The following is a 144,179-nucleotide window of genomic DNA, read 5'->3' on the forward strand; positions in this document are numbered from 1 at the left end:
GTGAGATTCTGTTTCCAAACAAAAATAAAAAGGGCTGGGAGTGTAGCTCAGAGGTAGAATGCCCCTAGGTTCATTCCCCAGTACTGGAAAAAAAAAAAAAAAAAAAAGCAGTAAACATCATAGAGCAACCAACTCCACATGCCTTGATATCCTCTGGCTTCCAAAAATGAAACAGTTGTCAGCTGAAAGTAAAGAAGCTTTCTGTAGTTCAGCCTTAAAATAGTCTTTAAAGTAAGTTATAGGGATCCTGGATTGCACTTAGGTTTTTACTAATATTGACGCGTACAGACATGTTTTAAGGGGACAAAATGTGGTCTTTTGTGGGATTCGTGTTTTGTTTTTCACTTCTCTGTGCAGAGAGGAAGACACGGCTTTTGTGTGAGTGTTAGGTCTCGCCATACCTGAGGAGTCCTTGCAGCTTATGTGGAATTGGGGGAAAGTGAGCTCATGCTTCAGAGCTTCCAGGAGCAGTTTTTCTGCTGGGAGTCAGCACATGCTCATTTTCAGAGCACATTTTACTTACTATGTTTTGATAGGCTTGGTTTTGATCTGCACCTTTAAACTGAATCAAGTCTCCTTTGGTTTTTCTCCCTTTATTGTAGATTCTTGTGTGATTAATGCATATTGCTTAAAATGGCAGTTGAAACATCACTAGGAATTTTCACCAGTGCTTTCCTCTGTCAGAACAACTAGTAAGGCTTAGTTGATGCTTCTGTTGCTAAGCAGGTATATTTCTGGTCTGGATGTGCCCATTAACCCTGTAAATGCCGAATGGCAAGCAGAAAAGAATAAAAAGAAAAGAACTTTATTCTCTCTTTTTACATAGTGTATTGTTCAAGTGCATGAAAATTGGACCTAACCCAACCCAATCCTGAGTTACCCATTTTAGGACAGGAAAGTTTAGAGATGGAGCGGGCTAGGGGATGACAGTTTCCACTGGGATGATGGCACCAGTAGCTGATAATGAAGGTCTCAGCTACAGGAACAAAATTGGGGTTTCATTCCAGTAAGGAATGAGTTTAGCCATTTTCTTTGTGACTTTTCTCTGTGTGTCTGCCTTTAATTGCTTTGTATGGTGTGTGTGTGTGGGGGGGGATTGGAAGAAAAGGGTTGCTTTTTGCATCCATTTGCCAGAAAGGAGTTAACAGAACATACCACAGAACAGGTTGGGCAAGACTGTTAAAGCGGTGATGAAGTCTTCCTCTCTCCCTTTCTCTCCCTCTTCCTCCTCTGGTCTCTGCCACCATCACACCACCTTTCCTGGGACTTTAAAACATTTTCCGATTATCCCCCGCATTCCTCCTCCCCACTTCAGTGTCTGGCTTCCTCTCTCCTAGGCAGAGCATTTGATGTGAATAAAATACTTTGTGCCGATGAGGATTCTGTGCGCTAGCAAGATAGGCAGGCCGGCAGCCGGCTTCAGGCCTCAGCCTGGCCAGCTGTTTCTTGAGCAGTACGATGGTGCTCTCTGTCATGTAACATAGGCCCCATTCAGCAGTAGCATTCTTCAGTGTTTGTGCCTCTGTGGGACTGCGCGGTGGACCGCCTGGAAGGGGGAAGGCGGAGGCGGGGATAGAGAAGGAAGTGTGCACTCAGACAGTGGGGGCCGGTAAGGTGGAGTCAGGCGATGCTGCTGCCGGAGAAGTCAGCTCTGACTTGTGGGAGGTCCTGGGGCCCTAAATATGGAGGAACTGAACTTTTTAAAAGCTAGTTCAGATCTGATATAAGTTCTGCATGGTGTTTTTTGTCCACGCACTCCATAAACATACCATATATAGTCATTCTTGAGCTCACTATAACACATAGCAAGGGAACCGCTCTTAATACACAGGTCCTTGATACTCAGAAGCAGACTCCTGTAGGCTCCTGGTGTGTTGTGGTCTGCTATCTTCTTTTTGTGGAGTGGAGAGGAGGAAAACCTCCCTCATCTTCACACTGTTTAGAACATGTTTTGGAACTGTATGTTGCAGGAGAAGAAACCAAATTCCCTGTGTGCATCTGTTTTAGAATAAAGCCTTGTTTTTCATAGAATTGTTATCATCACACACATTTTTGTATTTTGTGGTCCCTAGTCTCCTCTGTTTTTGGAGTATCTTTTTACTTGGCTAGGGTTAGATATGCACTGTAATGTGTATTATTTATTGCTGGCTGTGGAGAAGTTGCTTTTGTATACCTTCTTTTTCCTCTCCCAACCCTTCCCGTGCCGTCCAGCGAGCTCACTGTGTTTACTATGCACCAACTTCAGATGTAAATTCAGAATTAGAATGCCCTGGGTTCAGTCCCCAGTACCAAAAGATAATTCAACAACAGAACCTATGGCAACAGTCTTCTAATTGGCAGAGCAAGGTCTGGGTCTGTGGACAGAGACAAGACGGTATTAAAGAAATGCATTCCCCCACCCCCATACCTAGAATACTGCATTTCATCTTAAAGTGAGCTGTATGAGGCATTTGTGGTTCGATAAGAAGTCTTTCTTTTTCCCCTTTAATTTTTCTTCCCTCCCTTTCTTCCTTCCTTCCGGCAACTTACTTCTTAGGTCATGTGTGTAGCTAGCCCCTGAGGAAAAGATGGTTTGCTATGTAAAGAGGACAAGATGGACACTTTCTTTGCCTTGTTCTCTTTCTTCGGCCTCATCACAGTGAATATGTCTGTGTGACAGTTAATTGTACCATCCTTCCCCTTTCTAAGCTGATAAGCCCTTCTGTCTGCCTCCATCAGGCCTCATTGTTTGAGAAGTTCTTCATGCAGTAGAACAAAATGACTTTATTTACTGAACTCTGAAGCACATTTATAATACTCATCATTTTTATAACACTATTTCTTTGACTTACACAATTGAATTGGTCCAAGTAGTGCAAGTTACTGATCAGTTAAAATTTACTCAAAACCTTTGGTGAGCTGGGTGTGGTGACAAACACGTGTAATGCCAGCATTTGGGAGGCTGAGACAGGAGGATCACAGTTTGTGGACAGCCTCAGCTACTTAGTGAGGTCCTTTGCAACTCAGTGAGACTGTGTTTCAAAATAAAGAATAAAAAATAGGGCTGGAGGTATAGCTGGAGGTAGATTGCCCCTGGGTTCCATCCCCAGCACCGCAAAAACAAACCCTTTGGTGAGTTGTGGGGGGGATGGGAGGTGGGGGTGGGAGTTACTTTTTTTTTTTTTTTTAACCCTGTGTGTTTATTTCCAAACTGTTAAGAGCCCTTACTAGATAATGTTTAGAATTAGACATTGGGCATTGCCAGAGGACAAATTACCAGCATGGAAACAACAATTGATTAGCTGGTATACAGTTGATTCAAAAGTAATACATCAATTAGATGGGGTCACTTATGTGACATTCTTAGATTCAGAATATTCAGCTAATTTAGCCGGGCATGGTGGCACACTTGTAATCTCAGCATTTGGGAGGCTGAGACCAGAGGATTGAGGTTCAAGGACAGCCTCAGCTACTTAGGCCTTTTGCAATTCAGTGAGACCTGGTTTCCAAATAAAGAATAAAAAATGGGCTAGCGGTATGCTCAGAGGTAGAATGCTCCTGTACTGGGTTCCATCCCCAGTACCACACACACACAGAAAAAGGATATTCAGTTAATTTGTATGTGAGAGAATTAGCAGGATGTATTGTGAATGTGTGTGTGTGTGTGTGTGTGTGTGTGTGTGTGTGTGTGTGTGTGTGTGTGTGTAAAGCATTCCAAAACCACAGAGGTGTTAGAAAATCCTGATATTGTCCCTCTATTTGTGTTTATCCTTTTTTATTTATTTATTTATTTTATTTTTGCGGGTCTGGGGATGGAAACCAGGGGCATTCGACCTCTGAGCTACACCCCTTGCCCTATTTTTTATTCTTTATTTGAAACCAGGTCTCACTGAGTTGCAGAGGGCCTCACTAAGTAGCTGAGGCTGTCCGCGAACTGTGATCCTCCGGTCTCAGCCTCCCGAATGCTGGGATTACAAGTGTGCGCCACCATGCCCGGCCGTGTTTATCCTTTAGACCCACACTTTTAGCACAATTTATTGGTATAGTAGGTTTGGCCCTGATAACCATGTCACTCACATTTCCCAGTCCGCAACAAATTAAAGGCCAGACTTGGGGATTGAGGATGGTGAGGTAGAGCCATCAGAAGGAGATAAACTGACAGCAATCAAGAAGGATATCGGGATGAGACGAGAACGGCCTGATACCACTTGGGGAATTTTAGCAAACTGAACCAGAGGAGCCCTCTGCCTTTTTTAATTAATTAATTAATTAATTTGTTTATTTATTTGCGGGTCTGGGGATGGAACCCAGAGTCGTTTGACCTCTGAGCTACACCCCTTGCCCAATTTTTTATTCTTTTTTTTTTTTTTTTTGATGGTACTGGAGGTGGAACCCAGGGGCTTGTTACCTCTGGGCTATATATTCCCAGAACTATTTTATATTTTATTTGGAAACAGGGTGTCACTAAGTTGCTGAGAGCCTCACTAAGTAGCTGAGGCTGGTTTCGAACCTGTGCAGTCCTCCTGTCTCAGCCCCCTAAGCGCTTTATTCCTTATTTTGAAACAGGGTCGCACTGAGTTGTGAAGGGCCTAAGTAGCTGAGGCTGTCTGTGAGCCGTGATCCTCCAGTCTCAGCCTCCCAAATGCTGGGATTACAAGCATGTGTCACCACGCCCAGCTTTTTTTGTTGTTGTTGTTGTTGCATGTGCACTCACAATGATCTCAATAAAAATTGCAGTTAAAAATAAAAGCATGAAAGCTGGGCATGGTTGCGTATGCTTGTAATCCCCACACTTGGGAGGCTGAGACAGGAGGATCCTGCTGGTTCGAAGCCAGCCTTAGCTGGTTTAAGAGACCCTGTTTCCAAATAAATATAAAAAATAGGTCTGGGAGTGTAGCCCGGAGGTAGAAGTCCCCTGGGTTCCATCCCCAGCACCGCTAAATAAATAAATAAATAAATAAATAAATAAATAAATAAATAAATGCATGCATGCATGGAGCTGATATGGTGGCTCACACTTATAATCCTAGTACATGGGAGGCTGACACAGGAGGATCATGGCTTCACAGCCAGCCTCAGCTACTTAGTGAGGCCCTCCACAACTTAGTGACACCCTGTTTTAAAATAAAGAATAAACAAATTGGACTGGAGGCATAACTCAGAGGTAGAATGCCCCTAGGTTCAATTCCGAGTTTTGCAAAATAAGTACGGAAGTAAATAAGTAAGTAAACAAATAAAAGCATGGCCAATTGAGACTGTGGTATAGGAACAAAACGGAAGTAGGAAGGATCTAGCAAGTTTCCAGAGGCAGCCTTATTGTTCACTGTGCTGATGATCCTGAGTCATTCCCCCAAAGGTTAAATTAATCATACATTGATTCACCATGCTGTGCTTAAGGGGATTGGGAAGTTTAAAAGATACTTTAGTGATTAACACCCAGCGGTTTTATGTGAGAAATTAATTTCTGAGCACCCCATTCCCAGTGCTGTGATAACATGAAATGCTTGGATTATCCTTCAAGTGTAGTCAGATATATAATAAAATAATACTTATTTTGCTCAGACTTTAAGAGAAGGTTATTCACTAACAAATTTAAGTGATGCTCAGATACTATCATCAGGTTATTCATATTTGTCATATGAATTATTTTTTATATTTAATTAAAAGAATATAAAGTACTGTAGGTTATTTTATTTTTTGGTAATGGGGATTGAACCCAGGGGAACTACACCCCCACCCCTATTTTATTTTATTTTTTTGAAACAGGGTCTCACTACTTTCTAAGGCTGTCCTTAAACCTGAAATCTTCCTGTCTCAGCCTCCCAAGCCTGTGCCACCAAGTCTGGCTGGATTTTTAAACAACAGGTGATATAGAAGACATCATACCATGGAAAGGCAGTTTCTCTAGAAAGGAAATCCTTAAAGCCTCAGACAACTTGAATGTGTAAGCAAGTTAACTTCATGTATGCATGTATGCATGTATGTATGTATGTATGTATGTAGTACTGGGAATTCAACCCAGGGGCATTCTATCTCCAAGCTATACCTCCAGTCCTATTTTTTATTCTTTATTTTGAAACAAGGTCTCACAATAGGGGAAAGCCTCAGTAAGTATATGAGGTTGGCCTCCTACCTGAGATCCTTCTGTCTCAGCCTCTCAAGTACACTGGGAGTACGAGCAAGAACCACCACTCCCAGCTGCAGGTTAAATTTAAACCATCAAATGTGAATTAGAAGGAAGGAATGTCACTTTCCCATATCTCACCTGTAGACTTCTTTTCTTTTTTTGTGGTACTGGGGTTTGAACCCAGAGGCCTTCTACCTCTGAGCTACACTCTCAGCCCTATTTTTTATTCTTTATTTTGAAATAGAATCTCACTAAATTGTGGAGGGCTCACCAAGTAGCTGAGGCTGGCCGCAAACCTGTGATCCTCCTGTCTTAGCTTCCCAAGTTCTGGGATTACAAATGTGCTCCACCACACCTCGTACTCATCTGTAGACTTATTCTAAGAACTATACAATTTTAGAGTTGGAAATGGCTTGAGAGGTCATTTGGTCTGTTTTAGAAATTTGTCTTCATTTTACCAAGTGTTCTTCCACAGTTCTTCTCTGTACCCAGAATTGAACAAGTTACCCTAAATAGTATCTGTATAGCTATTTTTTTTGGGGGGGGGCAGGAGAAATGTGATACTAATGTGAAAAATGATGTGCGTATTCTGCAGAAATCATTAGGTTCTTGGAGTTTTAAAAATTTGTTTTGAGGCTTATTTGCTGATTTTATTTTTTCCAGTAGCTCCATTTCTCAGGTTGAAAACAGTTCAGGACTCCATGGTGTTAAACTCTGGTCTCCCTTGGCATTAAGTATTGACAGACATTTTCATGGAAACCCCAGGGCTGAAAAGATTCCTAAAGTTGGTAGATTGCTAATGGTTCTCAGGCGTTTCTCTTTTATCTATATAAGTATGATGCAGCATTTCTGGGCTCAGGTTTTAATAATCAGACACATTGATGCATTTTAAATACTTGCATAAGCTTTTAATAGTATTGAGTTTTTTAAAGTCTTTTGCACACTTAGATTTGCTGAAATGTATGAGTTGTGTGTGTTTGTGCATGTGTGTTTGTGTCTGGTACTGGGGATTAGACCCAGATGCAGTCTACCTCTGACCTAAATCCCAGCCTATTTTATTTTTTTATTTTGAAATGGGGTCTAAGTTGCTAAGGTTGGTCTTGACCTGTGATCCTCTTGCCTCAACCTCCCAAGTACTGGTATTGTAGGCATGCGTCACCATCCTGGCTGTAAATGCGTTGTTGACATATGCATAAGCTTTTGGTATAACCTGCTTCTGACTTGAACAGTTTTTTTTTTATATAAGGGTTTAAGATTTCTCTCATTTTTATTTAAGAAAAATTGTTCCTTTGAAAATTTAATTATATTTGAAACTGGAATGCTTATGTGAGCCTTTAAATTTTTCCCATTTGCCATACTGATGGTGGAAAGTGTTCTCTCTTAGTGTGGAGACGTTTTGACAGTGTCAGGTAAGCGAAATGTATACAAGAAATAGGAATTAGTTGTCTGGATGTTAGGTGTTCAGCGCAGATGAAAAAGTAATAAAAGCCAGGATTTCCCAAGAAGCAAGTAGCAGGTCTACAAACTGACTCTTTAGAGTAGCGACAGCACACTTGGAGGAGGGATTTGACTGAGGGCTAGAAGATGTATATCTTCAAGATGTGTGACAGCCATGCCCAAGTGACCTAGAGCAGTTGTGATGGCCACTCACTTTACATGTGTTTGTGTATGTAATATATATATTTATTTATTTATGCGGTACTGGGGATGGAACCCAGGGGCATTCTACCTTTGAGCTATACCCCCAGTCCTATTTTTTTTATTCCTTATTTTGAAACAGGGTCTCACTGAGTTGCAGAGGCCTCACTTGTAGCTGAGGCTGTCGGCAAACTACTATCCTCCTCTTTCAGCCTCCCAGATGCTAGGATTACAAGCATGCGCCATCAGGCCTGGCTCTCTGGCCACTCAGTTTTAGATAGAGTCTTGTCACTTCTGCTGGCTAGGCGGAGCCTAAGGGAACAGCTGTTAGATGGTGAAGCTGAAAGTACTGGGGAGATAAGCATCCAGGCATAGATTGGAATAGCTGCCAGCTACCTGGAAATCAGTTCCTGTGAATCATAGTTAATAGAGAACTTGTGTGTGTTGCTAGAGCCAATATGGAGACAACAAGGTGCATGCTTCCAGTTAGTAGTAGTCGTCGCAGTTGCTGCTGCCGCCTTCTTTTTCTCCTCCTCCTTGATTGAACCCAGGGGCATTCTACCTCTGAGCTAAACCTCCATCCCTACTTTTTATACTATTATTATTATTATTATTATTATTATTATTATTATTATTTTGTGGGTCTGGTGATGGAACCCAGGAGCATTCAACCTCTGAGCTATACCTTGTGTCCTATTTTTTATTTTTTATTTTGAAACCGGGTCTCACTAAGTTGCAGAGGGCCTCACTAATAGCTGAAGCTGTCCGTGAACCGCGATCCTCTGGTCTCAGCCTCCTGAATGCTGGGATTACAAGCGTGCGCCACCACGACCGGCTTCTTTCTTTCTTTCCTTCTTTCCTTCTTTCTTTCTTTTGGTGGTACCGGGGTTCCTGGAAACACTTCTACCCCTGGGCTACACTCCCAGACCTATTTTTTTATATTTTAATTTTGGAAACAGGGTCTCTTAAGCCAGAGAGGCTGGTTTCGAACCATGCACAATCCTCCTGTCTCCGCCTCCCAAGCAAGGGATTACAAGGGAGCACCACCACACCTGGCCCAGCTTCTTTATTTTGAAACAGGGTATCATTGAGTTGCAGAGGGCCTCACTAAGTAGCTGAGGCTGGCCATGAAACAGGCATCCTCCTGTCTCAGCCTCCCAAGTACTGGGATTACAAGGGTGCATCACCACGCCCAGCCAGTTAGTATTCTTCTGATGTGCCCAGGGGACTTCAAAGACACCACAGAAATGTGTTGAGCAGTTATTAGCATCTCAGTTCATAATGTTTATTTGGTTGTTTAAAAGCTTTTCCCCCTTCACAAAATCTTTATCTGTTTTTTTTTTTTTAATACTGTCAGTGTGTTTTAAAAGCTGACCAAAATTACTTTTACTAGACATCATGTTAATTATAGGGGGAGTGGAGACTTAAAGAGAAGGATTTTATCAATTGATTTAGGACCGTTGGAGGGTTGAAATGTTACATGATTGCTGATCTTATCCAGGATTTCCAGATTTCAAGGAAAAGCGGACAATGCCTGCTTTTATCTGAGGACTTTCAGCAGTCATATGATCTACAAACCAGCCCCCAGGAGCAGCAAGCACTGGCATCCTCTGTGTAGAGTCCACATAGAGCAGGAACTTCAAAGTGGGTAGGATGTGCTGGCATGCAAGTCATCTGGCAGAGAACTGGTTTTGGTAGTGAACTTAGTATTTGCTTAAAAGTTGCATCTCAGGGACATGATGCATGAGTGGCCTGCAGTTTATTCGGGTGCAACTTGGTGGAGCTTAAGGAGGAGGCAACAGTAGGGAGACCAGTGAGGAGCAGCAGTTTCCTGTGTACCTAGGAGAAGCTGGCCCAGCCAACTTGGTGTTGAGGGAAGCAGGATCCTCTTATTACACTTTCGCAAAGAAATCACTGACATGTATGGACGATGTGTAGAAGTCTGAAACCACAAAGCCCTTTTGGGCATGAGCAAATGCAAAGGAGATTTGGGCTATATAAATGATCTTGTTTATAAACTCCCAGTAATTTATATATAACTCAATTCTCTCTTAAAATGAACACGGTAGTGGAAGAAGTAAACTGAGTAAGTTAGATCACAAAACGACATATCTTTTGCATGGCTTTCATTTTCTAAGATTGGATGTTCCAGGTATATTTCCTACAGGTACACATGCAAGTTGAAGATTGTATGAATGTTATAAAATCACCTGGCCGAATAATAGGGACTTCAGGAGCATTATGGGAGAGTATTTTTAAGATGCGATGCTATGTTTTCTTTAGTTATACATTTAGTAATAAATTTACCTACCTGATTGTACATTATTTGTGTTATCACTATTCTAAAGAATGTTCAGTAGTTCCTTAGGAAAAGTAAAGACATCCTTTCCTAGAGTATATGTGGAGATCTTATTGGCCTTCCTAATATCCTATGATTAATATGTTGTGATTTTTTTTAAAGTAGGCTTTCACTAATGTTAAATTTCAGAGTTTTTTCTTTTTCTTTCTTTTCTTTTTTTTTTTTTTTTTTTGAGACAGAGCTTCACTGTGTTACCCTAGGTGGTTGGTCCCTATCTCCTTAGGCTCAAACAATTCTCCTGCCTCTGTCTGCTGAATCTGCAGGACTACAGGAGTATAGCACTATACCTGCCTAGGTTTTCATTATTTCTTCAGTAACTTTTTCATGTCTTTGAAAGACATGGAAGAAAAAAAAAAACTATTCAGAATTGCTGAATAGGTATTAAAATATTAGAGAAATTCAACTATTAGTGTTAGAGCTTTTTTAAAAATTATTTTTTACTTTGATTTTACAGCTGAGTTATAATATGTGACCAAATATGTTACAAGAGTGTTGACCTTTTTTTTTTTTTTGGAAGGGGGGAACAACATGGACGTGCCCGAAGAGTTGGAATGTGACACCTAGAGAATGAGGTGCTCAAGGGAACCAGAACTCGAGAAGGCCAGACACAGCAAGATCCAGGCCGAGCTTTGCTAGTGCTGGTGAAAGAGATTTTTAAAGTGTGTTCATAAAGAGCCCTCCTGCTCGCTATAGTAAAAGCTAGAGAGAATTCTAGATGGAGAGTCTGCCACCTTTAAGATGAGTTATAGGTCTCACTAAAACATCTCATGGATAGTTCTTCAGGGAAGCACTGTGTTCCTCCACAGACTGAAGGGCCCACAATCCTGTCTATATACATATATATATACACACACACACACACACGTGTATATATATTTCCAATTCTTTTCATTTTATTCTTAGCTTATTTTTTTTAAAGGGTTTTTTTTTTTTTTTTTTTTTTGTCTTTTTTGGAACTGGGGATCGAACCCAGAGCACCACACCCGCAAAGCAGGCACTTTGCCACTGAGCTACATCCTGGCCCCCAGTTCTTTTCATTTTAAACTTGCTAGTTTAATCAGCCTTCTCCTCTCACCTCTACCTTGTTCTGCTGTACTGGGCATTGAAATCCTGTGCTGAAGCTATACCCCCAGCATCTTGTTTAGTTGTTAATCAGTGGATTCTAGATCACAGTTTGTTTTGGCTCATGTATGTTGGTAATTTTGTGAGAGGAGAATCTTTTTTGTGTTTCATTCCACCTAGTTGGGTAGATAATATACCATGGACAGCATGTTACATGCATGTTAAGTTGAAAAAATGCTGTTAAGTTTGTGAGAAACTATCATTTTTTTAAAAGCAATTCTATGGTTAAATCCTGATGCTATTAATGAAATTAGCTTCTTCTGTTTGGGCAAAGTAGGTTATCAGTCTACATATGATTAAACAAAATCAAAACCCTATACTCCTGGTCTGCCCCTGAAGTACCTGAATTAAAGTCAAAGAATCCCAGTGGTGGGAGATAAATGTATTGTCATTCTTATCCACAGACCATTGGATCCAGGACCTCTCCCCGTTGACACCAAAATCTAAGAATACTCAAGTCCTATATGTAAAATTATGTATTATTTGCATTTAACTCATGCATATCCTCCTGTACACATTTAATCATATTTTTTATTATTTCTTACAATACTGGGAATTGAACCAAGGGGGCATTCTACTTCCTAGCTATACCCCAGCCCTATTTTTTATTCTTTATTTTGAGACAGGGTCTCATTAAGTTGCAGAGGGCGTCACTACAAGTATCTGAGGCTGGCTGCAAACCCAGATCCTCCTGACTCTGCTTCCCAAGTACTGGGATTACACGTGTGCGCCACCACGCCTTGCTAACCGATTTTATAAAATATCTCCTGTGTGCATTTGATAGGTTGAACTTAATAAGACTGGTGATGTGGGTATTCATCTTACAACAATGATAGACATTGTTTAAGTCAAGTTAAGCTAAGCTATAAACATTGAAATCTAAGAGGCCGAGCCCATAAAACAGCAGTACTGGTTCATAAGAAATCCTCTGTTAGCTGGGCGTGGTGGTGCACGCTTGTAATCCCCGTGCTTGGGAGGCTGAGACAGGAGGATCGCACAGGTTCAAAGCCAGCCTCAGCTACTTAGTGAGGCTCTCAGCAACTTAGTGAGACCGTTTCCAAATAAAATATAAAATGGGTCTGGGAGTATAGCCTGGAGGTAGAAAGCCTCTGGGTTCCACCCCTAGTACCACCAAAAAAAAAAACAAAAAAGAAATCCTCTGTTAGGCGAGTGGCTTTCTGGTATAGCTTCCTTCCAGTTGGTGACTCGGGGATTCTGGCTACTGTCCTCTTAGAGCTCACTCTGCTATTACGAATGCTTCCAAGTGGTTCTGGTAAGGAGAGCTAGCAGGCCATACAGTTAGCTTTTTAAAGCTTTGTCCTGGAGTCATGCATGTCCTTGTTCTCACAGTCTTGTTGGCCACAGCTTAGAATATGACTTGCCTGACTACGGAGGGAAAGGGGAAATTTCCTGGGAAATGTGCAAAGAGCACAAGGATATTTTCTGAGCAGTGAGTCACTTCTGCACTCTTCTCCTCATTTTATCTCTGGGAGGCTCATTGTTTACATAAATAAACTAGGTAAAGCTTAGGCATAAGATCATAATGCGCTAACTCTTTCATTGAGTAGTGATTCTCAGAAGTGTGGTCCCCAAAACAGTAGCATCAGCATCACATGGGGACTTCGTAGGCCCTTCTCAGGTTTCATCAGAAACTCTGAAGTGGCTGGATGTGTTAGCTATGTGGTAGAGTGTGTGCCTGACTCTAGGTCCCATATTCAGTATCAGACACTGACACACACACATGGTCTGGAGTTAGGTCCCACAAATCTGTTATACTAAGTACATGCTATAATTTAGTTTAATTAATTATCATTAGCACCTATTAACTCATGATTGGTGAATTAAGCCTAGTATTGATAGGTACTTGCTAGCGCCCGAAACATGTGTTCAGGAGTACATATATGACCTAGACAGTGTTTTAAGCACCTTACAGATATAACTCATCTCTTTCCCATAATAATCATATTAGTAGGTATTATTATTGTCCTCATCTTATAGCTGAGGAAAGTGAAGAATAGAGAATTTCTATAAAACTGTGTAAAGGTGGTACTACAAGGTCAACCACAGTTTGCAAGTGGTAGAGACAGGATTCAAACCCAAGCAGTGTGGCCCTAGAGTCCACTCCAAAACTCTGGTGTGGTTCAGCCTGCTAGTCTCTGGGTGGCAACCCACAAGGCCCTGCAGTAATTTTTTCACTTTTCTTGAATGGAGACCGTTTGTGAGAATTGGCAGGAAGTGTGGTATGCCAGTGACAGTTCACATTTTAAGTTAAACCTCTTTACCACGAGGTTCATTCGTTGGTGGTTTGCCTGTGTGGTGGGCTGGTGACAGTGTTGGCCAATCTTGGAAGTGCATAGCTAGGCAGCAGTTGCTCGGTCATTTAAAAACCAAGCAGTAAATAGACTTGTTAGGAGTAGAACCAAGGCGCTAGAGGAAGGTAGTTTCTCCAGGGTTGGGAGTGAGTTGTACTACAAGGACATTTTCTTCAGTTAACCTCTGCAATCTCTAGGCTTAAGAGAGAGGCCTTGTTCTTATCATCTTCTCTTTTGATTCTTCTCTGGTCTTTCATTCTCCTTTATCCATCTGCCCTCCCTGAGATGGTTATCTGAGGTCTAATTCCATCAGGGGGTCTGAACAAGGTTTCTGTTAAGTTTTTGAGCCATACATCAGATTTATTTATTTATTTGTTGTGGTACTGGAGATTGAACCCAAGGGCATTCTACCTCTGAGCTATATACCCTTGGCCCTATTTTTTATTCTTTATTTTGAAACAGGATCTCACCAAGTTACAGAGGTCCCCACTAAGTAGCTGATGCTGGCCATGTGACAGGGATCCTCCTGTCTCAGCCTCCCAAGTACTGGGATTACAAGCGTGTGCCACCACACCCAGCTTCCAGGCATCAGTTTTAATAGAATGTATTTTCCTTCCAAGAAACTGGATAAGAGTTCTCTACTTTTCCACTTGGGAAATCTAAATAGAGTTAGGCAGTTTATCTAACTTTTTTTTTTTTTTTGTGGTACTGGGGTTCCTGGAAGCCCTTCTACCTCTGGGCTACACTCCCAGACCTATTTTAGGTCTTTTATTTGGAAACAGGGTCTCTTAAGCCAGCAAGGCTGGCTTCGAACCTGCGTGATCCTCCTGTCTCCGCCTCCCAAGTGCGGGGATTATAAGCGTGTGCTACCACCTGGCTTATCTAACCATTTTTGATCAGAAAAAAATTTTCTGTTGGGTTTAGAACTGCCTGTTTCTTTGTGTGTCGTCCCCCCACACACACACATACACACACTACTGGGGATGGAACCCAGGGGCATTGTGCCTCCCAGGTCCACCCCCCTAGCTCTATTTTTTTTTAATTTATTTTGAAACCATGTCTCACTGAGGCTATCCGTGAACCACAATCCTCTGGTCTCAGCCTCCCGAATGCTGGGATTACAAGTGTTCACCACCACGCCCACCTTGTGTCCTTTTAAACTTGGTAATGCTTTCGGCATCTTCTTTCTCCCATGTTATTTGTCGTTGAGGTGTTCTTTGCTGGCTTGTGTGTTTTCTTCACTGCTTGTCTCTTGTGCTCAGCAGACCAGAGCTGAAGGCAGCTCTTTGGCAGCTCTGCCCAGGACAGTACCAGCTTTGACTCTAGGTAGAGGATAAAGATAGTATCACCCTTTTCGGGTTTCATATTGGCTAGGAACAGCTGCTATTCTTTGTATAGCCCTGAACATAACATTTCATTCCCAAATTGCTGGAATTTTTAGTTTCCTGTAAGCCAGAACTTAACCCTGGGGTTTTCAGACTTAGAGCCTAAAATTTTCTTTTGAGAAATGGTTGCTTGTCTTGGTGTTCAGTAATTGACCAGAACAGAGATGGTGGAGAGAGAGGGAAGAGGCTATTTGCATAAGTTGCTTTAAAGCTTCATCCACTTCCTTTCCCTTCATCACTTTAAATGGTTTAACTTGTTTAGGTAATCCAACAGAGGTGTAGATAATCGAAGGAAATCTCAAGTCAAATCTAAACAAAAGAAGAAAGAACTGATCTAAAAAGAGCAACTGAACTCACGCTAATTGAATCACAGATTTGCCCAGAACAGCTGCACCTGTGTGAATGACTAGGAAACAGAGTGCTCATGGTGGGCCTGTGTATCTGAAGAATGAGCCCCAGCCAGTCCCTTGCAGGTCTCCCAGCTGCATTCTACACTTGAGCCACATTTGGGTTAGAGCTTTGAAATTCATCTTGAAAGAAAATGTGAAAGCCATTTTGGTTTGGCGTTTGGAAAATGTATTCCCCTCTAGGAGACCTGGTACCCTTGGCATTTGTGGAATCCACTTGTTTACTATGGCTACATGTGTGAATTGGGTATCCATTAGGGAAAGAAAAGTTAACAAGCTGACTTCTTACCACTGGAATATAAGATGCAGCCATTTGAAATAGCATGGTGTGGACCTTCCTTCTCCTTGGCCAGCTAACTAGAATAGGAGCAGGATGCCATAGGCACCTTGAGAAGGGGGGGAGGGTTGCCACTTTGTTGCTCCCTAGACCAGTTCTTGATGGAGAGCACCTTAAGGTCACATAGCTGTAAAGAGGAATTCATCCTCCATGCTGCTGAGGACCTGGAGGGAGAGAGGCTTTTGTTTATCTTTGAATGCCACTGGGCTGCCTCCCCTCAGCGCTCTGGGGATTCTTGCCCCTGAAACCATCAATTCCCCCTTTCCTACTCAGCATAGGACCACTGCCTATTTTCTGGAGAAACTATTTGACTGCCTGTATGTGCTCAAGATTCAGAACATTCAGTAAAAGAGCATCCTTGGGCACCCTTCCAAGGTTCCTCTCTTTGGTTTTTCATCTTCCTGCTAGGCAAAGGTCTCTCTCTGCCCACTGGCTGCTAATATGCTCCTACTTACCAAGTCACCACTCTCACTTCCTTCCTGCTAGCCCTTCTCTCTCTCCCTCTGGCTTTACCAGGATGTTCTTTGTGTCCCATCCTTGAATATCATTAGCTTATCTGGGGCAGGCCCCTCCTCTCCAGGGTCCATCCCTAGCACTCAACAACTAATCCCATACTATTATTGTTGGACCCCTTCCTATTTTTTCACATCCAGAGTCTCTAAAAAGAATTTAGGCCAACCACCTTGACCATTGGAAACTCCTTCCCAGTCACCATGCTAGTGCCCTGAAGCACTTGCCTGTGGCAGGTAGAGACTGTCTTAACTCCATTTGTTCTTTCCATTGTCTCTCCAGTATGCCTCCATGACTCTGTGTTTCTTTAAAAATTTTTCTGGTTTACCTTTCTTGCCCTGTTCCCTTTGTTCCCACTTCTAGTCGGTTCTCTCTCCCCTGCAGTTCCATACCATGTTCAAACAGGTTTTCTGAAAACTTTACATGAAGTTTCTCAGCCCATACTGAGCCTATATCCCTCTACCACCCCAGATTCAGCCCCAGCTTTCCCAGTGCCCCATAATTTGATCCACACACCCTCTGTAATCATCTGCCTTTTAGTAGTTCCTGGTCCTTTCTGTGTCTCTGCTCTTTCCAGCTTCCATTGCACCTCTAGACCTTCAACCAGTCCATACCAGCCTCTGCTTTTTCTAGACCTGAAGTTAATATATCATGAACAAGAAATTCTCTTACCTTCTCTCTTTACCTTTTTTTTTTCCCCTTACCTAAGATGGTGAGCTCCTGGGTGTTCTCCCCTACCCCAGTTATCACTATTTGAGGTCACTGCATGAGCATTTTAAAATCAGGAAGTATTCTAGCAGCTTAGGTAGAATATTTCACCCCAAAATCATTGGAAAGGGGGATCATAGATTCATTTGTTTATTTTGTTGTCATTATTTTGTATGTGTGGTACTTGATATTGAACCATGGGTATTTTGCCTCTGATCTGTACCTCCAGGCTTTTTTTTTTTTTTTTTAAACAGGATCTCAATAAGGTACCACCCACATTATACTGGACCTTCTTCGCTAGGGTCTCAGCCTCCTCCCAAGTATTGGGATTACAGGTGTGGACCACCATGCCTGCCAGCCCATTTATTTATTTTTTCAGATAGCTTTTTTTTGGTAATCACTTGTAATCTTGAAAGATTAAAAAATAAATTAGTTTTCATATCTTCAAAGGACACATGAGAAAATAAGGATTTAAGCTATCTCAATCCACCCTAACACTTTTTAATCATAGCCATCTTTCCCACTCCTTTCATTGTGACTCTGCGTGAGGGGGGTTGGAGGATATTGGGGATTGACCCAGTGGCCATTCTGCCTCTATGCCCCCAATCCTTTTTATGTTTTGTTTTGAAACAGGATTTCTCTTAGTTGCTGAGGTTTTTCTTGAACCTGTGATTCTGCTGTCTGTCTCCCAAGTACTGGAATTTCAGGCATGTGTCACTATGTAACTCTTGAATTTTATAGTTGATGTGGTTCTTCCCACCATAGCCTGTTTATGCATTGCAATTTAAGTAAAAAGAACTGTTCAGTGCTTTGGAGAACTCAGTTTTAATTCTTGGCTTTCATTTAAAAGGCTCACTGCCGGTTGGGTGTGGTGGCACATGCTTGTAATCCCAGCATTCAGGAGGCTGAGACTGGAGGATCACTGTCCGTAGACAGCCTCAACTACTTAGTGAGGTCCTCCACAACTTAGTGAGACCCTGTCTCAAAATATAGAATAAATAATAGGGCAGGGGAGGGTGTAGCTCGGAGGTCGAATGCCCCTGGGTTCCATCCCCAGACCTGCAGAACAAACAAATAAATAAATAGGGCTCACTGCCAATTATGGTGGTGAATGCCCGTAATCCCAGTATTCTTGAAGCTAATAGAGGGATGTATTGCAGGTTCTAGGCCAGCCTCAGCAACTAGACCCTCAGAAACTTTGGGGAGACCTTGTTTCAAAGTAAAAAAGACTGGGGGTATAGCTTAGAGTAGAACACCCCTGGGTTCAATATCCAGTACCTTTAAATAATAAAAATGATACTATAATCATAAGCAATAAAAAAGCAGGCCTGGGGTGCAGTTTAGAGGTAGAACATCACTGAGTACATTCCCAATACAAAAAAAAAAAAAAAATGAACTAAATAAAATAGGGCTGGGCTGTAGCTCAGAGAAAGAATGCCCCTGGGTTCACTCCCCAGTACCACATGAAAGGAAGGAAGGAAGGAAGGAAAGGAGGGAGGGAGGGAGAAAGGGCTCAGTACCACATGACAGAAAGAGAGAAGGAAGGAAGGAAAGAAATACAGAAAAAAAAGGGCTCACCGAGTCCCTTATTGCCTTTTGTTAATTGCAATAGAAAACGTCACCATTGAGACCATCCTCTATTCTGTGACCTTTTTTTGAGATTAGCAGGAATGGGTAGTGTGAGGACCATATTTACATCTAGCAGAGGTTCTTTAACAGAAAATATTGCGCCTTTGATGGCCAAGAGTTGGCCACAGTGTACACTTAGAAATTTTTAACCTAGTAGTCATCATTAAGAAATGAACTTAATGGTGGAATGGAGTCACAGCAGTCATTCTCAGAATAACTGAGACAAGGGACGAAACCGTGCAAAGGCAGCAGCTTAGATACAGCCCACCAAGATCTGCTTCCGCCCTTCTTTCTGGGAAGATGATTTACGTTGAAATTATATTTATGGCATGTATTGGGGAATTGTTTTGAAAGCTGATTTAACATTTATTATGTTATTGTCATATGTTCATACAATTCTTGTATGTGGATTCTGTGGTTTATCTTCACAAGATAAGGGAGGGCTAGCAGGTTTTGGTGTTGCCAGTGTGGTCACTTATCAGGCCCTACCTGAAACCATTGGCAATAGTAATAAAAAAAAAGCCCTTTTAGGCTAGGACTGGGGTGCATGACTCAGTAATAGAGTGTGCCTAGCCGGGCATGGTGGTACATGCTTGTTATCCAGTACTTAGGAGGCCAAGACTGAAGGATTATGGTTCGCGGACAGCCTCAGCTACTTAGGTCCTTTGCAAATCAGTGAGACCCTGTTTCAAAATAAAGAATAAAAAATAGAGCTGGGGATGTAGCTCGGAGGTAGAATGCCCCTGGGTTTCATCCCCAGTACGGGGGCGGGGGGGGGGTGCCTAACAGGCTAGAGTCCCTGGGTTCAATCCCCAGCAAGACATATATATGCACATAAACACTCTAAGGCTTTGGGTCACTGTGGCTCTCCAAAGGTGGAATCCAATCAGCTGAGGCTCCGACTACTTTCCTTTGAGAATCACAGAGCCTTTGGTTAATCTGATAAAATATTACTTTTTTCCAAAAAAAAAAAATGAGTGTCTTGTAAGGTTTCAGGGGTATGAGTTTGTGATTATCCCTACAACAATGGTTATTATCCATTCAGTTTAGCTGACCTATAGTAGGCTTTCAGTACGTATTTATAGAATGAAATGAACCAAGGCCTCCTGTGTGCCAGGCATGTAAAGTGGGGGAGGGAGGATGGGGAGTAGTTTTACTTTTTTTTCAGTACTAGGAATTGAACCCAGGGACATTATCACTGAGCTACATCCACAACACTTTCTTTTATTTTTTTTGAGACAGGGTTTCACTAAGTTGTCCTAGACTGGTCTCAAATTTGTAATCCTCCTGCCTCACCCTCCTCAGTAGCTGGGATTACAGGTGTACACCACCTCATCCCACAGTGGTTCTACCTTCTAAGAAGGATGACTATGTGATTATTTTCTTTCTTATTTTTAAAAATAATTTTAAATGATAAAAATGAACAGGGACATTAAGTTATACTTTTATTTAAAAATCATATTCTCATGATTTATGCTTTATTTCTGGTAGCCTCTTCTAGACTTCATCCATAAATATATTATCATAGCATAGAATGCTTAAGTATACCAATCTACTTTTTTATTTCAGTGCTGGGTTTCGATCCCAGGACGTTGCACATGTCAAGGAGGCACTCTGCCACTGAGCTTCAATCCCCAGCCTTAGCTTTATAAACATTTCCCCTGTATTTCCACACATTGACCTTGTTGTTTTAGGTGAGATCAGGTTCAAGCAGGTTTTGGATAGATGGGCAGGTTGGGGACGACTCCTCTAAGAGGTCAGCCAGCTTAGGAGATGTCCCTCTCTTGTTTCACAGAAACTTTTTTTTTTTTTTTGGCAGGTCTGGGGGTGGAACCCAAGGGGATTCGACCTCCAAGCTATACCTCCTGCCCTATTTTTTATTCTGTATTTTGAAACCGGGAAACCCGGTCTCACTGAATTGCAGAGGGCCTCACTAAGTAGCTGAGGCTGTCAGCGAACCGCGATTCTCTGGTCTCAGCCTCCCAAATGCTGGGATTACAAGCGTGCGCCTCCATGCCTGGCTACACGGAAACTCTTAGAAATATGGAGCAAGTGAGATACTTCTGGGTACTGCTAACTCCCTTCCCATGCCTGCAGGTAAAACCATACTACACTATCTTACTGCCTCAGGGGCTAACACCTTAGATACAAACAAGGGCTACCATCTAGTGACCTAGTCACTAGAGAACAGCCACTAGTCATGTGTCACTTTATATTTTAAAATGTTATTTATTTGTGTATTTGATACTGGGGATCGAACCCAGAGCTTCATATGTGCTTAGGCAAGTGCTCTGCCTCTGAGCTATAACTGTAACCCAGGTGTAGCTGTTTAAATATAATTCCTTAGTCACATTAACTGCATGTGTTTAGTGGCTACTGTATTGGACAGCACATATAGAGGATATAGTAACTAACTGGACAGTACCCATCAAGATATCAGTTCAGTAAAATGTTTGATCCAGAGCCGGGTGTGGTGGAACATGCTTGTAATCCTCGCGCTTGGGGGGTCTGAGACAAGAGGATCGCGCAGGTTCGAAGCCAGCCTCTGCTGGCTTAAGAGACCCTATTTCCAAATAAAAAATATAAAATGGGAGTGTAGCCCAGAGGTAGAAGGCCCCTGGATTCCATCCCCAGTACCACCAAGAAAAAAAAAAAAAAAGTTTGATCCAGGATCTAACCTGTTAGTTTTATATGATAACTCTTTCTCTCTTTTTCTTTTTGTGTTTCTTTTTTCTTTTCTTTTTTTTTTTTTTTTTTTTTTTTTTTTTTTTTTTGCAGAATTGAGGATTGAGCCCAGGGGCATTCTACCCCCCACGTCACAACCCCAGCCTCAATAAGTAGCTAAGGCTGGTTGTGAACCTGCAATTTTCTCTTCTCAGCCTCCCAAGTCCTGGGATTACAAGCGTGTGCCTCCATACCTGGTTTATGACACTCTCTTTGAAAGAGAGGAGGATCTCTCTTTCAAAGTGGGGGAGGGAGGATGGGGAGTAGTTTTACTTTTTTTTCAGTACTAGGAATTGAACCCAGAGACATTATCACTGAGCTACATCCACAGCACTTTCCTTTTTTTTTTTTTTTTTTTTTTTGAGACAGGGTTTCACTGTTGTCCTAGACTGGTCTCAAATTTGTAATCCTCCTGCCTCACCCTCCTCAGTAGCTGGGATTACAGGTGAGGCTTGCCTCTAATCCCAGCTACTTGGGAGGCTGAGGCAGGAGGATCAAAGTTTGAGGTCAACCAGGTCAATTTACTGAGACCCTGACTCAAAAGAAAATAGAAAGGGCCAGGATGATGCTCGGTGACAGAGTGCTGTGTGTGATGTCCTGACTTCAATCCCCAGTACTACAGGGGGGAAAAAAGGGTCGATTTTCTTTTAAGTTTTATATTTAGTAGAGCTTTTTGTGGGCTTGTAAGCTTTTGTAAGTTCCCATTTTAGTGCTCCTCTCCCTTTTAAGCACCCCCATTTCAGCAGCTCGTGATGGTCAGTTTCATTCATATAGTCCAGTTTGACAATACATTTATTTAATTTATTTATTTGTTTTTGAGGTGCCAGGGTTGGAACGAAGGCCTTACATGCCAGGCAAGTGCTGTACCACTGGGCTACACCCCCAGTCCCAGGACATATATTTATATATAGCTGCTTGGTTACATGTTACATTTAACCACAAGCTATGTATCTTCCTGTACCCCAAAGCCCACTTGCTCTCCTTACTCTACCTCCTCCCAGACCTTCTTTTCCCATGTGTTCCTTTCTGACTATGAATATTTGTAGGTTTTCTTTAAAAGAAACTCCTTTGTGTGTGTGTGTGTTTCCAACCCGGAGCCACACCCCCAGCCTCATTTTTCCCCCTGGTGGTACTGGGGCATTCTCCCTCCGAGATACACTCCAAGACCTATTTTTTAGTCTTTATTTTGAGAGTGTCTCACTAAGTTGCGGAGGGCTTCACTAAGTGGCTAAGGCTGGCTGCAAACCTGATCCTCCTGTCTCAGCCTCCCAAGTACTGGGATTACAGGCGTGCACCACCATGTCCGGCTCAGCCCTTTTAATTTCTTATTTGGAAACAGGGTCTTGCTAGTTGATGAGACTCTCAATAAATTGCTGAGGCTGGCTTCAAACCTGCAATCCTTCTGTCTCAGCCTCCTAAGTACTGGGATTATAGGCCTGTGCTCCCATGCTCAGCCTTAACTCCTTTCTTAGGCCTGCTGCTCTATACCCAGTCTCCTCCTGCTGTCTTTCTTGTCTCCTGGGCGGGATTTGCTGCATCTCGCTCACTGCCTCGCCATCACTGTTACCTGGTGCAGGCGGTCTAGGCCAGGCTGTCCTGCCCCTCTCCATTCTTGTCATCCCTCTCACCCGGTGCTTCTTCATGTCTGTCCCTTAAACTACCACAGTTGCCTCCTACTGGTTATTTGCCCCTAAATCATCCATATTTAAAACTCCTGCCAGAAAGCCTTTTAAAATATGAATGTAATTATTTATCTGGGGTTGGGGGGCTTTAGTGTATTTTCAGGGCTGCGGTATAAAGTTCATTTTTCCCAGATGGAACCTTGACCCCAGTGTCACTCTGCCAGCCCCATCTGTGCCATTTCCCCTAGTCCACTCTCCCTCCTTTCTCAGTGTGCTGCTGTGCTCTGATGGCTCCCAGGGGGTGGGGGGTATTTTCCTGGGCCAGGAGCAGTGCAGAATGCTTGTAGTTAGATATGCTGTTTTAAACTACCTAAGGGCATGAAAAGATACCATCTTCTGCCTTTATCATCTCATTTTAAAAGGGAGCTTTATTTTACTTATTTATTAATTTTTATTTTATTTTATTTTTTGGTAATAGGGATTGAGCCCAAGGGTGTTTTGCCTCTGAGCCACATTGCCAGCCCTATTTTATTTTGAAACAAGGTCTCACTAAGTTGTGGAGGACCTTGCTAAGTTGCAGAGGCTGGCTGGCCTTGAACCTATGATCCTCCTGTCTCAACCTCCCAAATACTGGGATTACAGGTATGCACCACTTCAACTGCTTTAAAAGGGGGCTTTGGATCCTTAAATAAGAAAAAAACAAAGTTCAGCATTGTGAGACACTCAACAATTTGATTTTCTTTATTTCGGCAGAAAGAGTGAAAAGTGGAGGCGCTTCAGCACGCAGGCCTCTCCACGCGGCCTGTGTGGTGGAAAGCTGAGCCCTTTCCTCAGGCTCAGCCTTTGCCCCAGTGCCCTTGCGCTCCATGACTCTTACCTCTGGTGAGCCCCGCAGGTTTCAAGTGTTTGGCTCACACTGCACTTGCCCTTGGGCTGCAGTTTTGCTCTTTATTCTTGCTCTGTCTCCCTAGCCTGCGAGCCAGGGGCTCTGTCTTACACCTCTTGGTGGTTCTAACATCTGGAACCTTAATGGAAGGAACCTTTGGGAAGACCATCATCATATCTCAGGTTTCCACACTGATGCCAGATCTTGTCCTACATCTAGGGCACAAAACAGTATATTTTAAGTAACTAATTTTTAACACCGTGCAGAGAAGGCACACTTTTTTTTGCTTTCTCTTAGGCTTTGGTCTGTATACCCTCTGAAAGCCGCAAAGATGGGTCTAAAACTCCCAACTGTAGTAAACTGGGAAGGAACCCCACCACTGTACCTTTTGTGATAATGGGGGTTGAACCCAGGGCCATTTCACCTCTGAGCTATACCCCAGTCCTTTTTATTACTTTTACTTTGTGGGTTTTTTGTTTTTTGGTGGTACTGGGTTCCTGGAAACCCTTCTACGTCCAGGCTACACTCCCAGACCTCTTTTATATTTTTTTACTTAGAAACAGGGTCTCTTAAGCCAGCGCAACTGGCTTCGAACCTACGCCATCCTCCTGTCTCCGCCTCCCAAGCGCGGGGATTACAAGCCTGCGCCATCGCGCCCGGGCGACTTTTACTTTGAAGCAGAGTCTCACTAATTACTGCATATTTACCTGGAACCTGTGATCCTCCTGTCTTAGCCTCCCATGTATTGGGATTATATGTGTGTGCTATCGTACCAGGCTCCCCTTACTCCTTTCTTTTTAGTGAAACCTATCTTTGATGATTGAAGCTACGGAATAATAAGTACAAAGAGATTGGGAAGTTTTTTGTTTGTTTGTTTTTGTGTTTTGCGGATCTGGGCCTGGAACCCAGGGGCATCTGACCTCCGAGCTACACCCCCTGCCCTATTTTTTATTCTTTATTTTGAAACCGGATCTCACTGAGTTGCAGAGGGCCTCACTAAGTAGCTGAAGCTGTACACGAACCGCGATCCTCTGGTCTCAGCCTCCCTAATGCTGGGATTACAAGCGTGCGCCACCACGCCTGGCTAAGTGGGAACTTTTATTTTATTTATTTATTTATTTATTTATTTATTTATTTATTTATTTATTTATTTTTGGTGGTACTGGGGTTCCTAGAAGCTCTTCTGCCTCTGGGCTACACCCCAGACCTATTTTATACTTTTTTTTTTTTTAATTTGGAAACAGGGTCTCTTAAGCCAGCGCAGCTGACTTTGAACCTGTGCGATCCTCCTGTCTCCTTCCAAGCGCAGGGATTATAAGCGTGAGCCACCATGCCCAGCTAATGGGAAGTTTTAAAGCCTGGTAATGTTGACCACGTTAATTTATCTCTGTTTTCTTTTTTTGTAAGCTAAAAAAGAAATTGAAACATTTGCTTAACATTGTGATTATAAATAATAATATTTGACTATAAATGAGTCTTGGCTACGAGAATATAAAAAAGTAATCACCATAATTAATAGTGTGTTAAGGGGCAGTCCTGAAAGGATTATTCTTGCCTTCATCAGAACAGGGAATTAAGGGTTAATTATGTAGAATAAAGGGATGGTAAGTTATTTTCTTAAATTTCTGAGTTTCCTGCAAATAGTAATTTTCACTGTGGCCATTTAGCCAATTGTATAATCTTTAGACTTTTGGTGGTTTTGTTTTGTTTTCCTTAGGAAAATTCAGTTTTCAGTTTGGGACCACACCAGGTTGTTGCTGGCTTCTAGTGTACTTTATGGAAATGCGTTAATTACAATGATAAATTGGTTATGTAACTGACATGGTTCTCTTGTTATATTTTGACTTCTGTGTTTTAGTTGTGGGGCCAGCAGAGCATGAAATTGAGCCGTATGAGCATGTGTGCACCAAGTGTAGTGGACTGCGTCTTTTTTCCAGAGCTATAATGAAGCATCCTCAAGAGCTTTGAAAGTTTCCTCAGGCATATTCAGTGAGCAGGGTAGATGCTGTTGTTTCGCAAGTTTTCTGTTTTCTTTGTCTGTACAGGTTGTTCCTGACTTCATGGCTGGGAGGAAACTGAGGATGCTGACGAGTGCCTGCCATTTGGCTGATGGGGCTGAACCATTTAGCTAGCTCCTGTTCTCCCAAGGCCTCTGACAGGCTGGGTCCTGTGCCTCTCTGGGAGAGAGGCTACATAGAAGGTTGTATTCTAGGTTGTGCATGGTGCCGTGTGGTTCCTCTGATGGTGGCTTCATACTCTGTCCTAATCTGTTATCTAGCCTCATAAAAAAAATTTTTTTGAAGAATACCCACTACATTATGGAGTGTTGGCATAGAAACTGATAGGGCTGACTCAACCCATAAATTACCTGTCTTGTCATTCATCCCCCACCCCCTTCTTCATGGCCTGACCCTCCCATTGCTCCCATCTCCACCCCCCCCCGCGACATGTGACATTGTGAGGGATTAAAGAGTATTTAGGTGTGGGAGTTTCTTTTTTCTTTAGTTGATTTTGGGGGGAGAGTTTGTATATGCCTAGAAAGAGCTCTTTCTTTGAGTATTCTTGTAAACATATGATTTTATCAACTTCTGAACCCACTAGTTTCATGAATGCTGATGTGATACCAAAACAAAACAAAACAAAACTGGAGCTCCTACCCTGTATGGCAAGGAGTCAGGACTTGTCCCCTGATGTGTGAGCCTCATAGCCACCTTGATTTGGTACACAAATAAATGGATTTGCTGTTGTCTCATATCCTGCATATTCACAGGAAAGCACTTAAGGCTAAACTGATGAAAGTTCTTTTTGAGACCAAACCTCAAAAACACCTAGACACCTCAACAGAAGAATCTCAGTAGAGTTAGATCTGGGAAGGACATCAAAGATTTATCTGGCTTCACCCCACAGGTGCAGGGTCCAGGATATTCAGGGTCATTTTTTTTTGTAGGCAAACAAGCATGTGCTCTGTGTCCCAGTGTTGATGTTATTACATGCTACTGAATTACTTTAAGCTTAATAGTGTAAACTATGCTTACTTTGAGCTGCTGTAACTATCTTTTGAGGTTTCTAGACAACTTCAAGATACCTTGTGTTTGTACAGCCAGAAAGCAAATTTCTGGAAAGTAAGTTCTTTTCTTGGAAGCATCCCGCCTCTCCCTCACCAAAGTCCAGGGAGTGCTGGTCCATTGGAATGAGAGGCTGTTAAAATTGGAGCTGAAGTGGAGGCTGGGTAGGTGTTGCATGTGCATTGTGTGCTGGCTGTGGAGGAGAATATTTGAAACCAGCCAAACAGCCGCTCCAGGAGAGCTGTGGGAAGTCCAGCTCTTGGCCTCAAGTGGTCAGTAGGAGATAAAAGTGTGGACTGTTGGCCGCTAGGCCCCTCCTGCAGCTGGATGGCAAACTGTTAAGGAAAGATAAAAGGAAAGAGTAAGGTTTTTTTCTTTTAACAACAAGAGGGTGCCTTTATCACATGTATTCAAATAAAAGAGGTGGGCAAACAATGGCTTAGTTTTATGATTGTTGATGAATTCTGTTTGAGAAGCAGGACTAGGCACTACAAACATGCTAAAACAGTATATCTTAGAAACATTGGCAGAAGCTAATCCTTTTGATTAGGAATGTTCACATTACATGCCCTTATGGTAAGTGAGTATTAGCTTGGTATCTAAACCTGTGTGCCACAGATTGTCCCTGTCGGTACCTGGCCTGTGGACCTTAGGTGGAAGTGTCGTGCCATCCTTGGACTGGGCAGGCCAACAGGCAGGCGGGTGGGGTCTTCCCTGTTCTCTGAGCTGTGGGGGATGCCGAGCCCCTATAATTGTGCTTCTGATGGTGACCATTAGTTTTCAGAGGTTTAGGGGAAGGGACCTGTCCTTTTGGGGCTATCTTCCCTTTTCACTTTTGCTTCCTATTTGTAACATTTGAGGTAAGTATAGGGGTTTGCAAAGGGGGTTGTCCGTTTAGGGTGGGGCTTGTCTACTACGAACCCACATTTAAGAGCCTGGACATGTTCCGTGCTTGGTGAGAACACAACCTAAGGCAAAGGAAACATTGCCCTTTGGGGACCTAAAGCTTGTTTCAGATGCTCTTGCGGAAAGGAGGGGTTCCGCAGGGTGAAGGATCCTTTGTGTTTGGTGAAGCAGCAGTGTAATTAGAAACCCCAGGTAATCACCTTCAGATTTCCTCCCAGCCCCTGCAGCCCCCTCCCCCCAAGCCCATCCTCTGCTGGTCCATCCTGTCACTGCACAGAGCAGAGTGCCACCTCCTCTTGTGGGCCAGCACTCCACGGGCCTTAGGAGTGGCCTGGCCTGGCCTGCCCTATAGTCTTGGTTTGTCCATTAAGCAAAGGCATTTGCTTTCCAGTACTTTTGGTTGGTTGACTTGTGATAAACACTTACTGACCTCTTAGATCTCAGAGTATTTATTTGCTTTCTCAGATATAGTGATGAATACTTAGAGGCAAAAATAGGGAGGTGGGGGGGAGGAGAGGCCAACTGTTCCATGCAAGAGGGCCCACCCATTAGTCTCCTGGGAGCTGGGGTACGTCAGTTCCCCTGGCACAGTCATTCTCAGCTGATGGTTGGTAATGTCTGATTACCCACTATGAAATTTTGACCACAGCTGACCACTTTTTTAATGGGAAAGGGAAGATGTGATCTCCCCCTTCTACTGCCTTTCTGAAGCTATCAGGTGAGGAGTATAAACAACACTTTTATCTTCCACAAATTTAGACTGGTTTTCCAATGGGTGTCATCGTGCAATTGCCCTGAATTCTGGGAATGCGCAGCCTAGTGGATCGGAGGTTAACCACCTGCCCAGGGGTTGCTCAGCTTGCACACAGCTCCTCCTGCGGGTGGGGGAAGGAGTAGAGATTCCTGTTTCTGCTGCACCCTTCCCCCAGCCTGTCAGAAAGGCCAGCTTCATCCTCTGGGCTAGTGAAAGAGTTGCAGGATGTTGCCCAAAACTCAATGCAGGCTGCTACTGAACTTTACCCCAGCTTCTTCCCAGAGGCTGTAAATGTGACAGCAGATAACTTAGTTCCACTTCAGAGAAGTGTCCAGAAAAATGCAATGGCAAGAGTCTGGTTGCCTGAGATTCTGGGGCAAGTTGTTAGATGTTAGCAACTCTGCATCCAGGTGCTAAAGCTAGGAGAGAAGAGGTGTGTTGGGGAACAAGGGGAAGAAAGAGTCTCAGCCTTGGAAAAGCCAGTGGTGTGTACTTCCTCTGTTAGGCAAATGTGGAAACTGACCAGGATTTGTGTCTCCGCTCGCTTGGGTTTTATTTCCTGCACCCCATGCACCATGGACAGTGTCAACAGCTGTTCTGCTCATTACTGTCAGTGGGATTGCATTTGTGATAAGCCAACTTATGTTTATTTTTAATTGTCCAATTTGTGGGATGGGAAGGGCATTTTATTTTTTTTTATTGTTTTATTTTTTTGTTGTGGGTCTGGGGATGAAACCCAGCGGCATTCGACCTCCAAGCTACACCTCCTGCTCTATTTTTATTTTTTATTTTGAAACAGGGTCTCACTAAGTTGCAGAGGGCCTCACTAAGTAGCTGAGGCTGTCTGTGAACCGCGATCCTCCTGTCTCAGCCTCCCAAATGCTGGGATTACAAGCGTGCGCCACCACGCCTGGCAGGGAATTTTATTTTGTTTTATATTTTTGACATACTGGGGATAGAACCCAGGGGCATTGTACCTCCAAGATAGACCTCCAGCCCTTTTTTTTTTAATTGTTTATTTTGAAGCAGGCTCTCAATGAGTTACAAATGGCCTCTTTAAGTACCTGAGGCTATTGGAGAATCTGTGATCCTCCTGTCGCAGCCTCCTAAATGCTGGGATTACAAGCATGTTCCACAATGCCTGGTTTATTTTATTTTATTTTATTTTAAACAAAGATTTTCAAGATGGCTCCTGTCCTCAGAGTTTTGGCAATCCATCAGGGGAAGTGAGTAAGGTGAGGGTACTTAGCCTAGGGGATAACCTGGAATGTTGGATGTTGCAAGGGAAATAGCATATCATCTCTAGCTCAGACTAGAGCGTGCTATACTGTTTGCTAATTATTTTAACAAATTAACTTTATGTCTCAAATGGGAGAACTGATGCTGAGAGTCAAGGGGCTGTATTGTTAGCAAGCCAAATTTCTAGACCATGGTTTAAGATTCCACGTCATGTGCCCTTTAAGTTACTCTGTGATGGTTTATTTACCTTGTGCAAGCTTCTGAATCTGATGGTATTATAAGAGATAAAGGAATTGTCCTCTCAGAAGTACAGAATCTAACCTGGTCTCTTACCTACTGGAAATTGAGAGTTTTTGTTGTTTTTACATAACATCTGTGATTAATTGTTATCCACCTTCTACTTGAATGCACCCAGGGGAGCAAGCTTATTACCTTACTGGGCTGCATTCCATCTGAGGGCTGCTCTCGTTGTTCAAAGCCCTGGTTTAAAGAATTCAGAGTCCTAGTACCGCTTCTCTGTGCCTACTTCCCAATCCTCCTTCCTGCCCTGATGGATCCAAAGGATGAGTGTGCCTCTCTTCTAGCCCTGCTCTTTTTACAGCCAGCTCTTGTGTTTCTCTAGTCCTTTATTATAATGGACAGCATGTCTAGTTCCTTGAGCTTACTCCCCCACAGCTTGGTTTCTGATCCTCTAGCTTGTTCACCCCTCTTCCCTGAATGATTTTTCAAAGACCTTCTTTATGATGCAGTAAAAGATAGGAAAATTTGGGAGTCAGATAACCCCAGGGTAGAGTCTTGGCTCTGCCCCTTAAGAGCAGTGTAATGTCCTGCAGATAACCAGGTCACCTTATAGAATGAGGGTAGGGGGGATGAAATACATAGGAAGTGCCTAACATGTTCCTGCACTCCATAATCTTACATTTTTAAATTCCTCAACCCCAGTTACTTACAGCAATAATCTTATATTTTTAAATTTCTCAACCCCAGTGTTTCATGGAGGCCATTTTCCACCTTTTCCTGTATCTGTTTCTACCTGATAAGCCATCTGAGCCAATCTTAAGGTGGGCTGGGTGGGGCCACTATACTCAACCCCCCTGCCCTGGGGGGAGGTCAGGATGTCCTCTCTCCGCCTGCCTCTTCTGTCTAGCACAGGTACTCCTTGTTCAGGCACAGGACACCTTGGCCACTTGCCTCTCCCCCCCCCCCCAGCTTCCTTAAGCAGAGTAGAGAATGATACAGGTTTCTGTTAAGTTGGGCAAGAAAATGATGCAATATCAGGTCTTAGTGGCCATGCAGAAGAACAGTTTAGTAGAAGTGTGGCCTGCCTGGGGAGAGGGCCGGGGACTTGCTCTTCCCACAGCTGGGTGCCAAGGGCGCCTGTGTCCCTCTCCTAGGGGAACAGGGCTCCGTGTGACAAATGGCTGCCAGGTGGCAGCTGTGGCTTGGCCTCTCCAATCTGGCAGCACTTAGATCCTGTCAGTAAGACACACTGCCTGGAGAAGAGCTGAAAAAGGCGAGGCAGCTTCCCCCAGACATAACGTACCAAAAGAAAGCCTGGCAATTCGGGCCTTGGCCCTAATTCCTTCCTCTAAGAAGCAAAAAGCCCTGTGGAGCGGTACAAGGGGAAATGGGTATTGTAGGATGCTTTGGTCCAGCATCTGCCAGAAAATCCATCTTTCCAGGAGTTCATATTTTCTTTTTATTTCATTTTGTCTTTGTAGTGCTGGGGATACAATCCAGGGCCTTATGCATGCCAAGCAGGCACTCCTCCACTGAGCTACAACTGTGGCCCCAGCAGTTCACATTTTAAATATTCAATTTAATCTAACTGATGAAGCTATTTGGTAGACACAGATCTTGTCTTCTCAATTAGTACCTTGCTCTTTTGCTAAGCTTGAATTTAATGTAGCAATTAAAATGTTCCTGTAATTTTTATTTTGAAGAGGACCAAGTATTCCTTTACCTACGAACCATTAACACTCTGAAAAGGAGCGAGCATCCACAGCCAGGGCTTGTGTTACTTGTGGTGAGGTGCTCTGGGCCCACATTGGGGAGGGGGCTGAAATCTAATCAGTGTAAACAGTGGCAGCTCCAGAGGGAAAGAATGATCTTGCCCTTCCTGCCTCCTCTCCTGGGTCCCATGAAGAAGCACACTTGCAGAAGATCCTAAGCTGTTCTGAAGGCTATAGGATGAACCTTACGGTTATCTTCTTTTGGAGTCTTTGTCCCTAATACCCCCATCACACCTTTGTTGTTTTTGGTTTTTTGTAAAAACCTATCTTTGGATTTTTGTTATCCTTACTGCCTGGGAGCAGCAGAGAAGGGGGAGATCATGGCCACCAGAAATCCTGACCAAAGAACTCAAGTTTGGAAACCATTCCATAGAACTGTCAGGGAGTTTTTCAGAGAGTTATAGGCTCAAACGGTGTAATTTCCAGGAGAGATGGCCTTTAGGACCTGGGGTTGTATGAAGGCCCAGGCCAAGCTACCTGTGAACTGCAGGCTTGCCCGGCATTGTCTAAAGCTCTCATGCAACAAATCCTTGTTCCTGCGAAAGCTAGAAATAGGCCTTTCATGGATGAATCCTTCTTCCCTTCTCTTATTTGTTCTTGTTTTAAAGCCAGAGTTAGAATTAGGAAGTGAGTTTCTATTCCATCGCCTTGGTTTTTGCTCAGGGGTATGATGGAGTAAGGGTTCTCACAGAATGTTTTTTTGTTGGTGGTGATTTTTATACTGGGAGTTGAACCCTGGGACATTCTACCTCCGAGCAAAACCCCCAGCAGCCCTATTTTAGTTTTTATTTTGAAACAGTGTCTTGCTAGGTTGATGAGAGTCACTACTTGCTGAGGTTGGCCTCGAACTTGCAGTCTTCCTGTCTCAGCCTCCCAACTACTAGGATTACAGGTGTCTCCCACTACGCTAGCTCAAGGAATGTTTTTAGGGACATCCTTGGTTTTTTGTTACTCATCTTTTTGAGCTGTGAACACACTTACTACTGAACCTACCCCAAAGTGGTTTCTGATTCCATAGGTTTCTGGTAGGATCTGAGAATTGATACACCCAGTAAAGGGCTGATGATGTTACTGTACTTGGCCTCCAACTTACAGTTTTTTGACTTTTATAATTTTTTTGATGTCTTGATAGTGGGAAAGTGATACACATTCAGTAGAAACCATACTTGGAATTTTGCATTTGGGTTTTCTCCTGGGCTAGCGGTATGTGGTTCAATCTTCTCTCAAGATGCCTCTCACATGGGTCTCGCCAGCCATTCAATCATGAGGGGAACCCCTGGTACTCTATAGTGTGCTCTGCTTCTAAGCTTGGGAGTTAAGTAAGTCAGGTGCACTAAATGCATTTTTTACTTAGGATGGATTTATTGGGATGGAATCTTATTGTGGATTGAAGAGCACCTGTGCTCCTTGGGGCTCTTGTATTGACAGGTCACCTGCACATAACTTCTCGCTGACCAGATAGGACTGTTGGGGGGCTTCCTGTACTCTGTGCTCACCTAGTTTTTCATATGTACAGTCAAACCACTCACCTCCTTCTGTCCTCTACTGCTTCCTACATATGTACTTTGCTTTCTTGTTGTTTATCATATCAAGCACGCACACACACACACACACACACACACACACACACACACACACACACTCACTCCAGAACCTGAAGTGTGGGCCCCTCCTACTCGGGGTCTACACAGAATGTCCATGGAAGCAACCCAGAAGGTTGTGTGTGTCATGTTTGTGGATCAGTTGCATCAGCCGCTGGACAGGACTGGGATGTTTGGGATTTCACACTGAGCCTCAAGGCTTCCTTCCAGCCTCTCTTGCCTGGCTACTCCTAGAACCTGAGGGCATAGACTATGAAGGCTTGGTCTTTTGCATGGCAAGGGAAATGTTTCCAAATTCCTGGCTGCTATAGTGAACTTTTCTGGGGTGGGAGAAGCCCTGGCCTGCCTCTTGTAGAAAGCGGAGACAGCAGTAAGGGGGAGAGGAGCCCTCCTTTTCTCCGCCTAGACACAGGCTAGAGTGGAAGGCCAGGCACTGAGCAGATATCTGCAGGGGCAGAGTGATTCAGACTAAGACTGTGAGAAGCAGAGGACGTGACTGAGGGCGTGCATCTGTGCTCTGAAGCCCCGTGCCAGGAGTCACACTGAAGCCCCATGCCAGGAGTCACACATTTTGTCCAAAAGAAACTTTATTATAATAGAGTTCAGAAACCAGATTCACTTTGCTCTCTCACTTAACAGTCCTAAGATTTTATTTTATTTTATTTATTTTTATTTTTTGGTGGTACTAGGGGTGGAACCCAGAGGCTTTCTACCTCCGGGCTATACTCCCAGACCTTTTTTATATTTTATTTGGAAACAGGGTCTCACAAAGTTGCTGAGAGCCTCACTAAGTAGCTGAGGCTGGTTTCGAACTTGTACGATCCTCCTGTCTCAGCCTTCCAAGCGCGGGGATTACAAGCGTGCGCCACCACGCCTGGCTCCTAAGATTTTAGAGAAAACCAAGTGACTTTATATCTCCAAACCTTAGTTTTCTCATCTCTACGAGATTAATCCTCATTGGTTTGGCGTTAAGAGAATTATGCAAGGCAGTACACTTGGTGTGTGGTACATAGTGCCCCAAAATTGTTAGCTGTGATTATTATGAAGTATGATGGAAGAAGTAGAGATAAGTATGTGGAGCCCTGGGTCAGTGGAAATCAGGGACGCACAGTGTGCACAGTGGCCAAGAGGAGGGCAGTTCTGGGGGAAGGAACTGAGCGTAACCATGGGGACCACTGGGCTCCACGCCAGAAGGTAAACTAGAGGAAGCATGGAGAGCCTTGCGTAGCAGGTTAAAGAATCTGAACATTTGTTGTTGTCTTGAGAGGACAGGAATAAGGGAGTGTTTTAGGGCTTAGGAGCAAACCAGAGGGGAATCCTACATACATATTTTGAATCCTGGGATCTCCTGCCACCACCTCTTACCTCCATACTTGCTCTGAATATGGTCTTTGCCAATGGGTACATCTTTTGCCTCTTCTTAGCAGTCCATCTCCATCCAAGAAGCTTATGCAGAGCTGAACGGAGCAACTCATGGTGCCCAGTTGTGCAGTATCTGCTCAGATCCCAAAATGCATTACATGACACTTTTTTAAGGCTCCATTTTACCAAAGCCTGTGCCTGCCTCAGGCAGGGAGGGGCGGGTGACTTTCATGTGTTGCCGCCCTATCCAAGGCCTAGCCCGCACCCTAAGCCAAGAAACACATCAACTTCCTGGAACTCAGAGCGAGCCGTCACCCCAGCTGTCTCAGCCTTCAGAGCCACATGCAAAGCCATCCCAGTTAGAAAAGACAGTTTGGCCCTGGGCTTTGCAGGCAGAGGAAGAGCAGGCTTGGCCATGGTGGCGCAGCTAGTCTGGTTTGGTTCTGTCCCCCGCTTGGCTCACCCTTCAAGAAATGTTTTTGCTGCTTGTCAAGTACACAGTAGCTCAGACCATTTTAGTATCTGAACTTCTCTTAACTCAAACTCTTTTACCCCATCCTGGGTTGGCCTGGTCTACTGTGCTTGTTATATATGGCGGATCAGTCATTTCAAGTATTTGTGGACATAGTATAGACGGCACTGCAGCCATCCTCATCAAGGATTGTAAAGCCCAGGACCTCTGCCATCATTTTAGGTATCTCATATTTATTTCCTGGGGGTCTGGGACAGATTTTAGATTTAACTTTAAAAAACCCTGGGGATTTTTAGAAGCTGAGATGCCACCCTTTGCTTCTAAACCATTTTATCTTCCATCTCTTCATTGCTATCTCACTGGACCTGGAGACAGTCTCCCTAATCTTCTCTTTCTGGCTTTACATTGCATTGTCTCTTATCTTCTCAGGGGCTGGGGGCTGGCTTTTCCCTGCCCTTCTTCCTCCCAGAGGGACCTCTGTCCTCTCCCAGACATCCTGCCTTCTTGGCTTTGCAGAAAGCCTATGGGAATGAAAATCCAGAAATTCAACATCCTGAACCCTCCCCCAAATGGTCCAGCCTGTCTTTGTCATGTCTCACCTATAGGAATCATCATCTTCCAGGGCATGGCTGGTCTTTTCCCCCCTGAGGCAGTGGTGATGGAAGTAAGGGGTTATCTTGAAGTTTCTTCCAAAATCTGACTTGTACTTTTCCACTCTCCAAGTTGTGTGAGTCCTACTGGAACCCAAAACAAACAGAGTTGTGACTCTTACTACTCAGCTTAACTGCAGGACATCCTCAGTACTCTAATAATTTACTTCCAAGGTCATAGGATGAAGTTTCAAGGTTAAGTCTGTTTGGTGCTTTTACTCTAAAAAGATCTTCTTTCCCTTTCCCTTTGTTTTGTTTCTCTGTATTTTAGAGGAAGCTACTTGGCTGGCTTTTTTTTTTTTTTTTAATGTATCTTAAGTGAGAGGAGAAAGAGTTCAAATTTTAATTGGGAGTCTTAGTTATAGTCTTTTTTTTTTTTTTTTGCAGTACTTGAAATCAAATCTATTATGGCTCTATATCTGAGAGACATCACCAGCCCTTTTTATTTTGAGACAGGGTCTCGCTAAATTGCTGAGTCTGGCCTTGAACTTGCAATTCTCCTGCCTCAGCCTTCTGAGCTGCTGGGATTATAGGCATGTGCCACTGTGTTCAGCTATTCTGGAAATTTTTAATCCCAGGCTCTGACTCTGGAACAATATATGTTCATTACAGACTTTCTTAAAAATAAGATTTACCATTAATTTTTAAACTGTATGTGTGTGTGTGTGTGTGTGTGTGTGTGTGTGTGTGTGTGTGTTGCTGGGAATTGAACCTAGGATCTCACACATGCAAGGCAAGCACTCTACTACTGATCTATACCCCTACTCCACCCTACCCATCCCATTAATTTTATTTATTTATTTATTTATTTATTTATTTATTTATGTGGTACTGGGGTTCCTGGAAACCCTTCTACCTCCAGGCTACACTCCCAGACCTATTTTATACTTTTTTATTTGGAAACAGGGTCTCTTAAGCCAGCACGGCTGGCTTCGATCCTCCTGTCCCCACCTCCCAAGTGCGGGGATTACAAGCGTGCGCCACCATGCCCGGCATCCCATTAATTTTAAAGCAAATAAAAACACAGGGGCACTTTACTTAAAATTATGTTTAATTTTACCTTAGGTATTTCTCTTTAAATAGGTGAGGATGATCTGAAAGGATGTTTTGTTTGTGTATTTCTGAATTGAGGAATTGCTTCTGATAGAAAATGCTATTGGGCCTTTCTTGCCCTCAGCAGGCCAGCCTAGCTGGGGGTTTGTCTGCCCAAGGTGCTCAGGAACCATTTATGTACAGTTTGTGTACAACTCAAGTAGGATTCAAGGCGATTGCTGTGTGACACACCTGGCAGCTTGTCTCTAGAATCTTTGAAGAGGGATAAAAGTGAGAAAATATGCCAAGAAATTTCTCTTCCACATCCACATGGGGTTTCTTCTCTTTTTGGCCCGGCTATGGACCAAACCCAGGGTCTCATGCATGCCAATCAAGTACGCATTCTCCCACTCAGCTCTCCCCCAGCTTTTATTCTGCTTCATGAGGCTTCTCCCAGTTTCGCACTCTTCAGCTTAACTGATGGGGATGCTTTGTTCAAAGCCAGAGATAAACACTCCAGATGGCGTAGCTCTGGGAAATTCTATATTCTAGCTTTCTCTGACTGCTGAGGGCCAGACATAGCAGTCTCCAGAGTAGGGTAACCCTTGTGACCGTAGAGCCGACTTTCTCAAACTCATGAAAGGCATTTCTGCATCTTCCTACAGAAAGGAAAGGTGTGCATTTATTTGGTCCTATTTGGTGTATGTTGCACCCACCTGTTTCCACCACCCGCTTTGGCCTTTCCTGGCTTGGGAAAATATGAAATAAACTGTTTAGAGGAACTATTCATTACATATTTCTTATTTTCTTCAGTTTTCTTTCTTTTTCTTGTTTCTTTCTTTTTTTTTTTTTTTTTTTTTGGTGGTACTGGGGTTCCTGGAAGCCCTGCTACCTCTGGGCTACACTCCCAGACCTATTTTTACATTTTTATTTGGAAACAGGATTTCTTAAGCCAGTGCGCGCAGCTGGCTTCGAACCTGCGTGATCCTCCTGTCTCTGCCTCCCAAGCGCGGGGATTACAAGCGTGCGCCACCACGCCCGGCGTTTTTTTCTTGTTTCTGATAACACTCTCCTGTTAGCCCAGCATGGCGATACACACTTGTAATCCCAGTAGGTCGGAAGCTGAGACAGAAGGATTGCGGGTTTGGGACCAGCAACTTAGTGAGACCCTGTTTCCAAATAAAAAATAAGATAAGGCTGGGGTGTAGCTTGAAGGTAGAATGCCTGTAGGTTCCATCTCCAGCAATACATACACACACGTGTGTACGTGCGTGCACAGACACACACTTTCTTTTCTCTTGTTTTGCTTTTTTCCTTTTAAGCTGGAAAATCATCAGAATCTACTACTAATATGCCATTAGGATGCTCAAAGTCATTCTGTCCTGGTGCTGCCCTTGCGTTGCTGGAACGTGCTTGAAGTTTCTGTCTGTTCAAGGCTGGCAGGCAGGACAAGGGAAATGTGCTCTTGTCTCCAACTCGTGACTCCCAGCTTGTTGAACAGAGCAAATTGTATACGGAGGCCAGAACATTTCTTGCCTTATATCCCTTTAACATTACCTTCTCTCATTTTTGCAGGTTGCTCCAACTCTGTGCAGAAATGGTAGCTTTGAGGTGTGACCCTACTCATACTTGGGCCCAGCTGGTATCAGCTCCTCAGTAAGGAGGTCCACTTGATAAGACGAGGAAAACAGGTCAGTTAAGCTTCATAGACTTTCCCTGAGTCACAATAATGGTGAATGTTGAGTCTTCCCATGCCCCCACCATCCTCCTCCCCTAACATTGCTGTCCCTTTTTTTCAAGGTCCCCAGAATGGCGCAAAATCAGATTACAATTGTAACTGTAAATTGCTGGTTCTTCTTGGGGGGTTGTTGGTTGTTGAGCCTGCAGAGATATGTGATGAGAAACCTCAGGCTTTGAGGGTTTGTCTTGCGGGAAGCAACACCTCAGATACTGCCTTGCTCTCTTCTCTCCCTTTCTGCCCCAAGTTCAGGCTGTGGGTTAAACACTGGAACACCGGGCCAGTTTGCTTTGTGATATTAATCATATCTGTGTCTTGAGAACTTCATCTGGTATCCCTGTTCTTTCTAATTCCAGTTGGAATAGATTGTATTAGAATGGGGACAATAATTTTTATTGTTTTATTTACTTACTTACTGTTGTACTGGGGGTGGAACCCAGGGGCTTTCGGCCTCTGGGCTGCACTCCCAGACCTATTTTTTTATATTTTATTTAGAAACAGGGTCTCACTAAGCAGCTGAAAGCCTCGCTAAATTGCTGCGGCTGGCTTCGAACCTACGCTATCCTCCTGTCTCAGCCTCCCACTGGGATTACAAGTATGTGTCACCATGCCTAGCTGTGATATTTTTTTGTAAAATAATTCCTTAATTGATTTATTTGCTGCACATGGTATGGTATTGGGGTGAGGAAATGGTACAAAGGTGAGAATGAAAATATATAGGGTTATAAAAATTCATAAGGAACCGGGTGTGGTGGAGCACGCTTGTAATCCCAGCATTTGGGAGGCTGAGACTGGAGGATCGCGGTTCGCGGACAGCTGCAGCTACTTAGTGAGGCCCTCTGCAACCTAGTGAGACCCTGTTTCAAAATAAAGGATAAAAAACAGGGCAGGGGGTGTAGCTTGGAGGTCAAATGCCCCTGGGTTCCATCCCCAGACCCGCCCCCCCCAAAAAAAATATCCATAAGTAGAAAGTGCCTTGCCGAGGATCTTAAGCTGTTAAAATTATCTTTTAGCCGGTCGTGGGTGCACGCTTGTTAATCCCCATGCTTGGGAGGCTGAGACAGGAGGATCGCACAGGTTCGAAGCCAGCCTCAGGTATTGAGTGAGGCTCTCAGCAATTTAGTGAGACCCTGTTTCCAAATAAAATATAAAATAGGTTTGGGAATATAGTCCAGAGGTAGAAGCCTCTGGGTTCCACTGCCAGTACCACCAAAAAAAAAAAAAAAAAAAAAAAAAAAAAAATATATATATATATATATATATATATATATATACATACACACACACACACACACATACATACACACACACATATCTTTTATTATTCCGTGACATCGAGTATCAGCAGGTTTAGATGTATTAGTTTAGATTATCCTGGTGTAGTCCAGGCTAAGGGTCAGGGTAGTATTGTTTAATACTGGCCAGCTTGCTTCTGGTTATCACGTAGATCAGCAGGCCTTAATGTAAAGTGATTTTTTTCCCAATGTGGAAAGTGATCAACATTGTATTTGGCACTGTTTTCTTTCCCCTCTGCCCTGTTCTGTAGTCCTGAAGAACTCAAGAAGAGACTGGAGTAAAATCTTGCTCCAGGGAGCAAGGTATTAGCTGCTTCTGAAACATCTTCTAAAGATGTTTCTTTAAACATCTTTAAAAAGATGTTTAAAGGGTGGGTCCAGTTATCCTTTTCTTGTCAGTGTAGAACTCCAACAAGTTTTATTATGAAAAATTATACTTTTAGATCAAAACTGAGAAAATTTTCATTTTTTGCTATTTACTTATATTTTAAATAGGAGGAGGTAGCTGAGGATGTAGCTCAGTGATTATGTGCTTGCCTGACATGTATGAGGGATGTCCTGTGTTCGACCCTCAACAGGCAAACAAACAGGTAAATAGGAAAAGGAAGTGAATGTAGGGACGTTGGTGTCACCCATGGATTGTATCACCCTTCACACCTTTTCACTAAGGAAAATAATTTCACCAGTGTCTTCCTATTGACACAGAATGGGAAGCACATTCTCATGGAAAGTGTTTCTCCTTTACAAGTGGTATAATATGCCCTTGCAGATCCCAGCCCTTGTGCTAGTTAGCTGTAGTAATTCTTGAGGCATTTTTCTTCAGACACTTAGTTTACAGAAACATATCTTTGATATAATGACTGAAAACAATTCTTATTTGCAGTCATTTTTATTTTTGTTGTGTTTGTGGGGTTTTGTTTTGTTGTTGTTGTTTTTTTTTTTTTTTTGGGGGGGGGTTTGGTGGTACTGGGGATTGAACCCAGCATATTCTATACTCTCCAGCCCTTTTTATTTATTGATTGTGAACAGAATCTTACTGGGTTGCTGAGGGTCTTACTACATTAAGTAGGTTATCCTTAGACCTGTGATTCTACTGTCTCAGCCTCCCAAATACTGGGATTACAGGTGTGTACTACACCATGCTCTATTTAGTCTCAAAGGTGTTTATAGTTACTCTCAAAGGCTGAACTTCTTTCTATATTTGAGTAAACTCTACCACAGTTCTCTTTTCTACATGTAGTAATAGGACAAAAACAAGATTATTTTCCAAACTCTGTATACATTGTTAGAAATGTTCATTTTTTTCTTACTGACATAACAGTTACAATTAGTATAAGTGTCAGTTATTTTATACTTTTCTGTACTAAATTAAATTATGGAGGAAAAGCCAGGTATAGTGGTACTTGCCTGGAATCCCAGTACTTGGGCGGCTGAGACGAGAGGATTGCGGGTTTGAGGACAGCTTCAAGCAAGTAGTGAGTCTCTCATCAACCTAGCAAGACCCTGTTTCAAAAATAAAAATAAATTAGGTTTGGGTATGGCTCAGAAGTAGAATACCCTGGATTAAATCCTCTGTACCCCCAAAAAATTATGGAGGAGAGATATTGATTGATTGATTGATTGATTGATTGTGTGGTACTGGGGGATGGAACCTAGGGGCTTTCTACCTCCGGGCTATACACCTCAGCCCAATTATATAATTTATTTGGAAACAGGGCCTCACTAAGTTGCTGAGAGCCTCACTAAGTAGCTGAGGCTGGCTTCAAACCTGTGCATTTCTCCTTTCTCAGCCTCCCAAGTGCTGGGATTCCAAGCGTGCGCCACCATGCCCAGTTCAAGGAGAGATATTTAAAATACTGGTGAATTCAGTACTAAAGGCATGCATATATGAACCAAATACTTAAGTATATATTAATCAACTACAAAAATTCTAGGGAACCTATAATACTTTTGTTAATAATACATTAAGAAGAAAAAGTAGTGCCAGGTATGGTGGTGCCTACCTGTAATCCCTTGAGAGGCCGAGATAGGAAGTTCAAGGCTAGCCTCAGCGACACAGTAAGATCCTCAGATACTTAGCAAGTATCTTTATATTTTATAAAGCCAGGAGTGGGAGTGTACTCTTATAATCCCAGTGCTTAGGAGGCTGAAACAGGAGGATTGCAGGTCTGAGGACAGCTTCAGCAAGTAGAGAGATGCTCATCCACCTAGCAAGACTCTGTTTTATAATAAAAATAAAATAGGACGAGAGTTTTAGCTCAGAAGTAGAATACCTCTGGGCTCAATTTCCAGTGCTATAAATAAATGGGGCTGGAGGTGTAGCTCAGAGGTATAACACACGTGAGTTCAATTTCTAGTACCACCACACAAAAAGCAAGCAAGAAAGAAAAGTAGTGTATGTACACATGCCTGTGTATACACTGCCTGCATGTTTTTTCCTCAGGAGCAATCATCCAAATGAGGACAGTTAAAAACAGGAAGTAAGATGTACACTTTTTATTAAATTAAAGTGGTCTGCTGGCATGTGGAAACTTCATGGAAGGAAGGACAGCAAGTTGGCTTTCTTTATGGGGAAAGATTAGGGAGATGAGACTGGATCAGGAGTTTTAAATTGTATGTTTTTGCAGTTATTCCATTTCCCTACTATCTGGTTCAAGTCTTCAGAATGTTGCCGGGCGTGGTGGCGCACGCTTGTAATCCCTCCGCTTGGGAGGCGGAGACAGGAGGATCGCGCAGGTTCGAAAACAGCCGCGCTGGCTTAAGAGACCCTGTTTCCAAATAAAATATGAAATAGGTCTGGGAGGGTAGCCCAGGCATAGAAGAGTTCCATCCCCAGTACCACACACACAAAAAAAATTCAGAATGTCTGCTAACAATTAATTGTCTTTGTCTGTTTTCTGTTGGTAATACTGGAGGCTAAGTAATTTATAAAGAACAGAAACTTACTTAGCTCACATTCTGGAGGTTAGACAGTCCAACAGCACAGCACCAGCACTTGGTAAGGACTTTCTTGATACAACATAGCATGGTGAAGGGCATCACATGTCCGGGCAGCAAGCCTGCTAGCTCAGGTCTCACTTCCGGTAAAGCCTCTGATGTCACCATCAGGGTCCGACCTTCATGGCTTCAGTTATTCCTAATTACCTCCTAAAGGCCCCACCTCCAAATATCATTAACATGAATTGGGGATTAGGTTTCCAATGTGTGAACTTTTCTTTCTTCCTTCCTTTCTTTCTTTCTTTCTTTCTTTCTTTCTTTCTTTCTTTCTTTCTTTCTTTTTTGTGATACTGGGGGTGGAACCCAGGGGCTTTTCTACCTCCGGGCTATACTCCCAGACCTATTTTATACTTTATTTGGAAACAGGGTCTCACTAAGTTGCTGAGAGCCTCACTAAGTAGTGAGGCTAGCTTCGAACCCGCGTGATCATTCTGTCTCAGCCTCCCAAGCGCTGGGATTATAAGCAGGTGCCACCATGCCCAGCTGTGAGAACTTTTAGAGACATCCAAACCATACAAGTAAGGCACATTTTGTCTCTTGACAAGGGAATTTCAGTTCAACCCTTATTTTTACTTTTTATGGTATTGGAAATTCTATGTTTTTTGTACTGTTGGTTTAGTTTGAGATAACAGATCAGAAACCTCAATAAAATTCTGTCTCCCAGCCTTTCCTGCTCTACTGCTGGAAGGCTGTACATCCATAGCTGCTCCGGATGGGGCCATTTGTCATCCCCTAGGTTACATCCCTTGAAGTGGATGGAAGAAACCCCAAATATCACATTATTTCTTGTGCAATTTTTAAGCCTCTTCTTTTCACTTGAGATGATCTTGAATTTAGGCTGTCAGAAGAGATTCAACTATAGAATATCTTTCTAGATAAAATAAATATTTAACCTATGGATTTACTATGGATCACCTCTATAGCCATAGTCTATCTGGTTGCAAGAAGTAATTCTGATGCAAAATGGGCCATAGTTTTCCCTGTGGTCATTTTTTTAATGTTATCGGTTTTCTTTTAGGTCTGACCTAGTCCATCTAGATGAGACTTAAGTTCTTAAACTGTTTTGTCTTTAGTCAGATTTCAAGTAGAGGCATGAGGCGGGTCAGTCAGTTGGGGATCAGAGAGTCCTTGTGAGAAACTGGGCACAGTATCAAAGATGACTTAGTTTTATAAACATGAGCATCAGAAAGTAAAATACAGTGACAGGTGTGGTGGCACATACCTTTAATCTCACTATTTGGGAGGCTAAAACAGGAGGACCACAGATTAAGGACAACCTCAGCAACTTAGGCCCTCAAGAACTTAGACCCTGTTTCAAAGTAAACGTAGAAAATTGGGCTGGGAGAACAGGTACAACACCTTTGGGTTCATTCCCTAGAATAGAGGAGAGGAGCAAAATGATGTTTACTAATTTTTTTTTCTTTTTTTACCTCTTGTTTCCCTACAGTATCAACAAGTGATAATCAATAGAAGAAAAAAGAAGTAACCACAGCCAGTTTCTTCTGCATGTAGCTGATAGCTCTAGCAGGGGGAAATTTGAGTCTATCAGTTGGAGCAGAAAATGGAGGTAATTAGCAATAAGGATGGGTTTTTCTTCCTGTTATTTGGGGTATAGGCATAATACCTATTTGTATGTTTTAAGAAACAGGCTTTATTATTTGAAATTTGGTTGTCATTCTGATCTCTTGTAAAATTTGGGCTCCCCATTAAGTGATTATATTGTAGCAGTTGAATTAAATGAAATCTGAAGTTTCTCACTAATTATAGTAGTTTTTAGGTCTAGAACTTTTATGTCATAGAAAATGGATATATGTTCCAAAGAGCACACTAGCCAATTGGCAGCCCGTTGGGTTTCCTCACTGTTGGCTTATCCTTGAAATCACATCACCTTGAAAAGATCAGGGAAGGTGAAGAAACCTGCCTTAGATGCCTTGAGTCTGCTGGTATCTTATACTCAGAAAGCGAAGGAGGTTTGTGGTTAGTCTTTGGTATGGCGAGATGTCTTTAAATGAAAGCTTCTATTGTCATGGGCACCATTGTGCATATGGGTTTGAACTAGAAGGAGGGTATTGAGTGTTTTTGACTCAGCCTACAGCTATGGTAACCATGGCCAGACAGAACACCTGGCTATGACAGAAACCTAAACTTCCCTGTGATCACATCAGAAATTTCCGGTTTTCAGTTCTATGACAGAGGCTTCTTAGAAGCATAAACCCCTGTCCCAATGACGTCAAGTTCGCCTGTTGGCTTGGAAGGCTCAGACCTGTCTTCCATCAACACCATGATGTCAGCGGTAATGAGTGTAGGGAACGTCGCAGAGAATGGCGGGAGCCCCCAGGGCATCAGGTCCCCTGTGAAGCCTCCAGGACCAAATAGGATTGGCAGAAGAAACCAGGTAAGCATCCATGCTGGGTGGTAATAGCATCCAGTGTGTCCACTTTATGAGAATATTGGGAGAAGTTCTCCAGTTCCCCAAGACAAAATTTCAGATGTGTTCCAAAAAAATAGATACACTCAGAGGGCTCATCATTTTTCAGGAATAAATTTTTATAGCTTCTGTCAGTTTCGTTTCATGGGGGAAATTTTCCTTGCCTGTGGTGTCAGTGTGGGTGAAAGCACCTTTATTTTTCGTCTCATGATTTGATTTAAACGCGGTTCTCTTCACATGATAGTCAAAGCAATGAACTTGACTGATTCTTCTGTTGTGATGTGGTTTCTTTCCTTTTTAACACAGTTGGTTGATTTGCTTTTGAAAGCCACTTCCTGGATTTTTTTCCCCCCTGTATTCCAATTAGGTAGCAAATAAGCCCTATTTCAGGGACTTCTGTTCAACTTTCCATTTTTGAAAGTGCAGAGTTTGGCTCCATAGGAAAGTGGTTGCTAAAGCCGGGTGTGGTGGCGCACACTTGTAATCCCAGTACTTGGGAGGCTGACACAGGAGGATCACACGGGTTCGAAGCCAGCCTCAGCTACTTATTGAGGCTCTCAGCAACTTAGTGAGACCCTGTTTCCAAATAAAATATAAAATAGGTCTGGGAGTGTAGCCTGGAGGTAGAAAGCCCCTGGGTTCCATCCCAGTACCAAAAAAAAAAAAAAAAAAAAGGAAAGAAAGAAAAAGAAAAGTCATTGCTATCATGGTAACAACATGTTGGAGAATAAAGGAAGTAGAGGATGGGTAATTCTCAATTCTCTGAATTCATATAGTATGAATAGATCTCTTTGTGTTTACTGGTTTAATGAGTTTATAAGGTTTATAATAAAACAAAGAGATAATCTTTTGAGTTTTTCTAGGAGCCAAGGAATAGACAAAAATCAAACCTGTTGTACTTTTGCAAATTAACTTTTCTTTTTTATTACTAATTCTTCTATGACCGTCTTTATCTAGAATTATCTGAGCCATATCTTTGGTGGTTTTCTATAAATTCTCAGAAGTAGAGCCTTAACTAATGCTTCATACAGTTTGCCCTCCAGGAAGCATGGAACCAGCCCCAAATCCCACCAACAGTGTGTGGGACTTCGTTTTTCTACAGCTTGCTCAAGGGTGAGGACTCAGCAGGATTAGTGATGTTTGTGGATTGGAGCACTGATACTTTTCTCTCTCTCTTTTTTCCCTTGCCTACGCGTGCCTTTCTTCCTATGGGTACCTGAGAAAATACTCAGCCTATGTGACTGTGGCCTGAGTCGAGAAGGAGCACTAGCTCTGAGAAAAGGTTTATTTCCATTCCCATGTGCCTGTATATTCATCCATCTATCTGTGCATCTCTCCATCCATCAATCCATGTAACAATATATGCTCAGCTCTTACTTCCAGCTGATTACTGTGCCAGGTGCCAAGCATTTGGGGATGAATAAGACAGATGAGGTTATTGTCCTCAGCTTTCTCTGCTCTACCGGGAATGACCGGAGTGTGGGCTAGAGCTTGTCTTTAATAGCACAGGACTGCCCTGGCACAGGCAGGGCTGATCCACGTTCCAGCTCCAGTTTCTTCCCAGTTGTTCAGAGACAGTAATTAGGGCCTTGTAAGACACTGCAGTCCCTACCATTCCTGCATGCTGAGTGGAGGTTGTTCTCTGGGTGCAAGGAAGAAAATGGGCCAGTGTATCTGGGCCATGTGTTACCCACCATTTTTTCTCCTCCAGAGTTCCCAGCTTCATTTTTGCAAGGGAGGTCTAGGCTAGATGTGGCCTTCTAAATACAGTTCCTAACTTAAGGAAATAAATGCAGTGGGGAAAGAGTACAGGGGAAAAGGAAGCATCTTCCTTACCTGTGAACTGGACAGGAGGTTGGAGGGAGGCCAGAGTCCCAGAGCATCCAGAGCAGAGTTCCAGGACAGAGTAGGCACAGCTGGATGCTAACAGGAGTACCAGATTGCTTCATTATGGAATGGTTTGTTATCACCTGAGCTGCTAATTTTATCTTTCAGCTCAGGAAGTGTGCTTGCCCCACTAGCACTTTGCAACAATTGGATTAATTCACTAGTAGGTTTCTTCTGGTATCATGATGCTTTCTTTTCTATCTAGTTTGCTTTTAAAAGTTGAATCTGAGTCTACCGACTTCTTCCCAGACCGCTTTGGATTTTCTGGGCCTATATGGTCAGCACAGCATTGTTGCCAGCTTCAAGTTTGGCAGCAGTTAATGAACAACCTTAGAGTCAATATCAGTGAGTCCCATGAGCCCCTGCAGAGTGGATCTGGTGTCTACTTCAAGGTGAACACAAGACAATTTTCATTTCTTTCTTGTTCTTCTTCCTCCTCTTCTTTTTTTTTTTTTTGAGCTAGAGGTCTCACTGTGTTGTCCCAGTTGATCTGAAACTCCTGGGCTGAAGTGATTTTTTGGGCCTTCCCAGTAACTGGGACTACAGGCATGCAATACTAGACCCAGCTTACAGCTTGGACTTTTTTTTTTTCCATGAGAGGGGGCAGAGGTACTGAGGTTGAACTCTGTTCAATCTATCCCTGAGCTATACTCCCACCCCTTCTTAATTTTGTAACAGGGTCTAAGTTTCTGAGGGTTTCAGGAACTAAAATCACTGAGGCTGGCCTTGAACCTACAATCCTCGTCTCAGACTCCCACGTACTAGGATGATAGGCATGCCCCACCATGCCTGTTTAGATTTGGCTTTTTAGTGTTTATTTACATAACATTAGTGAATTTGTCTTTAAATTTACTGATTGATTGATTGAGGTACTGGGGATGGAACCCAGGGGCATTTTACCTTGAGCTACACCCCCAGCCCTATTTTTTATTCTTTATTTCAAAACAGGGTCTCACTGAGTTGCAAAAGGCCTCACTGAATAGCTGAGGCTGTCTGTGAACTGAGATCCTCCTGTCTCAGCCTACCAAATGCTGGGATTAGAAGCATTTTTCACCATGTCCAGCTTTGTCTTTAAACTTTTTTAATATAAAGTATTCCAAAGTGCCTAGAGACTGGACTTAATTCTAGTTCTTGGTCTATTGTGAGATATCCCTCATTACTCTAGCAAGTGTTCTTCTTTTCTTGCTTTTGTTTTTGTTTTTATTTGTGGGGTTGTTGGCCCGCTCCATCTGACTAGTTATAAAACCGGAATGAGAAGACATGACCCCTCTCCCCATGACACCCCTAAAAGGACTACAAGTATATGAATAACTGGATAAGACCAGGATTTTTTTTTTAATGTCTCTGGGATACTTTCTTAGAATTCATATCCTTAATCCTTTCAAATGTTAAGGATCAGAAATATGTGTGACTGGCATACCTAGTTTGCAGGCCCACTCACGGATTAGAAAAAAGGGCGAATTGTTTAAATGTGTCTTGCTAATCTCTGAAGAGAAGAAAGAGCAGCTATGAACTAGACATCATTCATTCACTTCACCCATCTGGTTTATGGTGCCATTTGTTTTTATAGTGTTCAGGGTGACTTTTATTTTCATCATCTCATGAGCAACCACAGGATGTTTTCTTTCTGTGCCTTGGAGTTAGTCCTCTTTTGGTCAAACTTCATATAGCATTGTAGTTGAGGGCATGGGCCGCGAGGCAGCCGACCTGAGATTTAATCTGTGTCGTCTGCGTCTTAATTGTTCTCTGGTTTGGGGAAGGTTTCTTGCCCCTCTGTACTCTAGTTTCCTATCTAGAAAATGGGATTCATAATAGCGGCTCTCTCTTAGTGGTTGTGGGGGGGAAACCAACTCGTATATCTGTATATTCCGAGCTTGCACATGGTAAGTGCTCAATCATTGGTATCATTTGCAGAAACTCTCTCAAATGAGTACAGGTAAAAAGAGATCTGTTAAAAGATGGCTTGAAGATAGGAAATGATGTCCAGAGAATCTAGCCCCAGACCCCTGCCCTCCCCTCCTCTCTGAGGTCACCTGGCCTCCCATTTCCGTTAGCACTAACATTTTCCCCAACTGCTTTCTCATGGCTTGACTTTGCCATAGTGTTAAGTGTGACCCCCCTCTCAAGTCTATCTGAATTGAATTCTCAATGGAAGCACTCATAATCACCAAATTTAATAAGTTAATTATCCCCAAACCTTGATCTATGTCAGTATCTTTTTCTTTTCTTTTCTTTTTCCTACTGGGGATTGAACCTAGGGGCATTTTATCTTTGAACTACAGCCCCAGCCCTATTTTATTCTTTATTTTTAAACAGGATCCCACTAAGTTTCAGAGGGTCTCACCAAGTTGCTGAGGCTAGGTGTGAACCTGTGATCCTCTTATCTTCAGCTTCCCAAGTACTGGGATTACAGGCATGCACTGCTGCTCCTGACTTCATGTCAGTGTCTTTTGAGATACTTATAAAATGAACACATTTCTAGTGTTCACACGTCTCCTACCTCCCCCCGCAAGTGATTCTGATCTAGTATGTTGAGAGCTTGGTTTAACTTCCAGGTGATAACCTACTGATGGCAGTCCCTGAGCACCCTTATCCCTAGTTCCTGGCAGAGGTGTCCAAGGCTGGATCCAGTTAGTCAGTTAGTTTTGGGAACAGAGACAGAGACCCATGGTACCTAGGGACTATGTTGATAAGGAGACCATGACGAAGAGGCACATCCTAGCAATTCTCTTTGAATTATCTAGAAAGAAGAACTTTTTTTTTTTTTTTTTTTTTTTTTTATTAAAGGGTTAGTCCTGGGTTTCCTGGTGCTTGCCTGTAATCCTAATACTTGGCTGAGACTGGAGGATCACAGGTTCATAGCCAGCCTCAGCAACTTAGACCCTGTTTCAAAATAAAAATAAAAAGAGCTGGAAGTATACCTCAGAGTTGAAGTACGCCTGGGTTCAGTCCTTAGTACAAAAAAGAAAGGTTAGTAAAGGAGGTTGGCCTTTTTCTTAAAAATTTAAAACATATTACTTGAAGGAAGATTGTCCTCTGTTTTGAAGGAGCATAAAATGAGACACTTTGCCAAGTAGTGAGCTGGTTCTTTGTTGCCCCGTATGGAAGTCTTCAGTTTGCATTATCATTCCTATCAAGGTTTTGATAGGGATAGCACTCGTCTCATTTCATATTTATGAACCATGTCCAGCAGAGCTTAACAGTGGGAGAAGGAACCATGTTATACCCATTGGGCACGACGGGTTCCTGCCATGGGCGATGCCTGCTTGCCTGCCTTCCTGATTTATCTGAGTGGTACTCAACCACTGAGCTATGCCCCACCCTTTTCTGCTATTTGTTTTGAGACAGGTTCTAGTTAAATTGTCCAGACTGGGCTGGACTCTGAGATCCTCTAGCCTCAGCCTCCCTGAACCCGGCAGGAGTGGAAGAACTTCATTACCTCTTAAATGTTTTTTTTTTTTGGTGGGGAGAGCTAGGAGAGTGGGGTCTCAAGACTTGGTAGAGAACAGTGCCTGGAGACTGTCTGGGTCTTGGAAAGAAATGTATTCCTTCCCTTGCTGAGCAATTAGTGACTTGATCCTTTTTTGAAAACCATCACTGACAATTAATTATCACATGTATCATAAAACAGTGATATTTATTGAGCACTTACCTGTACCACACTGTCACAGTGCTTCAATCTCAAGTTCACTGGTTTAATCTGCATTTCAACACAGTGTGGTTGTGCTTTTATTTTTCTCCACTTAAAAATGAGGAAACTGAGGACACCTGGACGGATTGGTCCAGTGCTCTCAGCTGCATAGAGCCGCTCTTAAGATACAGGGGCATATTACAGGAATAGAAGGCTCTAGTTTATTGTGACTTGAAATTCAACTTTAGTTTTAATCTCTTTTTAGGAAACAAAAGAAGAAAAGTCTTCCTACAATTGCCCCCTGTGTGAAAAGATTTGCACAACGCAGCACCAGTTGACTATGCACATTCGTCAGGTTAGCTTATACTTCTGTATTTTTATTTTAAGTTATTCTTTCTTAACAGGGCAAGGTGATTTGAATCTAGTGGATTTTGATTTACTGTTTTATGATCTTGAGGGAAGTTATGAAATTTTTTTTATTGGTACCGGGGATGGAACCCAGGGGCATTCTACCTCTGAGCTACACCCCCAGTCCTATTTTATTTTTATTTTGAAACGGGGTCTCACGTGGTTGATGAGAGTATCACAACTTGTTCAGGCTGTCCTCAAACCTGAAACCCTCATATCTCAGTCTCCCAAGTACTGGGATTACAGGTGTGGGCCATCATGCCTGGCACAAAGTAATTTTTATGTGTTCATTTACTGTGCAACTTGTGAGAGCCCAGATCAGCATAAAATACCTTTTCCAAATTTAATAAACATCTAGTTAACTGACCACTTATATAAACAAGACATTTTTTTATCAGATATGACTTGAATTCCTTATGATAACAAGCGATTATAGATAGCAATCCCTATTCTTTATATTGGTATAAATTTACATCATGCAGCTATGAATTTATTCAATTTGGGATTGTTTTTCTTTATTATGAGATTTATTTTTCTCCCTCTCCTGCCACAGCTGATTCATGAGGGACTACTGGTAAGTACAAGACAGTGAATGACTGATGATCTCTTAAAATTGTAGCATGCAGCATAATACCAAGTCACTGGAGTAACTTGGCTTTGAATAGAAGTATTCCATACCATATTTCAGAAGTCAAAACTACTCTGTGCAGTTTTCAGTTCTCTTTCTCTAACAGCAAGCCTGAGTCATCAGACTTTAAGAAGGGACGTGGACTCTCAGTGAGAGAACCCTGTTTCACATATTTAATGCATAGTTAAGACTTCTTCTGCTTATCGGAGTTAATATGTGTAGGCAGTTAATCTATATTTTTCAAAGAAAGACTTGTAAAGACCTTACCTCTCTCTGAGTACCAAACTGTTTTACACTCACACACAAGAATAGAGAAAGATCATACAAAACAGATATTTGCCTACCTTCCTGATATATTTTAACTCGTGGGGTAGAGACTTAAAAATGAAACTATAGCCAAGAAAAAAAAAAAAGCCAAAAACATTACTGTTTTTTTAAAAGCTCTAGATCTGTATTTCCTAGTAGCTAAGGCTTTGCCAGTCTTTTCAAGTAACACTGCAGTGATTGCTTTCTACAGCACAACACAGACACTGGAGGAGCCGACCACTCATGCAGCATCTGTGGGAAGTCACTGAGTTCTGCCAGCTCCCTGGATCGCCATATGCTGGTGCACTCTGGCGAGAGGCCTTACAAGTGTACTGTGTGTGGGCAGTCTTTCACCACCAATGGGAACATGCACAGGTGGGTAATGTACCTTTTGCCTCAGGTGGCTGGCATCTCGGAAACATTGGAGATCTTACCTGAAGGCTCAAAAAGCCCTGGTCCTCAAGAGAAAAGCTAGAGAGGTTTTATTTGCCTATTCATACCATCTCAGGGTATCAGAAATATTTTGATGTGGGCAACATATGTACCTGAGCTAGTTCTGTTTCCTTCAGAATTCTTCAGGATAAAAGTCATTGCCTCTGTGCCAACTGCAGTTTGAGGAGGCAGGGTACTGGGAATTGGACCCAGGGCCTCTCACATGCTAGGCAAGCACTCTACCACTGAGCTACATCCCCAGTCCTTTTATTTTATTTTATTCTGAGACAGGGATTCATTAAATTGCACAGGTTGGCCTTGAACTTGTGGTCCTCTTGCCTCAACTTCCAGAGTAACTAGGATTATAGGCTTGCACTACCACGCCCAGCTGCAGATCAGAGTTTTTTTGTTTGAGTACCAGAGGTAGGCAGCTTATGTATAATGAGAGAAACCTTTACATAAACATGCCCTTTGGAAAAATATTTGCATGTGCGTTCCAGATTCCATAAAGACCTTTTTTCTTGCAAAAATATAAATTCCTGGGGCCTTTGAGTAAACAATTAAGTGACCTAGTCCTAGTCCTGGAGCTTCAAGGAAGATGGGATAAAATGGAGAAAAATGAAATCTGATGAAATATGAGGAAACTCTTTCTTTCTTTCTTTCTTTCTTTCTTTCTTTCTTTCTTTCTTTCTTTCTTTCTTTCTTTCTTTCTTTCTTTCTTCTGTAGTACTGGAAATGGATTCCAGGGCATTCTACATCCAAGCAACACCCCCAGCCCTATTTTTTATTTTAAAACAGGGTCTCATTGAGTTGCAGAAGGCCTCTCACTAAGTAGTAGCTAAGGCTGTCCATGAACCGTGATCCTCCTTCTCAGCCTCCCAAATGCTGAGAGAAAATTAATTAATTATTTTAGTACTATGGATGCATCCCAGGGGCATTCTACTTCCAAGCTACACCACCAGCCCTATTTTTTTAAATTTTGAAACAGGGTCTCACTGAGTTGCAAAGGGTCTCACTTAAGTAGCTGAGGCTGGCCCCAAACCAGGATCCTACTGTCTCAGCCTCTCAAATGTTACAAGTGTCCGTCATCACACCCTACTAGAAATTATTTTTTAAGTGAGAAAGATGTTTACTTTGGAGTGGGCTAGCATTGATCGAGCCCAGGGGCATTTGATCTCCAAACTATGTCCTCTTACTATCTTTTTTTTTTTCTTTTGAAACAGGGTCTCACTAAGCTGCTAAGAGCCATGCTAAGTTCTGAGGCTGTCCTCGAACCTGTGATCCTCCTGTGTCAGCCCCATGAATGCTGAGATATAGGCATAAGCCACCAAATAGACCAGGGAAGGCATATTTAAGAACTGCTGATAGCCGGGCGTGGTGGCACACGCTTGTAATCCCAGCGCTTGGGAGGCTGACACAGGAGGCTCGCACAGGTTTGAAGCCAGCCTCAGCTACTTAGTGAGGCTCTCAGCAACTTAGTGAGACCATTTCCAAATAAAGTATAAAATAGGTCTGGGAGTATAGCCTGGAGGTAGAAAAGCCCCTGGGTTCCACCCTTAGTAAAACACACACACACACACACACACACACACACACACACACACACACACACACACATATGCTGCTGATGAATGAATGGGAAATATACTTTATTTTTTTAATTTATTTTTATTGGTGCATTGTAATCATACATCACATTGGAATATAAGACTCGAGAGGATATACAAGCACACATTATCCAATTAGCCCTCATCCAGCCCCCATCCCATTCCCTCCCCCTCTCTCGATCCCATGCTTGTTTGGTGATTAATTTTGATACATGTTTATGTACCTCCTGCGTTTTAAAGAGGCTCCATCCTCCCCTATTCCATACCCTCTGATTGGTCACCTTAATTACTTCACTGTAGAACCCTTTCTATAGTTCGACCACTTCCTGTTGCCCCTTTCCTCCTACTTATTGCTGATTAGGGGAAGTATCTGGTTTTAATTTTCTGCAATATTTCTCTGTGCATGCCGTGTTGCAAATACCGATTCCACTCTTGACGGCCCCAGTTGTGGCCTGTCTACCCAGTGGCCTGATCCAGACCTCGCTGGCTCAAGCAGCGGCCTTGCCTCATGGGAGGCCCTGGTTCTGGCCTTGCTGGTCCCGACACTGGCCTAACCCCTCAGCTGGCTCCAATCCCGACCTCAGAGGCCCCAGCACCGGCCTTCCTCACGGCAGGCTCCGATGTTAGCTGATGGCCCCGGCATCGGCCTAACCCCTTGACAGGCTCCGATCCAGGCCTCAGAGGCCTCAGTAGCGGCCTTGCCTCACAGAAGGCTCCGATGCTGGCCAGTGGCCCCAGCACTGGCCTAACTTCTCAGCAGGCTCTGATCCCGGCCTCGGAGGCCCCAGCACCGGCCTTGCCTCACAGCAGGCTCCAATCCCAGCCCCACTGGCCCCAGCACCAGCCTAACCCCTCAGCAGGCTCCGATCCCGGCCTCGGAGGCCCCAGTACCGGCCTTGCCTCACGGCAGGCTCCGATCCCAGCCACACTGGCCCCGGCTCTGGCCTAACACCTCGGCAGGCTCTGATCCCAGCCTCAGAGGCCTCAATAGCGGCCTTGCCTCACGGAAGGCTCCGATGCCGGCCAGTGGCCCCGGCACTGGCCTAACCCCTCAGCAGGCTCTGATCCCGGCCTCGGAGGCCCCAGCACTGGCCTTGCCTCACGGCAGGCTCCGATCCTGGCCTCGCTGGCCCCAGCACCAGCCTAACCCCTCAGCAGGCTCCGATCCCGGCCTTGGAGGCCCCAGCACCGGCCTTGCCTCATGGCAGGCTCCGATCCCGGCCTCACTGGCCCCAGTACCAGCCTAACCCCTCAGCAGGCTTTGATCCCGGCCTCGGAGGTCCCAGCACTGGCCTTGCCTCACGGCAGGCTCCGATCCTGGCCTCGCTGGCCCCAGCACCAGCCTAACCCCTCAGCAGGCTCCGATCCCGGCCTTGGAGGCCCCAGCACCGGCCTTGCCTCATGGCAGGCTCCGATCCCGGCCTCACTGGCCCCAGTACCGGCCTAACCCCTCAGCAGGCTTTGATCCCGGCCTCGGAGGTCCCAGCACTGGCCTTGCCTCACGGCAGGCTCCGATCCTGGCCTCGCTGGCCCCAGCACCAGCCTAACCCCTCAGCAGGCTCCGATCCCGGCCTTGGAGGCCCCAGCACCGGCCTTGCCTCATGGCAGGCTCCGATCCCGGCCTCACTGGCCCCAGTACCGGCCTAACCCCTCAGCAGGCTCCGATCCTGGCCTCGGAGGCCTCAATAGCGGCCTTGCCTCACGGAAGGCTCCGATGCCAGCCGTTGGGCCCAGCATCGGCCTAACCCCTCGGCAGGCTCCGATCCCGGCCTCGCTGGACCCAGTACCGGCCTAACCCCTCAGCAGGCTCCGATCCCGGCCTCGGAGGCCTCAATAGCGGCCTTGCCTCACGGAAGGCTCCGATGCCAGCCAGTGGCCCCGGCACCGGCCTAACCCCTCAACATGCTCTGATCCCGGCCTCGGAGGCTCCAGCACAGCACTGGCCTTGCTCACGGCAGGCTCCGATCCCAGCTTTGCTGTGTCCGTCGCCAGCCTCACCCCTCTGCAGGCTCTAATCCAAGCACCCTCTTCGGCCAACTGTTTGTCCCACGTTCTCGAGGGTGCGTGGTGGTGGTAGCATTCTGCCTCTGGGGTCATTACTTCAAAGGTTCCAGGTGTAATACATCAGATTTCTGCCTCCCCTGAGTACTGGCCACTGCCATTGCCACTGCCTCCACCATTTCAAATCTTTCCCAAGCTCTTTTTCCACTCTAAATGTTGTCCAGTCTTCCTAAGCATGCACAATGGTAGCATTCAACCTTTGGTGTAATTTCTCCAAGAAAAAAAAAAAAATAAGGTTGGTAGGCTCCGATTTCTGCTTCTCCTGAATACAAGTCTCCACCACCAACGGGGAGACCGCTTTCAGCACCGCCTTTCTCCTTGGTCTCTGCTAAAGTCTCTCTCCTTACAGGTGATGTCCAAGATTCTTAACAATGTAGAGAAGAAGCAGTCCTCCTTAGCAGGGAATTTTTCCAGTAATTCCAGTTCATTTGGATAAGTTTTGTCTGCATCTCCAGTATCCTGGCATCCGCCACGGCCTCCTTGATCCCTCTCCGATATTATCCTTTTTTCTTTTTCTTTTCCTTTTTTACAGGGTCCTTCAGGGTGGAGAGGGGTTCGCCTAGGGGTGCCCCACCAGCGCCTGCCCACCCGCCCAGGGTCGGGGCCAGGGAGCCCAGACCATGGGGTCTTTCCGGGTAGAGGGGGTCGCCTAGGGGAACCCCGCAAGCTCCAGCCCACCCGCCCAGGGTTGGGGCCAGGGGGCACGGACCACGGGGTCCTTCGGGTGGGGGGGGGATTCGCCTCAGGAAGTATACTTTAAAGAGTGTTCGTGTTATATTCTGAGCAGTTAAAACAGATTTTTAAACATTTTAAAAAAAACAACATGTGTTTCAGAAACATTGAGAACTGAGAAAAAGAGAAAAGAGACCAAGCTTTACTTCCGAAAATAAAGTTGATTTTTTTCCTCTTTTCCTTCCTACTTAGTGTATTGCTTTTTTTAAAAATTAAGCAACATTTTTTACATATTTATTTCAAAAGAAAACCTTTCTTTGCTCTTGTATAATTGCCATATTAGCTTTATTTGCTTATATATGATTACTAAGATGATGTGGTCCAGTTTATTTCACCTAAACTAATTTTATGAGCCACTAGTGATACACTTTGGACATACTGGCATCACACTGTTTCCTGATTTGGGAATCAAGGCACCTGAATTCAAATTTGTATTGCCATTTCTAAATGTTTGGTCATTGGTGAGTTAGTTAATCTCTTTGAACCATAGTTTCTCCATCTTCAAATGAGATTTTTAAAATGTATCCTCTTTTGTTGGGGGTGCTCAGTTTCAAACCCAGGGCTTTGCACAATGCTAAGCATGCATTCTACCACTGAGCCACAATCCCACCCCTAAAGTGAGATTTCTAAATTGAGATGGGGATGAGAAGATAATAAATTTAGCACACAGTTTCTGGCCCATGGTAATAATTATCTATTGTTATTTAGGTTTCTAAAATAATGCTGTGATAATTTAAAGTCTCTAGATTTCTCAGTATAAACTAAATGTGAGATATAGTATAATTTCATAAAAGATATAAATATTTTCGAGCCAGCTATGGTGGCACATGCCTATAATCCCAGTACTAGGAAGGCTGAGACAGGATTATCTCAGGTTTGCAGCCAGCTTCAGCAATTTAGCAAGACCCCCACAACTTAGTAAGACTCTGTTTCAAAATCAGAAATAAAATAGGGCTGAGTGTGTAGCCCAGAGGTAGAATGCATCTAGGTTCAATCTCCAGTGCCACTCCTAAAAAAAGATATACTTTAAAGAATTTTTACAAAGGTTTTGCCTTTTCTAATACAAATTTCAATCCTGATGAGCCATTCTCTTTGCCCTTTGAACTGCATTCAATCTGGTCAGTTGGGGGATGCAGCCATCTTAACAATATCAAATCTTTTAACCCAAGTACATGGAGTCTGTCTGTCTGTCTGTCTGTCTGTCTGTCTCTCTCTCTCTCTCTCTCTCTCTCTCTCTCTCTCTCTCTCTCTCCCTCCCTCCCTCTCCCTCTCCCTCTTCCTCTCCCTCCCTTCCTCTTTCTTTCTCTCTCTTTCTTTCTTTCTTTCTTTCTTTCTTTCTTTCTTTCTTTCTTTCTTTCTTTCTTTCTTTCTTTCTTTCTTTCTTTCTTTCTTTCTTTCTTTCTTTCTTTCTTTCTTTCTTGTACTGTGGATTGAACCCAGGGAAATTTCTACTTCTGACTTATACTCCCAGCCCTATATTTTTATTTTGAAACAGAATCTCACTAAATTGCAGAGGGCCTCACTGAGTAGCTGAGGCTGGCCATGAACCTATCTATGGTCCTCCTGTCTCAGCCTTCCAAGTACTGAGACTCTAAGCATTCACCAACATGTTGACTCACAGGATATTATTCCATTTATTTAGGTCTCCTAGATATTTTCAACAATGTTTTAGGGATTCCAGAGCACAAGCTTTGTATTTATTTTTGTTAAACATATTCCTGTCTGATATTTTTAAGAGGAAAGAGGAAAGATGCTAGGTTTAGTAGCACAGGCTTGTAATCCCACACTTGGAGGTTTAGACAAGAGGATAAAAGGTTCGAGGCCAGCCTCAGCTACTTAGCGAGGCCCTTCGCAACTTAGACCCTGCTTCAAAATAAAAAATAAAAAATTAGGGCTAGGGGTGTAGGCTTGGAAGTGAAATGCCCCTGGATTCAATTCCCAGTACTACCCCCCCAAAAAAAGTATTTTATTTCTTCGTGTAGTAAATGGCACGAGTCCAAGTCTGTATATAAAAGTATTTCTTTTTTATTTCTTTTGGGGATATTATAAGTGGAATTGTTTTCTGGTTTTATATTTTGGTTATTCATTGCTTGTGGATAGATATACATTCAAATTTCTATACTGATTTTTTGTTTCCTGTAATTTACTTACCTCATTTATTTGATTCCTTAAGAATCAAGCACAAGATTATAGCATTTGCAAATAGAGGTAACTTTTGTGTGTGTGTGTGTGTGTGTGTGTGTGTGTGTGTGTGTGTGTGTGTGTGGTACTGGGGCTCCTGGAAGCCCTTCTACCTTTGGGCTACGCTCCCAGACCTATTTTATACTTTGTATTTGGAAACAGGGTCTCTTAAGCCAGCGTGGCTTGCTTCGAACCTACCCAATCCTCCTGTTTCTGCCTCCCAAGCTCGGGGATTACAAGTGTGGCCACCACGCCCGGCTAGAGATAACTTTTATATAATTTTTATTTCCCTATCTGGATGGAGAGAGAGAGAGAGAGAGAGAGAGAGAGAGAGAGAGAGAGAGAATGAGAATGTGTGTGTGTGTGTGTGTGTGTGTCTGACTGACCTGATTAGATCTTCAGTGTAATGTTAAATAAAAGTAAACAGTGTGTTAAATAGAACTTAACAGTATGGACAGTTTTGTCTTGTTTCTGATCTTAGGAAGAAAGCATGCTGTCTTTCCCTATTAAATATGTTGTGGGTTTTTCATAAATGCCCTTTACCAACTGGAGGAAGTTCCTTTCTATTTCTAGTTTATTGAGTATATTTATGATGAAAACATGTTGGGTTTTGTAAAAAAAAATTTGTTTTTATATCTATGGTTAGATTGTTTTTTATGTTAAACTAACTATCCCTTATAGGAATACTACCAAGTCATAGTATATAATCATTTTCACATGTTGATGTGTTTGGTTTGCCAGTATTTTGTTGAAGAGTTTTTTGTTTGTATTCAGAACAGCTATCAGCCTGTAGTTTTCTTGTGGTATCTTTGTCTGGTTTGGATATCATTATACTATTAGCCTTATACAGTGAGCTGAGAAGTATTCTCTCCTATTTTTTGGAAAAGTTTGTGACAAATTTGAGTTTGTATTAATTCTTAAGCATTTGGCAGAATTCACCAGTGAAACCAGGGCTTTTTATTTGTATAGCTTTTTTAATTAATTGATTTAATGTCTTATTATTGATCTGTTCAGATTTTATTTTCCTTTTTGAGTCAGTTTCAATAGTTCATGACTTTCCAGGAATTTTGGACATTTCATCTAATCAAATTATCTGACATATAGGTGTTTATAGTGTCCCAAATAATCCTTCTGTTTTGTAACATCAGAGGTATTGTGCTCTCTTCCATTTCTTGTTTTAGTGATTTATTCTTCTCTCTTTCTTTAGTCAATCTAGCTAAACATTTGTCAATTTTATTGATCTTTCCAAAGAACCAGTGTTTGCTTTCATTGATTGCCGCCTGTTGTTTTTCTCTTGCATTAATTTTCTGCCCTAGACATTATTATTTCCTCCTCCTGCTAGCTTCAAGTTTAATTTGCTCTTCTTTTTCAGATTGGATTGTTGAATTGGGAACCCCCCCTTTTTTTTTCTTTTTTCTCTTTTGAGGTACTAGGGATTGAACTCAGAGGCATTCTACCTTCAAGCTACACCCCTAGGCTGATTTCGTATCTTATTTGGAAACAATCTTTCTAGGTGGGTGAGAGTCTCACTACTTACTGAGACTGTCCTCGAATCTGAGATCATTCTGTCTCAGCCTCACAGTTACTGGGATTACAAGTGTGGGCCACCACTCCCGGTTCTGGAACTTCTCTTTTGAATACAGGCATTTACAGCTGTGCATTAACCTGTAGTGATTGCTTTTGTTGCATTCTACGTAGAGTTCTGAAGGTTTACGGCATACTTTGGATATGTCCCAGGTGGGAGGCTTTTCCAGGTTTGTATTATTAGAGCTGAAAGCACTATAGTGACAGTCTGTAAGAAAAGGTTCCATTGGGAGCTATGTGACCTTAGACAAGTTAACTGACTTCTCTGTGTCTCAGTTATTTCATGTGTAAAATGTAGTGTTATCTGTGCCTGCTTTCTAGGGAAAATTGTAGCAAGAAATTAATTAATAAAAGCAAAGCATTTAGATAATGCTTTCTTTGTGTGGATGGAGAGAGATACTGAGGATTGAGCCCAGAGGTGTTCTACCTCTGAGCTACACTCCTAACCCTGTTTTAGTTTTGATTTTGAAACAGGGTCTCACTATGTTGCTGAGCATCTTGCTAATTGCTGAGGCTGACCTTGAACCTGTTGTCCTCCTTTCTTAGCCTCGCCAAGTATTGGGATTATAGGCATGCACCACCACTGGGGCAGGGGAATGCTTATTAAAGTAGCACATATAGCTGGGCATGGTGGTACTTGCCTGTAATCCTAGCCATTTAAGAGGCTAAAGTAGAAGGGTCAGAGTTCAAGGCCAGCCTCAGTAGCACCCTAGCAAACCCCCCAACCCAGCTTTCTTTTTGTACTAGGGATAAAACCTCGGGGCAACTTACTTCCACACTATACCCCAGCCTTTTTTATTTTTTATTTTGGAATAGGGTCTCACTAAGTTACTGGGGCTAGCCTCGAACCTGCATACCTCCTATCTCAGCCTCCAAGCACTGTGGTTACAGGCACGTGCCACCAAGGCCAGCTTAAGATGCTGTCTTAAAATAAATTTTTTTAAATAAAGGCCTGAGAATGTAGCTCAGTAGTAGAGCATGCATGGGTTCAATCTTTAATACTGCAAAAGTAAACAAACATATAAATAAATTACTGTTGTATGTGCCAGGAAGGGAAAATATACCAAGGAAATATTCATACCATTCCTGAAAATAAATTGGGAGGTTTTATTAAACTTTGCTTTTTGCTATTTTAAGCCTTGTAATTTACAGTTTTATTTGGATGGTATGAGGCTATCATACTACATTTATTTTGTCTTTCCTACAGAAAATTACAAATAATGGGTTGAAAGAACATTCTATTTTTGTGAACTACAGTAAAATCATCACCACCTTCCTTTGTCAGTGAAACTGTGCTTTTGAAAAAAATTATAAAAATGTGAAAACACGTACAAAAATGTGCCACAGAGAGTAGGGTTAGATTTATTTGCTGTGATGGAGTCAGTCCAGAATCTGCAAGTCCATTAGTGAGCTGTGATCTCTCCCAACTACATACCTGTGTTACACTGATTAGAGGCCAAAACTTCCCTGGGCTGTGTGTATACAGGAAATAAAAAGAGTAAGGAAAACCCTGGTTTCAACAAGGGTAGAAGGAAATCATTGGATTTTAAGTTTGGTGCTTGAGGTCAGACTTCTTTTTTCCCATTTCCCTTCTTCTGCTGCTACTTCATGAGCACCTGCTGGTGTTTACTAGTACCTAGGCGTTCCCTTTTCTGGGACTTCAGGGCCAAAGCTGAGCCAAGTAACTAGAAAATCTTTGCCATACCTCTACAGAGGCTTCCCTGGGCACCCAGGGAGCCCAGACCCAGGGTCCCTTCTGTCTTGCTTATGACCTGCTCTAGGCCCTCCCTCAACTGTCCCAGTTTCCTATAATTTTCAGTGTTTACCCTCAAGAGTTAAAATTGGGTAAAACCTCTGCTGTAGCTTGATTCCCTGTATGGATTTCTAGATTCCCGTCTCTCAGGCTGGGGATGTAACTTAGTTGTAGTGCATGCTCTTAACATGTGCAAGGCCCTACACAACTTTGCATACCCCCAAAGATATATTTTCACATCCCCAGGGGCTTGATTCCACAAAGCTGATCTGCCTAGTGTCTTCGGGGACCACACCGTTCACCCTTACCTCACCTGCTCAGCCCTGCTCTGAAGGCTGCCCACGCAGACGTGTGAACTTGTATTCCTCCATGATTGCACATCCTTGCAGATGTGCCTGGCCCTTTCATGTTTACTGTGTGCGGCAGGTCCAGGCTCTGCCTCAGAATTTCTGTTGTTGAGACACTCAGAAGGCTTTATTATACATATTAAACATGGACTCTGAGAACTGCATCCTTTTTAAGTTTCAGGTTATTCTTAGCTGATAATGAGATACTCTTAATAGAGCACCTCACTCTTATTTCCATTGGCAAGTAGTTATAAGTGTTTCTTACCCATGTTTCTAAAGCTATTCAATCTTTTTGTAGCGTTTCCTTTATCTTAGTTTTATAAGAGAATCCTCAATAGGATTGTTACATTAGTAAAGTAAAATAAATGTCCCAGAATGAAGTAGCATGTCATATTATAGTCATTTTGATAGTTTCTTTCAAGCTGTGATAAAGCCTATTTCTTCTTTATTTTTTTTCTAGTGAGCAAATTTATATGGTTATTTAGCTAGCTAACTCTTTATTTTTGAGGCAGGATCTCACTATGAAACTCAGGCTGACTTCAAACACTTGGGCTCAAGTGTTTCTTCCACCATGCCTGGCATAACAACACTACTTTAAAAGTAATGGTATTTGGGTCAATAGGAAGATGAGTGTGATGTTAATTCCAACTTATTTTGAGAAAGTTTGGGCAAAAGACCTTAATAAATGTATTAATAAGTCAAGTATAGGTTTATAAATGATCACTTCCTTGTTTGTGGATTCTTGTGCTTTTGAAATTTGAAAATCCTTATCCCAAACCCTTTTAGCCAGAGCTTAGTTCCTGTGCAAAATAATAGGTTTCCATCAAGTACAAAACATGTTTCATGGAAACATCACTGTTGCTCCAGCTTCTAACTTCCCAGAACTCTTTATCAGCTGCTCCCACATTGAAAATTTGGATTGAGTGGTGCTTGTCTTCCAAAACAAACTTGGGAAACTGAGCCAGGGGTGCTCCATGTAGGAAAAAGGGCATCGAGCTTGCAATTTGCAAAACTTGCTTCAAAAAGTGCTGGGCTGCAGATCTATGAAGTGACACTTACAAGAGTGGGAACAGACCTCACTTGAAATAAATCCTCTATTTAAAGTGAGTATTTTTTAAAATTTATTTTTGCAGACCACAACTGCCTTAGGAAAATAGGAAATTGATTTCCACTTTGTTCCTTATTTCACAGACTATAGATTTTGAGGTAAAAAGAGAGTTGTGGGAGTATGTTAGGCTTGAGGATGTGCTGAAGACCCTGGTGTGGAGTCAGCTCCCATGACTGCCTCTCCACTTCTCTGAAGAGCAGGGTGTGTTTTCATTCAGTGTCATTAGAAAGGTGAACACAGAGAAGGTAGAGCTTTAGAACGTCGTGTTTGCTTTGTCACTGGCTTTTGTTTCCTGATGTGATGGGCATGATTTTTACTGCTGCTAAAATAGGAGACATAGGCCCCGAGGATGCTGCTGAATAACAGATAGTCTTCAGGAACAGAGGCTTATGTGTTCCTATTATGCTTGAAGAAAATCTTAGCTGCACAGAAATGTGACCTACTCCATGACAAATGAGGCCACAGAGGCTCTGAATTTAGCAAGCTACTCTCAGATGCTTAGACTAAGCTCGTCTTTGGCACACACAACTAAACTTGGGTATCTGGAACAGGTGGCCAGCATTAAACAAGAGGAGCAGAGGCAAGACAGTGTCTCCAAGAGCAGGGGAGAGTTACTTCTTTGCCTCAGCGTCTAACAAGAGGAAGGCCCTGTAAACTTCCATCATGTTCTCATCACGTGTCTGAGGACATGATGCTACCAGTCCTGGTACCTTTTGCTCCTCACAGATGGAGGTTCAGCCAGTCTCATGTTGAAATGAGTCTCATAAGTACCTGGTGCCTTTTCATCTGTTTTCCTGTTCCTCTGAGAGGAAGAAGGTATCATCCTAGTTAATTTAGCAAGAAGTTAGCTATAGGATAAATCTCCGTGGGTCACCCTACCCAGGACTGTGAATGTGTGGTTTCCCTTACAGTACCCTCACCTCTTGTCTCCAGAGTCTTGATATGTTGCCTAGGCTAGGTTCAAACTTCTGGGCTCAAGTAATCCTTCTGCCTCAGTCTCCTGGGTAGCTAGGACTATAGATACACCACTACACTGGACCCTTTTAATAGTTCTATACAAAGGCGAAGGAAAGAAAAAAACATTTAGTTATTTATAATCAGGCTATCTTATTTAGAGGGGAAAGACCAACCAGAGTAAAATATCCTTCAGGAACACACTGGGGATCTAGATACATTTAGCTGTACCTAGAAGATCATAAATGTTTTGTGTCCTCCCATGCAGTTCTCTGCTTAGATAACTGTACATTTTAATGGTACATACAGTGTAACATATGAACAGTACTGAGTAAAGATACACACACACACATGAGCATATATCTTATATTATTGTTTGATAATTTCATGATGACAGTACTAACTATCAAAGCAATTTTCAGCATATCTAGTATTCTTTTTCCCCCCCAGTACTGGGGATGGAACCCAGGGGCATTCTACCTCTGAGCTATACCCCCAGCCCTATTTTTTTATTCTTTATTTTGAAACAAGGTCTCACAGAGTTGCAAAATAGCTGAGGCTATTTTGACTCAGCCTCCCAAATGCTGGGATTACAAGTGTGCTCCACCATGCCCAGCTACATATCTAGTATTCTACATACTGAAATAGACATATTTCTGGTAAAGTTCAGGACACTTTTCCTTAACAGAGGTTGAAACCTTATTAATACGATGTTTTCTTTTTTTCATCTTTTTTTTTTTTTTTGGCAGAACTGGGGGTGGAACCCAGGGGCATTCTACCTCTAAGCTACACCCCCAGCTCTATTTTTTATTCTTTATTTTGAAATACGGTTTCATTAAGTTGCAGAAGGCCTCCCTAGTAGCTGAGGCTAGCCATGAACTTGTAATATTCCTGTCTCAGCCTCCTAAATTTACTGGGATTACAAATGTGCACCACCACACCTGGCAGGTTAAAACTTTTTAACCAGGAAAAAAAGAAATTCTCTGATTGTTCTCCTTAATATGCTTTTTACTCTCTTGAGAGTTCACATCAAGTAGTCCATTGTTTTCCCCCCAAAATAAACATAGACTAATCTGTTTATCACAACAGATTGTTTTAAGTTACCAGTGTCGTCTCTTAACATTATCAGGTTCTTACCCAACAAGGTGTTGTTGAATTAATATTTAAACATTTTTGGCCTTCTTGAAATCTCATTGGCCATATTTAAGAGCTGTATGCTTTTATTTTCACTTCAGTAGTGGTCTAAATAAAGACGACACTTTCTGCTTTGCTTCTGAGGCCTTTGGTTGTCCTTTCTGGCTGTAGCTGACAGAGGATACTCCATGGACTTGTCAAGAGTCTCCATTTCATCTTTGACAGCGGCAACCTTTTACTCACAGTCGGCTACGAGGATTAAACGCCAACCCTTGGCTCACATTGGGCGCTCATCGGGTCGATGCTCACTTCCTCTCCTTTCTTTCTTAAGATGTTTGACCCAGCAGTCCCTTCTGGGTACCAGCTCAGCATATGGATTTACAAAAGCAAGAAAATGGACTCTGTAGCCTTTAACAAGGGAGGTAACAGAGGCTGCATTCTAAGAATGAGTCTGGTAACAGTGCTTCGTAGAGTAGCTGTGTGCCATATGCCTAAATTTCCATTTCTGAATCGTGTATATCCTCGTTATTATCTGAATACTTACTTTTTTGTTGTTGCTGGTTCTGCGATGATTCTGTTTTTTGGTTTGGGTTTGCATTTATATTGTGAGAAGACATTCTGTGATCTTTTGCAGGGTTTTTACTTTGCATTTTAGAAATCTGCAACAGTAGAAAGCTACTATTATTCTCTGAAGAAAAGAGTAGGCGAAAGCAAGAGTGACTTGTATAATTTTATTATTCAAATAAGATTTTAGAAAACCATAAAACATCAAAGCTGAGAGTTGACCGATCTTAATTGACAATTTTTGTGTAGCTTGTTTGGGATTTGTTAGATGTGATGTTTTTCAAAACATTTTTACTCTGTGTGTGTGTGTGTGTGTGTGTGTGTGTGTGTGTGTGTAGTGTTTTCCGTAGTACTCCTTAATAATCAGTATGGCTTGATTTATGTTTTTGACAGTTGAAAAATGTGACTAGTGCTTACTTATTTCTCTCTGAAAGACTAGTTGGAGTTCATCATGCCAGAGAGAGAGCTCCCTTATAAACTGCCCACACACAGAGATGTGTTAACAGTAATCAGGCTTTTTTTGTCATATCATTACTTCTCACACTGGTGATGTGGCTCATAATTAGTTTTTATCATTGGTCTCTCTGGATGCTCATGTTTGTAACTTAGGCTTTCGTTTGTTCTGGCAGAGGTGGTGTTAGTCTGTTTCTTTCTAAAGATGAAGCAAATGCAAAAGAAATTTTGCTTGAATTTAGAAATATTTCAAAAGCTTCTGTCTTACCAGGTAAAACTGGCAGATGGCACCAGAACCTGGAGCCTCGTGCCTGCCCACACTTGAATAGCTGGGCAGTTATGAGAGCTGGAAATGAGGTCACAGCGGGCAAGGGATGGATTTGGGGGCAGGACGAGGAGTAACGTCTGACATACTCAGTCTCCTCTCCCACCATGCCACTGGTCTGACATCCTGTGAATTTTTAACAAATCCTGATTTGTGTCCAGTTTAGTTTTAAAATATGAAACTAGCAAAGAGTAAAGACAGAGAGGAGGAGGAGGAGGCACATAATTTCCAGGGCAGCACTTTGTTGGGCTTTATACCTTGCATTTTTCCGCCTTTGTTTAAATATCCAACCTGTCCAACCTGTTTGGGCTGAACAAGCTGGTGCTAGCAAACAGCCAAACGTGCCCACTCACTGTCAACGTTTTTCTGATTTGTTGAGGGCGATTAGCAGCAACTTCTGCCCTCTCTCCCTATTCCTCTAAAAAGTAAGCAAGAAGCACAAAAATAATAGCCAGTGTATTTATGACACAGGCTCCTCACTCCTCTTTTGGAGTATGCATGCACCTGTGAGCTGTTTGCTGCTGCTTTTAGGGCTACAGGATCGTTCATGGAGAGTTTATTGGCCTTCAGTGGAGAGGGATTTTGTATTTCCTTAAACCAGAGATTCTGTTGCATAATGGGCTCATTGGTATGTGGTGTCAGCACTTCGTTATTATTTTTCATGCTTATATAACCCAGCTCACTCAGGAGTGCTGTTCCAATTTTATAGGCAGGAGAACTGAGGTCTGCAGTGCTTTGGGCCCAGCCAAGATCCTAAGCCATTCTTCTGGGCTCACCTCCCTCTCTGGGTTGCTGTTGGTAGAACCGTGAGCTGTTCTCCTCAGAGCACATCATTTGATTCTGTTATTTCTGGAAGACAGTTACATGTGTCCTGCATCCATCTCATTTGAAATAAAAGATGGCTGTAAACCATTGCAGTCTTTGAAAAGGCCACTGGCCCCATTGTTTTTGGCAGGTGGTGTTTCTATTCAGATTCATTTATAGTCATTTTCAGTCTGGTTGAGGTTCTCCTTCTGTCTCTGTTCTTCTTTGGCACTCAAACAATATAATACAGTATCCCTGGGTGCTGGCACCTTTCCTTTAGCACCATGCGTCTCTCCTTCAACTATAGCCGTGACCTTCACTTTCCTGCTGGCATGAGGCAGCCATCTTGAAGGGTCTACCCTAAGTATCTCACTTATTCCTCATCCGTAAAAGGTGCAGAACTGGTATCCAGTGACTTAGCACTGTCCCGCTGTGAAGATGCTCATCTTCCTCTCCCACGAAGGGAAGACAGATGTGAATGGCAGGCTTCTGCCATCTTGAGGAAACACGAAGGGGAACCCTTGAGGCCAAAGTGACTTCAGCGTTTCCATTCTACCATGAAGCTGAGGTTACCCCAGGACTAAGATGGAAAAGGAACTGCCTTCTCCAAACACTGCAAGGAACCTGAGACCAGAGACAGAAATAGTGGTCCAGTATGAGGACTAGGGTTAGAGAGATGCCCTGGACTAGGAGTACAGATAGCACTAGAAAGTGTTTAAGCTTAGCGTGGTCCACCCTTGAAATCCCAGTAATTGAGAGGCTGAGACAGGAGGATCACAGATTTGAGGCTGGCAGAAATGTTTGTTAATAAGAAAGCGTTTAATAAGGAATATGAAAGTTAGCCCCTGGTGCACCCCTACTTCGAATTAAGGTTTCCTAACTTGAATAAAATTGAACATTGTTCTTCACTGGCATCATCAGAGTGCCACTCATCAGGTAAGAGAGACAAATCCCTTGTCCTGGGGCACACTGCCCAACTCTTGCAGGAAAGGCATGTCTCATGGAGGAAGCGGGCCATAGAGGATGTGGTCTGTGCAGACGGCTCGCTGGAGGGTGACAGCAGGATTACTCCTCAGTATCAGGACTGAGGTGCAGAGTTTCACTTTGTCATTGTCTCCACTGGCCACACGGTACCAGTGAGAGGGCATGGAGTCTAGCAGGGATGGGCTGGGTGCAGCCCCAGGGCATTTCCCCCAAGCACCCTGAGCCAGGAAAGCAGCCCAGCCACGGTCCCACAGCAGGTTTGTGCCTCATGCCCCGCGGGCTTCTAGGCTTTTCTGAGAATGCTGGCTGTTCGGTCAGCACAGCTGCTTACTCATCATCAAACCTTCCTTCACGCCCTGGCACAGCTGGTGGGACTTGCCTCCTGGACAAGCATGATTGAATGTGAACAACACCTGAATTACTAGAAGGTGCCTTTGCACCAGCAGGCGGGCCGCGCTGGGAGTTGCTTTGCTGATGCCTCTCTGGCCCTTTTCCTCCAGCTAGCTTCCACTCTGTCTGTGCTTCATTTCCTGTGCTTAGACAGAACTTGATTGGCATAACAAGCATCCCTCGCAGCATTCCGCCCTCCATTTTCCTCCTAGACATCTGCTATGAAAGCATAAATACACAGCTTTCGAGAGAAACTATGGTGTTTTGGCAAGGGGAGGGGGGATGGGAAGAGGGTTGGCCAAAAATGTAGAGTAAGATCAGTGCTTCTTGATGTTACTCATTTCCTTCCTGGGTTATCACAAGGCATTGTTGGACAAGAAAAGCTAGCACCAGGGACAGGTGGGGATGTATCTATAACCTGCCTGCCAGAACTTGTGCAAACCAGTTGCTTTCAGTTTGATGTTCCCAAGAGTGCTGAGTACTCTGTGGACAGTCATGTGTGCTGATAGAGTGATCTTCTTTATAGTGTCATTCATTGGGAGGATCAAAAATTCAGCAAGTCAGGCCTGATGGCACATGCCTTTAATCCCAGTACTGGAAGGCTGAGACAGGAGGATCACAGAGTCGAGGTCAGCATCAGCAGTTGAGTGACACTCTTGGCAACCTAGTGAGGCCCTCTCTTAAAACAAAAAATAAAATAGGGCCGAGGATGTTGCTCAGAGGTAGAATGCCCCTGGGTTTAATCCTTATTATCACCAAAAGGGGGGGGGGGGAACCCTATGAGAAAATTGACTGGAATTTAGCAGCAAAAACTAGAAATGTCTAGATAGATCTCTTCTGAGGTTTGGCCTTCATGTGTGAATTAGATACAGAAAGGCTTAAAAAATACTGCTTTGACTAAGTCGTCTTTAGTTTGGGTCACATTTAAATTTGTTGGGAGTTTCTTAAAGTATTTTGCCCCCAACAAAGCAATTTTAAGAATGCTAAGTTTTCCAGTTTGCCTTGTTAGGTATGCTTGGTAAACTTACCCAGAAACTGGTATATTGGAAAATGAGTCTGAGAGAGTTTTGATATGTGTATACAAAGACTATTGACAGCCCCGTCAGATAGTTAATCAAGCCTGCAGGTAGTACAGGGTAAAGAATTCTACTAGGATCCTGTGGTTATCACACTTGAGCAGGAATCACTGTCACCTGCAGGCCTTGTGGAAACGCAGGTTGCTGGACCCTCCCCTCAGACCCATCTGCAGTTTAGTTGGGGCCCAAGGATTTGCACTGTTACAAGCCCTGGATGATACAGTTACTGCTGGTCAGAAGCCCATAGTCTGGAAACCAGTTCTCTGGAAGAAGGGCAGTATTATACTCCATTTTACCTTTATTCAGACTGAAGTCCAGGTAGCCTAAGTAATTGTGGAGTTGCCCTGGTGACATTTGACTTCCAAGCTACACCCCCTGCCCAATTTTTTTTATTCTTTATTTTGAAACAGGGTCTCACTGAGTTGCGGAGGGCCTCACTAAGTAGCCGAGCCTGTCCGCGAACCGCGATCCTCCAGTCTCAGCCTCCCAACTGCTGGGATGACAAGTGTGTGCCACCACGCCCGACCTTATCATTACTTTTAAACATGCTCAGCAGGACCAACTGAGGCTGCGTTTATGTCACCTCTCTCTGGAGGTCCTTGTGCCTGCCTTGTGCTCTGAGCCCTCAGACCATATCCGGCTTGGTGTTTACTGGATCCAACATGATCCAAATACTGATGAAGGATCTGCAAACTGGAGGGTGTACCAGAGTGAGTGGCTAGTAGAACTCAGCAGACGTGCAAGCAGTGTTTGGGGGCTGGAATTGCTTAATTTCAAGAAGAAAACTTGGGAGAAATGCAGTAGTTATCTTGCATTGTTGGAAGAGTGTAGGTTGATCCATGTTGTCCCTGAGAAATGATAGACTCCTAGAGCCAGGATGAAATTTTCGACACTGTGGTTTTTACAGTGAGAACAACTGGCAAAAATGGAGTTCTTGTCGCTGGACGTATTCAAGCAGAACTAGATGATACTGTCAAGGTCTGCTGTGGAATGGGACTTTTCTAGCTCAGGGCTCCTTGTCATTTGTTGCCATGGAAATTAGATAGATTAGTCCCTGAAATCTAAGAGGAAAACAGCCTTCCAGAGAAGAAGGAAAATAGAATTGTCTCTTCCCCACCACCTCCTCTCTGTCCTGTTCCTACTCTGAGGGAAAAGGGCCATTACTGGTTCATCTCAGTGACTTCCCCTGAGCCTTTGGGAGGAAAGGAACAGCTAAAGGTGCCACCTCTGCTGGTGGAGGCCAGGGAGGCTATCTGTGAACCTGTGATCTTCCTGACTTAGCCTCCCAAGTAGTGGAATTACAGGTGGGCGCCACCATGCCCAGCTTTCTTGACTTTTTTTAAATGAGTATATCTAAAATGGGATGAGCCATAAAATAATAAAGTACCCTTCTCTAATAATCTGAGCAAGTAATCATGGGCATGATTGTGATTCTTGTCCATTTTTCCTCATTCCATCTTTTGATCGACCACACTGATTCCCCTTAAGGGAAGAGAGAGTTGGCGTGAACCTCCTTTCCTGAGTTCCTTTCTCAAAGGTCAGGCTACATCGTCAGCAGTTCCATCTGGCAGATGCCCATAGGACTGTTCTGTTTTGTCAGAGGGAGAGTCTGGGCAGGAGTTTTGACTAGGATTCATCTATGGAGCAGAATGATAGAAGTCCTATGGCAGTCTGTAGCATCATGTATCCCACACGTCTAGAAAGGAGGCCTCCCTTGCCTTCAGGTAGGGCCTGTGTTTAGGAACACAGCGTCCTGGCCTTCTCAGTCCTGTCCTGAGCTTCAACATGTAGCTGCCTGTGATGGGCTGCCTGGTCTTTTCTTCTGCAGCCTATCTCCTCTAAAGAAGAGACTGCAAAAAGGTGAGCTGAGCTGCTTTTCAGAAGTGTGACAGAAAAATACACAGCAATTTTGCTGTCATTTTATACTCTTAAGAACTTCTTGGTGGGGGCTGAGAGTCGATTAGTGGTAGAACACTTGCCTAGTGTGCAGGAGATCCTGAGTTCAATTCACAGTATGTGTGGGGAGGGGCTCTCAAGTAAAATTATCCTATAAAATAATTATTTGTAAAAAGCTGCAGCTATATTCTTACATCTAGTACAGTTTAACCTTACTCTGATGATAGTGGTGATGATGATAATTATCATTAGCAAAAGGGACCTTTTTATATGTTGCAAAATAAGGAAGTTGAGAGACTTTGTAATGACATTCTTCCTTTTTCTGTGAATCTTGGGGCCTTGTTCTTAGGATGTTCTAGAACTTGATAAAATAAGATAACATAAATCAGGTCACCCTAAGATTCCCTTTTGGGGGATACATATATGTAATGCTTTCTTAGTTATATATTCTAGACCTGTAGATTGATCAGAATTGCAACCTGTAGATGACTCTTTTCCCTGCTAAACTATTCTCATGATGTACAAGTCCACGTGATGCCTTGAACAGCATGGAAAAGCTTCTGGACCTCAAGCACTCTAGACAGCTGCTTTTTTACCACATCTCAGATTTGGCCCCAAATTGATTCCAAAAGCAGAAGAGAAAGATACATATAAATGATAGTTGAGGGGTGGCTTCTGGATGCCAATACAGAGTTATAGCTTGGTTTGCCAAGTAGTGGGACAGTTTAGTAAACTGGAAACTGTTTATTCTATAGAATCTTGTGTTCTAAAATAGTACATTTTATCTAAGTAAATAGATCACCAGATAGTTTGTTTCCATCTCATTAATGCCAGTCAAGTCTTTCATCCTAAAGGAAGACACTGACCAGCTCTTCTGGCTAGCACAAGAACTTGAAGAGAGTCAAGGAAATTATATGACATATTTAAAAGATAAAAGCCATGGTATAAATTATTCTCTGTATCACTTAACTAACAAAAATTCAGGGCCTGGGCTATAGCTTAGTGGCAGAAAACCTGCCTAGCCTGTGCAAGACCCTGGGCTCCATCCCTAGCACTGCAAAAATAAAATAAAATTCAAATATCACTTCCTACATACAGCATTTAGAAGAAATAAATGAACTGGAATTTTGGATGTTGTCATATCACATTGTTTATGTGTACGTCCTTTGCAGACATATGAAGATTCATGAGAAGGACCCCAGCGCTACTACAGCTGCAACCCCTCCATCCCCTCTCAAGCGCAGGCGGCTGTCCTCCAAGAGGAAACTGAGTCATGATGCCGAGTCAGAGAGAGAAGACCCAGCTCCGGCGAAAAAGGTCCTCTGGACTCTTAGTGTATTCATGCTTCATCACAGGACGTATGGCAGAATGACCTCTAATCTTTATTTTTGCAGTGTAGGGACTTGGCAAACATCCATCCGAGGCTTTTTAACCTGTGTTTTTCAGCACTGTTTTTGCAAAGAGTCTAAGAAAAGAGTACCTGTGTGTGTTTCCTCTCTGGATCCCCCTCTGCTGAGCCTATGGATGAAAAAAGCTTCCCGAATTTTCCCACTTTTTATATTGTCTCTCTTGGTAAAATGGAAATTTTATTTGTGTTAGGGACTCTTTTGTCCTTATTCTTTTTATTCCCAATGCCTGTGGGTCGTAGGTATTCCCTACCTACTTGAGTAGGTGAGAGAGGATAAAGGAAGGGGTGAGTGGGTGGGTGGATGAGTGTTGAGTTTGGTGAGTATTTGTTATATTAATGAAGGAATGAATGATCAGCCATATCCTTAATTCCCATTCTTATGTGTGTGGGGTGGGTACCGTGGATTGAACCCAGAGGCATTCTACCCAAGCTGCACCTACAGCCATATTTTATTTTTTTGTTTTGAATCAGAGTCTCACTAAGTTTCCTCATTTAAGATCTGGCTGTCAGCTTCCCAAGTACTGGGATTCCAGGCATGTGCCACCATGCCTGGATCCATGTCCTTTTTAGCGGGAGTCTCTTGGTTGCTATTGGCCTGCCTCCCTATCTATCTATCTATCTATCTATCTATCTCTAGTTTGTGGTTTTGGGAATGGAATCTCTGAGCTACACTCCCACACCTACTTTATTTTTTATTTTGAAACAGTGTCTCACTAAGTTGCAGAGGGACTCACTAAGTAGCAGAGGTTGGCCACTAATGTGAACCTGGAATCCTCCTGTCCCAGCCTCCCAAGTACTGGGAAAAGCATGTACCATCACGCCTGGCTTTGGCCCCTCTGAAGCAAGCCCATGTGGGGAGACCACCTTCATGACTTTGCTTTCCCACTTTTCCCTTAGATGGTGGAAGATGGGCAGTCAGGTGACTTGGAGAAGAAGGCTGATGAAGTCTTTCACTGTCCTGTATGTTTCAAGGAGTTTGTTTGCAAGTATGGACTAGAGACCCACATGGAGACTCATTCAGATAACCCACTAAGGTAGGAGAAAGGATGAGCTTGACCCGTGGTCGGGGAAACTCCTTTTTACTCGTCTTTTTAGGACATGACATTATTATTTTGCATTACTCCAAACTGATGCCAGCGATTAAACTTGTGTATGATGACATTAGTAATGCGTGAAGAAACACAGGTGCAGGGAGGAGGTTGGGCTGAGGATTGTGAGAGAGATGGCGGCCTAGCCATGGGGTGTGATCAGTCTGCCCCCAGGGCAAGGAGGAGTCTTCCGCCACAGAGCATTTTGAACAACAGACATTTTCTTTGCATAGGTGTACATCCCAACAGTTGTTAGCCATTGTTAGCCATGCGTGGATGTGTGATCAGGGCAGGGACCGCCCATGTGTCGCCGGCCTCTGCATGGCGCTGGCACATACCAGGTATTCAGAAGTGCTCCCTCTGAGCTGGGCCATGGCAAGGAAACATCGTGGGATAGAAAAGAGTTCTACTGAGTGCAAGTGAAGCCTGTCACGTTCTAATAAAAGTGACAGCTGGCTGTTCTCCTGGTTCAGCTTCAACTTTAGGTCTTCCTCAGCTCCAGTCTTTCTGATCCTCAGCTTTGCCCAGCTGAAAATGGGAATAGTGTTAATGACTTTTCAGCAGAATTCAGGGGAAGCTTGTCTGTCTTTCTCTACCTTCTCTGATACCCTTTTACCAGGCAAAAGATCCTCTGTGCCCTTGATGAGCAGATAGGTTTAGAAATTTTACCTACAGAATTACAGCATTTAATATACTACTGCCATTGATTTTAAGAATTGATAAGAACAAAGAACCACATAGGAGCCTCTTCTATAATGAGAGACCTGAAAATAGCCCGTCCTGGAATTCACACAGAGCTGAAGATTTATTCAGGAGCAGAAGGTAGGTTCCTATATGGTCACAACTTCAAGTTTTAGAAGATAGCTCAAGAGTATAGGAATTTGGGCATCTACTTGCCTGAATCCCTGATAGGTGGACCAGATTTTCTTCCAGGGGACACATGTTTAGTTGTGATTTAGGAATAAAATGGTCTGAGCAGGCTGAAGACTTGTATTGCAGGGGAACCCTTGTTGTATGCTAACTGGAAGCCAGGTCAAATATCATTCTTCTTAAGCACATTAAATTGACTTTTTTTTTCCCATTGGAAGAGGAGAAAGAATTTATGGAGAGTTTAAACTGCCAAGGAATTGAAGTGCTATAAAATGCCCTTGTAGAACTCTTCAGTCTTAGGAAATTGACTGATGGGTTGGAACAGGCATGGTTGTCAAACCTCTCGGCCAGTCTCTGCTCAGTTTTGACCCCATCAGATGCATTTGACTCTGTTTCTTCATCCTTCAAATGGAAGGAGGGCTAGACTAGATACTCCCTTTGTTCCCTTCCAGATAGTAAAGACTGTAATTCTAAAATCTGTCTCTTAACTGTTATCTTATTTTTCTACCAAAGAGTGCGTCTGGCTCTTCTTTTGGTAGGCTTTCTTGTTCTGAGATATTTGGGAACTCGACTTCATGGTTTTATTAACATTCATAGCATCCCCAGAATGTAGGAATGAATACCAAAATAGTTCTCTAGACCCAGCACCTGAGCTTGCAGAGGTGATGATACCAGACAAGTCTCATAAAGAGAGTTGTGGCAGAGGCAGGAAGAGCACATGGAACCCCATTTCCTGCTTGACCATCCTGCTGTGCAGCCATGAATTCATTGCTTGTCTTGGGACCGCCTCCATATATTTTTTTTCACTTCATATTTTATCTTTTTATTTGCATATGTGGGGTGTGTGTGTGTGTGTGTGAGAGAGAGAGAGAGAGAGAGAGAGAGAGAGAGAGAGAGAGAGAGAGATTGATTGATTGATTGATTGATTAGGGTTTGAGACCAGGGGCATTCTACCTCCAAGATACACCCCCAGCCCTATTTTATTTTTATTTTGAAACAGGGTCTCACTAGGCTGATGAGAGTCTCACTTACTTGGTGAGGCTGTCTTAAAACCTGCAATCCTCTTTTCTCCACCTCCAAGTACTGGGATCACAAGAGTGTACCACTGTGCCCAGGTCACTTCATATAATATGATCAGGTATCTGCCCCCTTCTAGATAATTCTATCCTACAGGAAAAATAATCTGGCTCTCAAAAGAGATTCTGGGCAGCCCAAGCCTGCACCGCATAACCTATAGCTATAGTGATAGGAAAAGGTCAGCTGTCCCCTCTGAAATGCTTTTCTTGGTGAGGGTATGGGTCACAAGGAGTGGACTTTTGGACCAGGACCTGCTCCAAGGAGAGGCTGGGCATCCTCAGAGCAGATGGAGATAGGACTTGCACTGGACGCTGGTGGTTTAGGCCCTGTGCAGGACAGGCACAATTTGGTGGGTAATTAGCAACCACTGCTTTAAGGCTGGTGGTACAGATAGGTTGTGAAGTTGAACCTCCAGCCCTGCCTACCCAACCAACAGCAAGTATTTTCCTTTCTATTCAATGATAACACTGTTTATTTGGTGAGGTGTTGGCTGAAGAAGTTTTGTAGCCTGGCAGGGACTTGCCTCTTCAGGCAGCCTCACAGTGGCTGGCCATTGGGGAAGCTGTAAGAATAGGTGGCCTGATGTCCTTTGTGTGGGGCAAGAAGGCCAGCCCCTGCCTAGTGGCTCTATCTAGCTAGTAACTGTGGCTAGGTGGGGTGGGGCTGGCATCTGGAAACCAAAAGGAGTTGATTACAGAACACAGCTATTTCCCCTTTTCTCCTCTCTGCTCTGGGGTTCCACGTAATAGCCTGCTATCAGAGGAGGCCTTGGGGGCAGGCATGGGCCACTGAGGTCTAGCCAGGCTGTGAACTGTGTCAGTAGCTGGTGGGAGCGCCTGCTTGTTAAACCCAGAACTAAAATAGACACCAACTCCATTTTCAATCTACAAAGGCAACAGAGCCACAGTGGGATGCTACCAGTTTAGACAGAAAGTCTGTAACTTGAAACAGCTGTTGGTTTTTCTCCTTTCTTTGCCCCCCTTCCTCCCACCAAAGCTGGCGAGGTGCCTGTTGTTCCTTAATAGAGTGTTGGAAATCTAAACTGTAAATGCCGAGTCCATATTCCTACACTCTGCTGTGTTTCAAATTAACAAAGTGTTGGTATCAAACAAAGGGAAGACATGAAGCCACTTGTAGAGCTTAGAGTCAGGGATTGCTTGCGGCCTCTTCTATACATCTCCCCAGACATGGGAGAGAAGGCGGGGAGGGAGTGGGGTAGAGCTTACTGGATTCTGCCATTTGGAGTCAGAGGCCAGGAAAGCTGTGTTGTTCGGGGAGCAGCTGAGTACAAAGGGGACAGCCCTTGTGAGGACCTTGTTGGACATTTAAAAATGTCTTGGTTGGTTGTTAGGATAGAGCAGAGCCACAGACCATCTACTGCTGGGAATGAGGTAATTTGGAGGGAACATTCAAGTCAGTGCCATCCAGCAGAAGTAGAACACCGGCCCCACATGTTCCTTGACATTTTTCTAATGAAGAGTGGGCTGGAGTGTAGCTCAGTGGTAGAGCACATGCTGAGCATGTGTGAGCCCAGGGCCCAATCCCCAGCACCAAAAACTAAAGAAAAAAGCAACAGGCAAGATTAATAATGCTTCAGTTGATGATGCACATGTAGTCAAAACAAAATGTCAGCATTTAATTCACAAAGAAAAAGGTCAGTGAGATGTTTTACCTTCTTGCTGTCATAGAAGAAGTCTTTGAAATCCATGCATGTTGTTCAGTCATAGCTCCTTTTAGTGCAGTCCAGCCACATGTCAAGTGCTCAGCAGTCCGCAGAGCAGGTAAGACCAGTGGAGAGGGAGGTGAAGCCCTGGCCTGTGTATGAACTACTCTTCTCTGGTGGGCGGGGAGAGGCAGTAGCTGGAGGGTTACCATGCTACCGAGGCTGCTGCCAAAGGCAAAACTTGGCCCAAGTTATTGTATAATCATATGTGGCTTCTTGATTAAAAGAGAAAGGTAATAAATACTTTTAACATTATTTCAGTTAAAATGTACCAAACAAATGCCCGAGTCCTTGTTATGATAGTGCCAGGCATCTGACCAGGCTTGAAAAGCAGCTTGAAAAGCTTGACACAGGACCACTGGCTAGTCCGAAAACAAGGCGATAACTTCAGGGTCAGGAAGTTCCACTTGCCCCTCGGCCAGGCGGAGGAGTCTGGTTGATTAAAGCTCCTCCTTTGGATCTGGCCTGGGATGTTGTGGCACTTAACCGCTTTCCCTCCTGGTCGAGGCCCTACTTAGTCTGATCCATATTACTGATTGTCTTTGTCTCTGCGGTGATTGTAACGTTGAAGGTGGTGCCCGCAGTGTCAGGGGTTAGTGGGTGCGAAGCCTGAGGGGCTCCAGCAGGCACCCACAGCTCTGTGGAGAGGGCAAGCACAGACGCGGTGGGGAGCCATGTGTTCTGACAGTGGGGCCACTTGGAAAGAGATGCCAGAAACTTTCTTTATTCTGCATTACCATCTGTCCCAAGAATGTTTTCTTCCCTTCACTGCATACCCACCACCTACCAAGAGACCATAAGACTTCACATGGCATCGGCCCCACGCTTGCTGGATGTCATGTTTACGTAGACTAAAGGTAGGTATAACAGAACATCTGTCTGCTTCTTGTATGTAAGAGTCTGGGATCCAAGGCTCAACCAAGTGGAAACACATTTAAAACAGTGCTGCTGTCTAAGAATGGAGGGCAAAGGCCTATGAGGGTAGACACCTCCTCAGCCTGGCAGTTGGAGGTTCCTTGGTCAGTCTGTCCTGCCATCTAACACAGCCGAGGGGCAGATCGAGAACCAAGCTCACCTGGCTTCTGTGCCCACCCCACACCTGCCCTCACAAAGCCCCTCAGACCATGTGCTTCACACCACACTGACTTAGCTGGGCAGAGGTGGTCGGGTTCCTGGGATGTGGGAGGGGAGGCTGTCTGGCTGGGGTGCAGCAGCCACTGCTGCTCACAGCAACTGGGAGAGATTAGTGCAGCTGTGGATGTCAGTTCTCTGCCCCGGCATGGACTGGAGGGTGGGCTGCGGGGACAGGAATGTCTGAGTGGTGGGGCTCCAGGGCAGAGACTGTTTGCATTTACTCCTTCTTGCTTCTGGAGACAGAGCAGGAAGAATGAAGCATGAAATCCCTTTTTAAAAAGGAATGCTCTCAATTAAAAAGCACCATAATGAGCAAGGAATCCAGGTTCTCCCAAGCGACATGGTTGAGTTGCAGCCTCCCAGCAGGTACTTTTAGGCTCTGCTGCTCAGAGCTGCCAGGCATGGAGAGAGCATCGGTGCGAGGAAAGGCTCTAGCTGAGCCAGCATCCAGGCATTAAGGATGTGGTGTGGGGCCTATAAGGAGCCAGGGCATCTGCAACAAACTGTCCTCTGAGCAAACAGCCTAGCAGACAGTTCTGTGCAACCCTGCTGCCTGCCTTCTGTGACCTTGGACTAATGGAGACTCAGTTTCTACATCTGGAAAGTGGATCACAAACTATTATGAGATTGAAGGGGAATAGTCCAGTCCTGGGACTATAGCACACACTAAATGAGTGTTTTCTTTTAGAACTGTTATTTAGAATGAATGTCTGTCTGTCTGTCTGTCTCTCTCTCTCTGTAATGTTTTAAGACTTCCAACATTTACAGCTATGGCTTGTTGTAGCCTTTCTTTGGTTATCCTATTCCAGTGAAATTGAAGAGTCAAATTCCAGGGCTTCTTCAAGTTCTATTGACTCAGCAATTTATCCTTTTTTTTTTTTTTCCCCACTACTGAGGATGGAACCTAGGGGAATTCTACCTCCAAGCTATACCTCCAGCCCTATTTTTTATTCTTTATTTTGAAACAGGGTCTCACTGATTTGCAAAAGGCCTCCCTAAGTAGCTGAGGCTGTCTGTGAACCACAATCCTCCTGTCTCAGCCTCACGAATGCTAGGATTACAAGTGTGCACCACCACACCTGGCTTGTCCATTATTTTTTATTGTTATATAGAGCCACTTTTATCTTGTTTCACATTTATAAAGATTGGGAAACTGAGTGCCTATTTAAATCTGGGTTGAGTCTTGCCTACCGAGCTTTCAGAAGGCTGATACTTAGATGCTTGAAGGGACTTGATGCCTTTAAATAACAGAAGCACACATCATTTTTCTTGGATCATGAGGGAATCTGAGATTCTAAAGAAATGAGTTTCCTAATGTTTGAAATTTGCCAGTGCAGTCTCTTGAAAATATGGTTTGTGTAGTTAGTTTGAAAAAAAAAATTAACTCTTCCTTGCTGGTTAGAGGAAGGCAGGCATCTGCCTGTCTCTTCACTTGGCACAGTGGTAGCCTACCCCGACGGAGTTAGCAACAGTGAAGAAGCCCCAGAAGAGCACCTCTGGGCCCATCTCTTGGGCTGCTCTCTTGAGCCTTTTCTGTTGACATCAGGATTTTTGTCTCACTCTTGAGAGTTAGGGTAAAACCAGAAGAAAAAAGTATTTCTGTAGCAGGCACCCAGGGAACTGATTCCAAAATTGTCTGGCCATAAGGTTAAAAGGGGGGAAAGACTTCTAAGTGTGCTTATTTTCCATTTGTGTAAATCATATTGTTGATAAGTTTATGTTCAAGCTTGAGGGCTTGTTTGTAGTACTGGGAATTGAACCCAGCAGCATTCTACCTTTGAGCTACACCCCCAGCCTGATTTTATTTATTTGGAAACAGACTGTTGCTTGGTTTCTTAGGGCTTAAGTTGCTGAGGCTGTCCTTGAACCTGTAGTCTTCCTGTCTCAGCCTCCCAAATACAGGGATTACAGACAGGTGCCAACCTCGTTTGGGTTTTTGTTTTATCTCGACAACACTGAAAATCAAACCCGGGGTCTCTCACATGCCAAGCCAAGTGCCTACCACTGAGCTACACTCCTAGCCCCAGGTTTGGGTCTAATTGGTATTGTATATGTACACTCTGCTCCCATTTTAAGTATCCAGAGGTTATTTGGGAAACCATTGTAGTTAGTAGTTACAAATTTCAGGTTGATATTTCAGGGCTAAGATCTTTCATAGTGATATACATTGGTGATAAGGAACTCTGATGATGGTCCTATTATGAGCTGTCAAAAAAACTTATCACAGGGCCCTTCATAAGGGCTTTCTAAATTCTCAGTTGAAGATCTTTTGAGCTGGGCATGGTGGCATATGCTTGTAATCCCAGTATTTGGGAGGCTGAGACAGGAGGATTGCAGGTTCAAGGCCAGCCTAAGCAGCTTAGTGAGTATCAGCAACTTAGTGAGACCCTGTTTCTAAATAAAATATCAAAATAGGTCTGGAGGTGTACCTGGGAAGTAGAGGCCCTGGGTTCCATCCCCAGCACCACACACACACACACACACACACACACACACACACACACACACACACACACAATCTATTTTTTTAAGACCGAGCAGATCTGAGTATGAACAAGAACTTTATTTGTTGTGTTAAAGTCCTTTGAGACTTAAAAGGACAAACTTTAGCTGACACAGGATTATTCCCTTGCTCTCCCCGGGTGGCTGGCCCACCCCGGCCTTGGCGCCTTGAGACACGTGGTCCCGCAGTGGCTGGCAGGATTGGGTCTCTGGCTTGAGGACTGAGTGGCATTGAGCTCTCCTGGGAGTCAGGCTTCTCAGAGCATGTTAGCACTGAGCTCTTTCCAACCCGGTCAAAGTCATAACCAGCACGTGGTGGGATTTTGCTTGTTCATCTGGTTTTTGAAGAAGAAAAGATAGGAAGGAACTGTGGGTATAATAGTTTTCGAGCCAATTTTTTTTTTCTTTTTGGCAGTGCTGGGGATCAAACCAAGTGCTTCATGCATGCTAAGCAAGTGCTCCCTCTCTGAGCTCTATCCCTAACTCATAGAAATAATTCTGGCTGTAACAGGACCTGCTATGTTCCCAGTAATCAGTGGCACTTTTTTTTTTTTTTGTGTGTGTGTGTGTGTGTGTGTGTGTGTGTGTGTGTGTGTGTGTGTGTTACTAGGGGTGGAACCCAGAGGCTTTCTACCTCCAGGCTATACTCCCAGATCTATTTTATATTTTATTTGGAAACAGGGTCTCACTAAGTAGCCGAGGCTAGCTTTGAACCTGTGCGATCCTCCTGTCTCAGCCTCCCAAGCACAGGGATTACAAGCGTGCGCCACCACGCCTGGCCAATCAGTGGCACTTCTCTGAGCACAGGTTGAAGGCCCATTGTGATCGTGGTCCGCTGGCCTCCAGGGTTGGCAGCCTTTGTGACTTTACCTGTTAGCAGCCACAGTCAAAACTGGGTTTATCATGCTTCTGGGAGGAGTTTCCTGACCGTGGAGCCTCGCCTACTCCAGACCCTCCTTTGTGTCCTTCATACCGGCTCAGTACCTCTCAGCTACATTGCAAGTGATACTATGGGAAGCCGAGAGAGAGGAGATGAGCTATGGGCAGCTGCTTCCCCTCGGCTGCTCCAGGGAGGCCCTGCCTCTGCACACCCAATGCCACAGTGGTCACCCGCCACTACAGTGAAATAAGCCCTGCTGGAGGCATACACTTAGGCTCAGGGCTTGGGATGTTGTGTGGGAGTGGGGAAAGGGAAAATTTGTTCCAGCATTGGAAATTCTAATTTCTTGCAGAAATATTGGCTAGCATGTGTTAGAATGTTAGTGTTTCTGAGTGAATTGGTACCTGAGCCCTGTCTTGGGCATACCCCAGTGCTTGGCGTTCACTACACTAAGCAGCCTTCTAGAAGCTGAGGCCAGGCCAAACTGCACTCTATGTGTAATCTCACTGTAAATTACCCTTTGGAGTGTTTTTTGTTTGTTTGTTTGTTTGTTTGTTTGTTTTGTGGTACTGGGGATGGAACCTCCGAGCTATAGCCCCAGCCCTATTTTTTTATTCTTTATTTATTTTGCAGTACTGGGGATGGAACCCAGGGGCATTTTACCTCTGAGTGACACCCCCAGCCCTATTTTTATTCTTCATTTTGAAACAGGGTCTCACTGAGTTGTGGAGGGCCTCACTAAGTAGCTGAGGCTGTCCTTGAACTGCAGTCCTCTGGTCTCAGCCTCCCAAATGCTGGGATTACAAGCATGTGCCACCATGCCCAGCTTGGATAAATTTATTTTCTGAGAGTAATCTATTTCAATATGATTTTAAGATAAAATGTTTTGTTTTAAAGCCGGGCATGGTGGTGCACCCTTGTAATCCCAGAATTTGGGAGGCAGAGACCAGAGGATCGCAGTTCGCGGACAGCCTCAGCTATTTAGTGAGGCCCTCTGCAACTCAGTGAGTCCCTGTTTCAAAATAAAGAATAAAAAAATAGGGCAGGGGGTGTAGCTTGGAGGTCAAATGCCCCTGGGTTCCATCCCAGACCCGCAAAAAAAGAAAAAAAAGTTTTTAGAAGGGATTCTTTTCGCTTCTTTAGAGCCTACAAAGAGATATACTTTCCCCAAAATTCAAATTTCTTATTGTCTTACAGAAGCCAATAGATTTTTCTTATTAACAGTAAAAGTGGTTTCCATTTGGTAAAGTTACTCAACATAAGGTATTGTCAGATAATCAAAAGGTTGTCTGTTAGATTTATAAAATTTCCCTCTGGCACACTGTCAAAATCTTGAAAAATGAAATGTCCAACAGCCATCTTCTCTACAGTGATTCTTTAAGTGAAGTTCTACCCTGTCTAAACACTTTTTCAGTTCCTTTCTTTACAAGTCCTCGCAGAGTTGAAATATCCCATAAATTAGGGGTGAAGACAGAGTCCTGGGGACCACCCAGCCAACCTGTGGCCTTAAACTGGCAAGACCAGGCCAGGTTAGCAGATAGCCTCAGACAGGTGCCTGGAGCCAGCTCTGCATCCTACAGCGGGCACTGCCCCTGCCCACAGATTTATAGTGACCTTCACTGTCCTTGAAGTGCTTCTGAGAAACAAGGTTGCAAAGCATTCTCTGGGGCCTTGGAAGGGCTAGTTGAACAAGAGTGTCTCTGCCTGATAAAGAGAGCGCCAAATGTTTCTGGGTGATGGTTTCCACACTGCCTTTATTTAAGGTCTATCAATAGGTGCAGGGTGTAAGGCAGGGAGGCATGTTTTTTTCTGTGGAAATTTCTTCTTTTTAACCAGCCTCACAGTTTGCTTCTGGTTTCAAAGCAAAGCAAGTACCCACCCAAGCAGCTTGTTTGAGAGATGATATTGTTTCTTTTCAGAAGTGAAATACAGCTGGGCATGGTTATGCACATCTGTAATCCCAGTACTTGGGAGACTGAGATAGGAGGATCACAGGTTCAAGGACAGCCTCAGCAATGAAACAAGTCTCTCAGCAACCTGGAAAGACCCTGTTTCAAAACAAAACACAAAGAAATGTAAAAGGCCTGGGTAGAATGCTTTAAAATGCTCAGAGTCAAAACAAAACAAAAAAATGTAAAAGGCCTGGGTCAAACGGTTTAAAAAGCTCCGAGGTAGAATGCCCCTGGCTTTAATCCCCTGTACCATTGGGGGGGGGGGGTGGATGTGGTGACACACACTTGTAATCCAATCCTAGTACTCTGGAAGCTAAAACAGGAAGATTTCTGTTTGTAGCCTGCCTCAGCAACACTAGACCTTCTGCAACTTAACAAAACCCTGTTTCAAAACAATAAAATAGGGCTAGGGGTTTAGTTCAGAGGTAGAATGCTCCTGGGTTCAATCCCCAGTGCTACACACACACACACACACACACACACACACACACACACAGTACAACAGAAACCGGGCATGGTGGTGTGCACCTGTAGTCTTCAGCTATTTGGGAGGCTGAGACAGAAAGATGGTTGAGCCCAAGGCCAGCCCATCTCAGAAAAAAAAGAACTGAAATGGGAGTGCCTCGGTTGATGGGCATTCAACCTCTGAGCTGCACCCCCTGCCCTATTTTTTTTTTTAATTTTTTATTTTGAAACCGGGTCTCACTGAGTTGCAGAGGCCCTCACTAAGTAGCTGAGGCTGTCCGTGAACCACGATCCTCTGGTCTCAGCCTTGGGAATGCTGGGATTACAAGCGTGCGCCACCACGCCTGGCTCCTTGGTTGAAATTCCATGCAAATGGAGGTCTGAAGTGCAGGAAGAGACCTTAACTGAGAAAGCTGCACGTGGCCATGCAGGCTGGGAGTGTAGACACTGCCCTTCAGAACTGTGGCTCCAGGAGTCTGGCCGGGAATGAGAAAGGAGGTGTTATAGGACAGAGGGCTAACCAGAAAGGACACTTGTTTTTCCTACAAGTCTCAAGGCTAAACAGAAGAATTGAGGACAGTTGTGAAGTTAAGAGAACACATACATACATACATACATTAAAAATGAAAACTCAGTTTTTCCTGCACTTTTTTTTTTCGGTACTGAGGATGGAACCCAGGGGCATTCTACCTCTGAGCGAGCTACACCCCCAGCCCTATTTTTTATTCTTTATTTTGAAACAGGGTCTCACTGAATTGCAAAAGGACCTCAAAGTAGCTGAGGCTGTCCGCAAATCACGATCCTCCTGTCTCAGACTCCTGACTCCTGGGATTACAATCATGGGCCACCATGCCCAGCCTGCAATTTTTTTTTGGGGGGGGGTGGTTCTGGGGTTCATGAAAACCTTTCTGCCTCCAGGCCACACTCCCAGACCTATTTTATACTTTTTATTTGGAAACAGAATCTCTTAAGCCAGCGCGGCTGGCTTTGAACCTACAGGATCCTCCTGTGTCCGCCTCCAAGCACGGGGATTACAAGCCACGCCCATCCCAGCCTGCATTTTTATATTTGCTAACACATGCCAGGAAATCAGCGTTTTCTAATTTTTTCTGTACCAAATTAAATATGGTTAATAGTGAAATCACACCTTGTAGTTTGTTTTCTGGTCTGGGGATTGAACCCTGAGGCATTCTACCTCCAAGCCATACCCCCAACCCTATTTTATTTTTATTTGGAAACAGGGTCTCACTAAGTTGCCGAGGGCCTCACCAAATTGCTGAGCCTGTCCTCCAGCCTGGGATCCTCTGATCTGAGCCTCCCAAGTACTGGAAATACAATGGGGGCCCACCACTTACCTGGCTTACTTTGTAGTTTTAAAATATTTCATTATCTGGTATTTGTAATCACTGATGTGTTCACATGCAGATTCCTAGGCTGTCTTCTGATCTTCTGACTTACTAGGTCTGGGTGGCATGGGGAATCTGCCTTTTTTACAAGGTCATGAGGACACTCTTATCTATGGCATGTTTGGAAAGTTTTACATAGCAGGGCAACTGAAATGCAGATGTAAATAAGTTGTCCAAGGTCACTCGACCTAAACTCCTCCCACCTCTCCCTGCAGCCAGTAGATTTTAAAGCCCCCCCACACCAGTATTTCACTACTGTCTTCCATGGGGACACAAAGCTTATATGAAACTCTGTCCAGAAAGGAGAGGGATTTGAAGGTAAGAAAGTAGACTAAGAGACAGATAGGTAAAACTCAGTGTTATTAAAAATTAAGCACTATATAAAGGCACAATAAATTCTAGTGTTTTTTTTTTGTACTGGGAATCAGACTGAGGGGGCATTGTGTGTGTGTGTGTGTGTGTGTGTGTGTGTGTGTGTGTGTGTGTGTTGGGAATTGAACTGTACCCAGGGGCACTCTACCATCAATCTATACTCCTGGCCATATTTTAATTTTTACTCTGAAAAAGAGCATCACTAAGTTGCTGAGGTTAGCTTTGAAGCTGTTGTTGCAGCCTCGCAGGTACTGGGATTACAGGCATGTACCACCATGCCTAGCTAATTGCCATCTTAAAAGTCACTTTCTATTTTCCTTATCTAATGATACCACTCACGCTGAATATTTATGGCCAATAAATGGGTTGTGCATCAATGTAGTCGTCTTAAAAATGAGATATGTTCAGAAAAGTCACAGGGTTATAGGGAGAAAAAAAATACAACTTTTTTTTGTGTGTGTGTGGTACTGGGGATGGAACCCAGAGGCCTTCTACCTCCAGGCTATACTACCGAACCTTTTTTATATTTTATTTGGAAACAGGGTCTCACTAAGTTGCTGAGAGCCCCACTAAGTAGCTGAGGCTGGCTTTGAACCTGTGCAATCCTCCTATCTCAGCCTCCCAAGCACAGGGATTACAAGCATGTGCCACCATGCCCGGCTAAAAAAAATACAACATTTTTAACCTCGCCATTTAAGAATTTATATAGCACTTTGTACATACATGAACATATGGTGCATATATATGCATATGCACCTACATATGTGCACACATTCTCAAACAAACAGTTAAGGAGTATGTGCTCAAAAAATGTTTACTCAAACAGTGTTTGTCAGTTAAAAAGATTAATAATTCTTGACCAGCATGCTTGTAATCTCAGTACTTGGGTTGCTAGTCACAGGTTCAAGACCAGCCTCAGTAACTTAGCAAGGTTCTCAGCAACTTAGTGAGACTCTGTTTCAAAATAAAAAATAAAATAGGGTTGGAAGTATAGCTCACAGATATGCCCCTTCGTTCATTTCCCAGTACCATAAAAGAAGTATGACTCTTATGTTCATACCAATGAAGTTGATTGCAGAGTTCACAAAGCCTGCAACCACTTCTCAGCCCACTTATTCACCTTTTCAGATAACATGTCACCAAGAGCCAGTACTATTCCTTTCCAACATATTCATATCATAATATTCACAATTCTCTATAATTTGAGTTATAGATAAGCCAGTTACATAGTATTACAAATATAAAGAATAGTTGTGAGGTGTGATGGCACATACCTATAATCCCAGTACTTGGAAGTCTAAGACAGGAGGCTTGCTGAGGCCAGCCTCAGCAACTTAGCAAGACTCTATTTCAAAATAAAAAATTAGAATGCCCCAGGTTTCAATCCTCAATGTCACAACAACCACAAAAAAGGATATTTATTTTGGAAACTAAGTTGAAAAGGCTTGTTTACAGTGTAGATTGTACAGAGTATTTTTTAAATTGGTATCAAATTTAGGATAATCAAGATACCTGTAAACAGTTGTGAAAGAAAATCATAGAAATCTAATATTCTGCTTTATTTTAAAAAAAAAATCAAAGTCTTTGCGCCTCTTTGAAGAATCAAAACTTCTAGAAAAGATGTTGTATTATAAGTATAATTCTTTGAATAATGATGGCCAGAACTTTCGTCAGTGGAACTAGATTCAGAAAGGCTGGCAAATGGACGTTTAGTTGTCCCTTGGTATGCATGGGAGATTGATTTTCGGACTCCTTCAGATAGCAGGATCCACAGAAGCTCAAGTCCCATATGCATATCCTCTCTTATACTTTAAATCATCTCGAGTTAACTTATGATACCTAACACATATAAATGCTATAATAATTGCTATACTGCATAGTTATAGGGAATAATGACCAAAAAAAGTATCTATGTTTAATAGAGATGTTCGTCCCCAATTATTTTTAATCCATTGTTTTTGTTTTTGTTTTATTTTGTTTGTGGTACTAGTGATGGAACCCAGGGGCTTTTTCCTCCAGGCTAAACTCCTAGACCTATTTTATATTTTATTTAGAAACAGGGTCTCACTAAGTTGCTGAGAGCCTCAGTCAGTAGCTGAGGCTGGCTTCGAACCTGTGTGAACCTCCTGTCTCAGCCTCCCAAGCATTGGGATTACAAGTATGCACCACCACGCCGGGCTTTTAATCCATTGCTGATTAAATCCATGGATGCAGAACCTTTGGGGTTCCAAGGGCCCAAATACTCAGTTAATTATTGTTATTTGTGATAGTTGGGTTCTCTGTAGTCACTGCAAACAGAAATAGCAAATACTGAACCACTGTTCCAAGGACCTCTAGTCACATTTCCATCAATTAATCAATATATAAACTTGTTTCATATGCGGTTCTACTTAAAGTTACCGTGTGTGTGTGTGTGTGTGTGTGTGTGTGTGTGTGTGTGTGTGTGTGTTGGAGGGGTAGTAGGAATTGAATCCAGGGGCATTCTACCTCCTAGCTACACCTCCAGCCTGTTTTTAATTTTAAACAGTCTTGCTAGGTTGTTGAGAATTGCTACATTGTTGAGACTCTCCTTGAACCTTCAGACCCTCATGTCTCAGCCTCCCAACTGCTGGGATTACAGGTGCGCACTACATGCCCGGTGAGCTTAAATAGATGATATGACACCTCAGCATACAGGACAAGGCCCAGCACTAGGAAAACATAATTTAAAACATCACAAATAAGCATGGTGGCGCCCCTTGTAATGCCAGCATTCGGAGGCTGAGACCAGAGGATCGGGGTTTGCGGGCAACTTCAGCCACTTAGTGAGGCCCTCCACTACTCAGTGAGACCCTGTTCCAAAATAAAGAATAAAAAATAAGCCGGGCGTGGTGGTGCACGCTTGTAATCCCAGCATTCGGGAGGCTGAGACCTGGAGGATCGTGGTTTGCGGACAGCCTCAGCTACTTAGTGAGGCCCTCTGCAACTCAGTGAGACCCGGTTTCAAAATAAAGAATAAAAAATAAGGCAGGGGGTGTAGCTCAGAGGTCAAATGCCCCTGAGTTCCATCCCCAGATCTGCAAAAAAAAAATAAAAAATAAAAAATAGGGCAGGGGGTGTAGCTTGGAGGTGAAATGGCCCTGGGTTCCATCCCCAGACCCATTAAATACATACATACATACATGCATACATACATACATACATACATACATACATACATACTAAAACATCACAAATATTCTACACACAGTACATGTAGCAAATGCTAATTACTACAGAAAGAGTGATTTCTTGTAGATCACAAGCCTGTAGGATCCACTTGGTGGGTCCCCTACTGCCTTCCCATTTGCTTGCTTTTTTTTTTTTTTCTTCTATATTTTGAAACAGTGTCTCAGTAAGTTGCAGAAGGCCTCACTAAGTAGCTGAGGCTGTCTGCCAACCTGCAATTCTCCTGTAACTCAGAAATTAATTGCTTGCATTCAGCAGGCTGAGACAGGAGTATCGCAGTCTCGGACAGCCTCAGCTACTTAGTGAGGCCCTCTGCAACTCAGTGAGACCCGGTTTCAAAATAAAGAATAAAATATAGGGCAGGGGGTGTAGCTCAGAGGTTGAATGCCCCTGGGTTCCATCCCCAGACCCGCAAAAAAAAAAAATAATTTCTTAATATCATCAGACATCTGTTTGGAGTTCCATTTTCCTCAATCAGACATTCCTCTTATCATTTTAGTCAGTACACAGCTTGTGGCTAGCCAGTGATGGGGTGATGGACTGGTGACCACCTGTGGTTGAACTAGAATCTGGGGGTCTGAAGTCAAGAAGCCCCATTTCTAGAGCAGTAGAGTAGGACAGAGGCTCTCCTCGCCTCCAGGGCACCATCCCTCCGTGTGTACAGCTCAGAACTTGGACCATGTTTCAGCCAGAAAGAGACTCTGACCAAAAGCAGCAGTGGCCATGCTCTTTCCCTACCTAACTCCATCTTCTAACCTGTGACTTAGACCGGGCACTTGGGTGAGAAATGGTTTCTGTGGTTTGGAGTCTGTCCCCAAGACATACATGCCTTACCTGGCAGGTGCAAGCAGCACCATCTGGGCTTATGGCACGGGGACATCAGTCCTTACAGGAGTTCTGGGTTATCTCAGTCCAATCCTTGCCTGGGGCATGGACCACAACTGGGCAGCTCAGTACACTCTTCTCAAAAGGAGTGACGTGTACAGACCTGGTATTCTAAGTGTAGTTGAATGATGACAGGAATCTTGCCTGGAAGATGTCCCTAAGTTCACAGAGGAGAGAAGACAGGTACATACGCGCCAGGCCCCTGCTCCGCCATGCGCTGCCAGCGAGTGATAAAGCGAGCAGGGGTACACATACTTGGCACTTCTCTCTTTCAACACTTCATCAAAGAAAGCTCAGCTGCTTCATGGGTGATTTCATTATCTCTCAAATTCCAGAAAAGAATTTCATGGCACAGAAAGTTTCCATTAAAGTATATATAGTATAAATGGGAGGAAGTTTCCTTGCCTTTCTGTGAAACTGTGGTAATATGACCGCTCTTGGAGGGTCTTTAAGGCTCGGATGTGTTTCTACACATAATACTTGGAATGATGCTTGGCCCACAACACTTCTGCCATCTCAGAAACATGCCATGACTACACTTTCCTGTGCAATGGAGCCCTGGAAATAAAGCCAATGTGATTGATGAATTTTAATTAATTTACATGTAAATAGCCACATGTGGCTTGGTAGCTGTAGTACAGGTCTTTGGCATGTTGATAATACGTTGTTGTATCATTGTAAATATTATACCCAGTGAAGTTGCAAAAGACAGCATTGGTGCATGCCTGTAATCCCAGTATTTAGGAGGCTGAGACAGGAGGATCACAGGTTTGTGGCCAGCTTCAGCAACTTAATGAGGCCCTCTGCAACTTAGTGAGACACTGTTTCAAAAAATATAGGGTTGAAGGTATATAGCTCAGAGGTAGAATTCCTCTGGGTTCCATCCCTAACACACCCCCCTCCAAAAAAAAAAGGCACTGGTATGAAAGGTAGAGACCGTGTTAGGGAACAGTGTCTGCCTCATGTGCAGGTCTAGGACATTTTAGGACGCAGCGATCATCTCTAAAGTGAAGGGGTGCCAGGCGTGGTGGCACGCGCTTGTAATCCCAGGACTTGGGAAGCTGAGAAAGGAGGATTCGGGTTCATGGTTATCCTCAGCTACTTAGTGAGGCCCAGTTTCAAAAATAAAGAATTAAAAAATTACGGGTCATGATTTTTAAGTAGATTGCACTTGTGGAAGTCTTGCAAAGAAAGGAAACAGCCTCCTGATAGGCAAGGATGGGAGTAGGAATTGGCCTCACATTTTATCTTTGCTTCTTCCTGGCTGTGTGACCTTAGTTGATTAGCAATTTTGTGCCTCAGTGTGTTTTCAACTGTAAGATGAGGGTTCTGAGCAAGGCATGGCGGTACACACCTGTAGTACCCGTACGTGGGAAACTGAAACAGGAGGATCACAGACTAACAACATAGCAAGATTCTCAGCAAACTAGTAAGACCCTACTTTAAAAAAAAAAAAAAAAAAGCCGGGCGTAGTGGTGCACGCTTGTAACCCCGCGCTTGGGAGGCTGAGACAGGAGGATCGCGCAGGTTCGAAGCCAGCCTCCGCTGGCTTAAGAGACCCTGTTTCCAAATAAAATACGAAATAGGTCTGGGAGTGTACCCCAGAGGTAGAAGGCCCCTGGGTTCCATCCCCAATACCACCAAAAACAAAACAAAACAAAACACAAAAAGGAGTATACTCAGAGGTAGAATGCCCCCGAATTCAATTCCTAAGACAAAATAAAATGAGGGCCGTGATGCTCACCTTTCCACTGGCACTGTATGCGCTGTCCTGGCAGGACCAGATAATGATGGGAATAGTATCAGAATTGAACAAACAATCGCTGTTGCTTGCTACCAATTGGGCTGGAGTTGTTTGTGTTTTTATTTTTTGGTTCTGAGGATTGAACCCAGGGATTTTCTACCTCCAAGCTAAACCCCTACCCCTTTTCATTTTTTATTTGGGAACAGGATCTCACTAAGTTGTTGAGGCTGGCTGTGAACCTGTGATCCTCCTGTCTCCGCCTCCCAAGTCCTAGGATTACAGACATGTACCACCATACCTGGCTCAGTTGGAGAATTTAGTTATTTTATTCCTGTCAGAGACTGATGTGGTTATTGTATGTAATGCATAAATGTATGCTTTTTTTTGCCTTTTAAGAATTTACAATAATTCCCTTTGAGCTGAGAGAAAAAGGAGGTAGACCACTAAAATTATCCCTTTACATTACATAATTTAAGTGACAGGTCTGTAGTGGTGGCCTGAGGGTCCCATCTTGTACTGCCTGCCAGATTTGATGTCCAGGGTTGGTAGAATATTTTTTGTGTGTGCGTGTGGTGCTGGGGGTGGAACCTAGGGGCTTTTTCTACCTCTGGGCTATACTCCCGGACCTGTTTTTTACTTTATTTGGAAGTAGGGTCTCACTAAGTTACTGAGAATCTCACTCAGTTAGCTGAGGCTGGCTTGGAACCTGCGCGATCCTCCTGTCTCAGCCTCCCAAGTGCAGGGATTACAAGTGTGTGCCACCACACCCATCTTTATTTATTTTTTAAATAAAGACTGGAATCTTTGATCTTATTTTTTTGTTCAGTTGAAATCAAACAAGCATTAGAAAAAAGTAGAGAATGCTAAATAGACAAGTTGAAACTCAGACTGAGCTACCGCCTCATATCTTTATGACTCTTTTCTCATAGATGTGACATTTGCTGTGTCACCTTTCGAACACATCGAGGACTACTGCGCCACAATGCGCTTGTCCACAAACAGCTTCCCAGGGATGCCATGGGAAGGCCTTTCATCCAGAACAACCCTTCGATTCCTGCTGGCTTCCACGACTTAGGATTCACCGACTTCTCCTGTAGGAAGTTTACTCAAATTTCTCAGGTACACTGATTGGGCCCATTGGAACTACCATCATCTTCACAGTTCCCTTCGCAGCACTTTTTCTCTTAAAACTGAACCTGGATCTTTGTGTCTCCTGTGAGTGCTTGGGCTGAACGGAGTGGATTAGACTTTTCTTTGGGGATTGTTTCCTATGAGCTTCTGTGTGAGTCTAGTTCATCATTACCTTTTGCCCATTCTTGGTGCTTTGTGATTTAAACTTGTAAATTGTTACCACCTCCACCCAAGCTCTATCATAATTTGAATTTCTATGTTTTAAACTTTCCATAGTATCTGCATTACAGCTATATTTGTAGCATGTAATGGTTTCTGTTAAAAATGATTTGGGGACTGGGGTGTAACTCAGTGGTAGAGCATGTGTAACCCTGGGGCCTTCTACATCCAAGCTACTACCCTGTCCCTTTTTTTTGTGTGTGTGGTACTGGGCATGGAACCCTTCTCCAGGCTACACTCCCAGACCTATTTTTATATTTTTATTTTGAAACAGGGTCTCTTAAGCCAGCTTGGCTGGCTTCGAACCTGCGTGATCCTCCTGTCTCTGCCTCTCAAGCACGGGGATTACAAGCGTGCGCCATCACGCCCAGCTAAGTTTTTGTTTTGAGATGGTCTCACTATGTTGCTGAGAGTTTCACTAAGTGGCTAAGTCTGACTTCAGCACCAGAATCCTCTTTTCTAGCTTCCCAATACCAGGATTACAGGCATGTACCACCACGAATGGCTCATGTTTTTATGTGTGTGTGGTACTGGGGATTGAACCCAGGAGCATTCTACCTCTGAGCTATACCCCCAGCCCTATTTTTTTTATTTTGAAACAGGGTCTCATAAAGTTGCTGAGGCTGGCCATGAGCCTGCGATCCTCCTGCCTCAGCCTCCCACGTACTGGGATTATAAGCATGTGTCATGCTCAGCTCACCCATTTTTTAAAAGGAGTCTATCTTCACGGTAGTGTTACTTTATTGTACTTTAGTTTCTCCCTGGTGATGATGATTCTTTAGCCACTTTATGGTTTTCCTAATTCAATCCCATCCCATGTTAGCAATAGCAGAAGGTCAGCTCCTTGCGTATTACTAGCAGAAGACTGCACACTGGAGCAGCTGTACAATAAATACTCAATCTTCACCTTTGTTCCCTTGCTTTCTTTTGCAGGCCTGGTGTGAAACAAACCTACGGAGGTGCATCAGCGAGCACCACCGCTTCGTCTGCGACACCTGTGACAAGGCGTTCCCTATGCTGTCTTCGCTCACCCTGCATAAGCAGACCCACGTTGCCGCAGACCAGGGACGGGAAACGCTGCAGGCTAAGACCCTGGCTGGTGACGCCCTGGATCAGAAGGCCTTCCTGGCCTCGCTGGGCCTGCAGCACACCAAAGACATCAGGCCTGTGCCAGCTGAGGAGCCCCTGCCGGATGACAACCAAGCAATACAGCTCCAGACACTCAAGTGTCAGCTACCTCAGGAACCCGGCTGCGCCAACGTGCTGAGTCTGTCTCCCTTTGAAGCTGCCTCTCTAGGCAGTTCTCTCACAGTCCTCCCAGCTACCAAGGAGAACATGAAGCATCTGTCCCTGCAGCCCTTCCAGAAGGGCTTCATCATCCAGCCAGACAGCAGTATTGTGGTCAAGCCCATCTCAGGAGAGTCAGCCATTGAGCTGGCCGACATCCAGCAGATTCTGAAGATGGCAGCCTCAGCTCCCCCACAAATCAGTCTTCCGCCTCTCTCCAAGGCCCCTGCAACCCCTCTGCAAGCGATTTTCAAGCACATGCCCCCTCTGAAGCCAAAGCCCCTGGTTACACCCCGCACAGTGGTGGCCACCTCCACACCCCCTCCTCTCATCAATGCCCAGCAGGCCTCCCCAGGCTGCATCAGCCCCAGCCTCCCCCCGCCAGCCCTGAAGCTCCCCAAGGACTCCGTGGAGACAACCTCCAGTGCTCACCTGCTGCAGTCCAAGGCAGGGGCCCCGCCAAACACGGCCACACAGCTCTTCTTGCAGCAGCCAGGAGTGGAGCTGCCCAGCCAGCCCGAGATGAAGACACAGCTGGAACAGGACAGCATCATTGAGGCCCTGCTGCCCCTGAGCATGGAGGCCAAGATCAAGCAGGAGATCACAGAGGGGGACCTCAAGGCCATCATGACCGGACCCAGTGGGAAGAAGACCCCTGCCATGCGCAAGGTGCTGTACCCCTGCCGCTTCTGCAACCAGGTGTTTGCCTTCTCTGGAGTCCTGCGTGCCCACGTGCGCTCCCACCTGGGCATCTCACCCTACCAGTGCAACATCTGTGACTACATTGCCGCAGACAAGGCTGCGCTCATCCGCCACCTGCGCACACACAGCGGGGAGCGACCCTACATCTGCAAGATCTGCCACTACCCCTTCACCGTCAAGGCCAACTGCGAGCGGCACCTACGCAAAAAGCACCTCAAGGCCACCCGCAAGGACATCGAGAAGAACATCGAGTACGTGAGCAGCAGCGCTGCAGAGCTGGTGGACGCCTTCTGCGCGCCCGACACAGTGTGCCGGCTGTGCGGGGAGGACCTGAAGCACTACCGAGCTCTGCGCATCCACATGCGCACGCACTGCGGCCGCGGTCTGGGCGGCTGCCACAAGGGTCGCAAGCCCTTCGAGTGCAAGGAGTGCAGTGCCGCCTTCGCAGCCAAGCGCAACTGCATCCACCACATCCTCAAGCAGCACCTGCACGTGCCCGAGCACGACATCGAAAGCTACGTGCTGGTGACCGACGGTGGCCTGGGCTCTGCAGAGGCTGCCGCTGAGGCTTCGGGGCGGGGGGAGGAGAGTGGCTGTGTTGCCTTTAGCGACTGCAAGCCCCTTGCTGCCTTCCTGGAGCCCCAGAATGGCTTTCTTCATGGAGGCCCAACACAGCCCCCACCTCCACACGTCTCGATCAAGTTGGAGCCTACCAGCAGCTTTGTGGACTTCAATGAGCCCCTGGACTTTTCTCAGAAGGGCCTGGCCTTGGTGCAGGTGAAGCAGGAAAACATGTCCTCCTTCATGAGCCCTTCCTTGGTCCCCTATGACTGCTCCATGGAGCCCATCGATCTGTCCATCCCCAAGAACTTCAGGAAAGGAGACAAGGACACGGCTGCTCCCAATGAAGCCCAGAAGCCAGAGCAGGAAGTGGGGAGCACTGAGCAGCTCTCTCCCTGTCCACCACCCTGCCACTCCCTGCCAGTGACTCTGGGGCCTGCTGGGATCCTGGAAACCCCTGCAGCTACAGTGGTGGCTGCCGGCACAGCCCCTGCCCTGGAGCCCCACGCTCAGCCCCTCCAGGGCTCTGTTCGACTGGCTGTCCCCATCTACTCTTCAGCTCTTGTCAGCAACCCACCCCTCTTGGGCAACCCTACCCTCTTAAGCAACTCAGCCCTCCTGAGTAGCCCGGCCTTGCTGAGGCCACTGCGGCCCAAACCGCCCCTGCTCTTGCCAAAGCCCCCTGTGACAGAAGAGCTGCCCCCGCTGGCCTCCATTGCCCAGATCATCTCGTCTGTGTCCTCCGCCTCCACTCTGCTGAAAACCAAGGTGGCGGACCCCGGGCTGTCAAGCACAGGCAGTAACACCTCAGCTACAGACAGCTTGGGAGGTGCCATCCCCAAAGTCGCTGCCACTCCCACCGACACCACAAGCCCAAAAGAATCCAGCGACGTTCCCCCTATAGCCAGCAGCCCAGAAGCAGCCTCACCCACTGAGCAGGGGCCGGCAGGCTCTTCCAAGAAGAAGGGCCGGAAAAGAGGGATGAGGAATCCACCCCGCGCCAACAGTGGCGGGGTGGACCTGGACTCGAGTGGGGAGTTTGCCAGCATTGAGAAGATGCTGGCCACCACAGACACCAACAAGTTCAGTCCTTTTCTGCAAACTGCAGGGGATGACACTCAGGATGAGGTGGCTGAGACCCCCACTGACCACAACGGGCCCAGCGATGAAGAGCAAGGCAGCCCTCCAGAAGACAAGCTGCTGCGGGCAAAGCGGAACTCCTATGCCAACTGTCTGCAGAAAATCAACTGTCCCCACTGTCCCCGCGTCTTCCCTTGGGCGAGCTCCCTCCAGAGGCACATGCTCACACACACTGGTAAGAGGGCCCCCTGGGTCTGCTAGGTGGTGAGGCAAGGAGGCCATGCCAGAAGGGGCGGTGTGAGCAAGGGAGGCTGTAGACAATGTAGGACTCTTCCCATTCTCTTCATCCCTAGCTTCTCTTCTCCCTCTGAGAAGCCTCAGACTGGGGGTGCTGTGAGTCTTATCCCTGTGTTCTTGGTAACCAGGGCAACTTGTGCCTCTGGTCTGCGTTCCCCTGCCCCTGGGGTTACTGTGAAGAGAAGAGTCCAAGGTGGGCACAGGCCTGTCAGTTTCCTCCACCCCCACCCCTATTCCTTCTCAAGAAGGTTTCCAGAGTGTCTGTTGGGTTAAGCAGGAGAGGCAGCTCCAGAGAAGTGGGACTTTGTATTAAGGTATTGGGGCATAATGAGCTTGGTGCTTTGACACGAGAAAATCCATCCTGGCATCCTCAACGCAGCTTTTAAATTTTTGAATGTTCTATGAGGTTATTTTCTGCCATGTGTCTGACTGTAAAAGGAAACATTGCAAAATGTGATGGTGGCTGTTTACTTCCAGTTCACTAGGCTGATTGCATCCTCCCACTTATTTTGAAAGCTGGTGATAGATGATGTTAGAATTTTTTAAATTTTATTGACACAATTGTCAGCTTATTCCAGAGAAACACCCTAAGTATGACTAATGCTCTAGGTAAAAGATTTAAATTAGCAAAATGATATCTGGAGATTTTATGTTCAGTGTACAGAATACATCTTAAATAATTGTTACCAGGTACTTTTAATATTCAAATGGCTGCACAACTCTCATCTTAATTATTTATAATTGTCTGTATATTCTCATAAGATTTATATCACTGTACTAAGATTAAATGGAATGAGATCCTTATTCTTTTGGAGTTTACAATCTAACTATTAATAGGACCAAAAACAAGATGGTACTATATGTGTGGTACAGGATTGTTGAATAAAATAAAGTTCTCCAAGCTGGGCATGGTGCTCACGCTTGTAATCCCAGCATTCGGGAGGCTGAGACCGGAGGATTGCGGTTCGCGGACAGCCTCAGCTACTGAGTGAGGCCCTTTGCAACTCAGTGAGACCCCGTTTCAGAATAAAAAAAAATAGGGCAGGGGGTGTAGCTCAGTGGTCGAATGCCCCTGGGTTCCATCCCCAAACCTGCAAAAAATAAATAAAATTAAAAAACAAAGTTCTCCAGTAAAATTTGAGTTTCTGATCAACAGCAAATAATTTTTAGTGTAAATATTTTTCATGCAGTATTTGGGGCAGACTAAAAATTACTCATTGTTGATCTGAAGTTCAAATTCTAACCAGGCATCCTGTATTTCTACTTGCTCAGTAGGGCAGCCCAAGGTAGTGAGGAGGTTTATGACAGTAGTAGAAATTGGGTGCAAGAGAAGCACTATATAGATTTGGTGTCCCACAAAGCTTTCAGCCGCACATAGGGAGGGGTGTCTACTGGATGCTGCAGAGCAGCAGGAGGGGGTTCTTAAGTTGTCTCTGGAAATCAAGAGTCCAGGGAGTGGGGAAGAGAGAGGAAGCCGTGGGGTCATGGCTGGGCGGTTTGGGGGTCTCTCCGAGGCTGCACCAGTTGGCAGAGATTGCCACATAGCTGTGGTGTGGCATTTTTTTCCTGGTGTAGTGGGGCCTCAAATCCAGGAAGTCAGCAGAGTTCGTGCAGGGAGGGTTCAGTTAATAGAACTGGAACTTCTAGATTCATAAAGTACACGCTGCCTTTTCAGGCTGTCCTTTTCTTTCCATTGAAATGAGTTAAGCCTAACAAAGTCAAGCAACAGTTCTCAGGAAGACGGAGTTCAGAGAAGGTGCCCACAGCAGCAGCTTTTCCTGCCCGGTATAGGTGACGCCTCTGTCACCTGCAGTCCCTGGAGAAGGGAGTGTTTCTGTTGCCGCTTTCCAGAAAGCAGATGGTTTGGATCTGGTGATGGGCTCAGCTCTGGCCTCTCCTCTCCTTCCCCTCTCCCAGCCTTCCATCTTATTCCAGATGACAAACCTGTGCTTGGTGGACACTGCACATTTCCCTCGAATGAGGCCATTTATCCTCAAGACATTTGTATTCCCAGAAAACTGGCAGTCTTCCTAGAAGCTGGAGCGGGCAGAATTTCCCCTTTCAAGAGTTGTACTGGATCTTTGTAGATGCCTGATACATATCCCCCCTTGATAGTCCAGGGTTGTGATTTCCTAGGTTTGTTTGTTTGTTAGTTTGATTTTGGTATTGGGGATTCTACCCAGAGGCATTCTACCTCTAAAATTCACCCTCAGCCTGATTTTATTTCTTATGTTGAGACAGGGTCTCACTAGGTTGCTGAGAGCCTTGCTAAGTTACTGAGGCTGGCTGTTGCCTAGGTTTTGAATGCCAGGATGTCATCATTGGTTTAAAATTTGATAGCATCTGAGCCCAAGCAAGGGAGGTATAAGATGAGGTAGGGCAAATGTAACTATAAGCACATTCTGTCATCTCTGCCTTCATAGTTACCAATAAGTTTAATTAGATGTGTCTGTCAGGAGCCGGCTATGGTGGCACATGCTTGTAATCCTAGTACGTGGGAGGCTGAGCCAGGAGAATCACAGGTTCAAGGCCAGCCTCAGCTATATAGTGAGGCCCTCTGCAACTTAGACCCTGTTTTAAAATAAAGAATAAAAAATAGGGCTGGGGGTTTAGCTTGGAGGTAGAATGCCCCTGGGTTCAATCCCCAGTACCACCAAAAGAGAATAGAAAAAGGAATGTATCTGTTAGGGCCCAGTCCATGACAGCCAATCATTACATTCTTTGTAAAGAAACCTTTCAGAGCTAGTCTTTAGGATTGTCCAAAGAGGGTGATACTGCCATAAACAAATCAAGGCTTAGGAAGGTTAAGTTATTCATCAGCAGTCCTATGGGTGATAAATAGATCTCCATGAAGGGCAGCAGCCAGTTACCTGCCCCCACCTCCCAGTCATTACAGCCAGCTGGTCCTCCTCCTGAGAAGGAGAGAGCACAACTCTGGATCCGAGTTAGAGTGTTACCGGCTGCAGTTGTATTGGATACTGTATAAGGCTGGTGCCCACTGGGTTGCATTAGCTTTCTTGCTGTGCACCACGGTTCAGCTTCTAGAGATAGGCTCAGCGTCGCCCTGATTACATCACGTCACATTGAACACTCAGCTGTCTGGTGCTGTGTGCGAACATTTTCCACTTGTCCAGCATTAGAGCTGGAGAGAGCCTGGGAAGTCATCTTCCCACAGACATGAGATTGCCTGGACATAGCCCTGCTCTCCACCATCAGAACCATGAGGCTTCCTGGCTCTCGAGGCCTTTCCAAAATACTCCCTACACATTGAAAAAATACTTACGGCCTACACTAAGATTGTGGGAGATAAATTCCAATTTAGCAACAACCCTGTAAAGAAAGGTGGAATGTAAGAAAGACGTTTTTTGTATTTTTTTAAGTGTGGTATGAAAATCTGATAGCGGGATTTGGTGGCACACACCTGTAATCCTAGCACTTGGGAGACTGAGATATGAGGATCACAGATTGGAAGACTGCCTTCATAACGTAGTGAGACTCAGCAACCTAGTGAGACCCTATTCAAAACCAAAAATAAAAAAAAGGCTCGGGGGCCAGGTGGGTGGTTCACGCCTATAAATATAGTACTTGAAAGGCTGAGACGGGAGGATTGCATGTTGAGAGAGACAGCCTTAGCAATATAGTGAGACTCTCAGCAACTCAATTTCAAAGCAGAAAATAAAAAAGGGCTGAGATGTAGCTTGGAGAGAGAATGCTCCTGGATTTAATCTGGGAGGTTGAAGCAAGAGGATCACTGAACCCAGGGATTCTGGGCGACATATCAAGACCCTGTCATATCGCAAAAAAGTAAATCAGTCAACCTAGCCAAGTCCACCCAGCCACCAGTGCTGAGCAGCACCCAGTTCTCTGTTGTAGTTAACCAAACAGCCTACGTCCTGAAGGTCGGCCTCCTGGCAAAATCATGGAGTTATCCTAGAGCCCCTCCTTTGTCTCACCCATGTTCTCTAGTCCACCCACCGCCCTCTACAAGGCGGCAAGGACAGATTCGTGTCCCGTGAAGGGTCTACCCGCCAGCTGCCAGCTCTTCAGTCCCTGTTCTCCCCTACTCAGGTTCCAGGAACTGTATCAGGAGGAAGCTGGCAGCTGCTGACATCCATCATGTCCCCTGGCATGTTCAGACACACCTGCCTTCCTCCTTCCACCCTTCTCCGGCCTCCTGTGGATGGGGACGGTTCCTGGTTTTTACCTTTCTCTCCCAGAGCATTCACCGCCGTGGGAGACAACAGTGTACTGTCCCTGCGAGTATCCATCTCAGGCATCTCGGCCTCTCTGTCTAAGCCGCAGGTGGGGACAGTGTGCCAGAAATCACAGCCAGTCCCTTCTGGTCTGTGTGCTCACTTCCTCTGTCCCTTTCTCTGCTTCCTTGCCCCACAGCGACAGGGCTGGGACCAGGGGTTGTCTGTGGTTCCTCCAGTTCTTAATCTGGGAACCCCTGCCTCTCTTTGTCACAGGGGATTCAGGCTTCTAAGTGTGAAAAAGCACTTTGGACACCAGTTTGATTTGGCCACTATAAGAAAGCCACCGCCACTAGAGGGTGGAGGGAGCAGTAGCGGCAAGTTAGGGGGCTTGAGTCATGCAGTCTTGCTACAAAAAGAGAATCAACTGCAGCAGTTACAAGGTTTCCATCAGAGTCTTAACCCACCTTTCTTACTCTGTGGAGAGGAACAGAAACATTTCCAGGTCTGTGTTCTTACCCTGATGAACAAGGTCTTGATCCATTTGGCAACTTATTCTCACTGTTTTGCTCTTTTTTTTTTTTTTTTTTAATTGGGTGGTGGTACTGGGGTTCCTGGAAACCCTTCTACCTCCAGGCTACACTCCCAGACCTACTTTATACTTTTTTTTTTTTTGAAACGGATCTCCTAAGCCAGCACGGTTGGCTTCAAACATGTGTGATCCTCCTGTCTCCGCCTCCCTTGTGGGGATTACAAGCGTGCGCCACCACGCACGGCTCTGCTACTGCTCGTGCCCAGTGGCTTCCAGATAATGCCACTCAGCATCAAATGTCTCTTTTCATGACAGTCTGTGCAAATGAATACTGTCTGGCTGATAGTTGAGTGCTCACCGTTGGACTGGGGATGCCATAGGTTGTGGGTACAGGGTAATTCTTTGTGGTTGTGAGTACTCTAACACTCCTAAAGCAGCAATGTGGGGCATTTCCCCTTAGTATAATCATGTGATACTTTCCAAATAGGTGACCATTCACAAGTGAAACTATATAAAATGTGAGAGTTTTGCAATGCAGTTTTGAGCTTTTTTCTTTTCTTTCTTTTTTTTTTTTTTTTTTTTTGGGTGGTGGTACTGGGGTTTTCGGAAGCCCTTCTACCTCTGGGCTACACTCCCAGACCTATTTTCTATCTTTTATTTGGAAACAGGGTCTCCTAAGCCAGCAAGGCTGGCTTTGAACCTGCGCGATCCTCCTGTCTCAGCCTCCCAAGCGCGGGGATTACAAGCGTGAGCCACCACTCCCGGCCCAGTGTGAGCTTTTAATAGCCAAAGTTAGTTGTTGTTTGAGGAACCTTTCTGTGACAAATGGTTGGGAGTCATTGAGCTGTCTCTGAATTTAACACAAATATCAGTCTTTATCATGGGTTATAGCCTGACTATCCAAACCAGCTGTTAAGGTAAAACACTGATCAGTATGAAAATAAGGAAGGAAACCATGCAATAGACAGAAATGAGAAACTTATTGTTTCCTTTGAAATTGAGAATTATAATAGCTTCTGACTTCCTTGTTTGTTTGTTTGTGGGATAGAACTTACCTGTTCTAATATAGCAACACAGCAGCGCCATTTTTGACCTGGTTTTCTTCCTCCTGATCTGGCCAGTTTCATAGAAGCTCCCATGTTGACTTTGACAATAAAATATTAAAGGAAAAGCATTTTATTGTTACTTGAAATTATGTAATACTGGGTTTTTTGGGTTTTTTTTGTTGTTGTTGGGGGGGGGTTATTTGTAGTACAGGGGCTGGAACTCCAGGGGCATTCTGCCTCCAAGCAACACCCTCGGCCTTATTTATTTTTTTTTTTTTATTCATTATTTTGAAACAGGGTCTCACTGAGTTGCAGAGGGCCTCACTAAGTAGCTGAGGCTGGCCACAAACTGCAATCCCCCTGTCTCAGCCTCCCGAATGCTAGGATTACAAGCCTGCGCCACCACGCCCGGCTTGTATACTGTATTTGAGTCTTAGTGAAAAGCAAGAAATCACTTGAAAGATGCACCGTAAAGGTTGAAATACTTTACAGCTAGTCACAAAAAAAGTGTGATTTTAAATATTTTTAATGTGGCTATTTTTATACATTTAGCAGAAGCTCCTGCAGAGCTTTGTCAAGGGGCTCTTTCCAGCAGTTAGAGGACTCTCCACTATCATGCAGGGAAGTACACACGTCAGGACTGTGGAGGTTTCTGCTCAGCCCTTCCCAGTGCTATAATTGTTCCGAGCATCTGCATTTGCACACACATGAGTGTATGTTGTGTGTCAACCCAGTGCCTTGTACATGCTTCCTAGGCAGATGTCCTACCAAGGAGCTGTACTCCCACCCCACCCTGTGGTGTGTTTTGTTTTGGTTTTGTGTTTGTTTGTTTGTTTGTTTGTTTTGCGGTACTGGGGATGGAACCCGGGGGCATTCTACCTGGAGCTGCACCCGCTGCCCTATTTTTTATGCTTTATTTTGCAACAGGGCCTCACTGAGTTGCAAAAGGCCTCACTAAGTAGTAGCTGAGGCTCTCTGTGAACTGCGATCCTCCTGTCTCAGCCTCCCAAATGCTGGGGTTACAAGGGTGTGCTACCATGCCCAGCTCCCAACCTGTGTTCTTAAATAGCTCCAAAGAAGATTTGGAAGCATAATCTTTCTTTTCTTTTTCTTTTTGTGGTACTGGGAATTGAACCCAGGACAATTCTACCTTTAAACTATACCTCAGGCCTGTTCTTTTTTGTGTGTGTATGTGAGATAGAGTCTCAAGAGGTTGCTAAGAATCTTGTTGAATTGGCAGCAAACCTGTGATCCTCCTGTCTCAGCCTCCCAAGTACTAGGATCACAGGCATGCACCACCATGCCCAGTTTAGAAGCATCATCTTACAGTCTTTCAGCTTGGCGGTGCTGGGCAACACACCCTCATGCCCTGTGAACGGTGCCCCCCAGGAGTTATGCAGCCGGTGGTGGTGCCAGTCAGTTCTGGTCCTTCCTTGCCTACCCTCCAGCTTACCCCACCTCCCAGGACTGCTGAGCACCTCAGCAAGTGCTGGCCTTGGGCATTGCGCTTGTCCAAGCCTCAGTTGGTATTATGGCACTAATCTAATTGGAAGACCCATGATTTGAGTCTCCAGAGCGCTCTGCCAGTGACTCTTCCTGCCAGGCCTGCACTCTTGTGTTTGGCTTTGACAGCCTCCGGATTCCAGGACAACAGCACAAGGCCACAGCCCCCAGGTCATACTTTGTCATTACGTGACAGTCTTTTCTCCTGTGAAATCAGGAGGTAGGACCTAGAATCTGGTAATTGGGGGAAAGGAAGAAGCCAGTGATACAGCAGAGGGTCACCACCATCTTCTCTTCTCTCCTCCCTTTCCCCTTCTTCATCTTTCCCCTTCCTCATCTTTCCCCTGCTTTTCCTTCTCCTCTCCTTTTTTCTTCCTCCTATTCCATACCTTCTTTGTTCCTCCTACCCCCTCTTCCCGTTCCCCTTCTTCTCTCCCTTCTCTCCTCCCCTCCTTCCTCGCCTGCTGCTTTCCTTGTCCTTCTCCTTCTTCTCCTTTCTCCCTAGTTCCTCCTTCCCTCCCGCCCTCTTCTCCTCTCCCCTCCTTCTTCCACTCCTTGACTTCCTCCTCTTTCTCTGCCCCTCCTCTTTTTTCACTCATACTCTCCCCTCTGCCCCTTGTGTGTGTGCATACACACACACACACACACACACACACACACACACACACACCCTCATCCATCCACACAAACCCAGGACAAGTTGTGATGGCATTTGGAAACATAGTGTTTACCATACAAAAGGAATCTAAAAGGAGAGGCTGGGCTGACCAAAGCAGAAAACTCCCCTGGGGGGGTAGGGGGCCTCTCCTCTCAGCAGTTCACCCCATTTGTAGAGCTGGGGTGGGATTGGCATGGGGTGGGGTAATCCACAATTTCCTGCGCATCTGCGGAGCGGAGCAGAGCACTTGATCTGGTGTAGACTTCCTTATGTGTTGGTCACTTACTACAAAGCTGGAGCTCAGAGCAAGAGGGAACAAAGAGTCTTAATGGAATGGGAAGATGCCAGTCAGGGCGGTGACCTTGGACAGAGGTCACTGCAGGATGTCACGCCCAGCCAGGCATCCTGAAAGCTGGGATATACTGCTCCTGTCCCCCAGAGGAGCCACGCCCTCTGGTGAGGAAGGGGACAACTGTGGAGGGCGGAGGGGTCCCCGGACTTCTGTTACATGGACCCCAAAGATGTCTAAGGGGTCTGGATCCCTCCTGGGGCCTGGCCATGTTTCCTCATCCCGTTTGGTTCCCAGCGTCTGTATTACTTGCCAGGCCAGAAGTCGGTTATCTTTTCTTTGTGGTTGACTATAGATGCTTGTCCTGCTGTGCTCTAAATCCTTTGCTCTTATTTTGTTATTGTCATTATTTGATATATTTTATTATACCATAGTTTTACTTTAAGCATACATATATTTTAAATATGTATATGTATATTGGTTTGATTGTTTACTTTCTTTTAGTATTTTGAAGACAAAAACTCATTCCATTCCAGGCAGGTTGAGGGAACATGATCACTAATTGTTAGTGTTTCTCAGTTTTGTTTTGGTTTAATGTGTTTATTTTCTTAAAAGGAAGGGGTGGAGGAGATGGGGAAAACAAATGCCAGTAATCCCGGGAGAATAAATCAAAAGTGACTTTTTCTGCAGTAGAAAGCCAGATAAATATATATTTTTTTTCCTGCTTCAGGTCAGAAACCCTTCCCTTGTCAAAAATGCGATGCCTTCTTTTCTACCAAATCTAACTGTGAACGCCACCAGTTGCGCAAACACGGAGTTACCACCTGTTCCCTGAGAAGAAACGGGCTTATTCCCCCAAAAGAGAGTGATGTTGGATCCCATGATAGCACAGGTAGTGCCTCCAGGTGATGGAGAACCAGAGAGAGGGAGCGTGGAGGGTGCTGCCCAAAGCTGTTAAAAGCTGTAGCAAGCTCCAGCGTCCAAGCTGCGCTGCCTCTTCTGCTTCTTATAGGACGCAGGGCCCAGAAAGGGGGGTCCTGCTGAGGATCTGGAGAATCTCCCGGGTGAGTTTGGCCCAGATATACAGCAGGACTGACTTGAGCCAGAAGCCTGGGGAACTCGGGAAACAATAGCCGTGCCCCTGGTAACTTTTGGGAGCTGCTAGGGAAGGTTGCCACCCTCCTAGCCAAAGATGGCCTTTGCTCCTGATGCTGGGAGGTGGGGTACCCAGAAGGTGTGCAGGTTTAGCTCTTGGTGTGAACACCTCTAAAACAATGTGAAACCTTAATGGTCTGAGTAGCCACAGCCTCTGCAGCTTTCCAAGGCAGGGAGGGGCTTGCTGGGGTGCCAGGGTGTTGCAGATACTGGGGTGCTGAGCCCTTGCTGGGAAGGGTCCAGGGGGGCAAGGCGGGGTGTTTTTCTTTTCAGTAACTCTCTTCCCGGTTTAAAACTATGTCCTTGTTTGAACAAAGCACTCTGCATGACATTTCTTTAATCACATCTCTGCTTGACCTGAGTCCGGGTATTATTCTCCTGTGTTGATGTGCGCTTCCTCCTCCAGCCCCTCAGAGCAATTAACAGATCCCCATTCGTCTTCTGCCATCCTTTTTTCTCCCCTCCTACTGCTTTTGTTTTTACTCATGCCCTCTATTCAGTATACTCCGTCATCTCGGATTGCCGGGTACGCCACCCCCCAAAGCAAGGCAAATGACAAGTAGGGTGCTGCAGGTCACCTGGATGGACAGTACGGGCCTGATGGGTCCCGAATTCAGTTCTGTGGATCCTCAAAGCTCAACATGTCAAGGTATTTCCAGGTTGCTAGGACATTCCCCCGAACTCTTTTCTGGAGTTGCAGTTGTGTCCTTTGGCTTCTCTTCCTCAGTCTCAGGTGGGATGGGGTCCCGTGTAGTATGGGAGGCCATCCAACTCCAGTTGGTGTGGACGGAGAGGCGGCCATCAGTCCCAACCCCTGACTCCCTTGTCTTTAGCTCAACAACAGAGGGAATGGGGCACTTTGGAGCAGGCATAATTTCCAGGAGAATTGATCCCTGGTGGAGAAGGCATCCTCTGCCCACACCTCCCACCAACCCCTAGTGAAAGAGGCTGAATGTCCTCAGACAGCCAAGCCCTTCCCTCTAGGTGGGACCCTCTTCAGGAATGTGCCAGCAGTTTGCTGGCTCCTTCCCCTTGGCTTCCATTCTCACTTCATTCAGGAGGATCATCTTGTCTCATGGATCCCGATGAGCCTAGGACGATCTGCCGTTCAAAGCCCATGCACTGCTGGCGGAGCTGGTCTCCTGCAGACGGTCCTATTAATGTTTAACTGTCAGCTGCCACAGCACTTGTTAGTCCAGAACATTTTCCTGCAGCCTGGTTTACAAAGCTGCCATGTGATTCTTTCCATACCAGTTTCAAAGGCAGAGAGCAGCTGATAATTGAGGCTATTGTGGGGGCCTGGGGTGCCCGTGTTTGCAAATAAGTCTTAAAGCGTAGTAACTGCTTGGGTGCTCATTTTGCATTCCGCCTCCCTGTCGTACAAGAGAAGCTCACACTGGGACTCTGCTGAGAATGGAGCAGTGGCTGCAGATCCTGTGGACACGAGGCTGAATTAAGTTTGCAGTGACACCTGTTTTTTTTTAAGACTCTGCCCAGGAACTTTACGTAGATTTTCTCAAAGGGACAAAAACCTCTGGGAAAAGAAAAGTCACTGAAAGTTGTAATGTGAAACCAGCAAAGAAAGATACATGTTTGGCTTAACAGTGGTCACAGCCCTGGTGAGAAAGAGGACTGAGATCCCGGAGGGAGAGAAAGCAGGTCGGGGAGGCAGAGCTTGGGGTTGTAAGGAGAACTGTACAGACTGTGTAAGCGTGATGGGAGTGTGGTTGGTTTTTTGTGGGGCTCCCTCCCAGGAAGTTTAAAGTGAGACTGGAGGAACAGACTATTTAAAGTCAAGAAATGACCAAGGAAATTCTTGAGGTTTCTAGGTTTATACATCTAAATTCCATTTTCTTAAAATCCCTAACGTCCAGCTAAGCGTGGTGGTGCACGCTTGCTTGGGAGGCTGAGACAGGAGGATCACGCAGGTTTGAAGCCAGCCTCAGCTACTGAGTGAGGCTCTCAGCAACTTAGTGAGACCCTGTTTCCAAATAAAGTATAAAGTATGTTTGGAAGTATAGCCTGGAGGTAGAAAAGCCCCTGGGTTCCACCCCCAATAACACACACACACACACACACACACACACACACACACACACACAAAACCCCTAATGTCCACGTGTCTTTTTTCAGTTCCCTGAGATCTTTCAAAAAATGCAGCCCAGATTTTCCTCAAAACAGTGCTAAAAATGTTATGATGGGGAGCAATTCTCCCTTAAAGGGCCTCATTAAATATTCCAATCTAAACTGAAATTGCACTCTGCTGGGCCGCTTTGCCCTTAAGGGAAGCCCTCAGTTCTTCCTTGGGTTGTCCCCAGAGGAGTCATGGTGTTGGGAGGTACCCAAATAGGACTTGTTTTAATCATTGTAAGGTGAATGTTTTAAAGTTTTCCCACAATGGTGGCACCTTTACCATCCCAGAACTCCTATGTGTCAACGTGGACTGGACCCCAGAAACTGCTCCTGGCACCAAAGTAAAGCACAGGCAGCAACTTTGCCCATCAGATTAATTATTTAGGTTGATCGTGTCTGCCACTTCGGTTGAATAATACTTCCTTTCTGGGGAGCAGTAGATCCTTAACTGTTGCGCTGACAGGAAAGTCTCCACTGTCCTGCAGGAGGAGCCGTGGGTTCTTTATCTACTAGAACCCTTCTGCTTCCTCCAGGGTCAATGCTCAATGAGGAACTGATGGGGACAGAAAGTGATGCTCAAGCTGGGCATAGTGGTGTACGCAAATGATCCCAGTGCTGGGGAGGCTGAGACAGGAGATAGCAGGCTTGTGGCCGGCCTCAGCTACTTAGGGAGGCTCCCTGCAATTTAGTGAGACTCTCTTTCAAAATAGAGAATAAAAGATAGGGTGGAGGTGTAGCTTGAAGATAGAATGCCCCTGGGTTTCATGCCCAGTACTGCAAAAAAAAGAAGAAAAGAAAGAAAGAAAGCAAGAAAGAAAAAGTGATACATGCTTTTAAAGTAGCATTGATTATCAAAAGTTTTCAGCTCAGCCACTTGCATTTAGGAGTGGGCGTTGAGGAAGGTAGGGTCACAATGGGACCTGGCCCTGAACATTGGATTTTCGTGGTGACTGACAGGTTAAGTCTGTTCCCAAGAATCACTAGCAAAAATCAGTTGAAGTTGCTTGGAGCTTGAAGGGCACCGGCTATCCTGCTAAAATGCTCCCCCTGGTGGGAATTTAGCAGAATGCAAAAGGGCCCCCTTTGTTCAAAGAGAAAGTAAAGTAGGCCTCTGGTGTGCTTAAGGAAGAATGCTCCAGTATGCACCCTAAGGAAAGTCCTGGGAGCAAAGCGATCTGGTCTTAGGTACTTGGTTTTGGTCTTGGAATTCATTTTAATTTTTTTTCTAGGTCCCTTATCTTAAACATGCTTTATACAGTTAAAACAATGTATATCCTGGGCTAGATACATGTCCAGTCCCAGATGCTCAGGAAGCTGACACAGGTGAGATACCTTAAGCCCTTAAGGGATCCCTTAAGTTTGAGAACGGCCTGGTTAACATAGCAAGATGCTCCCTCAAGCCATCCAACCAACCCATATTTTTTGCTGAAAAAAAATAAGAGAAACAACCTTGAATATCCTGGGACCTAGCTGAAGTAACCAGGCATAAACCAGTTTTTGTTTGTTTGCTTGTTTGTTTTTTGCATTACTGGGGATGGAACCCAGGGGCATTCTTTCTATCTCTGAGCTACACCCCCAGCACTTTTTTTTTTTTTAATTCTTTATTTTGAAACAGGGTCGGTCTCACTGAGTTGCAGAAGGCCTCACTAAGTAGCTGAGGCTGTCCGCGAACCTCAGTCCTCCTGTCTCAGCCTCCTAAATGCTGGGATTATAAGCATGAGCCACCACACCCGGCTTAAATCTTTTTAAAATTACCCACTAAGCCAACAAGCTTAGTTACCGAGTTTATAACAAAATACATTCTATAAATGCTATCTGTTGAAATAATTCCAGAAAATGCACATCAAGGTTTTCCTTGAAGTGTGCCAAAGACATTAGTGTACATCTCTCAGGACTCTCATTGTCAAAAAGTATATATTCACACCATGATGTTAACATCTCATTTTTCGGTTTTGATTTTTTGACTTGGTTTGGTTTTTTGGGCATGTGTGTTACTAGGAGATTGAACGCAGGGGCAGTTTACCACTGAGCTACCCCCAGCCTTTATTATTTTGAAATAGGGTCTTCCTCAGTTGCCTCACTAAGTTGCTGAGGCAGGCCTCGAACTTGCAATCTTCCTGTCTCAGCCTCCCAAGTACTGGGATTACAGGCGTGTGTCACCACTCCTGGCTCCTTCTGAAATCTTCTAATACCCAACAACAGATTCCATAGGTCCAGTCATAATAAAATCAAAGAAATCACATGAGTTCAAAGCTTCCAGTGGGTGTGAAGAGTAGGGATTATCTCCAAGACCACAGGAGAGGCAGTACCAGCCCTGACTGCCTTAATGGCAAATAATGGACCATCTGACACTGAAGAATGGTGGGTGTGGGTCGATGTTACAGGGCGCCTGGCCATAGCAGACCGGAAGCAGGTCAGGTACCTGAACCTTCATTAGCTGAGCACTGTGGTCAGGGATGTGGCACATTGAGGAAGTGCAGCTCGTGTGTGCTGTAAAACTGAATTTCACCCACCTCACTAGGAAAAGCCTCTGAATGCCTGCAATAATAAATAGGACATTGGATCTCTGGCTAAACAATAGGTCCTAGCCAGCCATGTCTAGTATTGTTGCAATGAATCTACAGACAGGAGCAAGTCAAGAGGCAGGAAGTCAGTAGTCAGTGTCCAGGAGATGCCTGCAACCCAGAATCCCCTGTCCCGTTGAACACTCACCCCCATGGCCCTTCTTGGCCGCCTGCCTTCCCCATGGGCTCTTGCTAAGTCTGATGAAAAGAGGGTCATCATTCACAGGTCCCCACCATCTGTGACACTACAGGTGTGCGTGTGTCTCCTTGGTCTCTGCCTCTACCTGGAGACGAGTTGTCAGGCAAGAAGTGTGCATACCTTATATGCAGAATCCGTGCTTAGGGTTGTTTTCTATGAAGCTCTTCAGGGAGCACATTTTGAAGATTCTGGGGTGGTCCTATGAATGTTGCATGCTTGTTATAATCTCTGTGCACTGGAAAAATAACTTTTACAGCTCGGCTTCTTCAGCCTCCCTAGTGCTGCGAGTCTCTGGAATGCACCCCTCTCCTGTCTGGCAGCCCTCTGTCTGCACTGCCTGAGTCACTCACACCTTCCTGGGTTGGGGGCAGCTGGGTGTCCCGGGCGTGGCAGTGGAGGCCAGGACTTCTGAGACACAGGCCCTGGGAACCCACCTGCAGGAACGTGGAAGCTGGTTTTGCCCTTCTTGAATCTCCAGATTCATCCCTGAGGAGGCTCAGTAGCTATCAGGGTGAAGGGATAGGGGTTGAGAAGTCGGGTCTAGGCTGCAGGGTGGATCCAGCGAGCTCTCACACCCCTTCAGCATCCAGTCTGAACCCAGTCCCTGCTGTGCTTGCTCACACAGATAGCCAGTCAGACACCGAGACAGTGGCCGTGGTAGGCGAAGTGCTAGACCTCACGGCACGGGACAACGAGCAGCTTCCACCAGAGGGAGCTGAGGAGCTCAGCCGTGCCGCAGAGGAGGCCCCAGTGGAGGAGGCCAAGGTGGAGGCAGCCTCCCCTGAAAAGGGGGAGGAGAGGGGAACCGAGGAGGAGAGCCAGGAGCCCGAGGAGGAGCGTGGCGTGGAGGAGAGTGCCGGGGACGCGGGTGGTGTGGAGGAAGACACAGCCAGCAATAAGAGCCTGGACCTCAACTTGGCCAGCAAGCTGATGGACTTCAAGCTGGCCGAGGGCGAAGCCGGCACCGTAGGCAGCCAAGGCGCAGCCCAGCAGGAGCAGAAGCACGCCTGTGACGCCTGCGGGAAGAGCTTCAAGTTCCTCGGTACCCTGAGCCGCCACAGGAAGGCGCACGGCCACCAGGAGCCCAAGGACGAGAAGGCGGCGCCGCCCCTGGAGGCCGAGGACGCCGGCAGAGTGGCTGAGGGACCACCACCTGTCCCTGAGCCCGAGCCCGAGCCCGAGGAGAAGCCCACCGAGCCCCCAGCGGCAGAGCCGGCCCCGGGCACCAGGGAGGCCTTGGTGGAGAGGCAGAATGAGGAGCCAGAGGGCCTCTCTGACGGGGAGGGCATGGCAGAGAGGAAGTCCCTGGAGAAGAGTGACGAGGACAAGAAACCAAAGACAGACTCCCCCAAGAGCATGGCCAGCAAGGCAGACAAGAGGAAGAAGGTGTGCAGCGTGTGCAACAAGCGCTTCTGGTCTCTGCAGGACCTTACCCGGCACATGAGGTCCCACACAGGTAAGGCGGATCCAGGGCCCGGCCACCCAGGAGAGGCGGTGGCCCACCAGAGGCAGCAGGCGCTGACCCTCAACAGGCTGGGCGGAGGGATGTGTGCAGGCAATGACCCCGAAAAAGCGTGTGTCTGTGTGTGTGTCTGTGTGTGTGTGTGTGCGTGCAGGCAGGAACCCCAAAGAAGCTGGGTGGATGTGTGTGTGCGCCAGGCATTGACTCTGACAAAGTTAGGGTGTGTGCGCGCATGTGTGTTTGAACCCAGAGGCACTCTACCTCTGAGCTACACTTCCATTTGTTTTTTATTTTGAAACAGGGACTCGCTAAGTTACTCCAGGCTGGCCTCAAACCTGGGATCCTCCTGTCCCCGCTAAGCAGTGTCTGCTTAGCCCTCGGGATGGTACAGGCCTTCTACATGCAGGCAGGAGAGAGGTCCCTCCACAGCTATTCTTTTGAGAACATTTTGGCCCCTCCCCTCGCCCCTCAAGCCTCAGTCTTCCCAGGTGTGGGATGGGGTGGTGGCTGCCAGTCTGCACAGATGTCTAGAGCCAAGCAGGTGCTCGGCGCTGAGGACCAGGGCTGATGGTCAGGTAGGTCTGCTGCTCTCTCGGCCCTGCAGCAGCCAGTCTGGTGGGATGTGGCGGGATTGTCACCCAGCTGCTGCACAGGCACAGCCGGGTGTCCATGTTTCTCCTGGAACTCAACTGCTAGCTGGAGTGCTGAGGCTGCAAACCCCAGAGCAGGGGCCAGTGTCTGGATAGTACAGAGGAGACCTGAGTATAAGCACGAAGCCCAGAGAGGCAGGCATCCTTCCTCAGCTTCCTCCCTCGTTTCTTGCACACTGGGTCTTTGGGCCCCACACTCACAGCAGCTCAGGCACGGTCAGTGGAGCCGCACCGCGGTGCCTGGCTCGCCACAGAGGATACTCTTGGGTTGCTGACAGGTGCTGTCCTCAGCTGTTGGCAGCTGGGTCTGTGAGCCATAGGAAAAGCCCAGCCGCTGTGCACGGGAACACAGAGAACCTCGTGCTTTGACCTAGGAGACGCCGCTTTCCCTGCGGATCCCCAAGAGAGGAGGGCGTTCCTGTCATATAAGATCTCTCCCAGCTCCCGGCGAGGCCACACAACATGTCCCGAGGCTTCTCCTTCCTCGTGTTCAGGATCCATTTGTAGAATGTCTCAGTTGCCAGTTCAGACGAATAAGAGGACTCCCCTGGAGCAGGAGGGGGTCCCGGCCCAGGCACCCAGCTCTGGCTGCTGTTCTTGTTCAGAGCGTAGGGAGATGGGTACTGATGGCCTTATTATTAACAGACATATTTCTTTGTCCCGTCTGTCAGGGGAAAGGCCATACAAGTGTCAGACGTGCGAGCGAACCTTTACCTTGAAGCACAGCCTGGTTCGGCACCAGCGAATTCACCAGAAGTCCAGGCACGGCAAGCATCAGGGAAAGGACAGTGACAAGGACGAGCGGGCCGAGGAGGACAGTGAGGACGAGTCCACCCACAGTGGCAACAACCCTGTCTCGGAGAACGAGGCTGAGCTGGCTCCCAACACCAGCAACCACGTGGCCATCACCCGGAGCCGGAGGGAGAGCCTGACCAGTGCTGGGAAGGAGTGCAGCCCCCGGGAAGAGAAGGCCGCAGAGCCCAGCCGGGGCGCCCCCAAGGAACAGGTGCCTCCCGGTGGCCCCGACGCGGAGAGCCCGACAGCCCTCGTTCAAGACCTGCTGGAGCTGTGCGGCCAGAGGCCCGCCCACCCCCTCCTGTCCGCTGCCGAGGGCGCCTCGCAGCTCCTGGGCATGGAATGACAGCCGCCTGCCTTGTCCGCCTCAGCACAGACAGAAGCCCACAGAGCAGAGCGTCCCGAATCTGTACTCGGCGAGGTTTCCTTCAGTGTCCTTCGGCTGTCGGGGAGAGCGTGATGGGGGCAGGAGAGACAAGCAAGAGCGTGGCCAACCAGCTCCGTGCCATAGCCTACCGAGCGCCGTGCCGAGGCCGCAGCGCGCGCCATGTCAGTGCCTTAACTACTTACGGATCCTCCCGCGCCAGCGTGGGTGCTGTGTTTCCCCAGAATGACTTTAACATAACGACTGTTTTAATGAATTGTTTAGGGAGGACCTCTTCATTGAGCATTAACGTTACCTTTGTATTGATACGTGTGAGCTTGTTTTTGTGAATCTGTGATAGTACTGTTTGTTCTGTGAGCTGGAAACAGGAGAAAAAAAAAGAATACCTTGGATACCTATAGCCAATAACTGGAAGAAAATGATGTGAATCGTGTAAATGACCAGAGGGAAGATGGATGTGATGCTGATTTCTCAAATAGACCTTACTTCTTTTCTTTTTCCTGTTAACTACATAAAGGAGTGGTGACCTGGTCCTTGGTATTACGAGACGTGGTTGATGAAGGTTTCTAATATGGCTCAGGCCAAAACCAGGAAAGATTTCTAGCTTCAACCTCATACGTGTTTCTACTCTTTCCACGTTAGAAATTGTTACTGTTCAAGTTTTAAGACATCCATTCTTAACTTACAGGGAAGAGTTATCTCCCCAGCAACCTAACCTATGGAAAACAGACCTGGATGTCATGTTTGATTTCCCCCTCCCCATATGGTATATGTTTATTAATATTATTATTATTATTATTTTTAGTTCATCATTTTGCTGGGCTCTGCAGTTAGCAGAACAAATGGGCAATATTTGTCCTGAGAGACCTGCGCCCCCAGGTCCCCCGTAGCGTGTGCCTGAAGCTTTTGTCGGCATGCTCCGGTGATAGCTCTTCTACTGTACCCAGACAGCCTTTCTTCTGTGACTGCAGAATCCAGCAGGGCCCAGGAGTGGTCTTCCGGAACACGGCCACGAAGCGGCTCATATGTGCACGAGGTGGGGGCCGGCCTCCGAGACGCCGGGACCGTGCCTGGGGCACCACCACGGGCTCTCGAGGATGCCAGGCAGCAGTGGGCACGTTACTTTCAAGCAAGGTATCCCAGTCTTCCTGCTAAGCCCAGTCCAAGCCCTACCCCCAGTTGTGCTACTGTCCTTTGAAAAGCAAGGAAATACTACTACTGGTAATGAAACTACGCGTGCAAGGTTTAGAATGAGAGATTTCTCTTCCTCTGATGTGGGGTTGGTTCTTGAAGACCAGTGTGCCGTCACTAGTGGTTTAAGTGGCCCAGACTCCTTGGGTGCAAAGTGGCAAGATTCCTTGTATTTATGAGCATCCTGTGCTGGCCACAGACTTCCCTCGCTCTAGCCACCAACAGTGAAAAGAAATAGATCCTACTGTATCTGACCTGTGTGCAGCGTTCTGCCCTCCAGCTGAGACCCTGAGGACGCCCGAGCCATACCGCTGCCAGGGGCCCCTCTGTCCCCCTTGGAGCCTGTCCCCGTCCTGGGCGGTGCCTCTGCCCTGCCTCTTCTCCCCTCGTCCTTTCCAGCTCCGTGTGCTCCTCCGCCTAAACGTGTGCACACAGAGACATATGCACCCCTTTTTCTTCACCAGTTTCCAGCAGCTAAAATCCAACCACCCTGATTTCAAAGGAAGACAAATATTCTTGAAATAATGCAGAGTGATATCTTTGCATATGAAAGAAAGCAAGGTTGAGGTATATATGACTTTTAACTGTATTAGGGATGTGTGAACCAGTTTAAAAACGAGGTTTTATTTACTGTAGAGATGAGTGCAAATCAGAACCAATGATCCCTGGTCTTCTAAGTTAAAACCAGTCGATGCGTCCCTTAGTTGTTATTTTTTTTTATTATTATTACACTTGTTATTTTTGTCGTTATCATTATTCGGGGCTTCTTGTGTTTTGTTTTTCTTTGCATCTCTCCACACTAAACTCGCAATAATGTGGGGAGAAGCCATGACTAAACTCTACGCTGCGGTGAGATGTAGCAGGCAGGGATCAGCTCCCAGCAACAGACGTAGCCGGGGCTGCAGCTCGCAATAATCACTATTGATTAAAGCTTTATTTAGCCTTGATCTGTACCCTCGTAGTCAATAAGGTCTTGCCACATTTTATTAGTGAGGTTGAGAAACGTATTATTTGTTTATTGTTCTGCCCCCTCCCCAATATTAAACTGTGAAAATTGTGATTTGTTTAAACGCTGGGTGAATCATAGCTTAGTTTGCATGTCCAGCTAATTTGTTTCTATACATTTTGTTTGATTCTCTTTCTTCTTCTCTCAGGGCTTTTACAAAAAAAAAAATTATATATATATATATATATATATATGGATCTTCTGAAAAGTTTTTTGAGGTGCAAGTTGTTTTTTTCTCTTTGATTAATGGACACAATGCTGAGATTCAATCACTACATGAAACATCTGGCTGTGAGAACAAAACAGACACAAAGCCCGAGGGGCTGTTAGCAACAGCCTCAGGGAGCCGCGGCAGCCGGAGCCGGCGTCAGACAGATTCATCGTATGTTCGTCTCTTTCCTCTCCTCTCTTTCTTCAAGAAGGAAGTTGATCCTAGTGATTTCAGCCCATGCATTAAACAGGAAACAATAATAAATATGTAGATTTCATATTTTTCTAAAGGGAACTTAAAAACTGCTGCTACATGTTATGTACAAAACTGGTTTATGCCACATGAACAGAGAATCACAAGTTTGGTTTTGGTACTTTTTGTTCCTCTTTGTACTCAGTTGTATAGAACTTCCAAATTCAAAATGAAAAGAAAGCTGTTCTGTATCAAACCATCTAAGCAATAAATGTTATTTTAAAAATGGCAGATTGCTGATCACATGTCCGTCCTGTGATTCGCTACAATCCTGTCCCCAAACCTGCCGCCCACAGCACACTTAGGCCGATGACGGGTGCCAGGCGCCATCAGTCTCAGGCCGCTGAGGAGCCAGCAAGTGGGAAGGCAAGAGGGTCATGGCCACAGCCGGGGCTTCACGAGAAGCGGGCTGGCGGCCCCGGGGAAGCCACAGAGACGCAGGAGCCGGCGCCACCGCTTTGCCATGGCCGAGCCGAGCCGTTGGATGTGCTTTTCACGCCTTTTCCTCCCCACCCGTTACCGAGTTCCCATCCGGGGCAAGAAAAGTCCAGTAACTCAAAACTCAAAATCTGTTAGTGTAGGCAGGCCTTAGTGAGCTGGGGCAGGGTAAGGGCCAGCAACCCCAGGGCTGGTCAGAACACGCGTAGGGCTACCCCACTGTAAAGTGGCAACAGTTAAAATCCTGTACCCTCCAAGGACTGGTTCTTGAAGAACTACCCTGAGCCGGGCACAGTAATACACAGATAGGATACCTCAGTACTTGGGAGACTTGAGACTGGAGGACCGCAGATTTGAGGCCAGCCTCAGCAACTTAGTGAGACCCTATTTCAAACTAAAAACAGCTGGGAATGTAGCTCAGAGGTAGACTGCTTCCAGGTTCAATCCCCAGTACCAAAAAAAGTAAAAAGGGCAACCCTGGAGCTGTTTAGAGGGGACCCTGACTACATAGTGCCGTAATCACATTGCCCGTCTCGTACTCTGCCCAGACACACACACACACACACACACACACACACACACACACACACACACTCCCCCATCAGTCCAGGACTGCTTTGATGAGACAATGAGGGTCCTGATGTATCCTTGGGACTCTGGTGACGGGCAAGCAGCTCCAGGGACTGCCCTCCAGCCTCCCTAGCTGAGACGGTGCTGCTGGACGGGAACATTGACGGCCTCTGTGAACGTGGAGATGGCGTCCTAAGGGAACCGGGGCTTGGCACCTAGTCATTGAGGGGCAACTTCCCCAGTCTCAGCAACCCAGTGTGACCTTGTTCAAAATAAAAGCTAGGAGTGTCGCTTGGAGGTAGAATGCCCCTGGGTTCCCTCCCCAATGTATTGAAAAAGATGAACCCAGCAGAAGACACAGTTTTTGTTTTGGGGGGAGGTTTGTTTTGTGTTTTGGTGGTACTAGGACTTAAACCAGGGGCATTCTACCTCTTAGCTACTGAAACAAGGTCTTGCTAAATTGCTGAGGCTGGCCTCGAACCTGCCATCTTCCCGCCTTAGCCTCCCACATACTGGGATTACAAGCATTCGCCACCATGTCCGGGAGACTTGAGACTAGAGGATCGGAAGGGCTGGGAATGTAGCACAGAGGGAGATTGAGATTGCTTCCAGGTTAACCCCCAGTACCAAAAAAAAGGGAGGGAGGCAACCCAGAGACAGACATGTGTGTGTGTGTGATACTGGCAATTGAACCCAGGGGCACTCTACCTCTGAGTGAAACCTCCAGCCCTATTTTATTATTTTTATTTTATTTATTTTTTTGTGGTACTGGGGGTGGAACCCAGAGGCTTTCTACCTCCGGGCTATACTCCCAGACCTTTTTTTTTTTATACTTTATTTGGAAACAGGGTCTCACTAGGTTGCTGAGAGCCTCACTAAGTAGCTGAGGCTGGCTTCGAACCCATGCAATCCTCCTGTCTCAGCCTCCCAAGCGCGGGGATTACAAGCGTGCGCCATCACGCCCGGCTTTTATTTTTATTTTTTTAATTAATTAATTTTTTTTTTTTTTTTTTTTTTTTGCGGGGCTGGGGCTGGAACCCAGAGGCATTTCACCTCAGAGCTACACCCCTGCCCAATTTTTTTATTCTTTATTTTGAAACAGGGTCTCACAGAGTTGCAAACAGCCTCACTAAGTACCTGAGGCTGGCTGTGAACTGTGATCCTCTGGTCTCAGGCTCCCGAATGCTGGGATTACAAGCGTGCGCCACCACACCCAGATTCTTTTTTTATTTTAAAATAGGGCTTTTCACTGGCATGTAATCCCAGTGCTTGGGAGGCTGAGACGGGAGGATCGCACAGGTTCAATGCCAGCCTCAGCTACTTAGTGAGGCTCTCAGCAACTTAGTGAGACCCTGTTTCCAAATAAAATATAAAATAGGTCTGGGAGTATAGCCTGGATGTAGAAAGCCTCTGGGTCCCCCCCCCCCCCACCGAGTGCCACCAAAATATAATAAAATAAAATAGGGCCTTTTTAAGTTGCTGAGGATCTTGTTAAATTGCTAACGCTGGCCTGGGACCTGCAGTCCTGTCTCAGTCTCCCAAATCCTGGGATTACAGCCTGTGCCACCACACTCAGCTCCCCTCGGCTTTCTTTGGGTGAAAGCCCCATCTTTCCTGTGGGACCCCCCTCCCCCAATCCATGCAAATTGATCCCACTGACAGAGACAGCTCTTTAAGAGAAAATACAGGTGTGTGAGTCAGCTGGGATTTTTTCTTTTTGTGTTTTTGTTTGTTTATTTGTTCAGTATTAGGGATTGGACCCAGGGGCATTCTACCTCCAAACTACACTCCCAGCCCAGTTTTTTATGCTTTATTCTGAAACTAAATCGTCAAGAGCCTTGCTGTAGCTGAGGCCGGATGCAAACCTGCAATCCTCCCGTCTCAGCCTCCCAAATGCTGGGGTTGCAAGTGTGCGCCACCTGGGTGTGCGGAACCCAGGCCCGCCCTCCACAGGCCCCCCGCACCTACTGGCAGTCACAGCCTCATCGAGCAAGTCACCCAAAAACCTCATTTTGGGTTTCTGCACTTTTGCCATGTTTCTGGATTCCAAAGTCTCCTTTGAAGAAGCCGAGTAGCAGGAGGGACCCCAGCTGGCTGGTGAGTGCCTGCTGCCTCCCGCCTCCACTCGAGAGCCACAAGCCCCCAAGCCGCTTCTTCAGCCTCTTTCTGTTACCAGCTCCCCAGGGAGGCTGGGAACCAGGGAGGACCGGAGTTATTTTAAACTTATAATTGAAGGTTGCTCGTTAACAATAACAAAACAGTTCCCTCCGAGTCTAGGCTGCCAAAATCCGCATCCTAAATAAGAAACAAGTGGTCACTCCTTTCCCGTTTTACTTTAGGGGGAGAAAGCCGCAGCCAAACGTGGACGCGCTATGCCTGGCCCTGGCCAGGGCCACCCCCGGCCTCGCCCGCTCTCGGGGCAGAAATTAGCGGGCACGGCGGCGTCTGCTTCCCGGGCAAGGAGGCCAGCAAGGGGCCAGAACTGCAGCCGTGCCTGGACTGACACAGCTCTTTAAACGTAAGGCCTGCTCAGTGAAGGAAATGTTGGCTCTACAGGAAAATGTAAAGAAAAAAGAAAAATGAAGTTACTTGTCTTGCTTCTCAGATACTGTGTTGAGGAGTTTTGTTTGTTTGTATTGGAAATGGAAAGTAGGGGCATTCTATCTTCAAATTATACCCCCAGCTCGCTCTTTCTTTCTTTTTTTTTATTTTATTTCTTGAAACAGAGTCTGCGTTGCTAAAGGTCTTGCTAAGCTGGCCTCAAACCTGCGATCCTTCTGTCTCAGCCTCCCAAGTCCTGGGATGGCAGGCGTGCACCAAGCACGCCAGCTCTCAGGAAGGTGTTACTGAGCAGTCCTATTTTACATAGGCCGGACTTTTTTCCTTCCTCTTTCTCTGACGTGTTTCTGCAGAAGTTTGCGCACTCCGTGGTGTTTGCTGTGGGGTTTGTGTCTTCAGCCCAGTCCAGTGAGCTGAGAAGGAATCGATTTTTACCCCTTGGAGAAGGGATGAGGGTTGAAATGACATGCCTGGCTCAGTTGTCTAGTGCTGGGCCTTGTTAGGATGGAATTGCCCACCAGAAAAATCTTAAAACAGGAGCCAGGCATGGTGACGCACATTTGTAATCCCAGCATCTGGGAGGCTGAGACAGGAAGATCGCAGTTTGCAGACAGTGTCAGCTACTTAGGGAGGCCCTTTGCAACTCAGTGAGACCCTGTTTCAAAATAAAATATAGGGATGAGGGTATAGCTCGGAGGTAGAATACCACTGGGTTTCATCTCCAGTACCGCAAAAATAAAAAGAAAGAGAGAAAGAAAGAAAGATCTTAAAACAGGGCGTAGTGGCGCACGCTTGTAATCCCAGTACTTAGGAGGCTGAGACAGGAGGATAGCAGGTTCTTGGCCAGCCTCAGCTACTTAGGCCCTCTGCAACTCAGTGAGACCCTGTTTCAAAATAAAGAATAAAAACATAGCTTGGGGTATAGCTCAGAGGTAAAATGCCCCCGGGTTCAATCCCCAGAACCACAAAAAAGAAAAAAACATCCTAAAACAGAAGGCCCCGGGGAGCAGTGACGGGGGCTGTTGCCCACTGAAAGGACAGCACCGAAAGCTAGAAGAGGGGCCCTCTGTGAACGGCAGAAGCAGGCGTGGGTTTACATCAGTGGCGTATCCCAAGGCTACTCGTGAACATCCAGTTCTGCTTCATAACATGACCAAAACATGGCAGGACTCGACGGGGTGGCTTGTGCTCATCAGCTCAGCCCTGCTCCACCACGCAGAATCTCACGGGTCATTCCTTCTCCCACCTGTCAGGAGCCTCAGTATCATCAACCCCACCTGCTCACGCTGCCATTAGGGACAGTTCTCCAGGTATGCTTGTTGAAAAATCCTGTTTCAGACCTACTGATTAGGGGTCTCTGGGGGATGCAAAACAGCTATATGTACCTTTATTGAATTCTCAGAGAACTCTAAAGCTCAGGAAAGTTTGACAGGCAGAGCTCCTGAAGTTAAAGACTGTCCCAGACCTCTGGCCCTCAGTTATCCCTGGGTATCCATGGGATTTGGCTCCAGAATATCCCCTCCCCATAGATACCAAAGTCTGAGGGTGCTAAAGTTCCTTCTATTAAATGATATAGTATTTCACGAAACTTATGTATATCCTTACATATATGCTTTATTTTTTCAGTACCAGGGATTGAACCCAGGAACATTCTACCACTGAGCTACACCTCCAGCCCTATTTTTTATTCTTTATTTTGAAACAGGGTCTCACTAAGTTGCAGAGGGCCTCACTAAGTAGCTGAGGCTGGCCACAAACCATGATCCTCCCATTTCTGCCTCCCAAATGCTGGGATTACAAGCATGTGCCACATATCTGGCTCTAGTTTGTTTTTTTGTTTTGTTTTTTTTTTTAAGAGTGGGGTTGCTAGTAGGGTTTCCTCAGCCCTTTTTATTTTTTATTTTGAAACAGGATCTTAGCTGGGTGTGGTGGTGCATGCTTGTAATTCCAGTATTTGGGAGGCTGAGGCAGGGGGATCACAGGCTCAAGGGCAGCCTCAGCGAATTGGTGAGGTTCTCAGCAACCTAGCGAGATCCTGTTTCCAAATAAGAAATAAAATCAATCTAGGTATGTAGTTTAGAGGCAGAATGCCCCTGGGTTCAATTTCAAGTACCACAAAAAAAAAAAAAAAAAAAAAAAAGGTTGGGCATGGTGGTACATACCTATAATCCTAGAACTTGGGAGGCTGAGACAGGAAGATCACAGGTTTGAGAACCACCTCAGCAAGTAGTGAGACTCTCATCAACCTATGAGACACTGTTTCAAGAGTAAAAATAAAAATAAAATAGGGCTGAGGTGTAGCTTGGAGATAAAATGCTCCTGAGTTCAACTCCCAGTAGCATACACACAGTGTTTAGTTGGGGGAATTGAGTAAGAATAGAGAAATTGGCTTCTTGGAGGTGGGCTTTGCAATTACCCCTGGAGAGGGGTGAGATTACACACCTGCCATCCTGGTGACTCAGGAGACGGAGGCAGGAGGAGCTCAGATTTGAGGTCAGCCTTGGCAACTAAGCAAGACCATCTCAAAATTAAAAATAAAAGGGGCTGGGGGTGTAGCTCAGTGGTAGAGCATCTCTGGATTTAATCCCTAGTATGAGGAAAGAAAGAAAAAGAAAAAGGAGGAGGGGGGGGGCATTGCAGCATGCTGGAATCGCAGGCAGGAGCCAGACCAGGGCGGGGAGCAGGGTGTGTGTGTGTGTGTGTGTGTGTGTGTGTGTGTGTGTGTGTGTGTGCGCGCGCCATGGTGAGGCCTGCGCATTCCTTCATTTACCCCAGAGATATCTGCAGAGCACCCTACACGCAGGCCTTGGACTCGGCTTGGGAACAGATTGGAGGGGAGTGAACAGCCTGACTTCCAGAAGCTCAGGAGAGAAAGGAAGCAGCAACGGAGCCTGGGATGAGGAGGGCCTTGTCCCGTGGGGCAGCGCACGGGGCGCCAAGGGTGGACAGACAGACAGGGCAGGACGGGCAGGCACTGCTGGCTAGAGACACAGAGGCCAGGCTCGTGGGAGGTGGCACCTGGAAGGATTCCAGGAGCCAGGCGCAGGGCCCGAGGCTGCTGCAGGGAGCCCTGAGCGAGGTGCGGGCTGCGGCGCAGGGCGGGCCGGCAGATGCGCTGGGAAGGCTCTGAACAGCTGAAGGTAGGAGTCATGGTTCGTGAGCATCGGCTAGCTGCGCTCTAGAAATGATCGGTGCACGGTGCAAGACCAGAGTCCAGTGGGGAAATGACCCAAAGGGTCGAGAGGAGGGAAGGCGGGATGAGAGGAGGGATGGCCCTGCTTGGTTAAGATGGGCCGGGATGGGGGCTGGCCGCACAGCACGGCTGGGGTGGGGAGGGCTGGAGGAGGCGCCCCGGCCCTAGTGGGGAGCCCGGCCCTAGTGGGGACCTGGACGGGTGGCTCGCAAGTGCGGGTTCCATCCCGTTGGAGGCCTTTGGTAGCGAGTGGCAGAAAGGCAAGTCAGAGCCACGCCTGTGATCCCAGGGAGAGCGGGGGCTCGGCTGAGACAGGAAGATCGCAGGCTTGAGGCCAGCCTGGGCAACTCTGAGAACCTGCTTGAAAAGGGGTTGCTTGGGCCACGCTTGTAATCCCAGCATTCGGGAGGCAGAGACCAGAGGATCGCAATTAGCAGACAGCCTCGGCTACTCCACAACTCAGTGAGACCCTGTTTCAAGAAAATGACAAGAATTTAAAAATAGGGCTGGGAGGTAGAATGCCCCTGTTCCATCCTCAGTACTGCAAAAAGAAGAAAGAAAGAAAGAAAGAAAGAAAGAAAGAAAGAAAGAAAGAAAGAAAGAAAGAAAGAAGAAAGAAAGGAAGGAGAGAGAAAGAAAGAAAGAAGGAAGGAAGGAAGGAAAGAAAGGGAGAGGAGGGAGGGTGTTGTTTGGATATGGAATGCCCCTGGATTCAACCAAAGGTACAAAAAAAAAAAAAGAAAAGTAAAAACAAAAACAAATCTCCCACAAAGAGGAGAACGTGGTGTGTGTTTGTTCCTGTCACTAAAAACTCCAGAAAGAGTGACCTGAAGGACAGACAGACCTGGAGAGTCCACGGCTGGTCCTGGAGCCACCCTGCCCTGCTTTCACCCTCCCGTGGGTCCCCTGCGTGGCAGGGAGGCCCAGCAGCTCCCTGATACCCAAGCAGCTAAGCCACCAGGGGACCAGGACCTACTCCTGCTGTCCAGTCTGAGCCGGGCACCCATGAGTCACCTTCCTGCAGCCGGAGCGAATCGTGCCCCTGAGACGCCTGGACACAATGCCCCAGGAGAACTTGGTGCTGCGCGGTGGAGAGGGCTTTCGGTCCGCTGCACACATCCAGGCAAGATGGCTGGGGCTTGGGGACGGGAAAGAGCCACGGCCAGTGTGAGCCCCAAGAGTAAGTGAGATCACACATGGGGGGGAGGGTTAGGGTTAGAGAAAGTCAGAGAAGAGGAAGGAGGGGAGAGAGGACCAGGGGAGCCTAGGAAGAGAGGGGCCAACCTGAGCAAGAGAGAGTCAGGAGGTAAGAGGAGGAGAGGAGGCCCAGCCTGAGGATGAGGCCGGTCTGGCTGCCCCAGGAGGGTGACGGAGGCGGGTGCCGGTGCTGGGGCGTGAACAAGTGAAGTCAAGAGACATTGTGGGGAAGGAGAGAAGTTAGACATGGCTCAGGGGCTGCGGGTCCCAGGGCGAAAGGACAGGAGCAGGTTTCGGGGCTGAGGAAGCTGAGGCAGAGGGGGAGGGACTCGTTCCCAGGGGCACAGGCTGCTGAGGTCCCGGGTGGGGAGCAAGGGAAGCCTTCCAGACACAGTGAGGAGGGTGACCTGCCGCACAGGGGCCCATCCCATCACAAGGGCCACGGGGAGGGAGGGAAATAAGCCCGGGCCACAGTGGGAGCAGAGAGGGCTGTGGAAGCCTTGTGTGGGGCACGTGGGCCATTATCTGCAAAGAGCAGGGCCCTGGGTGGAGCGGGGTCGGGAGCCCAGGGACAGGGGAGGTGCACAAAGCCTCTGGGGAACCGAAGCACCGTGGAGCTGGACCCACACCATGCAGGTAGAACGGGAGCAGTGGGCAGGGCGTCCCAAGGGCGGCTCGCTGAGGGCAGAGGACCCAGCAGCCCTGTGCCCTGGAAAGCGCTGGACCTGTGGGCTGCCCCCGGCCCGGCCTTGGGCAGAAGATGGACGTCTGGAATAGCTTTGCTGGGCAGGGCAGCCACCGGGCTCCTCTCAGGCCCGCGGAGCCACCAGGAGCAGCTGGCGCAGGGCCGCGTTCTCCTGCCCCTGGAGAGCCTGTGTGGCCGGGATCCTGACAGGGCTCGTGGCCACCGGACCCCACAGAGAAGGAGCTGAAGCTGGGTCACGCCCGAGGGAGCTTCTCAAGGACCTGTTTATGCACGCGTCTCCCTGCCCGAGGCACCGAGTGGTCCCCGTGGCTCAGAGAGGAATCCCAACTTGGGGGCCCAAACCTGGTCCAACCCACTGGGCCTCCTGATGCCCACACTGAAGGGGCCATGTCAAGAGATCGCCCACTTGGTTATACCTTTATTTTTTATTTCTATTTATTTATTGTTTTTTTTTTTTTTTGCGGGTGTGGGAATAGAACCCAGGGGCATTCGACCTCTGAGCTATACCCCCTGTTTTTTATTCTTTATTTTGAAACAGGGTCTCACTAAGTTGCGGAGGGCCTCACTAAGTAGCTGAGGCTGGCTGCGAACCGCGATCCTCCGGTCTCAGCCTCCTGAATGCTGGGATGACAAGCGTGCGCCGCCACGCCCGGCTGACTACACCTTTAAATGCCAAGCAAGGATGACCGCACTCGGTGGCCCTGCCCCACCTGGCTTCCCAGCATGCCTGGGCACACAGCTTCCGCCCAGTTCTTCCCCATGGGCCCCCTTAGTCTCCACCTCTGTGTGGCCTTCCCTCACTGCCCCAGCTGTCTGGAGTTCAGGCCTGGTGCTTACCATATCCTGGAGGATACTGTTTTCTGGTTTGGAGTTTTATGTTTGGTACTGAAGGTTGAATCTAGGGATTCTTCAAACTCTGAGCTATACTCCAATCATATATATATATATATATATATATATATATATATATATATATATATTTTTTTTTTTTTTTTTGAAACAGTGTCTTGCTAAATTGCTGAGGCTGGCCTCAAACCTTCAATCCTCCTGTCTCAGCCTCCCAAGTACTGGGATTACAGGCGAGCACTCCAGCACCCTACCTTTTTTTTTTTTTTTTTTTTTCCTGAGCTGTCTCTCCGCAGCCAGATCATCAGAGCCCCAAGGACCATATGGGAAAGTTTTATGTTTTGTGTCTGTTTTGTGTCTCACCCAGCCCCCAACTCAGCACCTTGCCCATTTTAGCCTCTCGATCTGCATCTTTTAGGGGGGAACAGAGCCTGGTTCTCAGTCCCTGCGCTCGCTGAGTGTGGTCTGGGGTGTGGGTGGGGACAGTATGTTTGGCTCATCCTCCAAGGCCGGTACTTTTCTCCCAAGCGCAGTGGGTCTGTACATTTCCAACCGGCCACTTGCCGTGTGCCTCACTGCCAGCACGCTCTGCAGCGCGGACCTCCCCGAGCGCTTGTCCTCCAACGCCATGCTCTGGCCGGCTGCCATCACCTGGGCGGCATCTGGACTGTGCTGGGCCTCTCCAGGCCGACAGTTCAGCATCTCTGAAGGCCACGTGTCAAGGACTGTCATGAAAGCTCTGCAGAGCCTTCTAATGCACCGAGGAGGCTGGGACCTGCCTAGCGAGAGGAATCCGGAGTGTGCAATCGCTTAGGGACTGGAGCCAGGCCGCCTGTGCTTCAAGCTCCAGTCTGCGTGCAGGTCAGTGGCTCTGGACCTCGCTCCCCTCATCCCCAATGCCCGCCCTTTGCCCGGAGCACACAGAGCTCAAACGAACAGGAGCCACCGAAAATGAATCCCCAGGCCCCGTGGGCATGTTGAGTCCTCCACGGAGTCCCTCCGTCTTCTATGTTCAGGAACCTGTGTTGCAGCCCTTTCAAAAGAAGCGACTGCAACAACTCCACCCATCGCCATTTTAAGAGCTGGGAAAAGAAAAACCTTAATTTTTACTTCTGGTTATAAGGGAAAGGATTTACGGTCTCCCTAACTTGACCTATCTGAATGTCTACCTGTAGCTGGGTGTGGTGTAATCCCAGTACTTGGAAAGCAGAGACGGGAAGGTGGAAGGCTAGAGGCTAGTCAGCAACTTAGTGACGCCCTGTTTCAAAATAAAAAAATAAAAAGGGCTGGAGGTGTGCCTTAGAGGCAGAACGCCCCCGGGCTCAATCCCCAATAACCCTAATCGCGCACACACAATTGTCTACCTATTCAACATTATCATCTGGAACTGTGATGTGTCGCCTGAAGTTTTCCTTTTCTAAAAGGCACCGGGAGGTGTCCAGTGGGGAGGTGTCCAGTGGGGAGCCACACTGGGGTTTGACAAGCTTGAAGCAAAGTCTGGTACTCGTGCCCTCTGCTGGCGGTTCCTGGTATTGCTCCCACCCAAGCTCAGATGGGCTATGGCAGAGTCCTCCACTCTCCATGAGGTGGTGCGAGCCCTTCCTCCCCATCAGATTAGCAAGGGTTACCAAGTCACCCAGCGGGGAATGTTGGCTGATGGCAGTCCATTTGATGTCTCAGGGTTTAAATATATATATTTAATATGTAATATATATATATATATATATATATATATATATATATGAAACATATAGGGAAATATATAGAACTGGGCGTGGTGGCGCACACTTGTAATCCCAGCATTTGGGAGGCTGAGACCGGAGGATCGCGGTTCGCCGACAGCCTCAGCTACTTAGTGAGGCTCTCTGCAACTTAGTGAGACCCCCCTGTTTCAAAATAAAGAATAAAAAACAGGGCAGGGAGTGTAGCTTGGAGGTTGAATGCCCTGGGTTCCATCCTCAGACCCACAAAAAATAAATAAAAATAAAAATAAAAAATAGGGCCAGGGTGTAGCTCAGAGTTAGAATGCCCCAGGGTTCCATCCCCAGTACTAAAAAAAAAAATCTATATGTATATATGTTATATATCTGTATAGATGATAGATAGATACTGAGCTACACCATCAGTCCTTTTTAAAACTTATTTTTAGCCGGGCGTGGTGGCGCACGCTTGTAATCCCAGCATTCGGGAGGCTGAGACCTGGAGGATCATGGTTCGCGGACAGCCTCAGCTACTTAGTGAGGCCCTCTGCAACTCAGTGAGACCTGGTTTCAAAATAAAGAATAAAAAATAGGGCAGGGGGTGTAGCTCGGAGGTCAAATGCCCCTGGGTTACATCCCCAGACCCGCAAAAAAAATAAAAAATAAAAAATAAAAATAAAAATAAATAAATAAAATAAAACTTATTTTTAAATTTTGGACCAGGGCCCCACTCATATGCTTAGGCCTTGAACTTGAGAGCCTTCTGCCTCAGCCTCCCAAGTAGCTAGAACTGTACATACATGCCACACCCGGCTGTCCCCCTCCCACTTATTTATGTTTGTGTATTTATTTATGTTTATTTGTTTGTTGTGGCACTGTGGATTGAACCCAGGAGCATTTTACCTCTTAGCTACACTTCCAGCCCTATTTTATTTTTTATTTTGAAACAAGGCCTCCCTAAGTTGCTTTCCTCTCTTGATTGGGCCCTAACTGGTAGCACTGGCCCCGTACGCGGTCCCGGGATCACGCCTGCAGAGATGGGGCTCGGGGGTCGGTGTTGCGCCTCTGGACTCAGCCCCGCTCCCAGGTCCTTGGTGGGGGGAAGTGGGGTGCCAGTATGGACGGTCTTACCATTTTAAGTGGGCCTTTATTTCAGTTCGGCAAAGGCTGTAGCTAATAAACGGTTCTGGATCCAGAAAGTGACCAGCCCCAGGGAGGACAATCCCTTCTAAGAGAGACTGGGGTCTCACTGTCACCCTGGGGAAACTGAGACCACTTCTGGTGCAGGGCTCTGCGTGGCCTCAGAGGCATGGTCTGCCTGCAAACCAGGCCCCAGAATACCCCGGGCACTCCTGGGCAGCTCGTCCCTGGCTCACCGCTCCAGAGCCCCGGCGTCCGCCTAGGTCTGGAGTAGCTCTCTGTCATGGAGGTACGAGCCCAGGATGGGCGCGTGGCTAAGAAAAGCAAATCTGATCACATCTAAGTGCTCTGGACAGCGCCACTGTCCCCGCTCCTCAGAGCCCCGAAGCGGCTCCTTCCAATCGCCCTCTCAGGATCCCCGGGGGGCCCCTGCTTATCAGCAAAGCCCGGCCCAGGCCCCGCCCAGAGCGGCTGGCTGGAATCTGGGGGACCCCCGTGGTCCACCGACAAGTTCCTCCAGGTGACCTCGTGTGTGTCAGGGAAGTGGGGGGGGGGCTGCGGCCGCGCATCACGCACATGGGCCGAGCCGAGGACCCCCACCACCTCCACAGTCAGTCTCGCTTCCATTTCACTTGAGAATTTCTTTCAAAACGCAGGTCCCTGGGCCGCTGCCTGGGGTTCCGCGGAGTGTGGGGAGGGGGCGCCTCCGGGCGCTTCAGGTGCACGTGGCGGGGCTCGCAGGCCGGGTTGGGGACATGTGTGAACGTACGTGTTCAAGCCCATGTGAGTCCGTGCCACCTGCCAGGTGGTCCTCAGATATAACAAGACTTCCCGGGCCCTGGGTCCCCCTCACCGTCGCCTCCTTTGCTCCCAAATTCTCACTGTTTCCTCAAAGGCCCGGCTCCCACCCCAGCCGCCTCTCTGCTCTGCCCGCCCCTCTCCTACCCTACCACTTCGAATTCTCTCTTCTTCCTGCCCTCCTTTCTCAATCTTTCTTTCTTTTGATCGAACCCACAGGCATTCTGCCTCTAAGCTATACATATCCCAGTCCTATTTTTTTTTTTAATTTTGAAACAGGGTCTCCCTGAGTTGCTGACGGTCTCACTAAATTGCTGAGGCTGGCTTCAAACCCGTGATCCTCCGATCTCAGCCTCCCTATCACACACGCCCCTAATCCTGCTCTTGCTGCAGGTCCCTGACATCATCATGAGTACTCCCCCAGCAGGTGTGAGACAGGGACTGTCTTCGTCTTTGACTCTGGGGACCCGGTACTCAGCAAGACATTGGGACTTACGGAGCTCTTTCAATTCCATTTATTTCACTCCAGATTTGGTTCAGGGCTATTCAACTTGATGCACATCAAAGAGCCGCAGGCCTCGAGCTGCTGGAGGACGGGGGGCCAGGTCCTACCACAGGCATGATGGCTCAGTCCCCACGCACTCTACTGCACCCGGCCGTGCCTGGGGCGGCAGCTCGGCCGTCCCGCCCAGCTCCGAGGACACTCACGGCTGGACATTTCCTTCACAGGGCACCAGAAGCCGCTACGGCTACGGCACGCTCGTCCGGCCACCGGGCGCGTCTCCTGACCTCGGCCGCTGTCTGTGTCCCAGGCGAGAGCAGGTGGCCCTTTGTGAACCCAGCGCCCGGGCAGCGGTTCACCTGGGCCTGGCTGGCGGGGACCCACACCCCGTCCGCACCCCATCCTCCCGCTGGCAGTGCAGGCCTGGGATCCCGGGAAGCCTGCACCCAGAAACAGTGCTGTGATTCATCAGCCAGGAAGCCTGAGCGACACGGCGGTTCCCGGCGGCTTCAGAGGGACCCGCGTGAGGATCCGGGGCAGCGGCTGTGCTGTCCTGAGGCTCACAGACAGCAAACGTGTAAAAGACGCCAGCCTCCCCTGCCGCACCCCGACCGCTGTCAGCGCGTCTCTCTCCTCCTGCGTCTGAAAGAGCAAAGGACACGGTGATCTGAGAGGCTGCAGGACGTTCCTCTGGCCACTTCCCTCCCTGGTGTTAAGGTTCTGTGGCTGGGTACGGTGACTCACGCCTGTGATCCCAATCACTGAGAGGCCGAGACGGGAGGATTGCAGGCTCAAGGCCAGCCTCAATGACTTAGTGAGGCCCTGTTTCAAAATAAAAAATAAAAGCTGGATGGTGGCACATGCTTGTGGTTCCAGAACTTGGGATGCTGAGACAGGAGGATCATAGGTTGATGGCCAGCCTCAACTAAGTGAGGCCCTCCACAACTTAGTGAGACCCTGTTTCAAAATAAAAAATAAATTAAGGCTGAGAGTGTAGCTCAGAGGTAGAATGTCCCTGGGTTCCATCCCCAGTACCAAAATAACAATAATAATAACAAGTAAGAAGAGGTGGGATGTAGGTCAGTGGTAGAACACCCCTGGGTTCAATCCCTGCTTCGTTTCACATAAAAGACTCGTGTGTGTGTGTGTGTGTGTGTGTGTGTGTGTGTGTGTGTGAGGGAGAGAGAGAGAGACTGGGAATTGAGCTCAGAAGCATTCTACCTCTGAGCTATACCCCTAGCCCTATTATTAATTATATTATTATTATTATTATTATTATTATTATTATTATTGTTATTTTACAGTGCTGGGAATTGAACCCAGGGGCATTCTACCTCCAAGCTACACCCCAGTCTGGTTTTTTAATTCTTTTTTTTTCGGGGGGTGATACTGGGGGTGGAATCCAGGGGCTTTCTACCTCCGGGTTATACTCCCAGAACTGTTTTTATATTTTATTTGGAAACAGGGTCTCACTAAGTTGCTGAGAGCCTCACTAAGTAGCTGAGGCTGGCTTCGAACCTGTGCGATCCTCCTGTCTCAGCCTCCCAAGCGCGGGGATGACAAGCGTGCGCCACCGCGCCCGGCTTTAATTCTTTATTTTGAAAAAGGGCCTAAGGGCCTCGCGAGGTAGCTGGAGCTGGCTGCGAACCTGTGCTCCTCTTGTCTCGGCCTCTGCCAGCACCACCGCGCCCCGTGACAAAAGGCCTTTCTTTTGCTCTGTGAACCTGAAACATTTCACAGACCAAAGACCCAGAGACTCTCACCTTCCCTCCCTCCAAGAAACAAATGGAAACTCCAGACCGGGAGCCCAAGGTTACACAAATCGGTCCAGTGCGTGAGTGAGCCCCTCCCAAACGCAAGGACAAATATCATGCTGGGATTTAGTCAGAACTTTCATGCGTTCATGCTTTTTAAGCTAGCATAAAAAGAAACCCCCAAAATTTCACCATGCTTCATGAATAAAGTAAAGAAAAACCACAGAGAGAGACCCTTTGGAGAGATTTGGAGATATTTTTGCTCTGTAAACAAAATCATCTCCTGAACACTCTCATTCATTCACCCAACAAGCATTGTTTTATTTATTTATTTATTTATCTATTTATTTATTTATTTATTTGGTGGTGCTAGAAATTGAAACCTGGGGCATTCTACCTCTGAGCTACACCTCCAGCCCTATTTTAGCCTTATTTTGAAACAGGGTCTCGCTAGGCTGATGAGACTTGCTGAGGCTGTCCTTGAGCCTGCAATCCTCCTGTCCTAGGCTCCCAAGCATGGGAATTACAAGCGTAAGCCGCAAGAACCCATGATCCTCCTGTCTCAGCCTCCCAGGTCCCCGGGTTCCGAGCACGGGCCCCGCCTGGCTATACAAGCGTGTGCCAAATGCCTGTTCTGTGCCGGGACCTGGGGCTGCCCTGGGAGCAAGATGTGAGACTTGTCTTTGAGTGGGGGAGGGACACCCTTTGCTGGCTCAGTCAGAGGGGAGGAGGCTCTGCCCCCCATTATAGAATAGACTCCTAGCCTAACTGTGGGGAACCGTGAAGCAGAGATTGAGGGGGAAAAATTATATATATATAAAGTCAGGCGCGGTGGCGTGCACCTTTCATCCCAGAACTTGGGAGGCAGGAGGATCGCAGGTTCACGGCCAGCCTCAGCAATTTAGTGAGGCCCTCCACAGCTTAGTGAGACCCAGTTTCAAAATAAGAAACAAAATAAGGCTGGGGGTGTAGCTTAGAGATTGAATGCCCCTGGGTTCAATCGCCAGTGCCAAAATAAATAAAATGCAAACTAACACAGTTAGGCGCATTGGCCAAGCCTATAGTCCCAGAACTTGGGAAGCTGAGACAGAAGGAGGGTAGATTCAAACCAGTCTCAGCAACCTGGCAAGACCCTATTTCTTTTATTTATTTATTTATTTATTTATTTTTGTGGTACTGGGGGTGGAACCCAGAGGCTTTCTACCTCCAGGCTATATTCCCAGACCTATTTTATACTTTATTTGGAAACAAGGTCTCACTAAATTGCTGAGAGCCTCACTAAGTAGCTGAGGCTGGCTTCGAACCTGTGACACTCCTGTCTCAGCCTCCCAAGCTCGGGGATTACAAGGGTGTGCCACCACGCCCGGCTAACAAGACCCTATTTCAAAACAAAAAATAAAAAGAGGGTTGGGGGTGTATCTTGGAGGTAGAATGCCTCTGGATTCAATCCCCAGCACCACACACACACACACACACACACACACACACACACACACACACAGCCAGTGTCAGGAGGCATGGTAGTGCATGCCTGTATTCTCAGTACCTGGGAGGTTGAGATAGGAGGATCACAAATTTGAGGCCAGCCTCTACAATTTAGTGAGACTGTCAGCAACTTAGTGAGACTTTGTTTCCAAATAAAAAATAAAATGGGCTGGGGGATGTAACTTGGAGATAGAAGTCCCCTGGGTTTAGTCCCCAGCACCATCATTTTCTTAAAAAAGCCAGTTATTTGAAAGCAGTGGCCTCTGTATTCCCAATCCCAGCAATTCAGGAGGCTGAGACAGGAGGATCATAAGTTTGAGGCAGCCTGGGCAACTGGGCGAGATATGCCTTAAAATAAAGTAAAAAGAGCTGGGGATATAGCTCAGTGGTAGAATGGCATGGGTTCAATCTCCAGTACAACTAACTAACAACTAACTAAATTAACTAAAGTGCCAGTGTGGTAAAAGAGCAAGAGAAAGGGGAGGAGTCATGATAGGGACTGGAGGCGTGACCCCGGCCAGGACAGCTAGAGCATTCCTGAGACAGCTGTCGCATCTGGCCACACCAGCAGACTTTGCATAAGTGTTTTCTAATTTTGGTAACTGTAATTTGATTATGTGAGAGAATTGTCTGTTAGGAGACAAGCGCTGGTATTATTTAGGGTTAAGGATTTAGTGTTAAGGGTGCATGATTTCTTTCTTTTTTTTAGGTCTGGGGATGGAACCCAGGGGCATCCTACCTCCGAGCTCCACCCCCTGCCCTATTTTTTATTCTTTATTTTGAAACAGGGTCTCACTGAGTTGCAGAGGGCCTCAGTAGCTGAGACTGTCCATGAACCGTGATTCTCTGGTCTCAGCCTCCCGAATGCTGGAATTACAAGCGTGCGCCACCACGCCCGGCCAAGGGGCATGACTTTTTAAAATTTACTCTTATATAGCTCAGAATGTGTGTGTGTGTGTGTGTGTGTGTGTGTGTGTGTGTGTGTGTGTAAATACTAATGATCTGGGTGAGGACAAAGGGGGGACTTTATATCATTTTTTGTTTTCTGTAAATTGAAAAGCTCATAGACCGGTGTTTGAGTTGATGTAATCCCAGCAGCGTAAGGGATTCATCTGGGTAGTGGCCTAGGCCTAGGGAGAGGCTGGAGAAGGTGGGTCCCTGGGGTGTGGCCCTGGGGACTCATGAGTCCTTCCCAGCACGCTTTCGTTCCGGCCTCCATGATTGAGGAGCTCAGCCCATGCGCTCTCCCTCACCCGACTTCCTGCCGCCATGGCGAGGTCCGCGGTCCCCGGCTTCACACGGACTGAACTCCAGTATCTCCAAGGAAAACCGTGAGCTAATAAATTTTCCTTCCTCTGAGTGAGTGGGCAAGTCTTTACAGCTGTGAGAATGCTGACCAGACATAAGGTTACCCTCACGCTGGGCGTCCTATCAGGGAAGGGTGTTGGATCTTCTGCACGGAGCTGCAGAGTCGGAGCTGCAGAGTCGGGGCAGAGCAGGAGGTGGCAGCCATGTCAGCGACAAGTTCACTGCAGGGTCAAGTGAGAGGCCGGGTTCAAGGGCAGGTAGGGCTGGACGCACGCCTGTGACCCCAGTACCTCGTAGGCTGGACGGGAGGATCGCAAGTTCAAGGCCAGCCTCAGCAACTTAGTAAGGTTCTCAGCAATTTAGTTGAATGCTATTTCCAAATAAGAAAGTAAAAAGGGGAGCCGGGCGTGGTGGCGCACGCTTGTAATCCCCGCGCTTGGGAGGCTGAGACAGGAGGATCACACAGGTTCGAAGCCAACCTCAGCTACTTAGTGAGGCTCTCGGCAACTTAGTGAGACCCTGTTTCCAAATAAAATATAAAATAGGTCTGGGAGTATAGCCTGGAGGTAGAAAGCCTCTGGGTTCCACCCCCAGTATCACCAAAAAAAAAAAAAAAAGAAAGAAAAATTAAAAAGGGGGCAGGGCATGGCGGCGCACGCTTATAATCCTAGCATTCCGGAGGCTGAGACTGGAGGATCACCATTCATGGACAGCCTCAGCTACTTAGTGAGGCCCTCTGCAACTCGGTGAGACCCTGTCTCAAAATAAAGGAAAAAAAATAGGGCAGGGGTGTAGCTTGGAGGTCAAATGCCCCTGGGTTCCGTCCTTAGACCCACAAAAACAATAACAAAATAAATAAATAAATAAAAGGGAAGCAGGAGAAGAGTGTAGTTAAGAGACCAATTGCCCTTGAATTCAATTCCTAGCAACACACACACACAGATGGTGGGCATCTGATGGCACCACCTGAAAGAAAATGCAGGGAGGGAAAGTGGTCCAGGCCAGGAAAATGGCCAGCCCACACTGAGCCCTGGTGCTTTGGCCACAGTGTCTGGCCGGGTGGGCCTGGTGCTGGAGCATGGGCCAGCCTGCCTGCATCAGCAGCCTGCTATCTCCCTAGTCCAGGGCCTGTGGCCAGTTGCTTTATTATTCCATGTCTCAATTTCTTCAGCTGTTAAAGGCGACGTTAGGCCCTCCTTCTACTAGGGAATTTTTTTCTTATGGTTACTTTTTTCCCCTTGTGGAACCCAGAAGCATCCAACAACCAAGCTACACCTCCAGCCTTATTTTTATTTTGAAACAGGGTCTTGCTAGGTTGATGAGAGTCAAGTGTAGGTTGATTAGAGTCTTATTACTTGCTGAGGCTGTCCTCAAACCTGTGATCCTCTTGTCTCAGCCTCCTAAGTACTGGGATTACAGGCGTGTACCACTGCACCCAGCTTATTATTTTGAGATAGTGTCTTGTTAAATTGCTGAGGCTGGCCTCAAACTCGCAATCCTCCTACCTAAGCCCTCCAAGCCGCTGGGATGACAGGCATGAACTGCTGTACCCAGCAAAACATGATTTGTGTGTTTGTGTGGTACTGGGGATTGAACCCAGGGGCATTCTACCTCTGAGCTACCCTCCCCCGAGCCCTTCATGTTTTTTATTTTGAAACAGGGTCTAAGTTGCAGAGGACCTCACTAAGTTGTTGAGGTTGGCTGTAAACCTGTCTCAGCCTTGCAAGTACTGGGATTACAAGCGTGTGCCACCACACCCAGCTAAAACATAATTTTTTGACAAGGGAAGAAATGCTTGCTATCTTCAAATGTATAAAGGTCTGTCACAAGGACAGAAAAAAGTTATTTTCCAAGATCTACAGATCTACTAGGACACTGAAAAGGAAATTGATTGACATACAAGATGAACTAGGAGTTGGACTGTCCAAAGATGGGGGGGGGGGGTCTTTTGGTCAGGCGCAGGTGTCCAGATGGGGAGCTAAGGAAGAGAATCCCACGCTGGGCAAACAGCTGGACTGGATGACACTTAAGATTCTTTCCACTGCTAATATTCTTTTTTTTGGGGGGGGGGTGGTACTGAGGTTCCTGGAAGCCCTTCTACCTCCGGGCTACACTCCCACGGGCTACACTCCCAGACCTATTTTTTTTACTTTATGTGGAAACAGGGTCTCTTAAGCCAGCGAAACTGTCTCCAAACCAGCGCGATCCTCCTGTCTCTGCCTCCCAAGTGTGGGGATTACAAGCGTGCGCCACCATGCCCCCGGCTCCACTGCTAATATTCTAAGAGGCTTCATTAAGCAAGGGCAAAATGGAGAGGACCAAAACTTTTAAGTTCAGAAATGGGGCTGGTTGGGGCCGGGTGTGGTGGCGCAAGCTTGTGATCCCAGTACTTGGGAGGCTGAGACAGGAGGATCATGGTTCATGAACAGCCTCGGCTACTTAGTGAGGTTGCCTTCTGCAACCTTAGAGAGACTTTGTTTCAAAATAAAGAATAAAAAATAGGGCTGGGGTGCAGTTTGGAGGTAGAATGCCCCTGGGTTTCATCACCAGTAAAACACACACACACACACACACACACACACACACACACACACACACACACACGTTGCTACAGATGGCTTTTAGCAGGTTTACAAGCAAGCTTTGCTTATGTAAGGAGGAAATTAGAATGCTGTGGGTCAGGCATTGGGATCAGCTTTTTTTTCTTCACATGCAGTATCTTTAAAAAGTGAATAAACACTTGACAGACAGCAAAGCAAATTATAACTCATTATTATCCTTTTCCTTGGGTGACCTGCCAGTCGGTGGGGTGAGTCTTGACTCAGATGAGCCCTAATTGAGCTGCCATGAACCACTGCACTAATGTCCACTGAGTGCAATATTTAATCTGTTCCTCCAAGGTCAACAAGTGTGTGTACAGGTGTGCACACTGTGGAGGCAAAGCAGAGGGCGGAGGGCTTTGCCCTGAGGTTGTCTCTCCTTGGGGAGATAAGATGAATCTACAGAGCAAATTGTGAGCGTGGATGCCCAGTCCCGAAGGTGACCTATGGGCCGGGGTCTCTTAACACACGACTCTTTCTACTGACACCAACCATTCAAGTAACTTTAAATCCAAGACCATTTCATTGATGTCTCAGCAAGGTAGTATTTTTCACTTTACTTAGATGTCTGATTTTGGGGTAGAGTAGAACAAAGGCGTGCAAACACTGACTGGAATGGGTAGGCCGGCCCACGCAGTTTGCTTTAGGAGTGAACAACTTCCCCAGCTTTTGGACAAATACCAAAAGACCAGCCGGGCATGGCGGCGCATGCCTGCGATCCCAGTATTTATTTGGGAGTCTGAGACAGGAGGATCATAGGTTCAACTTAGTGAAGTCTTCAGTAATACAGGGAGACCCTGTTTCTGAATAAAAAATAAAAAGGGATGGGCGTGTAGCTTGGAGGTAGAATGCCCGAGTTCAATCCCTAGCACCATTAAAAAAAACAAAACAAAACTTAAAGGATCCCCCTCAGAATGGTTAGTTTTGTACCGTCTGTGGGCAATAAAGGGCAACAAAACACCCCTGCAGACAGACATCAAGGGAGCCTGGGATACCAGTTTGCACTGAAATGTTTTCATGTCATCTGTATTCTCACAGTGGGTATTACTGATTTAAAATTATGAAGCCCCTAATCACAGACACAAGTATCTATTTCCTTGTGAGAAACTTACTGTTTTTTATTTTTATTTATTGTGGTGCTAGGGATGGAACCCAGGGGCATTCTACCTCCGAACTACACCCCAGCCCTTTTTATTCTTTATTTTTGAAACAGGGTCTCACTGAGTTGCAAAGGGTCTAAGTAGCTGAGGGCTGTCTGTGAACTGCGATCCTCCTGTCTCAGCCTCCCAAATGCTGGGATAACAAGCATGGGCCACCATGCCCAGCTAGAAACTTACTATTTTAAAATACTAACAACACAGCTGGTATTCTGACTCCAAACAATACTTGAAGAGTGCTTGGGCTCCTGGTCTTCCTCTGGTCTCTTTCCTCCATGTTCCTCCTATGGCCATAGGGCAGATCTGTGTGCCTGGGAAAGGTTAGTTGTGTTCACTTGGTAAACTTGTCATACATTTAACAAGAAAATATTTGAGATTATATTTCACCCATAATTTAGAAACTAGCTTTTCATTCTGAAGCTATGGCTGTCATCAGTCTCCTATTATTTCCTTTTACAGAACTCGCTTCATGGTGACCATTTAAAGCAACTCCTATGCACGTGGTCCCAGTTCTCAGTCTTTGCTTTGGCAAATGCCTCCCGGCTGAGCTGGAAGACATAAACAGTGCGCCACCTGGGCCTCTCAGATTTGGACGGGATCTTCGAGGTGCGGCGCTCTGCCCCAGGAGTCTGGGCATGCCAGCCTGAGTTGTGCATCTGTGAATCCCATCTGTAAAATTCCTATCTCCCTCCTCTGGGGTTTCAGTGAATGGTGACCAGGAGGTGACCTGGAAAAAAAGCAAGACAAAATCCTGCATACTCAGGGAGGCAGCCCAACCACCTGAGGGCTCCGGACAGACAAGCCTGTGTTCAGATCTTCAGTTGTGCTACTTACAAGATTTAAACAAGTTACTTGTGCATCTGATTTTCTTACTTGCAAAATATCCACTTCACTGTATGGCTAATTTTTTTTTGAGAATTTATATTTATTGAACACCTATCACTGGGCTAGGTACTGTTTTAAGACTTGGTGATCTGACAACTTCATTTTTTTTTTTTTTTTTGTGGTGGTACTGGGGTTGGAACCTGGGCTCCGGGCTATACTCCCAGACCTATTTTATACTTTATTTGGAAACAGGGTCTCACTAAGTTGCTGAGAGCCTCACTAAGTAGCTGAGGCTGGCTTCGAACCTGTGTGATCCTCCTGTCTCAGCCTCCCAAGCGCTGGGATTACAAGCGTGCGCCACCACACCCGGCTTTGATCTGACAATTTCTAAGCATTTTTCCCCAACGCTTCACAAGGGGCAACAAGCAGTGAAAGAGGACAGAACAAAGCAGAATGTATGGTGTGGTGTGCACCTTGGGCGGAGGCCCCACCAGGGCCTGTGGTCGGGGAAGGTGGGGCTCAGCCCGGGCAGAAGCCCTGCAGTGGAACAAGTACCATAGCTTCCGGAGGGAGCGGCTGGGCAGAAGGATTGGGGCGGGCAAGGGTGGGGGCCAGGGAGGGAAGGACAAGACCCCAGAGCATCCTGCAGGCCATGGCGGCCCCATCTTCCACAAGGGCCAGTAAAGGCCAAAGGAGGAGGGTTTTCTGTAGGGCAGGATCAGGACTCAGGGAGCAGGCTCAGATTCTTAGCTGGGTGTAGGATGGGGAACCAGCATGGGGCAGGGGTGCAGCACAGAGCAGGTGCAGGGTACTAGCTCTGAGTAGAGGGAGGGAGCGCACGATGCCTACAAATAAATAGGACGTTGTGGCCCCATCAGGGGAAAACACTTTCAGAGGTTTTCCACTACCAGTCTACCTTGATTTTCTTTGACGTAGTTTCAAAACACATTCAAGTTTCTTTTGGACAAATGGAAAGCTATTCACAATCACTGACTATACTCATCAGAGGCGCAGATCCATTTCACATTTGCATTTATTGCTGCCATTATAAAATATAAGCATATTACAAATATTTTGAAAAGGAAACACGGTTTACCACACTAGCACAAAAACTGCTTTAGCATACTTGTATAGTTCTTTTTAGACTTCAGATTAATCCAAAATTTGAATTTTCTTTTTATTCTTCCAAGCATTTTTTTTTTTTTTTTTTACCAGAAAAGACTGGAAATATTACAAAGACTGGCCAAAGTTTTCACAGCCTCTAACCAAAAGTTACTTTTTCTGTGAAGAACAAATTAATTCAATTCTACAGTTTAGAATAAAATCTCGAAGGAAATCTAGGTACCACTGACTCACTGGGTAACCAGACAAGGAACTGAATCAAAGGCCCTGCCTCTGCTATAAATTTTCAGCTGGTCAGTGTGTGCCCTCTACAGTAACTGGGGACACTCCATGAGCGGGTGCGATGGCCTCGTGAGCCTGTGTGTGTGTGTGTGCACCTGAGTGTCCATGCACACTTACACACACTCAAGCAAGACGGGGTTATCAGTTATGATCATCATCTGAGAAGCTGACAGCCACTGCACATGGAACACTCAACTCATCTTGACGCTATATCACTTTAAAATCTTATTTCTGCTTATTTTTTTATAAGCAGAAAGTTAATTTTTGTTAACTCCTAGGGGACAAATTTAAATTAAAAGTGTAACATTTTCTTTGCTTAGCGTTTTAGATTCCCTTTGTGCCTCTCACTTTCAAGACCAAGCACTACCGAGCACTGGCGTTTTAGGAAACATTTCTTACTGCACACAGGCTTTCCAGATCAGCTTTAATTACAGGATGTATAAATAAAGATGCCTTTGGCAGAACAGCTGAGCAGTTAAGTAGAAGGTCAGACTGATGGAAAAACCAAGGAAGAAGAGTTCCCGTTCACATCTTGAGATTCACCAGACTTAGAAAAACTGTCGCCAGGCGTGGTGGTGCACACTTGTGATCCCTGTACTTGGGAGGCGGAGACAGGAGGATCGCAGGTTTGAGGTCAGCCTCGGCAACTCAGTGAGGCCCTTCACAACGTAGGGAGACCCTTTTTAAAGAATAAAAAAAATAGGGCTTAGGGTGCAGCTCAGAGGCAAAATGCCCTTGGGTTCAATCCCCAGCATCCCACACAAAAAACCATTTCCAGATACTCAAAGAGCACAGCTCTTTCTCAAAGCTGCACAAGACCTTTTTTTGGAGTAGGCATTGACTCGGGGACCTTCTACCTTGAGCTATACTGTCAGCACTATTTTTTAAGCAAGGTCTCACTAGGTTGATGAGAGTCTCACTACTCGCTCAGGCTGTCCTCGAACCTACAGGGTCTCAACTAAGATGCAGAGGGCCTACGTAGCTGAGGCTGACTGTGAACCTGGATCCTCCATCTCAGCGTCCCAAGTACTGAGATTACAAGTGTGTGCCACACACCCGGCCAGCACAAGACTTGTGTGAACTCATTACCCCCAATATTGTTGGCTAGATCCAAATGATGCCGGGTGTGGTGGCGCACACCTGTAATCCCCGCACTTGGGAGGCCGAGACAGGAGGATCGCACAGGTTCGAAGCCAGCCTCAGCTACTTAGTGAGGCTCTCAGCAACTTAGTGAGACCCTGT

General features: G+C 45.9%; 1 protein-coding gene across 3 annotated transcripts; it reads left to right on the forward strand.

Moving 5' to 3' along the window:
* Window positions 1-45,092: 45,092 nt before the first annotated feature.
* Window positions 45,093-116,056, forward strand: RREB1 (ras responsive element binding protein 1; the record flags this gene model as incomplete). 3 transcript variants are annotated; one of them, XM_080710085.1, is made up of 10 exons in its annotated part: window positions 45,093-45,263; window positions 51,080-51,169; window positions 52,368-52,531; window positions 73,714-73,858; window positions 74,847-74,983; window positions 94,184-94,373; window positions 95,538-98,469; window positions 107,483-107,644; window positions 113,429-114,259; window positions 115,587-116,056. In XM_080710085.1, the coding sequence occupies 10 exons, from the start codon at window positions 45,093-45,095 to the stop codon at window positions 116,054-116,056; spliced, it is 5,292 nt and encodes a 1,763-aa protein (XP_080566211.1). The 3 variants fall into 3 exon arrangements, with proteins under 3 accessions (XP_080566211.1, XP_080566212.1, XP_080566213.1); XM_080710086.1 differs by lacking the exon at window positions 107,483-107,644; XM_080710087.1 differs by lacking the exon at window positions 107,483-107,644 and having other exon boundaries at window positions 113,429-114,088.
* Between the last annotated feature and the right edge of the window lie 28,123 nt (window positions 116,057-144,179).

Source organism: Muscardinus avellanarius (genome assembly GCF_963383645.1).
Source record: "Muscardinus avellanarius genome assembly, chromosome: 14".
Taxonomy (NCBI): Eukaryota; Metazoa; Chordata; class Mammalia; order Rodentia; family Gliridae; genus Muscardinus; species Muscardinus avellanarius.